The sequence below is a fragment of the Lepidochelys kempii genome, chromosome 10 (assembly GCF_965140285.1).
Source record: "Lepidochelys kempii isolate rLepKem1 chromosome 10, rLepKem1.hap1, whole genome shotgun sequence".
NCBI lineage: Eukaryota > Metazoa > Chordata > Testudines > Cheloniidae > Lepidochelys > Lepidochelys kempii.
In genome coordinates, this window is record NC_136389.1 from 35,528,270 (window position 1) to 35,670,108 (window position 141,839).

At 51.7% G+C, this 141,839-nt stretch overlaps 1 protein-coding gene across 4 annotated transcripts; it reads left to right on the forward strand.

Moving 5' to 3' along the window:
- The first annotated feature begins 323 nt into the window (after positions 1-323).
- Positions 324-95,931, forward strand: CAPN15 (calpain 15). 4 transcript variants are annotated; one of them, XM_073362856.2, is made up of 13 exons: positions 331-407; positions 24,342-24,642; positions 71,289-72,771; positions 80,393-80,601; positions 81,862-82,045; positions 84,737-84,960; positions 86,178-86,303; positions 87,446-87,598; positions 89,299-89,460; positions 90,363-90,592; positions 91,193-91,338; positions 92,041-92,219; positions 92,573-95,931. In XM_073362856.2, exons 2-13 carry the CDS (start codon positions 24,467-24,469, stop codon positions 92,748-92,750), a joined length of 3,450 nt encoding a protein of 1,149 aa, XP_073218957.2. In that variant the 5' UTR covers positions 331-407; positions 24,342-24,466; the 3' UTR covers positions 92,751-95,931. The 4 variants fall into 4 exon arrangements, with proteins under 4 accessions (XP_073218959.2, XP_073218957.2, XP_073218960.2 ...); XM_073362858.2 differs by lacking the exon at positions 24,342-24,642 and having other exon boundaries at positions 324-407; XM_073362859.2 differs by lacking the exons at positions 331-407; positions 24,342-24,642 and adding an exon at positions 19,459-19,563.
- Positions 95,932-141,839: the final 45,908 nt, after the last annotated feature.

Consider the following 141,839-nt stretch of genomic DNA (forward strand, 5'->3'; position numbering starts at 1 on the left):
GGGTTCGGCGCTGTAGCCGCGGCCCCAACAAACCCACTGTCGGGGGTGGCAGTGTGCTCGAACGGACTACAATTCCCACAATGCTTCGCGTTCCACAGCGACTTCCGCTCCGGCTTCGCAAAGCCCCCTGGGGCTTGTAGTCTTCCTGAGCGATTCACCGTGACTCTTACGCTGTCTCCTCGACGTAGCCCCTTTGGTCCTCTATAGGTTGCTGCGCTACGGAGTTGGCGTAAGGCCGGGTTTCTGGACTCCCGGGCAGGCTCCGCTTGAGCTTCTCATTGAAGGGAGAGGAAACAGTTTCCGAAGCAGCTGGGAGCCGTGAAGGGAGAGGGTCAAAGTTACTCTGCCCGGGGGAAAGTGAGGGGCCCGGGGGACGCGAGCTGCAGCCCAGCCGCCTCTCGCCAAAGGTAAGTGCCACCCGCGAGGGAGGGGCGCAGGGGCTGGGGAGTCCCCCCCCATGGAGCCGGGCCGGGGAGCCCCCTCTCTGGAGCCGGCGGAGGGGACGACGAGGCGCTAGGGAGCGCCCCCACCCCATGGAGCCAGGCGGTGGAGTTCCCCCTCCCCAGGGAGCCGGGCGAGTTTAGAGGGGAGGCAAAGGAAGGGGGCAGGGAGTCCTCTCCCCATGGAGTTTTCTACAGCTGGGAAAAGGGGATCCTCTCTGTAAAACCATTGGCTAAAAGGAGGGAGTAGTCAGCAAATGGGGGGCAGCCCTTCTACAGCCTATCTAGCTTTTTGAGCCCCGCCAAAAGAGGGGGATCCCCCAGCATTCTTACCCAAGTAGGAATAACCAGGAGAGAAGAGTGCAGCTGTACCTTGCTCTGAGCCTATCTAGGAGTGCCCCCCCGCCGCCAAATGTCTAACTGGGAATGGAGAGTGAAGGGGCAGTGTGTGTGTGTGTTGGGGGGCGGGGGTGTTGTCTTGTCCTGGCTGGGAATGGGTCCATAGGGTGTAGGAGACAGTAGGGGAAGAGGAACTCCAAGTGGTCCTTTTCCCTGGTTCTTTGTTAAATCACTTGGTGGTGGCAGCATACCTCAGACAAAGGACAAATAGAGATTTGTGCCTTGGGGAAGTTTTTAACCTAAGCTGGTAGAAATAAGCTTAAGGGGTCTTTCATGGGGGTCCCCACGTCTGTACCCTAGAGTTCAGAGTGGGGAGGAAACCCTGATAGGGGTGTTGTCCTGTCCTGGCTGGGAATGGGTCCATAGAGTGTAGGGGGCAGTGGTGTAGCTGGGGGTGTCAGGTTGGATCATTACAGACAGGGCAGTGGAGACTCTCTCCTCTTGTTGAAATAAGATGAAAGCTAAATGAACTGGAAGAGAGACGGTTGCAGGATGGGTGAGATATTTGCTGCTTGAAACTCACTGACTCTCCTAATGGCCCAGAAGCATTTTAAAGCCCTCTGGAAGTTGGGACTGACAATCTTGGCTTTTGCTGGCTATTGCTAATTCACACTCACCTGATTCCTTGTTGGGCCCTGTGCTTTCTGTGCGTTTTATTCCTCACAGTATTTTGCTGTGGTTTGTTCTGCCTCTTGTAAATAACAACCACTCCCTTACCTGCCCAACCTCGCCTGTTACTGCTCAGGGACCTGGCCCTGATGTGCTGTGTAGCAAGGGGACTGCTTTTTATAACAAACCACAAAGTGGGCAGAGCTACTGGGCTCTCTTCTGCTAACACCTGGTCACCTTGCATGAAGAGGAATTTTTAGCTGGATTGGCAAAGTAGATCCATTCTGAAAGCTGGACTGCCTCAGATCGATGGGAACAGCTTCTTAATAGCCAGGATAAAATATGGATAAGAAAACCTGGATGCAGTCCCATATAGGAATATAGTCCAGTAAATATGGGACCAATGGGCAGCGCTGCTGAGGTTGTGGTTGTAATTATTGCTGTATAATAGTGCATATGATGAGCCTAAAATTATGCCTATCCCCTTAATATTTCTGACTTTATTTATAATTGGAGCCAGATTGCTTAAAAAAAAAAGATTACAGGGCAGAAACAGAGATGCTGTGGAACCTTAGTGAATCCCTCCCAATATAATGAATTTATTTATTAACACTTTGCACTTCTGCGGTGCTTTCCAGTCCCTGAGTGCTTCACAAACAGGGATGAATTTAGCCTCCCAATCCCACTGAGAGACAGGGAAGTATTGTTCACGTCAGGTTATATCAAGGAAATGGAGACACAGTCTAGTTAAATGACTGCCTGGAGGTTGAACAGTGAATCAGTGGCAGAGCTAGAAAAAGAACCCAGAAATCTTGCCTCCCATTTGTATGCTGTAACTGCTAGAACAGGACTCCTGTCACTATCTGAAGCAGGGTCATGTGTTCAAGTGTTTAGGTGCTATTGCCTGTTTATTGTATCCACCTGTTGTCACCTGTCTCACATTGTAAGCTCTTCAGGGACTTAGATCTGTCTTTGTGACCCCTCGGTGTTACTACACTGCAAATAAGACTTAAATACATCACTGTAAGTCTGATACAGTGCATGTAATGGGCTCTTTCCTCTAACCAAAGCCTCTGTTATTTAAATAACTTTCATATGCCCTTCTTGCATTCAGACAATTGAGTTTTACATCTCCTCCACCTTGCTTAGCCTGAAAGCAAATTCCATGGAATGGTTATCCTGTGTACTAGCTGGTAGACAAGATTATATACATGCGTGTTTGAAAATGCCTTTTTTTTTTTCATTTCAACAACAGGAGAATACATTTGTGCTTGATATTCTGTAGGCTTTTCTCCGCGATATGCACTAGTGCCTGTGAATAGCCAAATATAATGAATGGTTTTCCTTAATGTACCTACTGCACATGCACAGGGATATTATCAACTGATAGTGGGAGACAGTAATGGTTTGTTCAGGAGTTACCAGAGGCCCTGCTATTAATGTGCTGAGACTTAAGGCTAGGTTGGGCAAAGTATAGACCAGAGCTGCCTTTTAATACAGACAGGGTGGCCCCAAGAGTCTTACGCATCCTAGGTTGCAATGCTACTTATTAATCTGAGTGACCAGATCACAGTGTAGCAGTGCATGTTGGGACCTGTAGTTCCTAGGGGTTGCCTGTTGTGTTAAAGGAAAATCTGGTTGCCATCTGTTCATTGTACGCATTAGGTGTGGTTTTTGTAAATGGTAACAGAAATCTATAAGGCCAGGAAATCATTTTCCTTTCATCTTGAGGCATGCTGAGGACCAGCTGCACTGAGTCTGCTGGGTGACTTCCTTTGCAGCTGCATTGTGGGACCCACTGGCACGATAAGCAGCATAATCGATTAGTTTATGTCTGAGTGTGATCCCGCACTGTTCAAGCCAATGGGAGTTTTCCCATTGACTGGCATGGGACCAGGATCGAGTCTGGCTTGCGATGTTAAGGGATCAAGAGTCCAGTAATGTATTGGGAAAAGTGACTTGCATCACCCCACTTCATTCGGGATGTAAACATTACCCTGTATTGAACTGATACTTGGAATCCCTGAGTACGTATGAGATCCTAATGATCCTTATGAGTAAAAGTCTCTCATGCTTCACTCAACCTCTGTCAGAGCCTTGATCTCTTGCCTTTTGGGACACAAGGGGTGGCCCACCGTCCCCCACTGCTCCCCAGATGTTTGGGGGCTGAAAGGCCTTTGATTGCAGTGGTAGGTTTTTATGTATTTGTGTGGGGGGGTGGGGTGGGGTGGGCTCAATTCCTTGAGGTGGGAAGAGCAGTCTTCCCTATTCTGATGACTTATTGTACAGTTAAGGAGGGAGCCCAGGATGTGCCAGGTGCGTGTTGTCTTTGTAAATCTGAATAAATATTAAGCCATAGAAAAGTTTGAAGTACCACTAAAAGAGTCTGGCATACTGCTAAAGTCTGTGTTACTGAGGTGCTGGAGTGACCCATGTAGGCAGCCAGGTATCCCTGGTGCACAGACAGGCGTGAGTGATGGTACGTGCTGGATTGTGTGCGCCAGACTTGGGCTTCCTGAGGACACCATTTATCTTTGCTCTGAATTCCTCCTGCTTTGGGAGTTTAAGCCCAGCCCTCGGCGTTACCTCAGCACTGTTTGTCCTTGTGGCAGGCTGGAGTATGTATGGTATAATTGGCTTTGTCATGTGGAAAAGAATTCACTGGGTTTTGTCAAGATGGCTTTGAGTAAGTTTGCTGGGTTGCTCCTCTGTTGATACAAGACTGTTGAAATCACTGGGGAGGGATATCCTGGTAGGAGTTGCCAGTGCCTCTCCTCTGAGTTATTGGCACCTACAAGCACAAGCCATATTCATATCCTAGAGCAGGGGTAGGCAACCTATGGCACGCGTGCCAAAGGCGGCACGTGAGCTGATTTTCAGTGGCACTCACACTGCCCAGGTCGTGGCCATTGGTCCGGGGGGCTCTGCATTTTAATTTAATTTTAAATGAAGCTTCTTAAACATTTTAAAAACCGTATTTACTTTACATACAATAGTTTAGTTATATATTAAAGACTTATAGAAAGAGACCTTCTAAAAATGTTAAAATGTATTACAGGCACACGAAACCTTAAATTAGAGTGAATAAATGAAGACTCGGCACACCACTTCTGAAAGGTTGCCGACGCTGTCCTAGAGAGAGAGCAGGCCAGATCTGTTGCTGCTGCAAATTGGCATAGGTCCACTGAAGTCAGTAGAGCGAAGCTAACTCTCACGTGCTAAGGATCTGGCCCCTCGCTTTTGGGGCATGTGGTTATTTTAAGTTAGGCTAGAAAAAAATGAATAGACATTTTTCCTCTCTTCTTTTCCATCTAAACCCTGTTCCCTTCTCTGCTTAGTCCTCTGTGTCCCATCATGAACTCTTGCCATGCATGGGGGCAGATGGGACCATTCTGAGCTGCTAGCATCAGGGCTCAGTATCACTTGGGGAGGAGAGGGAAAGGAATGGAGTTCAGAACAGTGATTGCTCTAAGCTAGTAGTGTTGGGCGTTAGCAGTAGCTAATAGCCAGTCGATGGAACGAGGGGCACCGTGGCTCTGACAAGGACATGTGAACATGGCCTCGCTATGAGAATCCCCCTGGGCAAAGCAGATCCTGCTTGTAATGTAGTTCAGGCTGCTGAGTTAAGGTGTCCTCCTTGGTTTTCTTTCACTAATCCGCCTCCTTCCCCCTGCCATCCCAAATGTAGCTCCATGGGATGTACCTCTGTGAGGCTGGAGTGTATTGAATATGGCTATCAGGTTATACCAGGGATTGGCAACGTTTGGCACGTGGCCCGCCAGGGTAAGTCCGAGGGCTGAGGGATTTGCTGGCTGCCGCTTCCCGCAGCCCCCATTGGCTTGGAGCAGTGAACCGCAGCCAGTGGGAGCTGTGATTGGCCGAACCTGTGGACGCAGCAGGTAAACAAACTGGCCTGGCCTGCCAGGGGGCTTACCCTGGAGGGCTGCGTGCCAAATGTTGCCGATCCCTGGGTTATACTATATATGAGTCTTCATCTTTGCCTTGGACTAGAAGGGGTGGGGTGGAGCAGAACAGGCTCCCAGTACACTGAGTCCTGGGTAGTCTGGAGTGCCAATGCTTGTCTAGTGTTTGTTGATCACTATCGAGGAAGCAAAGGCAGGGATAGGGGCCTGTGCATAACTCTTGCCTCCCCCAACCTTTCCCACGTATTAGAGGCTCTTGCCTTAGTGGATGGAAAATGCCACAGAGGCTCCCTAAAGCTGCTTATTGTTCCTGAGTTAAAGGATGGCGCGGGTGGGGTGTGTGTATTTCCTCACTCTCAGGGGAAGAGCAGCTGCCTCTGTTTTTGGATTGGAAGAGGGAGAGTGCACCCAGAGGGAAATTGAATCCAATCCAGAGAAGTGGGTCACCAGCAGCAAGAGGGATTTTTTCCCCTGCCTTTACATCGCAGAGGATTGCTGTCCTGTCAATGGCGCCAATGTTTGACAGCCCAGATAGTGCTTTTATATTGATGTAATTAGCAGGCCCTGGGGTTTGTTGTTTGTCTCAGGGGCACTGTGCTTTTCACTCTAAATCACCTAAATACAACAGTACGGACTGGAGAGCTGCTCCCGTGGGACAGGAGAGTGTCTGCGGCCTGTGCAGCACCCTTCGGGCTTTTAGAGGGTCAAGTCCATCGCCACTGAGACTTCTTGGTGGGTTTCTTATTGCCTTTGGGAGGAGGACAGCGTCTTGCTTCTTTTGGGACTGGCAGGCTGTTTCTGAAAAGCTTGAGATGATCACATTTGACCTCAGAAATCTCAAGCTGAACATTGGATCTTTCTACCTACATTTCAAAGTAATGATGATTTTGCCTGTGTCTGCTCATTCCCATACAAATGGATCCTGCAGCGCTTTGCTGATGTTGTGTGGGTATCTATACATCAAGATATAAATTGCTTCACTCACCACTGAAATGCAGCTGATTCTGGGACAGCACGTAACACCTGGTTAATGGTGCACAGCAAAACCATGTGAGCCTTTGGAAGGGATGTGAGGAATACTGTATCCATGTGAAAATTCAGGCAGGCCAGATTGAATGGTCCAGACTGGAATTGTGCCAGGACACTGGGATTAATGGCTCTCTTCTTAAAAAACTGCTGTTGGATCAGCAAAGACCGCAAATGGTCAGGACATCTGTTTTTACTCCCTTTGTGAAAGAGCACCCCCTACTACCTGCCAGCGACATAACTGACTTGGAGGGAAGAGCGCCACCTACTGAATCCCAACCACCACTACCTGCAATACCTAGACATCTTCTTGCATCTAGGTATCAACCCAGCCCAGTCCTGCTTAGCCTATTGAGTGCTGACAAGATCATAGCAGGCCTCACTACTTTGTTTTCTGTCACACAGTTCTCCTGTCTGCTGAAAATCTGTCCATCCTATAAAATAAGTGTTTACTTGGAAGCTAAATCATTAAATGCTCTGCCAGGTGACATATTAACTAGCTTGTTTTTGTGCAGCGCTGTTAAGATATGAAGCCCTATTATTCAACTTGAGGCAATTGGTTTCCTTGTGGTGGCAGGCAAGACCGTTGCGCTGTGCTGTGCACTTCTCTCCCTGTCGGCTCGGTTTTCTCGAACAGCTGGAGGATTGAAATGGACAAGGATCTTGCTCTCAAATTCTTGTCCATATCAGTTGCCCGTCTGCGCTAAGATCAGAGCAGACAAGCAGGGTAGTGAGACTGTGACATACCCACGTTCAACTTCCTGTGCCCAAGCACAGTTAGGACGTTTGTATGTGCACACATGCTTCCGAAAGTGATGTGGAACCATCTATCCTAATACCGTCACTTATGCTGCATGTTATCATCTGGCATCAATCTGAAAATGTCTCATTAACTCTGAGTTAGCGGCCATCTTCATGAGGAACAGAAATAAATAGTTTTGGAGCTGGAGTTGGAATGGCCTGAATATCTGGCTGTCTTATAAAAGATGTGCTCTAGGTCAGCAGGAACATACTGGGATTGCTTCAGGAATGACTGGATGAGATTCTATGGCCTGTGCAAGAGATCAGGCTAAAATGTTCGCAGCGGTCCCTTCCAGCCTCAATCTATGAACTTGTACTGGGCCTCAGAGTCTGGAGGAGTTTCTTGCCTGCTCAGTATCACTTTTAGCATGTCTTGTATACTGCTGGTTAGATGCTATTAGCAGTGCCTACATCCAGGCCTGAATTCATGCAGTGGGTCTGATTCTCCATTGCCTTGGCATCTGGCATCCCATGTGCCTGTGCAAAGTATCCGCAAAATACTATGAAATAAAATTCTCTGCTTGCCTGCGCTGATGGTTACCCACTTTGCACAGGTGTAACTGACAGCACAAGGTGGAAGTTAGGTGCAGAAGCATGCTTGTAATTTTAAAGATAAACTGTAGTAAAGTTTTGAGGGTTTTTTTAAACTCCTCCTCCCCACCCCCGTACGATTCACAAAGTATATATCTAAAAGTAGGTAGCCTTGTAGTTTTAACTCTTATTCACTCCACAGCCCTGAGCTGCAGCTGTTCTAGTGTCTCTGTGGGACACTGTGGCCACTCTGAAATGTAGATTAAAGGAGCCAAACAATTACAAACAGGGGTTCTTCGCGACTTTGTCACAGGGCTATAATTTCTCATATGGTGTCTCAGCCCAAAGGAGACTGGGAGCAGGGCTGGGATAGGGTGGGTTTTATTAAAATCCATTGAGCTGGTTTAGAGATTTGAGAACATGGGGGAAATGCATCTTTTTTAAAATAGCTGTTTTTTTGCAGTAGGATAACAAAAATTAACCTTTAAACTTCAAAGCTTACTAGGTCTTAATGCTCACAGGGGACAAGCGCATTTAACCTATTCAGAGGAATCTTTGTTCATAAATTTCTAGTAGATGCAATTGCTAATGACACACTGGCCATGCCGAATAATTAATGTCTGTTACTGTATTTGAACACGCAGGCAGTGGGACCATCCGGAGAGCCGGGTGGGCATGTGCAGATCCCTCTGGAGATCCTGCCCCTGTTCCTGATTGTGGGAAGCTACCCAGAGTCCGTATTGTTAGGATCCTGCTGAGTTTTCTAGGTGTCAAAGAGCCCTCATTGAGCTAGTGACAGCAGAAATGGTAACAGAACAGTGAGGCGACAGCCTGTTCTGAACGGAGAGCAAAAGTCTCTGTGTAACCCCTAACCACAACAGATAGGCTCCTGTCTCCAGGCAGGTTCAGACACTGATGCTGTAAGAAGCCCCAACGCCTTCTGGGAGTTGTAGTTCTGAAGAATCCACAAGTATCGTGAATGACTTAAAAATACGGAGTGTATTGTATGCATTGGTGAGGTGCTCATCAGCATGGTATCTCGACAATGGTTTATTCATATATTCGTTTTCCCTCCATTCACCGACCCCACACCAGTGTCAGTTGGTGCTGATCCTAGCAGACTGTAGCCGTCATATAAATAACAGGCCAGATCCTCAGCTGGTGCAACTTACATGCATTGATTATAGTGGCACTTTGCTGGCTTACACCAGCTGAGGATCTGGCCTATAGAGTGGAAACCAAGACCCAAGCCACTGGTTCACAACCTTTTTCTATTCTTATCATGGATGGCAGGAGGGGTTCTATCCTTTCTCTCCCCCTTCTCTGTATCCCCTTACCCCAGTACAGTCTGCACCATCTCCCCTTTTCCCTGTCTGTTTTCTGACTTTTTCCCCTTCACTCTTTGGTAATGCTCCCTCCTTGTATCAGAAGGCTCTGTGCTGCTGGGGCTGGGTTGCATGTACTCTTGTGACCAAAGTGGTGCTGCGACAGCCGGAGAGAGAACCTTGGCCTAGTGGGATGATGGCCTGAGCTTTGCAGCCTTATAAACTGGAGCTCCCCAGACAGTTGGCTGTGTCGGAGGCCATCTCCAGAACCGGGAGGGCAGGCAAGTGGCTTTAAGGAGCCCCATGCTGCTTTACCTGGAGTCACCAGCGTATGTGATATTTCCAGTTTGGGAAGCAGGGCCCACCAGTGGGACAGAGATAAGAAGCGGCAGGGGAAGATGGAGCTAGGGTAATGCAGCTCTTACTGCTCCTTTGCTCCGCCCGAGGAGTGGAGATGGGTGTGTTTGGGCTGGACTTACACCTTCAGTGTTGGCTTGGCTGCTTTTTCTCTAGAGGACTTCTTTCTTGGCCAGTCTCACATCCCAGTGAACTAGGAACATGGCTAAATTGGGCTTATCCTGATCTTGCCTTGTAAGGATCCCATTGTGACGGGTTTGGTCACAGAGACCCCCTTGGGACTGTTACCTGATGTGCTGAAACTACCTCTGAGCCTGTTTTCCCTGCCAACTTGGGACTCCAGAACCTGTCTTGTTTAGCCAGACACGCTACTCCGCTGCAACACAGACCCAGGGTCTGAACCACGACCCCAAAGCTGCAGACTTCAACCAAAACTGCTCAGCAGGTTTCCTATCTCCAGGACGCAGACACCCAGCTCCCAATGGGATCCAAACCCCAAATAAATCAGTTTCACACTTTATAAAGCTTATACAGGGTAAACTCATAAATTGTCCACCCTCTATAACACTGATAGAGAGAGATGCGCAGCTGTTTGCTCCCCCAGGTATTAATCACTTACTCTGGGTTTAATAATAAATAAAAGTGATTTTATTAAGTATAAAAAATAGGATTTAAGTGGTTTCAAGTAATAACAGACAGAACGAAGCAAGTTAACAAGCAAAATAAAACAAAACGCACAAGTCTAAGCCTAGAACATTTAAGAAACTGAATACAGGTAAATCTCACCCCCGGAGATGTTCCAATAAGCTTCTTTCACAGACTATACTTCTTCTTAGTCTGGGCCCAATCCTTTCCCCGATACAGTTCTTGTTAGTTCCAGCTCAGGTGGTAACTAGGGGATTTCTCATGACTCCAGCCCCCTTTGTTCTCTTCTATCCCTTTTTATATCTTTGGCACAAGGCGGGAATCCTTTCTCTCTCTCTCTGGGTTCCCACGCTTCCTTCTAAAAGGAAAAGCACCAGGTTTAAGATGGATTCCAGTACCAGGTGACATGATCACATGTCACTGTAAGACCTCATTCTCCATTCTTGCACGGCTTGCCTGCACCTACCCAGGAAGGTTTTTGAGTAAACAGAGCCATTCAGAACCAATTGTACTAGTTAATGGGAGCCATCAAGTTTCCAAGCCACCATTAATGGCTCACACTTTGCATAGTTACAATAGGACTTCAGAGTAATACTTCATATTTCTAGCTTCAGATACCAGAATGATACATTCATACAAATAGGATGGGTTTCAGAGTGGTAGCCGTGCTAGTCTGTATCAGCAAAAAGAACAAGGAGTACTTGTGGCACCTTAGAGACTAACAAATTTATCTGGGCATAAGCTTTCGTAGGCTAAAGCCCATTTCATCAGATGCATGCAGTGGAAAATACAGTAGGAAGTTATATATACACGTACAGAGAACATGAAAAAAAGGGGTGTTGCCATACTAACTCTAACAAGACTAGTCAATTAAGGTGGGCTATTATCAGCAGGAGGAAAAAAAAACTTTTGTAGTGTTAATCAGGATGGCCCATTTCAAACAGTTGGCAAGAAGGTGTGAGTAACAGTAGGGGGAAAATTAGCATGGGGAAATAGTTTGTACTTTGTGTAATGACCCATCCACTCCCAGTCCTTATTCAAGCCTAATTTAATGGTGTCCAGTTTGCAAATTAATTCCAGTTCTGCAGTTTCTCGTTGGAGTCTTTTTTTTCAAGTTTTTTTGTTGAAGAATTGCCACTTTTAGGTCTGTAATTGAGTGACTAGGGAGGTTGAAGTGTTCTCTGACTGGTTTTTGAATGTTATAATTCTTGACATCTGATTTGTGTCTATTTATTCTTTTGCATAGAGACTGTCCGGTTTGGCCAATGTACATGGTAGAGGGGCATTGCTGGCACATATCACATTGGTAAATGTACAGGTGAACGAGCCTCTGATGGTGTGGCTGATGTGATTAGGTCCTATGATGATGTCCCCTGAATAGATATGTGGACAGAGTTGGCAACAGGCTTTGTTGCAAGGATAGGTTCCTGGGTTAGTGTTTTTGTTGTGTGGTTGCTGAGAGTATTTGCTTCAGGCTGTCTAAGCAAGGACTGGCCTGTCTCCCAGGATCTGTGAGAGTGAGGGATTGTCCTTCAGGATAGGTTGTAGATCCTTCATGATGCGCTGGAGAGATTTTAGTTGGGAGCTGAAGGTGACGGCTAGTGGCATTCTGTTACTTTGTTGGGCCTGTCCTGTAGTAGGTGACCTCTGAGTATTCTTCTGGCTCTGTCTATCTGTTTCTTCACTTCAGCAGGTGGGTATTGTAGTTTTAAGAACACTTGATAGAGATCTTGTAGGTGTTTGTCTCTGTCTGAGTGATTGGAGCAAATGTGGTTGTATCTTAAAGCTTGGCTGTAGACAATGGATTGTGTGATGTGGTCAGGATGAAAGCTGGAGGCATGTAGATAAGTATAGCGGTCAGTAGGTTTCCGGTATAGGGTGGTGTTTATGTGACCATCGCTTATTAGCACTGTAGTGTCCAGGAAGTGGATCTCTTGTCCAGACTAGTCCAGGTTGAGATTGATGGTAGGATGGAAATTGTTGAAATCATGGTGGAATTCCTCAAGGGCTTCTTTTCCATGGGTCCAGATGATGAAGATGTCATCAATGTAGCGCAAGTAGAGTAGGGGCGGTCTCTACACAAAAGAATAAATGGACACAAATCAGATGTCAAGAATTATAACATTGAAAAACCAGTCAGAGAACACTTCAACCTCCCTAGTCACTCAATTACAGACCTAAAAGTGGCAATTCTTCAACAAAAAAACTTGAAAAAAAAGACTCCAACGAGAAACTGCAGAACTGGAATTAATTTGCAAACTGGACACCATTAAATTAGGCTTGAATAAGGACTGGGAGTGGATGGGTCATTACACAAAGTACAAACTATTTCCCCATGCTAATTTTCCCCCTACTGTTACTCACACCTTCTTGCCAACTGTTTGAAATGGGCCATCCTGATTAACACTACAAAAGTTTTTTTTCCCTCCTGCTGATAATAGCCCACCTTAATTGACTAGTCTTGTTAGAGTTAGTATGGCAACACCCCTTTTTTTCATGTTCTCTGTATGTGTATATATATCTTCCTATTGTATTTTCCACTGCATGCATCTGGTGAAATGGGCTTTAGCCCACGAAAGCTTATGCCCAAATAAATTTGTTAGTCTCTAAGGTGCCACAAGTACTCCTTGTTCTTTTTACAACTAGGATGAACACCCTCAGTAGCTTATAAGCTTTGTAACGACACCTTACCAGAGACCTTTTGCATAAAGCATATTCCAGTTAAATTATATTTACACTCATAAGCATATTTCCATAAACATATGAAGTACAATGTCACCTGCTCCTTTTCTCAGCCCAAGGAGTAGAGATGTGTGTGTTTGGGCTGGATTTGCACTTTCAGGGATGTCTTGGCTGCTCTTTTTCTAGAGGACTTCTTTCTTGGCCAGCCTCGCATCCCAGTGAACTAGGAACGGGGCTAAATTGGGCTTATCCTGATCTTCCCTTGCAAGGATCCCATGCCTTCAGGCCCTGTGTTGGGGACAGACCATTTTTAGGGCCTGGAAGCTTTACCCTGGATGCTGTCAGCTTGTCAAAGAGGAGAAGCCTCCAAGATATCCAGAGCTTTGTAGCTAAGAACCAGGACCTTGAACTGGGTTTGGAATCAAATGGGGAGAGGTCAGACTGCAAGGGGTACCTGTGTGAAATGCTCTCACCAAGTCAGCCCACTGTATGGACTGGATGGAGTCTCCTTGGCATCCAGCCTCAGGTGAAGAGTTGGGGTGATCCAGCCTGGGTCACTGAGGCCAGTTTTGGGGTATAATCTCCTGGCCACTTACAGGCATCTCTCACTACAGCTATCTGAGGAGCAGCGATGACCCGGAGCTATGCACTGCCTTCACAAAAGAAGGATGAGGTCAGCCCTTCCACCTATTGCCTCTGGGTCAGTGACTTGGCTAGTTCCTATCATACCCCCTTTTAGTCTACTGCTTGCACCCTGTGCCAGTGTGCCCCTTGGGCCGCTGCCCAGACCCAGCAGTGTGGTCTCCTTGCAATGCATGCAGCAGCCTCTGTGATCACTTTCCGTTTGGTGTGAGCAGCAAACTCAACTCTTGTGTTGTGACTCCCGTGCCTTATTGTCGTACAACTCGTTTTCCAGAGTGAAACTTTTCTGCCTGTCACTGGGTGTGGTAGCCACTACCTGAGAGAGAGAGGGCTGAGATGGAGGAACTACCAGTGCAGTGATGCAGCATGACTGCATGTCTAACCAGGCACCTGAGTGTTACATCTGGAGCAGGTGATATCTGAGCTGCTCTCGTTAATGGCACTCTGAGAAAATCTAGGGGGGTGGTCTTGGAGTAGTTGTGGATTCCTTCCCCACCCACTTCACAGGGGTCAGCTGCTGGTCAACTCTGCATTGTGCGTTTCTCTTGGAGGGAGACCCTAGCTATAGCAAGTACGATGCCATTGCTCGTGCTCTGGTCTGGATAGCCACACCAACTCCCTGAAAGCATCCATGTTATTTTGAAGTCTTGCCTTTTAGGAAGTCACCTGTTCCCCATGTGACCGTTTTCTTTGTTCATTGCTGCTGTGCTGGTTAAGTGCTGCTAAGGCTTTGTCTAAACACACTAGTTATACTGGAGTTGTGAAAGTGGCACAACTCCCTGTAGGGTCGAAACAGTTACACCAGTATAAAAGTGCTTACATACCCTGTATAGCTATTCCCATTTTGGAAGGGGAATAAGCTGCATTAGTATACAGCCGCTTTATACTGGTATAACTGCATCCACACCAGGGATTGTACCTGTATAACTATTTCATTAAGAAATCACTCTGAACTGAAGTAGTTACACCAATATAAAATCTGTGTACTGGTCTACAGTGGTGTAGACCAGACTATTTGTACTTTATATAGAGGGGCCTGGGGTGCGTGTGCAGACATTTGGGCAGTTCTCAGTTATTCCGATATCTATCTTTTTAGGTTTGTTTCTGATGCAAATACCAAATAACAACCTACTGCCTGTAATGCTCATCTGACCTCTCCACTTGCTTGAGGCCAGTTCCGAAACACTGGCCCTCCAAAACCTAGGACAGTGAATTGGAAATAAGGATGCAGTAAATAACTAGTTCAGGGAAACTCCAAACCCTGTAACCTGGAGGAAGGGTTCTCGGTAACTTTAGCTGGCTAACTTACAGATATTAAGTCTTTCGTTCCCTGTATCATGAAAGGAGGCTTGATAAAGCACAGCAAGGGCTTAAGAGCGGCTCTGTAGACTGGGGCAGGGATGCGGTATGGATGCTGCGCATAGCCCTCATCTCTCACATTGCAGGATAAGTTCTGTAGGCAAGATATTGCTACCTAGCTACCATAGGATTTTCTATAGAACCCATCACTCTGGCATCCAAATGTTCCCCAGATGAACTATAACTAAATCTAGATCTGCATTGCCCAAGGGATAGTGTCAGAGGGTGGGATGCCTACTTCTTCCTGCTCCGAGATCTGGCTCTTCCAGTCCCTGCCTGATGCATGCTCCCTCTGGTGACTCTGAAACTCCACATCTTATAGCAGCTGTTGGCTGTGTCCTGTGTTGATGGGCTAGCCCTTCGTCCACTTATCTCTGTGGCTTAGCTGGCATGCAATTACATACACTCCCTTTACCCTGTGGAATATCTTCAGTTTTGTACAGTGACATGGAATGCAATGTGTTTTAAAACCTCCACTGAAATACAACCATACCTGTGATCACTCTACCCACCATGGGGTAGCCTATTAGATGGGTTAGAGGAGGGGTGGGGAAATAGATGCTGTATAAAATGTAGTTAAATCTGCTCATCTCATTGATGGGGGTGATCCTCGACTCAGGAATTCACTTCCCCACTGATCTAACACAGCCAGCCTTTCATGACTGTCAGGGCACAGAGAAAGACCTGGTTCTTTATTCAGGCCTGCCTGAAAGAGCTGTGTAAACACGGTTTCTTTCGCGTAGTTTTTTGGTGAGTTTTTAGTTGACTTCATTCCTAGTTATTTCCAAACGTTGTAGCATTAAGTGACCGTAAGAGCAGCTGGTTCAGAAGGGGTGCATAGTTTGTAAATGGCAGTCAATACAGAGGATCTCTTCATTTTAGCGTCACTTTCATCTGGCTTTCCCTTGTTATTGCTCTAGCTGCTCCCCCGTTGATGCTGCTGTATGGAAAGATGGTGTCAGAAGCACTCATTGCACTGAATCAGGGAGATCTGATAAAGCAGGTCGAGTGAGGAGACAGTGCCTGGTTCTTACTCATGTTTATCTCTAGCTGTGAATGTCCAATAACAACAATCCTACCCTGCACAGGCTGGCACAGCCTCAAACGGGAGGATCGGCTCTTGACCAATCAACACTCAACTGTAGCAGGAAAGAGAAACTGTTTGTTTTCTGGCTGTAGGGGAAATTCAGAGTTAGGATAAATCTGTCTAAAAACAGGAAATTTGTGTGCATGTCATCCAAGCAGCATTATTCTAATGAGAGTCTCGCATGCTTTCCTTTCATGGAATCTTCTTGTTAGACTCCAATGCCTATTAAATATATAGCACATTTGTAGCACACAACATAAAGCTTCCTGCTTATAATGCAACTGTTCTCAATAGGCAGACTGTAAAAGTGAGGCAAACCATTGGGCTGACCGAGATGATAAAGGGTCTATTGCAAGGACTATAAACACAGAGGGGGAAAGGGTTCTGGAAATTTAGACCTGCTCTTAAATGCTTGCAGAGATTGGATGCTGTGGCCTGGCTTGTCTTTCTCCTCCTCCCCTAGCCACATGAGGCACCTGTTTAAACTACTGCAGTGTTGCTAATGAGACCAGCCATGCCAGCTCACATGCTATTGTTAACTCTGTGCTCAAAATCTATCCACAATTGGCTAATAAACTGGAAAATATGAGCAGCCCTATTGCACCTCATTGAAGTAATGTTAATTGGCTTAGTAGAGCACCGGGTTTCCACAGTGTTTGTTTTTTGAAATTTGTGTACACTCAGCCCTGCTTAATCTCAGTTGGCTTGCGATCTCAGTGCTTATTCAGATAAAATGAACTTCCTACTCATAAATCAATGACAGAAATGGGTGCTGGGATTAGTTGCCACTTAAAAGGACACAGTCAGCTGCTTTTCCGTAGCTTTTAATTAGGATTTTGATTCCCCTTTCAAATCTGTATAATCCCCTGTCTTGAAGTTTGTTAGGCATGATAGATTTACTGTACCTGATCAGACAGTTGCTCTGTCTAGCCCTGGTGTCCTGCTTCTAGCTGTGGTCACTGCTTTACTTTTCACCATGCTGTAGACAGAAGAGGTGGAAACTTCTTTGACCTTAGCAGCAATGAGTTTATGACATGAAGCTGGCTTGAAACTGCTATTCCTATTGCTTGTGACCTTTTTGTGTGTGTCATACCCTGATTACAATCCCTCTGTGTCAATGTTGCAAAGTATTAGGAAGTGGTATTAAATGGAGCTCAAGCCAGCCTGGCTCTTGGCTTCTCCTCCCCCCACGACACCCCGAGATAGTCCAGAAACAAATCCCCCATGATCCCAGGTTATAGGGAGTTCAGATATGGAACTGAGAGATGTGGCATATGTGTAGCTCCTATGATGTTGTTAAAGGGGTGGTTTTAAGTATGTGGTTCTGATAATTGCCATTTAGTGACCCCACATTTGATGTACTCTGTAGAAAGGATCTTTCCTGGTAACGGGAACTTGGGTGCTCTCTTCTTGGCACATCACCACCTGTAATAGACTCTGCAGGGAAAATTTTACCCTCCTTTACAGCTCTCTACAAGAGATATTTATCTGGCCCCCATTACTGTATTATCTGAGCACCTCAAAATCTTTACTGTATTTATCCTTGCCCTGCCTCCCAGGGATGTTGCAGTTCTGTTGTCAGCTTCTCTGTGCCTTAATTCCCCCTCTAAGTGACTTGCCAAGAGCATACATTAAATTTATGGCAGAGCACGGAATTGAATTTTGGTCTCTGAAGTCCTAGGCTGGTATTCTAGCCATGAGGCCATCCTGCTCACAACCCTATTGATGTCCCAGAGGTTGTACAGGCTGTGAGGGGGTTTGCACAACTTTGTAACTGATCAGAAACTATCAACAGCATTCAGAGTAGCAGCCGTGTTAGTCTCTATCCGCAAAAAGAAAAGGAGTACTTGTGGCACCTTAGAGACTAACAAATTTATTTGAGCATAAGCTTTCGTGAGCTACAGCTCACTTCATTGGATGCATGATACAGCATTGTTTACTGATGCACAGTGAGCTGGAGTCTGTCCTTTCCCTAGCTGTGCTGGCTCTGCAGGGTTAACTGGTGGAAACGGCAGTGAAAACTTTGTTTTTTGTCACCAAGGCAGCAGTTACATGCAGGGCGCTGACTGTACAAGGAAGTGTCAATTTCTACCTGGCCACTTTTCAATTGAACCGCCCTTAAGCTGCTGCAGCTGCCAGCAGGGAAGCCTATGGGGCTACCTATTGTACCACAGGACCATTCAGACCGGTGCCTGCATGCTGTCATGGCCATGAAGTCTCAGGGCCTTATTTCAGCCTCAAAATATAGGGAGGAGAGGGTTGAAGGTGGTGGCGTTTTGTTGCTTAAACACTTTCCTGCCATCCTAGGGAGGCTGTTTGCTTTCCCAGTCCAGCAGCTGTGACTCCCTAAAGGCATCTGAGGATGGAAAGGAACGTAGCTGTTTCCCCTCCCCCAGTGTAGCTTCTTATTGAAGTCCTATCCACATCCTCTGGAAACCCACACTGCTTCGAACCCCTATGGCATCTTTCAGCCCTGGCCCAATGGAGCCAAACGCTTACTTATTTTATTTACATTTCCCCCTTCCCATCACTCCTCTACGCACAAAATAGACACCCATGCACATATACATCACATGCCTCTGTAACATGTACTCCCCTTGATCGCTGTGTGTGACCCTCCCCTTACCGTTATGATCCTCTTACACTAACACATACGCATTGTGTTACTCTTACACAGTCATACAACACCCCTTACACATACACCCCCTGTAGCTAAGACAGGGAGGGATAGCTCAGTGGTTTGAGCATTGGCCTGCTAAACCCAGGATTGTGAGTTCAATCCTTGAGGGGGCCATTTGGGATCGGGGCAAAAATTGGGGATTGGTCCTGCTTTGAGCAGGGGGTTGGACTAGATGACCTTCTGAGGTCCCTTCCAACCCTGATATTCTATGATTCTATACACTGGGTGACTCCATGACATAAACACTCTTGTGTAGCTATGCACAGCCTTACATACACATTACTATGACCCCCTTATATGCACACCCCCAGTAGCTTACACCCATCACTCTAAAACCCCTTACCCACACATCCTGTAACTATATACACATCAGTGTGTGACGCCCCCCTCCCCCTTACAGCATACCCAGGAGCAGATTTACCATGAAACAAACTGTGTGGTGGCATGGGGGCCCCCAACAACAGCCCCCCCCCAAAAAAATGCAGGAAAAATATCTGACAAACTGCCCTCAAATCCCAGCTGGTGCCGCAGCAGGGCTCAGGCAGGCTGTCTGCATGCCGTGGCTGCTGGCTCCATGCTGCTCCTGGAAGCGGCCAGCTGCTGCCATGTCTGTGCGCCCCTGGTGGGGGGGAGGAGGAGGAGGCGGCTCCATGCACTACCTCGGCCCTGGGCAGCGCATGGAGACTCGCCGCCTCCCTCCCCCCAAGGGGTGCACAGAGATGTGCCAGCAGCAGGGCTAAGGCGGCTCCCTGCCCCCTCTGCCTCCCTCCCTCTGCACCGCTTTGCTCCCGGAAGCGGCCAGAATGACCTATGGTCCCTGGGGTGTGTGTGTCTGTCCGTGCGCTGCCCCGCCCTGAGTGCCGACTCCACAGCTCCCATTGGCTGGGAGCTGCGGGGCAGCGCCTGCGGGCAGCGGCATGTGGAGACTACCCCCCCCCCCCCGTGCCTAGGAGCTGCTGCTGGAGGGCTGTGGGTGCCAGTTGCTTTGGGAGTCATGCCACCTGAGGTAACCAACCCTGTGCCCCAGCCCAGAGCCTGCATCCTTTCCCCACTCAAGGTACCTCACTTTATTTTAGTTTATTTCTCATTACTTATAATAGAGGAGGAGGATGAAGGAGGATGAAGGAGGGAAAATGGGGTGTGTGTGGGTGGGGGGGAGAGATGAGAGAATTGGCTAGGTCCCCAAAAATGAAGCGGCACACAAGGCCCCCCTAACTCTAAATCTGTCACTGAGCATACCCCCAGGAGCTGTGCGCTCCCTTACACCCATCACTGTGTGACGCTACATCTTGCAGGCGCGAAATACACCCCCTCGCTGCCCCCCTGGCATCGCGCTTTGTTTCCAAGGTGGTGCGCAGCTGGCCCTGGGGCTGGAAGCATCTGCTCCGGCTTGGGAACCGCAGTGCGAGCTGTGAGCCATTCGGACCCTGGGCTCAGCCTGCGAGCACAGCGTTGTGGGGCCAGCCCTGCGCTCTCCCGTTTCCTCCTGCCGGGTAGCGAGTCCCTTGCGCCGCGTGTCCGGCGCTGCACGCTGCTCTTCCCAGGAGAGGGGTAGACGGCCGGGGGGATCTCCCGTGCGAGGCGAGGTGGCCGGGCAGTTGCAGCTGCTATCCTAGGGCACTGCCAGAGGCTCCACCTCCTCCAGCCGGCCCACAGTTTGTGGGGAAGAGGGTGCCCCCCCGCCTCCCTGCGCCCCCCGGGGGCTCGGAGCGGCTGCAGCCGAAAGGCGGGTGAGCGGAGCGACCCCACCCCGGGCTGGGCAGCGGCGGGAGCGAGCGAGGCGGGGTCGGTGCGGACCGCGCTGGGCTGTTGCGTTGCCCCGGGCGCGCTGTCTCCCTAGCGGGGCAGGAGCTCAGCGCGCCCACTCGTCGCTGGGAGCCCCGGAACGCTACCAGCCGCCCACCGGTAGCTCCGGAGCCCGCTTCGCTTTCCTTCCCGGGAGCCGGCGTGCCGACCCGAGCCACTTGTGTGAGCGAGAAGCGGAGCCTCGTGCACGCCTGGTCGGGATCGGCTTCGGCTTCGCAGCGGCGTGACCCCTGGAGCTGGCATTGCTGCAGCGATCCCGCCGCCTGCTGCTCTGGGCTGGCCGGAGAGTGCCCTTCATGGGAGAGCTTCACCCCTCGGTCCTCCCGCGCTGTGAGTGCCTGCCTGCCGGCTGGCTGGCTCACTTCTTCTGGAGGCTGCTGCTGGTGGCTTTGGGGAGGGATGTGTGAGCGAGGGGTGATAGAGGGTATGTGAGGGAGTGGTGGTAGGGGTAATTTACTTCCAAAAATCAAATCAGTTTGTTTTGAAAACAGTATTTCCGGAGCAATTAACTGTACCACTCCAAACCTAGTCATTACTGCACTTTAAAACCCACAAAGAAAACACATAGGTGCTTAACTATTATTCATTTCTACTAGCTAACCCCCCACCCCATTCTTCCTTGTGTTGCCCCTGTGTCCTGGAGCAAATGAAATCGATACAAGTACAAATAAGATCAATAGAAGAAGTGCCTTCTTCACTAGGAGGAAAAATCTGCTGTCCCCCAGCTCCAGATGTCCAGGAATTTCCTAACTAGGGAGTGGAAGCCTGTGTTTGTTTTCTCCCCTCCACCTGTGTGAAGTTTTCTGTGGCTTGCTGTATCACTTGCTAAATATATTTAACACACATTATTTACCCTTCTGTGTGCCCTCTCCACCTTTGGAGTTTTACAAATCACTGAATGTGAGATCCTTAGTATTCAGCACTTATATTGCACTTTACCTGTTTTCACACTGCTGCAAAGAATTAACTAATCATGGCTAAATACCCATGTGAAGTAGCATGTAATTATTAGAACTTGCATTCATTTTTAAAAAACACCACTTATTTTTCTGAAGGGCAAATGATGGGTTGGATTATTAAGCCATTCCCTGACCACCACTGTTCTAGACATGGGAGCCGGCATGAGTTCTGCATAAAGTTGAAATGAGGAGGCATCCAATGCTGACACTATGATCCTGCTCTTGCTTGTTTGCAAACTGGATCTCACATTTTTTTAACAACAGGGTTTCCTGTTGGTTAAAGGGAGGGCCATTCTTAGTGCTGAGGGGTCCAGCCCAAGATGAGGTATTTAATGCTTTGCCCAAAGCAATCCGATTTCACAGTGCTGACAGAAAAGTAGCCCAAATAGCGTTAGAGACAGCTCCAGCTTAGCTAGGTTATCCTGACCCTATATATAGATCTCTTCCTTCACCCAACTCCACCCACCACAGAGGTTTACTGAGTAGTATTAAACCAGGATTCCATCATCTCTGTTTCCCAAAATACATTTGTATTCAGGGTGGCTGATCAGACTTCCTGTAACAGACCTGGAGGGGCAGGGGAGGAGGAATGGGACAGGGCAGCAGTAATATGCTGGATGCCAGCTGCTTGCATCATTGCTAACTTATCTTCCACCTAGCAGAGTCTGGGGAGTTAAAACTTGCATGTCCCTGAGGCTTTCTCTTATAGAAGGGGGAAGAGGAGTGGCGTGGCCTTTTCAACTTGGGTGAGTTGCTGAGGAAATGATTTCAAATGAGACTGTTGAGTTGCTTTATCTGGTTGTGCAACTCTGTGCTCAGAAAGATTTTTAATGTTAGATTTCCTTCCCATCCTTTGCTTGTGTTTTAATTTGGTGAATCATTAGTGTCTGCATTTTTCTGATCTCAATTTCCCTCTTGCCTGTTAAAATTTGAATCCTGGAGGGGGAAAAAGTTTCAGCCTACCAGCCCTGTAGGTCATGTGCCAAACATTCTCTGTCCCTTCAGCTGTTTAGCCAAAGTGGCTGCTGGAACATATAGGAGAGTAGCACTGTTGAAGTTATCAACAGCTGAGGCAGATGCAAAACAGACCATGTCTCAAATCTGACCTACCTTTAAAATTATACTAATCTTAGGAGAAATGTCCTCTGGATGTTAAGTATCTTTCTTTGTTTTTTATTCCACCTCCCCCCACCCCCTGGAGGGAAAATATAACTTCTTACAACTTAACTACTCGGATGGCAGTTATTGAAGGGAAAAAAAAGGGACCATTTTTGCCAGTCCCCCAATAATCAATGAGTTTCTTGTGTTGGCAGCAATGTACCAGAGCCGTGCTGCCTTTTGGTAATGCAGATGCACAGAATCTGTGCTGGCCAATTAGGGAGACAAAAATCAAGGAAGGGCAAAGAAATAATTATTCTCAGACTTTTTTTTTTCTTTAACCGATCATTACAGACCATAGAGAATAAAGAAGAAACCATTTAAAAGGTGGTTAATAATATCCATTTAATAACTAATGCATTTAGTTTTGGTGCTAAGCTTCTAGCAAAACTGCACCTGTTGCAAGAGCTCCAGTGTTCTGAGGTCTGCTATCCACCGAGACCTTTCTTGATCCCCTGGAACAATCCTGGGAATGAAAAACTGTATTTTACAGTCTTTGTTTCAGTCTTTTATTGTACTAAGCTGCTTCTTCATGAAGGTCTTCCTACAATTCATTCGCCTCTGCAAATCCTGGTGGGTAATTGAATAAGCTCTGCTTTGAAATTTTTCCCCCTCCTTGTTTCTTCTTTTTTACTCTGATAAATGTTCCCTTGATCCTTTTCCTTCTTACACAAATTCAGACTGTAAGATCTTTATTTTTCCTTAAGAAAAGGTGTGTGTCTGTGTGTAATATAATATAGTCTTTGAAGACCAAAGGAGAAAGTAAATGTTCCTATACTTCTATTTTGGGGAAGTTTGATGCAGTAAATTGTGAAAATTGGAAGAACAAGAAAGAAGAAGGGCTGCCCCTTTTTGTTGTTGAATGTTTGTTAGAAATCTAGTCTACCTGGAAGGGTGTAAATGTTTCACATTTTATTCCACTATGCAAAAAATGGTTGAGGAAAATTTACCAGCCTAGGCACAAAATCTGCTTGCCATCCCTTTTAGTATGATGATGCTGAAAAAAAGGAATGAAACTTTATTCCTTTAAAAAAAAAAACCAAAAAACACCTCCTTGTCCTAGACCAGGGGTTCTCAAACTAGGGGTCAGGACCCCTCAGGGGGTCACAAGGCTATTACGTGGGGGGTTGCGAGCTGTCAGGCTCCACCCCAAACCCCGCTTTGCCTCCAGCATTTATAATGGTGTTAAATATATTAAAAATGTGTTTTTAATTTATAAAGGGGAGTCGCACTCAGAGGCTTGCTGTGTGAAAGGGGTCACCAGTAAAAAAATTTTGAGAACCGCTTCTCTAGACAAACAGACAAGTCCTACTTTTCAGGGTTGACTTAATTGGCTTGTCAGATTTTCAGAGTTTGGGGCCTTCAGAAACCCTTTCTGTGCTAGTCGTTCCCAAGAGCTGGTGCTTCAGGTGTTGTGATTGGGACTCTACGGTTTATCCTTAGATTCCTTTATCTTAATGACAATCCTCTGTGCTTGGCTCTGCTCGGTTGTCTTACACCAACTGCGCTTCCTGGTGGGTTGGGAACAGTAGAGTAGGTGTCCACAGGCATTGTCAATCACACCCAAAGTACAGTTGGGTGTGGTATAGCTGCCCCCCAAATTTAGGGAGCTAGGAGTCTAGGGTATTTAGCCAAAGGAAGCCTTCATGAAACCACCCTGCGTCTCCCACCTCCAGATTGGGATGGACTGGCCTGTTAAAACAAAACCTCCCCATCCCCAATAAACTCTGGAACTGTCTTGTTCAGAGAGTTCATTAGCAGGTTTTGGGAATCCCAGTGGTGGTGGTCTATATCATACCTTGTTTCTTTCTCTTCCTTTCCTTTCCTTTCCTTTCCTTTCCTTTCCTTTCCTTTCCTTTCCTTTCCTTTCCTTTCCTTTCCTTTTTTTTTTTTTTTTCCTTCTTTTGATCAGAACCGACCTCCCTTTCTACAGTGTTGGGATCTTTACGCCAGTCCATGCCGCAACACCTCGCCCCTTTCCACTGGCTCGGACCTAACCTAGGATAAATCTTGGCGTGATCTGGGTAGGGGGGAACCATGGGGAGCTCTGCCTCATCGCTGGCCGCAGAGACGGAGTCGGACCATGGCTTCACTAGCCCACCCTACCCGGGGCACCCGGTTGCGAGCTGGTATAGGAGTAGCCACAGTGGCCCTGTTTGGGAAAGTGCCCTTATAACACGGCAGCATCAGCACTTACAGCACCGGGCACGAAGGTAAGAAAGAGGAAGGAGCCTGATTGCATACCTCTCAGCTGTGCCCTGAACCCAGGACAGTAATTTGGGGCTAAATTACCTTCTGCTCTGCTTGGCCCTGGTGCTGAGTTAGCTTTACTGAGGCCAGATCTTGGTCCAGTTGAAATCTGGGGCCAAATTCCTGTTGACATCAGTAGGGCCAGGCTGGGTCCTTTTTAAAGAATAGCTGATGTCTCAAGGAAAACCTTGTGCATGTCTATCCCAAATTTCCCTGCTCCTTTTAATTGCAAAGCTGCCTTCATGAGAACGGGCTCTCGATTCCTTTAAGCATTGGCCCTGGTCCTGCTGCGTATGGCCCCTCTTCTTACTTGTGACTTCCCAACTGGTTGCTATAGAAGTGATGACGGTATCACAAATGGAGGATTATGACTCCAGGTTGGTGGGGATAAGCAGCAAGAGTCCATGAACTCCTAAGAGCAAGATATGGTGTTTTTGTGCTTCTGCCCTTGGCAAGAAATAACAAGAGGAAAATAAAAATCAGACACCAAAAACCAAACCGGCCTCAGAGACAATTACCTCCGAGGGGAACTTGTCCCACATCACCAATCCCCCCAGCTCCAGCGAGATCTGCAGATCAAACTGCAGCTGCAGCTGAATCACTATACGTCCCACTATCTTTTCTCCCCGTGAGCTGCTTGCAATTAAGATTTTTCCTCCTATTAGGTGGCTGGTGTCCTATATTTAGTCTCTTGCAGGTTGAGAGGTATGTTGAAAGCATCTAACAGTGTGCTGCCCGGGGATCCTTGGCTATAAAGGCTGCTGTGTTTTGTGCTAATAATATTTGAGCCTCTGATTAATGCTTGCTTTTTATAGCTTCTTGGCTTGTAGGGTGACTGTACCAGCCTGAGTCTGTATAGAGACTGTAGGAGTAGCAGCTTGCTTCCAAGCGTCTCTGAGCTGTTCTGGCTTCACTCTGAAAGTGTTTGCTGTGATGACAGTGTTTGTGTATGTCGTGTACCTGTCTTTTGCCCACTGCTGTAAACCCCAGTGAGTTTTTTTTGCCCTGCTTCGTGTCATCTGGGTCTTGCTGGCACAGACACGGGGAGACCCTGGGGCAAACAATTTCATGCTGTGCTCCTTCACAGCTTTGCCTTGGGTTTCCTATAAGCTGGCAACTGTGTAATTTAATCATTTGTTACCTTTGCTCTCAGCCATGTGACCAGATTCCCAGCAGTGCTCCAGGGGGCTTTAAAAAGGCCATGTCATGTAGTCTGTGCCATTATAGCTGTGCCACCAGCCTCTGGGGATGGCCTCTTGTTAGCTTGTTTAGATTTCAAGTGTGTACCTTCTATGTCTGTGCAACAGTTGTTCTTCTCCCAGTTTAAATGCTTGCTTCTCATCTATACTGCATATCAGGGTTCTGAAACTGAATTTCCAAACCTCTCACAGGGGAGAGAAACAATGGCACAAACAACCGTTCATCCTCGGGCTGAAACTTCTGAGCGGCATACGCTGGAGAGGCAGGAGCCAGGGTCCGCCGGTCTGAGCCGGTCTGCTGCTCGTGGGCCTGCGTGATACGAAAAGGCAATGTGTGCTACTCTTGTAGAAGATCTGACTGATCTAATTCAGTGCAGCATTTGATTCATATTTTTGAGGACTTGAGAACCGGTGTGGTGAGGTGGTGCATTGTGGGATACTGGAGCATGGATGTAAATTTCCTAACTGGTCAGCCTCCATGGTGGAAAAGGTGTAATGGATGTGGTGCTCAAGAGGAGGAACAACTGGTTTCCAAGAGATAAAGCCGGTGTCTTGTTAGGGGAGCTGTATGAGAGCTGTGTGTTTCCGGCTAGAGCAGGAGTACAGAAATAGCCCCCTTCCCCCACCACCAAAAAAAAGGTAGACTGTGGCTCTAGCAGGCAGGTAGATCTCCAGTTGTGATCCACCAAGGAGTTCTTGCGTGGGAAGAATTTGCTTTTAGGCAGCAGTTCCAGAGCTAGGTTCAGAAGCCCCAATGAAATTAGACAGTCTTTCAATCCATACATCAAAGTACCCACAGTTCCCATCTCAAGGCCTGTGGAACAACGATATTGAGCAAAGGCAGCTGCTAATCTGTATCCAGAGCAGGGTGGATGAATACACTCTTCTAATAAATAAATAAATAAAACAAACCCGAGCAGACGGCGTCGGCTCTTGCCTTTGAATGTCCTATCCCCTGGAGCCCAGCAGAGCAGGAAGGAAGTACAGTACTGCACAGTCAATCTGAGGCTGGAGTGAAGTTCTAGGATTGACTTGATTTTGCCTGCTGATTTCCTGCCTGGGTACAGCCAGCTTCTGAGCTAATACATTGGTCTATGTAGTCCAGCGCAGAGCAAAGGACTCTAGCTGCCTTGTGTAATCTGAATGAACACTGATCTGTTTACTCAAAGAAAATTGCTTGGTAGGTGGTGATTGTGAGTAAGGTGTGGGGGAGAGCAGAGACTTGCAGTGTGGTGGGGAGGGAGGAAGAGGTGCCTTCCCCCTTTAGGGGTTTATAGGCTGGAATGAGGCAGGCACTGTGTTTAAAGATGCTGATACTGCAGACTGGGTAGGCCTCATGTTTGGCATTCCTCTTATGCTCAAGACAGAAGGACCTGAAGGAAAGAAAAGGGTGGCCCAGTGGTTAGAGCGCTGGCTTAGAAGGTGTGAGAAGGCCCTGCTCTGCGTAAGTTTCCTGTGTGATGTTGGGCAAATCAGTTAGCCTCTGGGCCTCAGCTCTCCATCATGGAGAGGGGGTAACAGTGCTGCCCTGCCTCCCTGGGAGTTGTGAGGCTGTGTATTGCTAAAGCTAGCGAGGTGCTGTGAGCTACCTAAGTGCCTTCTATAGAGTTGGAACCCCTGGGGTTTGAGGTTATTGTTCTGTTGTTGAAATCTCTGATTAGCTTGGAGTCACCTTTGCCTGTGATTTCATCACATCTTGGAAGCTAAATGGAGCTAGGCCGAGTCAGTCTTTGGGTGACAGTTTTCTATGGATCATTTAGGTGCTGGTATTGGTGGCTCGTTAGGGTGCAGTCTTCCATCAGTATTGAACTAGGGTTGGTCTTAGAGGGCTCCGGACTGTCTTTGCAGTGAGACTTAAGAGAGGTTGTGGTTGCTTGTCATGAATTCTCATGGCATTTTTCACAAAGAGAGGTAAAAAAAATTCTTGCTCAATTCAAACTTGAGTAATTGCATTCTGCCTCTCTGAATTCCCCCCTGTAATTGCAGACTGATATGGTACCTTCTGTACTAATCTGTTGCGTTGCTGTGTGCTGTTAAATAGCTGATGTGTTATACCCCAGAGATGACTGTATTTTAGTGGTTTACTGGTGGCTCCTGTGTGTAGACACCTCATGAAGCAGTTTGGACGGATTTCACTGTGAAAATGCATTTAATTTAACACTGAAAATTTCTTTTCGTCACCTGTGTTACCAGTCTTCCTCTTTTGAGGAAGGTTGTGGTGAGACAACTCCCAGTTGAATCTGTTTTTTTCTGGTCCCCTCGACTGCAGCCAGTTTTGTTCTAGCCCATAGCCCCCAGGGCTCTGTGAAAAGCTGGAGCGGAATTCTGCAGCACAGTCTCTTGACTTTTCCAAGCACTGTAGAAATTCTAAAAATTCTGCTGCAGCATCAAATACATTTTTAAAAGGCTTTTACTGAATTAAATATTGGTGGGCCCCAATCACTGTAGGGAGCAGAGCATGACTTCTACTGAATTTTTGGCTCAAAAGACATTAGTAGTCAGACCACCACCCTTGCAAGGGAGGTGGTATTCTCTCCATTTTACAGATGGGGAAACTGAGGCACAGAAGTGGGGGTGGTGGAGGAAAGTGATTTATCCACAGACTGGGTGTGCCAAAACCAGGATTAAAATACAGGAGCACTCCTGCGCTTCATCCACTAGACAACACCTCCCCTCCTTATGGCCAGTGATCATGCTGGCTGCTTGGCAAGGAGCTGGCTTAGCTGTTGTTAGTTGGCTGAGAGACAGCGACCTCTGCTCCTGCCAGCAGCGGCTTGGGCAGTGCTGTCACCTACAGCCACAAGCTGCTTCGGGGTTCTCTCCAGTCCTGCAGAGATCAGCATGGTCATCACCAAATCTGGAGCAGCCACAGTGCCCTGGCTAGCATTGGACAATTGGCTCTCCTGGGTGGGGTTCTGCAGGCTCTGTGCTTTTGCCCTTGCTGCTCAGCATGCCTACAAGGCCATTGGGAGTGTTAACAAGTGGTGAAGGATGGCTGTAAACTCTCCAGATTTCTTAATTTGCACATGGTGCCGTTAGCTGATCATTGATCTCAGCGGTGTTCTGCATATTAACCGGGGGAAGGCAGCCAAATCTCTGGTCCTCTCCCATCCTCTGGTGTCCCAGCACATCTCCATGCACTGGGTTACTGGGTGGTTTTATTTAGGGAGATTAGCAGAATTTATATTGGTCATTATTGAAGCTGGTGGGCTGTACCTGCACATGTGTGTCACCCGAGGTGGAGGTTTGGGGGCTGGAACTTTAGAGATGTAAATGGCTTTACCCCGAAAGGGCGCTGGGAGGGTTGGCTGGTCACACTTTTCACACTTTACATTTTGAGGCAGAGAGGGGAAGTGACTTTTCCAAAGTCACAGAAAGGAGTTAGCGCTTGGCTACACTTGCACGTTACACTGCAATAAAGCCTCCTAGAGTGCTCTACCTTACTCCCCGTCCACACTGGCAAGGCACGTACAGCGCTCTAACTCCCTGGCTGGAGCGCTCCTTATACTCCACCTCCACTAGAGGATTAACGGCTATTGCGTACTGGGTGAGACCTGCAGGTCCAGTGTACACGAGGATTTACGTTACAGCGCTCCGATTGACCTCTGGAAACGTCCCATAATCCCATTAACTGAAGTGGCCTCTCTTGTCTTTTTTCAGAGTAACAGCTGTGTTAGTCTGTATTCCCAAAAAGAAAAGGAGTACTTGTGGCACCTTAGGGACTAACCAATTTATGCTCAAATAAATTGGTTAGTCTCTAAGGTGCCACAAGTACTCCTTCTCTTGTCTTTGTTGTGAACTTGGGAGGAATGTGGAATTGGCCCTTTCAAAGCTCCATGTAAAAAACCAAACAGCTAATGTTTGCTTTGAGTGAGTGAGTGAGAGAGAGAGGCGTGGGAAGGAGGGGGGTCTGTACTTACAAGTCAGTGTGCTGACACACTCTCAGCCCCCCCAACCTCCCCCCACATACACACAACACACTCCACCCCACCCCCTCCCCATTTGAAAAGCACATTGCAGCCACTTGAATGCTGGGATAGCTGCCCATAATGCACTGCTCCCAATGCTGCTGTAGATGTGGCCACGCCAGTGCGCTTTCAGCTCTGTGTGGACAGACTGGAGCGCTTTCCCTGGTGTGCTCTCCGAAGGCTGGTTTAGCCCAAAGCGCTCTACAGCTGCAAGTGTAGACAAGCGATTAGTGGCAGAGTCTGGGTCAGTCTTATGAGTTTCCTGGCTTCCATCCCATTTGCTCAGACCTTGAGCCGTATCTCTGTGTAGGTAAAAATGATACGATCACTAGTTTGGGACATTTCTCCAGGTCTTGTGTAAATAAGCTTATATGGGAAATTTGGCTCTAACCGATGTTTTTGTAGGGGAATTTTTGTGTGGAGTTATGAGGATCTATTAGTCTCTCTAGCAGCCCAGTGGATTTTGGCCTGACTCAAACAGAGCCAAATACCTCATTTCCAGAGGCTACAACTGCCTACTGGGTGGCTCATGTTTTTTGAGAGCTCCCTCACCTCAGTTCTACATGGAGCAGGGTTAGACCTGCCAGAAACTTTTTATTATTTTCCCTCTACTCTTTACCTCCCTAAACTCCCCTCTTCTCATCTCGTTCTCTGAGCCATTTAATTTGAACAGCACAAACCAGGGACTGTGCTGTGAGGTGGGAGGTTCAGTTAGGGATGTCAGGGGTATATTTCCAGAGCTTCTGGATATGAGTGGAGCCACTTCTGTGCAGCACCAGCCAAAACCGGCTTGTGCGCATGGGGATTCTGGAATTGGCGAACTGCTTCCAGGTCTCTCAGACTGGGCTCAAAGAGGCCCCGAGCTAAGATGCGGCTGGAGAAGACCTGGCTCTGGTTTGACTCATGATGTGTCTGAGTTGCAGCAGATTATGCTGCTTGTTTCCATGTGTGGAGCAGGGAAGAGAGACCCTGTCTCCCAAACCGTAATGGTACAGACATGGCCTGCATGTCTCTGGACACCCTTCCTGCTCATGCTAGACATGGGGCCAGGGTCTTCACTTCTTCTCTGCTTCCCTCTGGGCTGTCATCTGGCTGGGATCCGTCTGTAATGCCAGTACTGGGACACCCCCACCCCAGCAGCGGGTGCTATGTTAGTAGTGAGATGGGCACGTCTGGCTTAGCTCTGTGCGCTTCGCTGTTATTCCCTCTGGGAATCACCATGGTGTTGAACTTCAGCTGGGACTTGGTGGAGTAAGAGTGTTGCTCGTTGCCACGGATACCATCTAGCTGGGAATGCTGGGTTGTAACTCTCTGTGTGCCAGGTCTCTCTGAAACACATGGTGCTCGGGGTGATATCTTGGCTTCCTTGTGGCCCCCCAGCTGCTCCTGAGACATCCCCAGCCTTTCAGTCGCACCTGTATGTTTAGCACACAGGCAGCTTGACCCGGGCACTAGTCTGCAAAGCCTCTCGGTTGTTTAAATTGTTGCTATTTTGAACATGTTGCTCTGGAGCTGTGGAGAGCTCGGAGGACATACTTGGGAGGTGGGGCAGGGTTGTGGAGTCCATGCATGTGCACCATAGTGCTGGTGACTGGTGGTGGCATGGTAGCTCTGGAGACTGATGTGCTCAGTTTGCCCACAAACAGGTAGCAGCAGCAGCAGCAGCACCAGGACAGGGTTCCCCCTTGTGCTGCCCTCGCAATAAGCCCGGGACAAAAAGGGAGTCTGGTGTCTCTGGCCCTGGTGGGGTGAATTCTGGGAGGGAGGATGCTTGTTCACTGGGGCCTCAACTGAGCCATACATAGGTCGCTGAACAGCCCTCCAGTGGTAATGGAGTTCAGGCCCTACCAACCTGGGCGGGATTCCAAGCCAGGACCTAGAAGTGAAAAGCTATGTATCCTTTTTCCAGGGCAATGGAAGGGTTTTATAACTTTTCTTTCCTGTGGCCCTCCCCAGGAATCTGCATGTGGACTCAGAAAGTGCATGGTAAGGGCTAGCCCAGTGCAAAATCTAATAGCTGCATTTAGAGCCCATGGATTGGATTTCGAAAGCAAATATTGAGGCCCTTTGCCTGGGCTCTGGCAGCACAGAGCTCTGCTGTAGTGCAGTAGAGAAAGCACAGCTGGCCTGTGTTTTAAATAGTGTTAATGTCAAGATGCTCACCATTGGTGTAGCAAGAGACCAGTGGCTTTGCCACTTTCTCTAGGTTCTTTCTGCACCCATCGGTGTGATATCTGATATCTGCATGTACACGCAGATCTGTGGCTGTCTCCCAGTCTGCAGATGCCTTGATGGTTTTGCTTTACAGAAGCAGGTTAGCATTTTGTTGTGAATACACTCAGGTCCATGGTCCTGTCCTCATGATCCCTTCCAGAGCGAGTCCAGAGCTGTGGGCTGGTTATCAAGGAAGCAGTCTCCTGTGTGTGTGAAAGCTGCTCTGGCAGCTGGTGGGTCCCCCATGCCACTGGAACTGCTTGCTGTACCCCCTTGGGGAGGGGTCTGGAGATGGGTTTGGAGCATTCTGGATGCATTTCTCCTCATTGATACCTGGACAAAAGTCCTTAGGGATTTGGGGGGCAGGGAAAGGAGAGGGAATTGGCGGGAGGGGGAAGAGCAAGCACTAAAAAAAGAGAGCTCTGTTGAGTCTCCCCTGAACAGCTCTGTTAGTTTCACTGCAAACTCCTCTGCTGCCTGAAAGGAAACAGGTTTGGAGCGGAAGTGTGGACCAGTATTTCAGGGCAGATCATCCCGAAGGAGCTCTGGGGCCGCCGAGAGACATCGTGCACAGCTGCCTCTCAGAAGTAACTATGGAATTAATATGCTGGCAGCAGAAAGGGGGAACCTGCTGAGCTCCCAGGCACGGTTCAGCCACTTCAAGGAAGGCAAAGGTAGGACGATTCCCCAGAGGTCATGCTAAGGGCTGGGGAAATAAGAGAGCCAATATTGCGCCAGCAGAGTGCTGGGGAATGTCTGCCCCTCTGAGAAACTGGCTGTGTTAACCCTTGCACTCCCACTGCAATGTGTCCCAGCAGCCAAGGGTAAGGGTGACCGAATCGCGGGCTTTCAGGTGACAGCTGATCACAGCAGAGGTCAGGCAGGAAGCTTCTTGGATTGTTGGGTGGTTGTTTTTGTTTTGCTTTGAAGCGTCAGGTATGGGCCGCTGCAGGAGGCAGGATGCTGGATTTAAGTGTGATCTGGTCTGACCTCACCTACGCTCCTACAGAATGGAAAGTCAGGTCTTGGTTAACAAGATGATTGAGAAGCCAACAGAAGAACATTTAAAAGGTAGTGATTTTTCCCTGCCCCTGAGTCCCTGGGCAGCTCATGGAGTGGGATAGAAGGGCTCTGTCAGAACTGCATTCAACTCATCTCAAGCTTGTTTGCTGTACCTGGGGGAAACAGACTTCTGGGCCATGTCCGTTGCAAGTGGTCCATCTGAATCCAGGGTGAGATGGCCAGTGTGATGGGGAGGGCAACTGTTCTGGGGGTCGGGGCACAACAAGAAAATTGATCAGGACTGGGAGAATGTCAGTGCTTTTGGAATGTAAAAGTCCTTGGGCTGTAGATTACATTGTGCATCTGTGCTCTGCTCTGAGTGAGGCCTCGCCGCTGCATTGTTCCAGACCTTCTTCCCTCTAGTGCCTAGCCTTCCCAATAACTGCTAGGGCACCTTCCCCCAGGACTACAGCTGCCCAGTGACCCACTGCAAGCCTCACCAGGCCTCCAGGCACAGTACTAGCAGAGCACAAATAATGCAGCTGGTGAGGACTAGCTAACAGAACATCCCGTCATTCATGCCAGAAATGGTCTCTCTCTGCATCCCTGGGAGTGGAACTGAAGTCGGCAATGACGAGTTATGAAGAAACCAACTGAAGGGGGTGGGGGGGGGGAAGAGCCTGTGTTACAGATGGCTTGTACTAGGTGGAAGCTCTTCTCTGGTATAGCAGGTTATCAAATCCAGCAGCAAAGTGCCTGCAGCCCCCAACTGGAAGGTTACGCACACATTCACTTTGAGATCTGTGTCTTTGCTGGGCGGTTCACCCCAAATCTGTACAGGGTGTGGCCATGGTGTTTCAGGGTGTACCCTACATGCCTCCTTGCCCTGCCATTTACCTCCCTCCCACGCCCAGACATACTGACAGAGCTTCACAGAAAGGTACAGCTGTTGGATTGGTGCCAGAACCACGCAAAGTTTGTCCTGTGGAAGGCCAGCCTGACAACTTGTTGGGAGCCTGAGAGCTGCCTCTGCCTTGTGTACAATGGATCAGATTGCAGCCCCCTCATCTTCAGTGCAGTGGGTAAGACCCTGGAGACTACAGCTCCCAGCATGCAGTGCTCAGAGTGGCAGTGCTTGCTGGGCCCTGTGGTTTCCACAGGCGCCCGCCTTTGTTTTAAAGACAACGGGTGCACCAGTATCAGTTTGGTGTCTCACTCCCATTGACGGTTAGTGAGAGTTTGTGTCTTCGAAAATCTCACCGAATGGCTATTGTGGTCTCCCTTAGAGCCTGGTGGGAGCTATACATTGGTCTGCCCAGGCTGGATTGTGATACAAGCAGTTTCTTTCCAGCTGACCCTTGGCATGATGAGAGTGCCTCCAGATAGCCATGCAGGCCAAAAGCAGAATGGCAGGAAAGCAGCAGCTTCTTTCCCCTGAGCCAGAGGAGGCGGTGTCTCCATTCAGACTACATTTAGGGGACTGAGGTTGTGTGCACAGGCAATTCTGTGCTTATTCTGGTCCCTGTGCTGAGGGTCACGCAGCCTTGGCTGGAGTAGGGAGTCTCATCAGACCATAGCTGCTTGTTGTTAACATGCTAGGAAGCTGAGTGAAGAGTCTTTCACAGCTGTGTTGCCGGGTGGCTTTAGTGTGTGTCTGCAGAGAGGGATAGATTTAGAAGCACATAATGCTTCTGGGGGAGTTTAAAAAAAATAATTAGCACGAGCCCTGGGATTCCATCCTCTGGCATGAGACTGCTTGATCATCAGGATTGTCAACGTATTGACAGCAGCTTCCCCGGCCCCGAGATGCCATGGCGGTGGGTGAATTAGGCATGACGCAGAGCACGTGGACAGTACAGAATCTCCTAATGAGCAAATAAAATCGGGTCATGATGCTCTGGTTCACTGCAGTCATGTAGACACTTCCCACTCCCTTGGAGTGCGAGTCTGAGTGCTAGAGCCAGCCTGGAGGATGCGGGGGGGAAGCGTCTCAGCTTGCTCTGTGTGTTTACTAGGCTGTCTGCAAGTGTACTGTCCATAGTAAGGTGGCTGAGCGGTCACAGCAGTCGACAAGCCCCATCTGTCATGTGTAGTGTTAAGTCTCTTGCGGGCAGAATGCTGACTCTCTCTCTCCTTCGTCTGTGACCCATGGGCTGGCAGTGGTGCTGCTTAGCTTTCCCTCCCTCCCCTCAGAGTGTGCACATGCCAGCTTGTGCCAAGACTACTCAGGAGGGGGAAGTCCTTGGCAGGAGGGGCAGGAGATGTGCGTTTAAACAGGCTGCAGAATTTGACCTGCCTTAACTCCTTAATCGTGGAACTTTAAAAAAAAAATAAAAAAAAATCCAAGAATGATGACGTGCCTGGATTTATTTAGCAGCTGTGTGCATGGGGGATGGGATGGGAGGGAGGACTGTAGGGTTGGAGGAGAGCTTGAGCTGTGGGGGGTGGGGTGGAGAGTGGAAAATGCAGTGATCCGGGGAGCCCAGGGTGAGGGCAGGCCGGTCAGTACACCACACAGCTGCCCGTGGCTACCAGTCAGCCGGGAGAGAGGGAGGGGAGCTGCAGGTGGGGGGAGCAGGCATTGTATAGTGAGGGGTGTAGTGCAGTGGGATTGCCTGGGAATCAGATTGTTCCTGGTGTGCTGTTTCTATGGCACTTGGCAATTAAGGTTATGGTTGGACAGTTGGATTCTAGCTATTTAGCTGCTAACTTGAACAATCGTACTCTGAAGGAGGCAGTAAACAGTGTCAGAGTAGCAGCCGTGTTAGTCTGTATTCGCAAAAAGAAAAGGAGTACTTGTGGCACCTTAGAGACTAACCAATTTATTTGAGCATAAGCTTTCGTGAGCTACAGCTCACTTCATTGGATGCATAAAGATGAAGTGAGCTGTAGCTCACGAAAACTTATGCTCAAATAAATTGGTTAGTCTCTAAGGTGCCACAAGTACTCCTTTTCTTTTTAGTAAACAATATGTTGTGCTTAATAAAGTCTGGGTCCGAAGTTTTCCAGGGTACAGTATAATTCGTAGGTGCTTACTTAGTAATTACTGTCTTACTGAAATATCACAGGAGTGAGAATTTCAGAGGCCTGGCTGGGGCAAGTGAAGGTTTTCTCCTTCTGGGTAGATACCCTGGGAGGCCAAGGGGGGCCATCTTTGCTGTGGGCATCCAGTGCTGATGTCCCAGAGTGAGAACTGAACATGTACAGTCCAGCCGCTGCTAACAACTCTGAGTCTGTCCCTGCTGCCCTTTCTGGTTCAGTGTAATCCGTTTAATTCACCTTGCTGTGCCTGAGAAACCAAAAGAGTGACCATTTTATAGGTGAACCACACAGCAAAGCTGAGCAGCCTGGATTTCTGTGCAGAATGTTCCCCTGAATCGGCAGGCACCGAGTAGGTCAGGGAATCCGCATATTATAAGGTACAATTCCACCCCTTGATATCCTCTTGGTGCTTCCTGGCTCACTGATGGTATCCCATAATGCAGCATCCTGTGACATCACAAATACCAAGGACAGCAAGCAGCAAGAGTTCTGGCATTTTATGGTGCATTCTACTGTCCTCTTTAGTGAAGCAGGAAGTCCAGAGAGAGGGTTTCTGTCTGGCAGGCCCTGGGATCGCATAGACTAGTGCCCCCTCTTTACTGTGCAGGGTGCTCTGTGAAGCAGATATAGCTGAGGTGAATTTCCATCTTGGCTTTGCAACTAGCTAGTCAGCACCTCTAGCCCAAAGCAATATTTCATATCCTTGCACTAGCCCATTAGGATCAGTTAGCATGCTGGCCCCAGAGCTGCTGTCATCGGCACAGGGAAGAGAGGAAGCACCACAAAACCGGGGTCTGTTTAAGCACCTCCAGGAGATGCACAAGGAGGAGAGGGGAAGGCATGTTGGCTGATTAGCAAAGGATGAGACCAGTATGGATAGAAGCATTTATCCTTCGAGCTTCTCAGAGGCTGTCACCAATGTAAGAGGTAGCCAAAGAGATGAACAATATCCAGTGGGCAGGAGTGTCACAGATATAGGAATTAAATGACCTTTTTGGAGCAGCTCTGTGTATGAACTGATCCAGACTTAGTGAGCTGCTATCTGCAGATCCTATCCACTGCTGTGATCCCATCTGACTGCCCAAGCTAAATGGAATTGGGCCTGGTCAGTAGTTGGGTGGCAAACTGCAAGGAGGTGCTTCAGAAAATAGAACTTGGAAGCTCACAGGTGCCCTTGGAATCAGTCCCAAGCCACATCTACCAAAATGGTAGTGGGGCTGGATCTGACGAGGTGTAAAACTGTGGTCCTGACCGCTCATGGTCCCTTAAAGATCATGCAGCACTTGTGGGACCTGGGGATTTTGAGCCCCAGTGAGCTGACTACATTCTAGTACGGGAAATGAGACTCATAGACTTTAAGGTCAGAAGGGACCATCAGGATCGTCTCCTGACCTCCTGCACAACACAGGCCATGGAATCTCACCCACCCACTCCTGTAATAAACCCCTAACCTATGTCTGAGCTATTGAAGTCCTCAAATCATGGTTTAAAGACTTCAAGTTGCAGAGAATCCTCCAGCAAGTGACCTGTGCCCCAAGGTGCAGAGGAAGGCAAAAAACCCGCAGGGCCTCTGCCAATCTGCCCTGGAGGAAAATTCCTTCCCGACCCCAAATATGGCAATCAGCTAAACCCTGAGCATGTAGGCAAGACTCACCAGCCAGACATCCAGGAAAGAATTCTCTGTAGTAACTCAGATCCCACCCCATCTAACATCCCATCACAGGCCATTGGGCATATTTACCACTAATAGTCAAAGATCAATTAATTGCCAAAACTAGGCTATCCCATCATAATTACTCTCTCCCTGAATTTTGTTTGATGTGGTGCTGTCAGAGCAGTCTGCATTTCACTGATGGTGAAGGGCTGCGGCTACCATTGAAGTCCAATGGAAATTTTGCTGTTTCAGTGGGAACATGACAGAGTTTAATTCTGCAGCATGCAGTGAATATTCCATGGGATCTGCCGAGTGCCCTCGACACTGGTTGACTTCTACCCAGGAGACACTCTCTGTGAGTTATTTGGCACCTTGCAGGATTGTGCCCTCAAGTACCTTCCTGAATTAAGGCCTAAATATGTGTTTAACTTTGTCTAGCTTCCCTGGGGCTGTTCATGTGCTCTAGTACCTTTCTGCATCAGGGCCTTAGTTCACATGTCAGTTAGTTCGTAGAGCCCTTTGCCACGCTTCTCCTAGGGGTTGCAGAGAAGTGTGCCGATGGGTGATGGAGAGATGTTGGCAGGGTTGCCCCTCGGCTGATGCAAGGAACCTGGGAAACATTGTACAAATCTCGGCATGGGCCTCTGTGTGCACCAGGGCATTTGATTGCATTCCCTGTGCCTGTCCGCTCACAGTGAGTCTGACCCCTGCAATGCAGTAAAAACAGGGAGGCTTCCTGTTCGAGGTACCCTGCGTGTCCGTGTGAAGTGAAGCCAGGTATAAGCATTTCAGGCACTGGAGGCTGGAGCCCAACAGCTGGAAGTGCCTTGTGATTCACTTAGTGGAGATGTGAGTGATGGGAGCTTTGGAGCCATGCTGCCACCGCGACCCATCCACCCCCCTCCCTCCTTTTTCTTTGCTGACTTTATTTAGCAGTGCTGAAAATTGCAGCATAAATCCCAGCTGAGCAGCAATCCAGGTGGGCAGCCAACAGTAAATTCTCCCCCTCCCCCCCACCCTCCACGCTAGAGGACTGTTGCTGGGAACGGAGGCTGTGGGTGAGCACCTCAGCTGGTCCTGATTCTCTATAGAATAGAAACCCCTGGGTCTGTCTCACTATCCCAGCAGCTTGCTTCTGATTCTCCCCTCTGTGGGCCATCGAGCCCCTGTAACCTCGTCTCATGACTGCCTGCGCAAGCTGTGAAATCCTTCCCTCTCGAATAAGATGCCTGTGAGGTGCTGTCCCAGTGGGAAAGATCCTGCATCTCTGGAACTGACTATGAACTCTTGACACCGAACTCCATAGGTCTGACTCTGTTTTCACTGGTGTAAATCAGGAGCTGCTCTCCTGTGTATGATGTTACATTATGTGGTACAGCATGGCCAGAGGGCAGCAGGAGAGTGTTAGAAGGGAGCCTTATTCCCTGTAGAGGGAAGAAAGTTTGCTATAGATTAATTAAAGCACCTGAAGCCAGTCACCTGATAACCCTTCCCCCCCCCCCCTTCAATCAGACAAGAGGAGGAGTTGAAGCCGAGTGGATTGGTGTTGGAGCAGAGAGCAGTTTGGGGGGAAGCAGAGGAGAGTTTGGAGAAGTGCTGCGGTGAGCTAAGAAGACCAAGACCCTAGGTAAAGGGACACTTGGTTTGTGCAGAGGGAGGGCAGGATGCCCCACAAGCTGAAGGGCAGGAGAGGAAAGTAGCCCAGGGGAAGGAAGTGGTTCAAGTGGTTTACCGCTATCCCTAGGGCCCCTGGGCAGGGACCTGGAGTAGAGGGCAGGCCCAGGTCTCTGCCTCTCCACTCCCCTCCTCTAGGACACTAGTGGGGCAGTTAATATCCAGTTCATAGAAATCACAGAATATCAGGGTTGGAAGGGACCTCAGGAGGTCGTCTAGTCCAACCCCCTGCTCAAAGCTGGACCAATCCCCAATTTTTGCCCTGGATCCCTAAATGGCCCCCTCAAGGATTGAACTCACAACCCTGGGTTTAGCAGGCCAATGCTCAAACCACTGAGCTATCCCTCCCCACTTGTTCAGGGACAAGAAACGGTGCCCCCCCCTCCCCCCAAGATAAGAAAGTGTGAGACCCATGATAGTAGTGCCGGCAGTTTGCCACGATTAGTATAGCTTAGAGGAGAATCAGGCCCACATTACCTCTGGCTAATCACCCGTGTTGAGATGTTTCCTTGGACGCATGCCCTACATGCCCCCATATAGCACTCTCTGTCCTATAAGTGACAGAGCATACAGGCACCTCCGCCTGTGCTTTACAGTGCTTCGTGTTTCTTTGGCACCTTCCATTTCAGGATCTTAAAGCACTACACAAACATTAATACATCTTCATCACGGCTTCCTCTGGAGGTAGCTGAGCATCATTAGGCATGTTTTACTGAGGAGGAAATTGAGATTCCAGGTCACCTGCAAGCTTGGGAAAAGCGTGCTTGTTTCTTTAAGATGAATGAAGAATGGTGGAAAATGGTGTGCGTGTGAGAGAGCTTTGATAGTCAAGCTTTTAAGCCTAGAAACACCATGCTGGGCACATCTGGCTGTCCCCAGTTTTACAGGGAGACTTGTTGCAGCTCTGCAGGATGTTTGCTGAGAACGTTACCCTAACCGAAGTAGCCGTGGTTGACGTTCTGTCAAATACTTGAATATGAAGCACTCTGGCTCCAAATCTGTACTCATCCAGGATAGATGAGACCTACATATCTAATTAAAAAATGAACAAACCACAACCCTTCAAACATTTTTTGACTCCCTACTGGAGTCAAATCATAAAGAAGCAGAAAAGGGCACAAACCCAGTTTCTTTCCTCTCTGTGGGCCACTTTTTAAGTGACTTGCCCAAAGACTCTGACTCCTTGCACTAACTGCAAGACCATGTGCTGGTTATTTAAGGGCTCTTTTGAAAAGGTTTCTCAGTGGGGTTGCTGGCTTTACAGCAGTGGAATGGCTCCATGGGGGAAGTGTGCCGCAGTTTGGGTCAGTAGAGCAGCTGGCCCTGTATGGATCTTCTGTCTCCAGGGAAAGCTTTTCCCTGCTAGATTGCCAGCTGTTAACGACACATGGCCCCGGGACGGAGAGGAAGCATACTGCTTCTCTGTGCTAATCTGATGCACCCGCTGAGTCTGCCGTGCCATGCATGGTGGCCCAGTCAGTCTTGTGGGGTGATGAAAAGATTCTCTTCGTGGAAGGCTGCCTCAGGATGCTGAAGTCAGGGGGACTTTGTTGCTTGAGGTTGCCCCCGGTTTCCCTAAACGGGGCCTCGCTCTGCTGCAGGCTACAAGTCAAGCTTAGGCATGAGGGAGCATGGAATTCATTGTAAGGCCTGGCTGCTTGTGCACAGCGTGCTGGGATTTGTAGTCATAGTAAAACTGGGGCTTGGGATGGGTAGATTTGCCCGGGGTGGTCGAATCAGCCCTGAATCAGACCCCATTTGTCTGCCCTCTGTCTCCGGCTCTGACCACTCTTGTCCTCCCAGCGTCTCAGTGTGAGCACAGCCTCTTCTCTACATTGTAGGACCACAGAGCTCTATGGAGAAGTAGCTGCTATAGCTGACGGTGGGAGGAAGCTCATGGCGGTGCCACAAATAGCAGTTTGCTGGTGAGAGTCTCCCTGGAGGGTCATGTGTGACGCAGGCCAAGGCCTGGAAGCGGGTCCACCAGTCCCTGATCTAATGCCCCAGGCCTGTCCACTCAGGTGCTGGTGCCGGCAGTGCTAAAGGGTGCTTGAAAGTCTCACAGCCCCTCGCGTGCATTGAATTGCAGAAGCAGTTTGGTGATTTGTCCTTTTTAAAGTCCCTCCCCGCTGCCCTCCTTAATTGCAGTAATATACCATATGCCCATATGATTCAAATAAACTGGAGAGGCCACCCCGGAGCATCCGGAACTTCACTGCCCATGGAAAATTGGCAATAAAAGGAGTCGTGTATCTGGCAGGGTAGGGGGAAAGCCCATAAAGGCGGCGTCAGTGGAACGAGGGGAGCGCTCTTAGGTCTTTCATCTTCCTGCTCCTGAGGGAGGTGCTCTCAGACCCACCAAGGCGCGTTGGCTGCCAGCTGGCTGGCTGGGCCACCAGCGAGCCGAGGACAAGCTGGGAAGGCAGGATGTGACTCTAGTGCTACGGAAAGGTGCCTGACTGACAGCCCTGGAGGGCTCCTGTGTCTAGGAAGCGTTGGCAGCAGCTATGCAGGCTCCCTGTGCTGGTCTGCTAGAGGCTGCAGCGCTGACCTGGCAAAGCTGCACCGCCCAGGGAGAGTGGAGAGTTCAGGCTCCATAGCCCATCGAATCCTCGCTTTTTGCTGATTGAAAACAGGGGCAGTGGAGCGTCAGTTGTGTTCGTGGTTTGAGCATGGTGATGTCTGCCCATGAGGGCAGAAGGCAGGATGGCCTTTTGGGTAAGGCACTGGCCTGAGAGCCTGGAGATCTGCCTTTGGTTCCTGGCTCTGACACACACACACCGTTTGGCCTTGGGTGCATCTTGTGGTTTCTTGGTGCCCACCTGTAAAATGGGGTAACACCAACCTGCCTGTGAGGCTGAATTCAGGGATGTTTGTGAGGCACTCGGATACTGTCGGGTTACAGGGGTCTGGGCATAGCCCACTGGCTCTTCTCAAGCTGCATGCTGTTGAAGGCCCATAGGTCCAGTGGGACATGGCAGCCAGAGGCTTTATGGTGTGGGAGGGGGAGTGGGAAATTCAGTCCCATTGCTGTCTGTTGAGCCTGTTCTGCTGCCACATCCCCTTGGTTTGTGAGCTAATCTGGCATTAGAAGTCAAGCAGTGTCCAGCCATCTCAGCATTTTGATGGTGGACTCGCAATCAGGGGATACTCAGTGGTGGTGGATAGGTAGCTGGTATCTGCATCTGCTCTGAATCAATAGTCCATCACAATGCTGGGGGGTGCTGTACAGCTGGCATGAAACCTGACCATGGGGGGCCTGACTAGCTGTGGCAATTAAAGGTCCCATGATGCATTTCCTGAGTTAGATGTGTTAGGCTGCCTGGAACTTGGCCAGGACACCAGGACTATGTAACCTTCCCTGCAGGCTTGATTAGGTATGGCTTTCATCCCTTCCTGTCCTGATCTGCTGTGCACCATTAAACAGCTGCGGTGCCTCACTCCAGAGGGCGCTGCATTTCTGGACTGAAGTAATTCCACAGTGCACGCCTCAGATGCTTGGGGATGAAACTCACTAACCCATTTATCACTTAGCTATGTCGCAGTTCTCGGCAGCAGCGTCCTAACAGTGCTGAGTGACGGCATCTTGGGGCAAGCACGCGCGTACAGTCAGCCAGCCCTCCATCCAGGAGCTGAGCTTTGCTATTGCAGTGGCTGGCTGGCATGTGTTACACCAGCAGTGCCACCATAAATCCAGGCCTAGCAGCTACTTGCCTCTCCACCTTGGGTTTGCTGGAGGAGGCGGGATTACTAACGAGTGCTGCAAGGCCAGGGAATGGAGAGCTGTTGTATTAACTTCAATGGAATATTTGGGTCCAAAGAGTCAAAGGTGTTAACCCAACCCTGTGTTAAACAAGGTTCAGAGGTTGGCATACAGAGAGCTGGTGTAAACACCGCTACCACTCCTTTTAACCCTTTATTGAAGAGCTGGAAAAACAGTGAAAGCATTGAAATGTGAAGTGTTAAGTAAGGCTTTCATTTTAACAGCGTCCCTTGCTCCCTTTCCCTTAGCTAGAGTGTCTTTAGAGGGGAAAAACCCCTTGCTTGATGGTCAGTTAGATGGTATTAAAAATGGTGATAAGTCCTTTTTGCCAAAGAGAGCGAGTTAGCTGAGATGGGCAGGAGCTGTTGTCATTGCTCTTGCTGTTAAACTCCCATCCCATTCCGTGACAGACCAAACAAGCCAAAAGCACACACGAGGGGGAAGAAAAGAACAGCAAGGATAGAAAATGCAGCTCCTGGCTCTGGCCTGCCTCGTTGTTGGAAGAACACACTCCTTGACCTGGCAAACTTGTACTAGTGTCTATCTCTTTAGGGCATTGCTTGTAGGTGCCTTTCTTACGGCAGTGTTGTGGCGTGTTTTGGCCAGGTAAGCCAGATTCTTACTAGGAAAAAGGAAAGGGATAGGAAAGAGAACACATACATGGAGGAGTGAGGTGGAGTGGCAGTCTCACATCCCGGGTGGTGGCTGGGATTTAGCTGAAGCTTGTAGAGGTGGCTATGTGATCTGGGTTCCTTTTTTGGCCCAGCCTGGTCAGGAAGAGGATCAGGATAATGAAGGCCCAGTGGTGTTGTGCTAGATTCCAGGCTACCAGGAGAAAGTGGGGGTGGAAGGACTCCTGGTAAAGCTCTCTGTAGTGGTTGTTGGCAGATAGCTGCTTCCGCTAATGTTCCCTACAAAAGTCTTCTCTTGTTAAGAGCTGCGAAAGAGAGTGGTGGGCAGAATAGCCCATCCCCTCGTTATTTTGTTCGCCAATTAGACCTAATTTCTGACATTTGGTTTGGACTAATTCAGTCTGTCTCCCTTTTTCTGTCAGCATTTATTGTTCTAGGTTGTTGTGACCTTTTCTGAACATCTACTTGCTTGTAAATTTGTAAATTTAAATTTCAAGGTAAATTTGTAGGTGCAGATATTGCAACAGAGCCACCAGTGTAAGGATGCTGTTGGTTCTGTCCCCACTGGGGGACAGTTTTTTGTGCAAAGGGGAGGGGGGGATATTTTTTCTTTTGTTCCTGATTCTTTTCTCTTCTCTCTTAATAATGGGTAAAGTTACATTGCTTACCCCAGTGCAGCATTTGGCCCAGTGGCTTCTGCCCCTCCTGCTTCCTGTGTGTCGGGGTAGAAGTGCGTAGGGTTTGTGGAGGGCTGGACTTGTGGCAGTAGCTTTTGTCAGAGAAGGCAGAGTCTGAAGCAGGGTTTAGCCACTTGTCAAAGTGAATTACTTCCCACCATCCCGTGGGGGGAAAATGTTGTAGTGAGTTTGACAGCGTCTGCAGCAGCTGCATGGCCCCCTCCCTGCCCCCGCCTCCAGTCCGTGGGGAAGGCAGAGGCTGTCGGATGGATGCAGCGTGGCAGCAGCAGACAATTTTGCGCTTTGTTGCACTCGTCTGCTAGCCCTGAAACACCTTGGGAAGGGATGGAGGAAAGAAGATCCAGGAGAGAGGAGGTGCTGATGGGAGAGGTAGGGGCTTCTATGAGGCTAATGGGATCTGTCATTGCTCAAAACAGTGACGTCCCTTGGAGGTCAGGCAGCCCCAACAATTTTCTCTTCATAGACACAAAGTAAGGCTACAGTTCCCTTCGATCAATTGCCAGGCCAGGCAGACCCATGGACATCAGGCTCCCCTAATCAGCAGGCTAAACCAAATCTTCCAGCACAACTCTTTCCTAGCAGCTGATGTGAGCTTGTTCTAATGCTGTGTCCTGTGGAAGGGCACTAGGGTGTGTGTGACAGAGAACCCCAGTACAGAGAACCCCAGTACCTAGTTACATTACATACAATGGTGTGAGCATGGTCTAGGAATGCTCATATTATGAGCCCTGCAATGCAACTGACGTTTCCTGGCAGGGCCGCTACTCCCCTGCTCATGGTGGCTACATATAGAAATGTACATCTGGTGCATCCTGGATGGACGCTGTTCTCATCTGCCCTGGGATCACTTTCCCTGAAAGCAGCAGAGCCACTCCAGTGATGATATCCATAGAGACCACAGACATGTCAGCAGAACCCCATGATCGGTGGCATCGAATGCAGCTGGCTGCTTGCAGAGAATTGCCTTGAACACCTGACCCTTGCCCATCACTAGAAGGAGATCATCTACTGGGGCACTAGTGCAGTTTGTGTAATGTACCCCAGTCAAAAAGCAGATCAGCTGGACTCAGGGAAATCTGGGGATGTCAGACACCACCAGAGTCAGCAGCCTGCTCAGCGGTCTCTTCCCTGAAAGAGAATTGCCAATATATGCAGCAAGAGGTGGTGTCATGAGCAGAGGCCTTGCTGTAGCTTCCTTTGGGACAGCTGATCCTCTTGGAGGGAGGTACTGATCACCTCCAACTGCCCCAGGCCCAGTGCTTCCTCTGCAGGCCTTCTCCAGCCGGAAGGTCCCAGGTCCTGCTCACGTGTTGCCCCCGAGAGCACCACCAGTGGTGGCAAAAGCATTTCTCTTCTTGAGTCATCAACCTGCCCCAGGGAGGCAGATGGCACTGCCTGGATCAAAGTCACTCTTGGTCTGCAGTTCCTCCCAGCAAGAGAGAGCCTGTTTGCACAGGGCAGGAAGTGCATCCGGCAGACTCCCAGTGGGAGGGGAGCAGTCTATTGGGAGGTGGCCCAAGTCGTGCAGATGTTCTGGAATCCCAGCCTGGGAGCTGGAAGCACAAGTCTGTGGGCTGAGAGATCTAGCTTCTGTTCCCTTCTCTGCCGTTGACTAGCTGTGTAGTCATGGGCCGGTCCTGTTTTCACTTGATTAGCCTCTAACCCCACAGCTGGGCCAAGCTCGTTGGACAAATTAAGAACCCTTGTGGAGCTTGCTGCCTGTGAGGTCAAGGCCAGCAAGAGCTGGCAGGCTGAGAGAAGGGCATGAGAAGGAGGAAGGGTGACTAGACATCCCAATAAAATTGGGACTGTCCCGATTTTTAGGTCTTTGTCCCGTGTCCATCGGTCAGGGCGCCATTTGTCCCGATACTGTGGCTTTGGCCGCTCCAGCGGTTTTTTTTGTTTTGTTTTTGTTTTTGCTTCGTCAACTCTGGCAGCTTTTTTTTTTTTTGCTTCCCCCCATGTGTCCTGATATTTTCTTTGTTTCATCTGGTCACCCTAGAAGGAGGAAGGCTAATGTGGAAGATGGAGAGAGGGGCTTTTGCCTGTCTGTGCCTCAGTTTCCCCATCTGTGGAATGGGGCTCATTCCCCTGGCTTTTGAGGCCTGATTTGTTAGGGCTTTGTAAAGCACTCTGGGTAGGCCAGATGTATGTGTTGCAGGGATCAAGAACCAGAGGATTCTCTATTGCTCAGGGACAGAGCAGGGGCTATGGAATCGCACAGTTCTCCGCTTTGGGTCAAGGCAGAAGCAAATGGAAAGGGAGATATTTGTAGGGTCTTATGTAGTGGTAGGAGCTGTGAAGCTTTGTGTCCACTGTGCAGGACAGCTACTCCCAGCAGGGGCGCAGGGGGGCTGCTCTGTAGAGCATCAGACACAGCAGGATTTCATAAACACAAAAGTATTCATTAAAGACAGCAAATAACTTGGAATTTCCATTTCGCTCTGGGAGGAAGGAGTTTAACGTCTTAAATCGGGGGCAGTGTTTTGCCCCTCAAAGTGAGGGGCTGTTAGTGCTGGCTACATTCAGGCCAGGTTGTGCAGTTTCCTGCACAGAGCTCTACCGAGGCCCAGTTCTGTCCAGTGTACCTCTCCCCTGAGCAGCTCCTGCTAGTCTGTCCCGTTGCTCCCCACACCCAGCTCTACTGCTGCCCCTCGATCCTGATTGACAGCATCCCCTGCTATTCCAGACCTGGGCCTCTCTCGAGCATTTACCATCAGCTGTGCCCAAATTATTTGCAAATTATAGGGAAGTCTTGTGTCGTGGCTCCGAGATCCACTAGGAAAAAGCTGAGACCTTTTCATTTAATTATGTCTAAATCTAGCATTGACTTTGTGGTTCTAGACGTGACAGGCCAGTGCATCAGCCCTCTACATCCTACCACATCTATTGGCTGATGCAGCAAGTTATGTGCAGCGCTGGTATATGCCAGGTGCCACATCCGGGCTAGCTGGGAGGACGGGCGAGTGTGTATCTGGAGAAGAGCCAGCTCAGTGACTCTCAAAGGTAGAAGGTTAAGATGGGCAATCGAGGAGAACACGCAGGAAAAAGCCATGCGTCCCCAACCCCCAAGCTATGCAAGCCTGTGCCAAGGGGAGGAGTTGCATCCTTGGCTGGAGTGGAAGGGACACCTCTCCTTGCTGTACCAACTTTCCGTGCAGCTCAGCTATAAATCAGAGCTGATGGAGTCTCCCTGGTGGGCCTGTCCTGGCATGAATGAAGGGCTCAGAAAGGAGTGCTGAAACCTCGGCCAGCAAGAGTGATATCCTTCAGCACCCCCAAGCTATTCGTAATGCTGTTCTAAGAGGAGTTAGCCGCATCACATAGTCTTCACTCCTCTCCTGGTAGTGCCAGGCTCTGTGGTGCTGTTCCTGAGGTTTGTGCCCTCTTAGAAGGACAGAGATTTTTGATTTAAAAAGCTAAGATATAGAGTTAATTAGTGTAATTAACTTCTCAGCTCTGAGAGGATGTCCACAACATTTTCTATGCTGGTACTGATTTCCGTTGGCTTCCAGTATGTCGCATTGTAGCTTAGCCATAGCTGGTATGTGGAGCTGCTCTCTTCTTTTCAGCGCAAACTTTCCTGATACCTGGCAGGGCTGCTTTTACTCCATTACCCTGCCTGGACCAGAGACCCGGATTCCTGGCATTCTGGTTACCATGCCTGCGTCAATGGGCAAGAAAGATGGTCCTAGCTGTTGTGTCTTGTAGGGGGGTGAGAAGTAGGTGTGTGTGTGTGTGTGTGCATGGTATATGTGTGTGTGTGTGGGGGGGTTGCAGTACACCAAGTAGAAGATGCTGAGAGGTATTCAGTGGGACATGGAGAACTTGGGAGGTCGGGGCTTAGCAGGGCAGACTTTGGCGGGAGAGGGGAGGAATTTGACAGGGGAGAAGGGAACTGGGGGGGTGGAGAAGACATGGATGTTGTGTGATCAAAAAGCCTGGAAGAGAGGTGAGCGGGTGGTGCTGAGGGAGATGAGGTGATGGGTAGAGAGAGAGAACATGATGGTGGAGAGACTGATAGAGGAATGTTCAGCAAAGGCAAGGGCAGCCAATTTCACAGTCAGGAGAACTGATCAGGGTGAAGGTCAAATGTGGGGGCAAGGGAGAGGACATTGCAGGCACTAGGGATGAGGGTGGGAGAGCCAAGTGTCTGTCAGAGAGGAAGGCTGACGGGAAGGGTCAGGAGGGCATTGGCTGACCACTGCCCCAATGGGGAGAAGATAGGACTGCAGGGGGTGGTGTTTGAGGGGGTGCCGGAAGGGATTGGAACTTCAGGCGCAGGAGAAGAGGAACCTAGGAGAAGCCACCAAGAGACTGAGTGGCGTCAGTGGCTGAAGAGTGAGGGCTAGGTGTCATCCGCTTCTTGCTGCAGTACTGCCAGTGTCTCAGCCTTGTGTAGCGTGGGCTGGGTTGCCTGAGGAGGATGGAGCAGGGTATTGGGGGGAAAAAAAACGTTCAACATATCTTCTAGATTTTCCTGTACCTTGGCTCTGGGATCTCCACATCCTTTCTGGAGCCTTGGGGACTCTCCCCATTGTTCTTGCATACTAACCAGCCTCTCTGGCCCCTTTTGAGCTCCTGCATCTCAATGCCCTTTGGTGCCAGTCAATCCTCTGGAAGTACTAGGAGTTGAGTGGTGTGAGCATTTCACCCCCTGGGGCTCTGCGTGTGCCAGCTCTTCAGCACTCCCGACACCCACCAGAGCCCAGGAGCACAAATCCCTGGCGTGCCATTGCAGCTGGCTGCCTTTGAGCATAGCCTGCCTTATTTTGTGGCTACCAAACTGCAGATCCCTTTGTAATGACTTTCCCACTCCACTCAGCCGGCTGCTCACTGCCATGGGTACAGGAGGGAGGAACATGTCATCTGATTCACTGGGTCTTGTATTAGCTGTGTCCTTCAAAGGTGATTTGAGGAGGCAGAGGATCTACAATGTGGTGAGAGAACAATTAAACCCCATCAGTGCCAAAACTTCCTTCAGACAAGAGCATCAGCATCCTACGCCCCGACTTCAAGCCAATATACTCTCCAAACCCATCAGCCTTTGGGGGTGTTTTGGTAAAATTCTGCATGGCTGTTCTTGGGGGTTACATCAGCTACAAGATTGTCCAGACTTTTACTCTGTCCTTGGGTAACTGGCAGCTAGTTCTCGGAACTCGCTCTGGCTGTGACCTATGAAATTACAACGTTCGGAAGTCACACAACCTGCTGCCGACGGCAATAGCGGACTGCATGTGGAGCTCCAGAGATGGCCCCTTGTGCACAGGCAGCCCATGCTACACTCCAGCCTGAGGCCCCTGCTGTAACCAGTATCTTCCTGTACTTGGAACAGGAGATGCTGGTGTGCTGTGATCGGAGCTTGATCTGAATCCTGTTGAAATCAGTGGGTCTTATCATTGACTTTGGTGGACTTTGGATCCAGTCTTTGGCCCCACAGTGGCAGAGCTGTGGAGTTTTTAGTGGTGCCTTCTTTGTCTGGAGGTCCCTACCCTGAAATAAGCCTAGAGCTGTTATTTAATATTCTCCAAGTGTGCACCTGAACATACAGTCTCATATATAAAACACTCCTCAGAATATGCTTGATCCTCCAGGCCCCATGAAGGGAAAGGCTCCCTCTGATGTTCTCTGGAGTGAGACTGCCTCAGGACTGGGGGGATGTGGACACTTCACAATGTTGTGGAATATCCCACTTCCATCACACACTCCAACAATGTGATCAAGCTCTGTTTTTTCTTTTTAGTCCCCCCCCTCCTCAAAAAAATCAACCCTCCACAAAGCAATTCAATGCAAAAAGCCCATTATGGTTCCCACAGCAGTCATAACTTGGCAAGGTGGCACCTATGTATCAAGGTTTTAAACTGAAACAGTGATCTAGTGCTACCCAGTAGGGTAACCCATAAGGGCCCGAGGCCAAGTTACAGTTGCTGTAGTAAAATGGCTTTGCATCTCTTGACTTTATCGACCAGCTTCTCAGCTGGTGAAAGACAGCCCAGGTCCTTTGAAATCCAGTGAAATCCTGTTTTACAGCTGGCTGAGAATCTGGCCCCTCATGTTTTCAAACCTCAGCTGTAACGCTGAATCAGCACATGTTCTTTTTTATTCTAACACACGTGCTGCCGTTGGCTCTCATAGTTTGGGCTCAGATCTTCGTTTTCAACCCTGGGAGCTGTCTTACCTGTTTTATCTAATGATATTTCTGCGGCACCAGTCACCACAGGATCTAGCAAGGGAGTTCTGCCCTCCCTCGTAATCCTCCCCATTTTCAGTTGCTCATAAATTTGTCAGACGAATTCCTTTTGAGCTGAAAATTTCTATGCCTCTTCTCAGGCCAAATATTTGAATGTTATTTCTTTAAAATGTAAACATAACCAGCTGAACCAACTTTCCCAAAACTTTCTTAATAAACAAAACAACTTTCCCCCTTGTGTTCTGACTGGAATTTTTGCTCTTCCATCACAAATGGAACAAAAGTTGAAGCTAGAAATATCCGACTGGTTCTGTAGCCTGCATTGTGGGCCTGATCTCTCAGGTGCCAAGTGCCCTTTAATTCCATTGTCTCCAGTTGGATTTAAGGATGCTTGGAACCTTGCAGGATCACGACAGTGGAAATTGTTCAAGTTTTGGTGCATTGGTTCTTGTCATTTTAAAGTAGTCAGCTCCTGAATTCACACGCACTAGGTTTTCTATAGGATTTTTTTTCCAGGTGCCTTTTAAAGAACTATCCTCAGGGATGCATGTGTTTAAGGGTCTACATCTTAGGTGCTTTTGCAGAGCCAGCGAATCTTTAGAGAGATTTAGGCCTTGTATACTCCCCAAAGTTGCACTGATTCAACTAAATTGGTGCAGAAACTGGTGTAGTTCAATGAGGTTCTAATCCTGGCTCTGCTGGGTGACCATGGGCAAATCACTTCACCTTCCTGAGCCTAAGTTTCCCCGTCTGAAAAATGGAGATGATAGTACTGCCCCACTTTGTAGGTGCTTGGAGATCTACTGATGAAAAGCACTAGGTAGAAGTTGGTGCTGGTCAGTGCAATCTGCTGGTGTGCACACTCATAAATGGCTCTACGGTTAGTTCCTCACTGAAGCTAACTCTATAGATAAGGTGCTGTTGAACCCATTTATGAAAATGCAGCCCCCGCTATGCACAATTTGACCCCATCAGTTTTTAGCCCCAAATGAGTTAAATTGGTGCAATTTTTTGATGTAAACAGGCCTTAATAGTGCTTTCTCCTTATTCCCCTCTCCCTCCCTCCCCTCAAAACTTTAGGGAAATTAAATGCAAGAAGCCTTGTGCTAATGCAGCATTGAGCTTGAGAAGTCACGTATATGGAGTCCAAAAATGACTGAACTTACATAGCAATGGTAACTTGGCCGCACTGAAAAGCTGTTAGGCTGTAGCTCTGACTGCAGAAATGTCTCTCTCAGACCCAGCGAGTGAGGTTTGGTTTATTCATTCTATCAGTTGGATATAATTGGTCTCCATGCATTTTTTTAAAATATTATAACTAGAAAAGCCCAAGGATCCAGAGCCTGACTGCAAATCTTCCCAAAGCTGTTATGATCTGGGATCTTGATACAGATGCTTTAATCATGGGAGAGATTTCTGAGTGCGCCCTTCCCTCCCCCCCCCTTTCCATTTCATATGAAGCTTATTGCATCTGTCAGTGGTTCCAGTGAAGAATGTTTGAAATCCCTCTCTATTAAAAGAAAAACATAGAATCCAGATTCCCAAATCAGACACTCTCTCTCTCGGTACTGGTACCGCCCCTATTACAGCAGTATCTATGCACCTTGCAATCTTTAACGTCTCTCTCCTCCACCTGCCTGTGTGGTTGGGCAGGACTCTTGTCCCTGTTGTACAGATGGGGAACCAGGCAGAGTGAGACTAAGTGATTTGCGCAAGGTCACGCAGCAAGTCTGTGGCAGAGCAGGGAATTGAACCAAGGTCTTAAACTCTCCCCACTGGATATCTTTCCCATCGGCCATGCTTTTTATCATGTTACATCCAGGATCGTGCAAGGAGTGGGTGAAATGACTTTCCCTTTGTGTTAAGAAGAGAATTCTTCACCATAGGATTTTCAGCCAAGATTTTATATAATCCGTGACAAGACCAACTGTTAGCTGAGGATGGACTGCTGACTTTGCACACCTCCTTGAAATAATTTCTGGGCTGTCTTCATTCCTTTCATACCCCTTGGGATTGTGCCAGTTGCCCCAGATGGAGATCTGGGTAACCTTTTCACTTGTGAGTGAGCCTTTGAAGATTACAGTGTCTCGACATGTCTGTAACTGCACAGCTCACTGCTAGCTAAACCGGTTTCCTCCCAAAAGGTAATTGCTTCAGTGTCCTGAGATATTAAGACCAATTAAAGGCTAACGATGCACATCTTAGTTTTTCTCATCAGGCAGACCTTAAAAATTGAGATCCCGCTTTGGTGATTTTATGGGAGAAATAATAAAATCCTGGATCTCCTCTGTGTTAGCTATTGGGTAGGAACATCAGAGGCTGTGCAGTACTCTAGAGCTTCAGGCTACAGGGAGGTCGGAGAGGAGACCCCCTTTCTGGACACTTAAAACTTGGTGCCAGGCTTAGAACTCCAGGGGCTGTATTTTCAGATGCACTATAACCTCTACTAGATCCTGCTGTCCTCCCTCTACCTGCAGTGCAGAGCTTAACTGGCTAGTAAGGGATTTCCTAAGTTGGCCCCTTATTCTGGCCCTGGTGCAGAGGCCATAGCTAGGAAAAGGCAGTGTGGTTGAAACTCTGCTATCCTCTGCGTGTCACTGCCTGGCAGAATGGGTCCTTGGGGTGAGGTGAGGGGCTGCTCACCCCTGCTAAGTTGCAGAGCAACTTAGAGCAACCCTTGGGCTGCTCTGATTTGTGCTAGGGCAAGTGCTTGGTCACAGCTGAGGACTCGCCTGCTAGTCTCTAGAATGTCACCTGCAGTTCTGTGGATGCAAATAAGTCATCTTTAAACATCTGCTGTCACCAATCCAGGTGCTAGACATCTATAACTTGATTCTCATTAGGGTATTCCTGTGTTTGGGGCAGGGATGGGGAGAAGTTACCTTGATTGCTCCTGTATTCTGAGTCTGTGCATGGGGCTCTACCAGCCCCGGTGTGTGTTAGGCCAACCTCAGGGTTTCTCATGTTCTTCTTTCCATGGCCTTCTTGAGCAGTGGGGAGTGGAGAATACCCCTGTGCAATGCACTCGAGCCACAGTCCTGTGGTCCATCCTCTATGCTGGGAGCTGGCACCAGGGTTTCTGTAGAGCCTTTGCCCTAGCCAGGAGGCCCCCTGTGTAGGTGAGGGTCTTGAACAGCCATTTCCATGCCCTGCCAGAGCAGTGTAATGGGGCCTTAGTATGAGCATCCCGCCCTAGATTCCATTGCTTTCAAAGCTGCAGGCACCCAGTAGAGGCAGATTTAGAAACTTTGCCCTAAGGGCCTGATCCAGCTAAGCCACAGTAGCTGGATTGTGCTGTAAGTGCTTAGAAAAGTGTTTTCGTTCCATATTTCAGCAGAGTGCTTTCCAAAGCCCCCAGCTTTCCTGTTTGATCAGAAGAATGGTGAGTGAAAAGTGTAGGACGTGTAAGAAATGCTTTATGGAATACAGCAACTGATGTAAATTGGTGCCCAAAACACCGCAGTTTACCATGGGTTCTGTGCATTATTTTGCTAGTGCCAAAGTCTCCTACAAAATAAACTCCCAGTGTTCTGAGTCTGTTTTTATTACAGGGTTCTCATTGATTGGGTTCTTATATTTTGACCAGAAATCTTTGCTTAAAAGTCACCATCCTCAGTATCCTCCAGTCTGGTATATTTTGTGGGATTCCACAGTATGTTTACTGATATGTATGCTACGGCAGAGCTAGTAGAGCTAACCTTACTAGGGCAGAAAGGCTGCTAAACTGAAGCTGGGGAGGGATTGATACACGATCTGGAGTTAGGCAGTTTGCGTCTGTTGTAGGCTGTTGGGTGTGTGTGACATGAATGCATTAATGGTCCTTTTAATACCGCTGCCCCCTCTTATAGTTTGCCCTCCAATCGTACACCTTTGCCCATTCTGTAGCCGCAGAATTGGATTTCTTACACTTTTATATTTTGATGAATAACCCTCCTACTCCCATGTCCTTATTAAACTCTGCAAATACAGTCCTCATGCTTCAACTCATTCACAAGTTATTACCAGTGGAAAGTGCCATTTTCAGGACATATGCATTCGCACTGCTTCAGTAAATGGCCCATAACTCTGTCTCTGCTGCATTCAGGGGAGTGAAACTTCTGGAAGGACGGGGGCCGGCTGGATGAGAGTTTGGCATGAAGGACTAATGACCTGACCCCTGGTAAATTTCTTCCCCTTCTGAGCTGCTTTCCTGGGAGCTGGTGGCTGGTTTGGCCTAGGCTAACTCCAAAGATCAGGCAGGAGTTGGAGAAGGTAAACATTTAAAATAAAGCCCTGGAGCACTCAGTTAATATTTCAGGAAAAGAAACTTTTTTATTTCATCAAGAGGATGGATTTTGTACCCCTCCCCCCTTTCTACTGGACCGAGGGAACGAAGGAGTAGCCTAGGTTTGCAGTGGTTCAAACCGCAGCCCCATCCAAGCTTGCGGTTGGTGTGGCCTCACACAGTGAGACTGCGGTTTCATGAAGCAGGTGTTTTTCTTGCTCAACCTTTCAGCAGCATGGCAGTTGTACCAATGCATGCTCGATTCCTGCAGCACCTGCTCCAGTGTACCCAGCCCAGTGGCTAGAGCAGGGCGGGTTCAGACTGATGGGTAACTTCCAAATGCAAGGTTCTGTGCTGTAGGGTGGAGTAGAATTAGCCAGACTATTGGATCTGCAAGGTTTGTTGGCTTCCTGGATGGGCCGGGGAGCAGCTGTTGTAGACAGTGGAGTTAAACCTGGCAGCCAAAGTGTTACAAACAGTGCCTTAAAAACCCCTGGGATAACAGGCAATGTGAGCTGTGAGGTCAAGGCATTCCAGCCCCAATAGCTTTTCACCTGGTGTAGACAGAATCTGTACCTCAATGGGCCTGAGTCTCTCTCCACTTGAGGGACAGGTAAATTACTATCCCTGTTTTGCATGGGGAAACCGAGGAACATGCAAGCAGAGTGACTTGCCCAGGGTCACACAGGGGAGTTAGTAGCAGAGCTGGGAGCTGAACCCTGGCCTTGTGATCTCCCGTCATTGGCTTTAGTGCCCTTTCCCTTACGAATAAGTCTGTATGTTTCTAAAAGTCCTTGGGGATTTACGCTCTATAAAATTCCTTTGCAGAAGTACACTACTGCTTTAGAGGAAGGTGGAGCACTACTTGACTTGGCCGGTGGCTCAGGAGTCAACTCTAAGAGCTTCAGGCCCTGGAGTGCTTTCCAGGGGATGAGGATGGCTCTGGGGATGATGCTGAGGTTGAGAGAGACTCAGGCCTGTCTACACTATGACTTTAGGTCGAATTTAGCAGCATTATCTCGATTTAACCCTGCACCCGTCCACACAACGAAGCCCTTTTTTTCGACTTAAAGGGCTCTTAAAATCGATTTCTTTACTCCACCCGTGACGAGGGGATTAGCGTTGAAATCGGCCTTGCCGAGTCAAATTTGGAGTACTGTGGACGCAATTCGACGGTATTGGCCTCTGGGAGCTATCCCAGAGTGCTCAGTTGTGACCGCTCTGGACAGTACTCTCAACTCAGATGCACTGGCCAGGTATACAGGAAAAGGCCCGCAAGCTTTTGAATTTCATTTCCTGTTTGGCCAACGAGGCGAGCTCACCTGCACAGGTCACCATGCAGAGCTCATCATCACAGGAGACCATGCAGTCCCAGAATCGCCAAAGAGCTCCAGCATGGACCGAATGGGAGGTACGGGATCTGATTGCTGTATGGGGAGATGAATCCGTGCTGGCAGAACTCCGTTTGAAAAGACGAAATGCCAAAACGTTTGAAAAAATCTCCAGTGGCATGAAGGACAGAGGCTACAACAGGGACCCGCAGCAGTGCCGCGTTAAAATTACAGAGCTCAGGCAAGCCTACCAAAAAACCAGAGAGGCAAATGGCTGCTCCGATTCAGAGCCCCAGACATGCCACTTCTATGATAAGCTGCATGCCATTCTAGGGGGTGCAGCCACCACTATCCCAACCCTGTGCTTTGACTCTGTCCAAGGAGTGGCAGGCAACACAGAAGTGGGTTTTGGGGATGAGGAAGATGATAGCTCACAGCAAGGAAGTGGAGAAACCAGTTTCCACAACAGCCAGGATCTGTTTCTCACCCTGGACCTGGAGCCAGTACCCCCCAAACCCACCCAAGGCGGGCTCCTGGACCCTGAAGGTGGAGAAGGGACCTCTGGTGAGTGTACCTTTGTAAATATTATACATCATTTAAAAGCAAGCATGTTTAATTATTAATTTGCCCTGGCATTCACGGCCAGTACAGCTACTGGAAAAGTCTGTTAACGTGTCTGGGGATGGAGCGGAAATCCTCCAGGGACATCTCCATAAAGCTTTGCTGGATGTACTCCCAAAGCCTTTGCAAAAGGTTTCTGGGGAGGGCAGCCTTATTCCGTCCTCCATAGTAGGACACTTTACCATGCCAGGCCAGCAGCACGTAGTCGGGAATCATTGCAGAGCAAAGCATTGCAGCGTGTGGTCCTGGTGTTTGCTGGCATTCAAACAACATCCGTTCTTTATCTCTCTCTGTGTTACCCTCAGGAGAGTGATATCATTCATGGTCACCTGGTTGAAACAGGGTGGTTTTAGTAAGGGGACATTCAGAGGTGCCCATTCCTGCTGGCCTGTTTGCCTGTGGCTGCACAGAAATCTTCCCCGCTGTTAGCCACGCGGTGGGGGGAGGGGGTGAAGCCATTATCCCAGAGAATTGGGGTTGTGTGTGTATGTGGGGGGCAGGATTAGTTGGGTTTCTGCTGCACGTGAACCTGGAAACTGCAGCCCCTCCTTTTAAATTGCCAACCCATTTTTAATGGGCAACCCAATGGCTACTTCGTATGGGAAATAAGGGTGCTGCCGTTTGAAGCCATTCCCACATGTTTTGAAAGTTAAAGAAGCCAAAAGACTGTGGCTTACCATGGTTGCCTGCAAGCTGAATTCTGCTGCCTGGTCCTGCGTGTGTGATCTCTCACACCAAACCGGCATACCCTCAATAAGAGGCAAAATGCGACCTTGTAATGAAAGCACATATGCTATGTAATGTTAACAGCAAGGTTTAACGTGAAAGAGTGTACCCATTGTTCTATAAAATGTGTCTTTTTAACTACCACTCTCCCTTTTTTTTTCCTCCACCAGCTGGATATGTTTCTCCTTCCCAGAGGCTAGCGAAGATTAGGCAAAAAAAACGCACTTGCGATGAAATGTTCTTTGACCTCATGCTGTCCTCCCACACTGACAGAGCACAGCAAAATACGTGGAGGCAGACAATCTCAGAGTTCAGGAAAACACAATATGACCGCGAGGAGAGGTGGTGGGCTGAAGATGGTAGGTGGCGTCAGCTTGCTGAAAGAAGGCAGGAGTCAATGCTCAGGCTGCTGGAGGATCAAACTCATATGCTCCAGCGTATGGTTGAGCTGCAGGAGAACAGACTGCTGCTACAGCCCCTGTGTAGCCAACCCCCCTCCTCCCCAAATTCCATAACCTCCTCACCCAGACGTCCAGGACTGCGGTGGAGGGGCCTCTGACCACCCAGTCACTCCACCCCAGGGGATTACCCAAGCAACAGAAGGCTGGCATTCAAGAAGTTTTAAAGTACTGTGTGGCCTTGTCCTTCCCTCCTCCACCACCCCACCTGGGCTACCTTGGCAGTTATCCCCCTATTTGTGTGATGAATAAATAAAGAAAGCATGAATGTGAAGCAACAATGACTTTATTGCCTCTGCAAGCGGTGATTGAAGCGGGAGGGGAGGGTGCTTAGCTTACAGGAAAGTAGAGTGAAACCGGAGGGGTTTCCATCAAGGAGAAACAAACCAAACTTTCACACTGTAGCCTGGCCATTCCTGAAACTAGTTTTCAAAGCTTCTCTGATGCACACCACGCCCTCCTGTACTCTTCTAACCGCCCTGGTGTCTGGCTGAGCGTAATCAGCGGCAAGGCAATTTGCCTCAACCTCCCACCCCGCCATAAACGTCTTCCCCCTTACTCTCACAGATATTGTGGAGCGCACAGCAAGCAGTAATAACAATGGGAATATTGGTTTCGCTGAGGTCTAACCGAGTCAATAAACTGCTCCAGCGTGCTTTTAAACGCCCAAATGCACATTCTACCACCATGCTGCACTTGCTCAGCCTGTAGTCGAACAGCTCCTGACTACTGTCCAGGGTGCCTGTGTACGGCTTCATGAGCCAGGGCATTAAGGGGTAGGCTGGGTCCCCAAGGATAACTATTGGCATTTCAACATCCCCAACAGTAATTTTCTGGTCTGGAAAGTAAGTCCTTTGCTGCAGCTTTTGAAACAGACCAGAAGCTCCTGAAGATGCGAGCGTCATGTACCTTTCCCGGCCATCCCACGTTGATGTTGGTGAAATGTCCCTTGTGATCCACCAGTGCTTGCAGCACCATTGAAAATTACCCCTTTCGGTTTATGTACTCGCTGCCTTGGTGCTCCGGTGCCAAGATAAGGATATGGGTTCCGTCTATTGCCCCACCACAGTTAGGGAATCCCATTGCACCAAACCATCCACTATGACCTGCACATTTCCCAGAGTCACTACCCTTGATAGCAGCAGCTCAGTGTTAGCATTGGCTACTTGGATCACAGCAGCCCCTGCAGTAGATTTGCCCACTCCAAATTGATTCCCGACTGATCGGTAGCTGTCTGGCATTGCAAGCTTCCAGAGGACTATTGCCACTCGCTCGTGAACTGTGAGGCCTGCTCTCATCTTGGTATTCTTGCGCTTCAGGGCAGGGGAAAGCAAGTCACAAAGTTCCTTGAAAGTGCCCTTATGCATGCGAAAGTTTTGCAGCCACTGGGAATCGTCCCAGACCTGCAATGCTATGCGGTCCTACCACTCTGTGCTTGTTTCCCAGGCCCAGAATCGGCGTTCCACACCATGAACCTGCCCAATTGACACCATGATGTGCACATTGCAGGGGACCGTACTTTGTGAGAAGTCTATGTCCATGTCCTCATCACTCTCGTCACCACGCTGCAGTCCCCTCCTCCTCGCCTGGTTTCGCTTTTCTTGCAGGTTATAGTTCTGCATATGCTGCTGGATAACGCGCGTGGTGTTTATAATGCTCATAATTGCCGCGGTGATCTGAGCGGGCTCCATATTCCCAGTGCTATGACGTCTGTGCTGAAAAAAGGCGCGAAACGATTGTCTACTGTTGCTCTGACAGAGGGAGGGGCGACTGACAACATGGCTTACAAGGTTGGCTTACAGGGAATTAAAATTAACAAAGGGGGTGGCTTTGCATCAAGGAGAAACAAAATGGCCCTCTCAAGGATAGAACTCAAAACCCTGGGTTTAGCAGGCCGTTGATTTCACGGAGGGAGGGAGGAGAAAATGAATACAAAACAAATCTGGTCTGTTTCTTGTTTTGATCCACTTCATCTATCTTTATACATCTTGCTGGCAGCGGACGGTGCAGTACGACTGCTGGCCATCGTCATCTCCTGGGTGCTCGGCAGAAGACGGTGCAGTATGACTGCTGGCCATCGTCGTCTCCTGGCTGCTCATTAGAAGACGGTGCAGTAGGACTGCTGGCAGGACTGAATCTCCATGAGACGAAACTTAAAAGGGAAATGACCTGGCTGAGTCACTCCCATGTTTGCCCAGACACCCCTAACCTCACCGAGGTCGGTTAAAAGAATGCCCTGGAGTACGTCAACGATGGCTACCAGTCATACTGCACTGTCTGCTGCCAAAAGGCAATGCGCGGCTGCCGTGTAGCAATGCAGTACCACGTCTGCCAACACCCAGGAGACATACAGTGACGGTGAGCTGAGTGGGCTCCATGCTTGCTGTGGTATGACGTCTGCTCGGGTAACCCAGGAAAAAAGGCACGAAACGATTGTCTGCCCTGGGTTTCATGGAGGGAGGGAGGAAGGGAAGGGGGGGGCCTGATGATATGTACCCAGAACCACCCGCGACAATGTTTTTGCCACATCAGGCTTTGGGATTTCTACACAGAATTCAAATGGGCGGCAGAGACTGCGGGAACTGTGGGATAGCTACCCACAGTGCAACGCTCCGGAAGTCAACGGTTGCCTCGGTACTGTGGACGCACTCTGCCGACTAAATGGCAGACAAATGCAGTAGGACCATTTGTGTGGGGGCACACACAATCGACTGTATAAAAACGCTTTTCTGCAAAACCAACTTCTATAAATTCGACCTAATTTTGTAGTGTAGACATACTCTTAGTAGGATCTTGCCCACTTACTGGTGCCGCCATCCCTGGTGGTAAAACAGAGCTGATCTCTGAAGTCAGCGGAGATGTGGGCAAGTTTGAGTACAGTGAAGCCAAAGGGTAGCTGGCTCGAGCTCGAGCTGGAGCTGGGCGAGTAACCCGTGTATGAAGCAGCGCTTGTGACATCACAATGGGCCTTCCTGGAAAAGCATGATGGCATTGCTCGGCTGCTGACCTAGAAGACCTGCTTCTCTCGGGAAATGGGCTCCCCCTGCCTGGTTCTAGTATGAACAGCTGTATTCAGGCAGCAGTGACTGGCTTCACAGCAAGTCCCCAGCACAGCTGGGGGCGCAGGTTAGGAGGTGAGTTGGGTGCGGAGGGTGGAAAGGAAAAAGGAACAGCTTTCTTGTATTTGGGTGGTTCTTTTCATGTTGGGCAGCCCTGGCAGTCAGTGCCTAGTTCTGGCAGGGGCGGGGTGGTTGGCTGTCTGGAACAGGCTTGGAAGTGTTGGGATAATGGTCGGACTCTTCCTGCCTGTACTGTAATTTACCAGGATTTGATGAGGGTCCCTGCTTGGGACCTGTCTCATTTAGACAACAGTTCTTTTCTCATCAGGTGTTGGGTTCACGGTGAGAAGGGTATAAAATACTTGCCAAACCATGTTTTGTGGCATGCTAGCAGTGGGCAAACCCCCTGGCATTTCATCCTGAAGACAGGAGGGTTAACTCTGCATTAGATTATAAGTGACCAGAATTTGTTAATCTTAGTTTTGATGCCTAGGGTATGGCCAAAGTCTGGCCTGCACTTCAGTCCTGACCTCGAGCCACCTATTTCCAATCTTGGGTGCGTATGGCTTGTTACCTGATTGACAGCATCTCCTGCTTTTACAGTCATGGGGTATCTCTCAAGAGAAGAGACTGTCTCTTGGGCCTCCTGGGTGGGGCTTTTGTGAAATGGCTGTGGGGCCACATTGAGATCCACGTGCCTCAGAGCTGTCCGTGCTACCGTTGTGGAGCAGTGTCTGAGACTGGAAATATCAGTGAATGCAGAAGGGTTGCTTTTGCTGTGCTCCGTCTGTCTGTCAGGGGCAGGGATAGCTCAGTGGTTTGAGTATTGGCCTGCTAAACCCAGGGTTGTGAGTTCAGTCCTTGAGGGGGCCATTTATATATAGATCTGGGGCAAAAATTGGGGATTGATCCTGCTTTGAGCAGCGGGTTGGATGAGATGACCTCCTGAAGTCCCTTCCAATCCTGATATTTCTATGATTTGTTGCTACAGGAAAATCAAGTCAGATAGCTTCTGTAAAGAAGCTTAGTGCTTTTCTTGCGTTGTCAAGCAGGAGGATTTGGCTGGAATATATTGTGTATTAGAGAATTCCGAGTTTGCACCTTGTTAACCAGAACAATTGATTTTTCCACTAGAGAGAACTGAGACAACAGGTTTAAGGGCTTCACATCTTTTGGAAGAATTTTCTGTAGAGAGAGGGCCTGATTCTGGTGACCCTTGAGCTGCTGTAGATGGTGAATAACTCTGTTCCTGTCAATGCAGTCACTCTGGGCTAGTACCTACATAATGGGGACCATTGTGTGTTTTCACTCTGATGCTTGGATCTCCTCTCTCTCATCACACTGTACCAAAACTCCTTTAACCCGCCAGCAGGGGGCACTTCTAGATGGGGGGTGGGCATGGCTAGCACCCTTCACATGGGAGAAACCAGTATGCATCTGCTCCATAATGCACAGCTGGTGGCAGCGTGCCAACCCCTGGCTTGCTCATTTCCCTGCAAAGCAGCGGTATAACGAAGCAGTCCCCTGCCTCACCTTGTTTCTTGCTCTTTTTGATCCCTGCTCTAGTTAGGCCTCCAGTCTCACTGTGCTGTAAGTCCCCAGGGAAGGGCCCTGTCATCTGCCTCTTGCCTGCTGGATGTTACTACAGAATAGGGATGGCTAGTACAGGGGTGGATGCTGCCCCTTCAAGAGAGTAAGAGTCTACTTCCCTCTCCCATCGGACCTGTTGTCCTCCTCTTTTTCGAGTAGATGAACGTGGTGGGTTGGGTAGCAAGGGCTGGGCACAGCTGATGTGCCAATGCCCCTCACTTCTCAGCTGCAGGGGGGTGAGGACTGCTGTTCCAGCCTCCCCCTCTGCCCCCCCCCCCAATCCTGCTAGCGGCTGTCAGTACTATCCGGATGCTGCTATTCTAGTCCTGCCCCACTCCCCCAACTCTGCCTCACCAGCAGCCCCCTAGCTTATTCCAGCCCTGGGCCTCTCTCACAAGCATGCCAAAGGTGGTGATGGGCAAATATTCACTGCCAGCTTAACAGAGGCCACCAAACTCGTCACAGCCGAGAGCCAATCAGGACGGGAGCCCAGCTTTCCAAAGGGGACTGACTAGTGCTTTCCCCTCTGCACCATCTAGCCCGAGTCATCTTGTCCCGTTTAGTTAAGGGACAGATCAGCAGAGGAACAATTGTAGCTCTGTAATGGGCTCTCCATTCTCTCTCCCTGTACATCTGGAAATGCTCTGGACTGCCTCTTGCATGGGGGAGGGGGTGGTGCTCGGCTGGAAATTCCAGCTGCAGCGGTCTTCTGACACATCCGTGCCCTTGGAAATGTTATTGGAAGGGAAGCCTCCCGGAGGCAATGGCACACAGTTTTCCCTTCAGTCCCATGTCCTGGAGCTTCCGCAAGGAGCCTCTGCCCCTTCAGGCAGGTTCAGTCTCATGGTTCCTTTTTCTTTGCTGCTATGAATGCCCCCCACACTTTCTGCCGGCCCACATCTGATCTGGGATTCGTATCCCTTTTGCTCTCTTCCCCAGCATCGCTTGAAATCTGCCCGTGGGAAAGCGCTAAACCAGTGGTTCCCAAACGTTAACAGCCTGCGAACCCCTTTCACTAACTTGTGAAATCTTGTGAACCTCCTCCCCCATTACAAATTAAATATTTCCAGGGATTTAAATTTAAATTTCCTCCACACTCCGCCGGGCTGCTGGACCCCGCTGACCGCCCCGGTCAACTGAGCTCCACTGAGCTCGGGCTGCAGGTCCCGCTGACCGCCGGGGCTTGAGCTGCCAGCCCCAACTGCCTGGCCCCACTCTCCCTGGGGCTTGGGCTGCCAGCCCCGTGTGGAGTGCTGGGGTTTGGGTGGCCGGCTCCCCTGCTCACGGGGTGGGGGGCGGGGCTCGGGCTGCCAGCCCCGTGTGGAGTGCCCTGCTCTCCCTGGGGCTCGGGCTGTCTGCCCTGCAACCGGGTCCCACCTGCTGCCTCCAATGCCCTGGGTCCTCTGGCCGCCATGAGTGAAATTTTTCTGGCGAACCCCCTGTAACATCCTGCAAACCCCCAGGGGTTCGCGAACCCCAATTTGGGAGCCACTGCTCTAAAAAGCAGCTCCCAGACTGTATTGGTTCATGTACCCCCTTCTTGCAAGCCGGACTGTGACGTGGTTGGTGGAACCTCGAGCTCATACCACCTGCACCTGGCAGCTTGGGAACTCGAGGCAGTGTAAAGCACTGCAGCGATTGTTTTCTAAGGCCTGCTCTGCACTTAAAAATCAGACACCCTGAGCGCAGTAGGTAGGTGGCTGAACCCCCAGCGAAGGGCAGCTAGAATTTTTCTGTTGACTTAGTGATCCTCTCTCGGAGAGGTGAATTCACGCCATCCAGTGGAATGCACCAAGAGTGGCCAGACTGGGTCAGACCAATGGTTCATCTAGCTCAGGATCCTGTCTGCGGACAGTGGCTAATACCAGAGACTTCAAAGGGAATGAACGGACCCGGGTGATTATCAAGTGATCCATCCCCTGTTATCCAGTCCCAGCTTCTGGCAGTCAGAGGCTAGGTGCACGCAGAGCATGGGGTTGCTAACAGCCATTGGTGGACCTGTCCTCCATGCAAGTCGGGAAGTTGTGCGGGTATAACTGAGTCAGCTCGGGGATGTGACTCCCAAGCACCTTCATACCAGTGTAAGTGCATTCGCCCGAGGGGGTTGTGTTGGTTAAGCTCTGCGGGTGTAAAGTGGTACAACTGTGTGGTGTAGGCCAGGCCTTTGCGTGTAGCTCAGCGCTTCCCCAGTTGACCCATGGGGCCTTTTGTGCATTCTCGACCATGCCACAGGACGTGGGCTGCACCTTCTCACCAGAGCAGTGGCTGGAGTGCAGGGTTGCCAGCTGGCTGGTTTTTAACCAGCGTGGCTGGCAACTGGCAAGGCAGTAGAAAAACCAATGAAATGTGCCAGTTCCTCGCCCTCTCCCTTCCTTGCAAGCTGTGCATACGCATGTCCACGCCAGTGGCCATGCAGCAATTTTGTAAGTGCCGTGTGCTGCTGTGCATGCTGGACCCTTGGTGAGCTGAAACCACAGCAGCTGGGGCTCTGGCTCTTCTCAGTGCCAGGGAGGTGGGGTGGATAGACCTGAGGCTTGCCAGCAGCAGGGGTAAGGAGCAGGGACTGGGGTGTGGGAGGCAGGGATTCCTAGGAGGGGATGGTTTGGGGGGTTCCCTCAAGGGCAGGCTCCTGGGAGGGGTGGGTGAAGGAGCTCCTGGGCTAGGGGGTCAGGTTGATTGGGGAGGCTGAGAGGGGAAGAGGAGGGTCAGGCTGGGGTCAGGGATGGGAACAGCGACTGGTTTCCCTGTGACTTGGAGAGCAGGGTCAGTGCTGATGAGGACTGGTAGAGTGGGTCAGTGTGTGTACGGGCTGAATCAGAGACAGACAGGGTGGCCCAGGGCAGAGGCTCGTAATTAGGATCTTCTCCTTGCAAAGTGCTGGTGCCCTCAGCTCCCATTGGAAGCAGCTAGGCCAGAGCATCCCCCAGTTTGTCTGTGATTTAGTGGAGCAGGAATTCGTTCATCTGATCCCCACCTCCTCAACTTAACCGGACTGACTTTTGCAATGGGCACTGCGCTTCTGAGCAGCTCAGTCAGTATTACTGGTGCTACTGATGCCCATTCCCCTCCCTTCTTGGCTCGGGTCGTAAGCAAGTGGGCATTTCCCACCTGGCCGATGCGAGGGCTGCTGGCATGGTGAATACACCATCAGTGAGACTTTAGATACATGTTCCCTTTTCTGAGCCAGGCCCCTTGTGATGAAGAGGAGAGTGGACTTGGCTGTAGTGTAAGTATAAAGGAGATTTTTTTTAATTGAGAGGACAGACCTGTTGAGTCCTGTGATTTAGATGGGAGGTCTGCATAGTACGTGGGATCTGTTGTTCAAATCTTTCCTTGCACCGGTGCCCACGTTCACAGAGGCTAGCAGGCTGTCGTTCTCCTTGAGGCAGTAATAATAATGTATTGCAGTGCCAAAGGATTGCCAAACACTTTGCCAAATTTATAGAAAAGGCTAATTCTGTCCACCACTGAAATGCAGCCAGCTCTGGGGTGGAACTTGGTGGCTGGTTAACACCCCACAGCAGTATTACACAATGCTGTAAGGCAGGAATGGAAGAATGCTGCCTTCAATCAAAACTGCAGGGGGGACTTCAGGCACAAGAAGCAGAACCTGGGGTAACCCAGAGTGAAGTTTACTTAGGGCATCAGGGGTTCTAGCCCTGTTCTTCCAAGAAGTTCCATAGGCTCCTGTTCCTAGTTAGGGTCCCTGCATTTATATCCCACCCATGTCCCCTGTCACACACAGGTCTGGATTCAGTCCTGAGCTGGTGTGGGAAAAGGGTGGCCTACTGATCATGAACCCCACTGGCTTTCCTTGAAGGTCTACCATCAAAGTATGACCCTGCAGCACTTGAGGGGCACTCCCCACACTCACCCAGGTGAAGAGCAAAGGTAAAAGTTTCTCTGGGCCTGCAGCGTGCTCGTGAGAAGGGGATGTTTGTGGTTTAGCATCTTGGTTTAGAGCTTGGCTGTGGGCCAGCCTGGGCCCTGTTGTGCAGATGCTGACAGACGTGGGATGCTGCCCCATTTTGGGCATGGGGAGCGTTGAGGTGCCTAATCTGTCTGTGGCCAGTGTATGACAAGAGATCCATGCGGATTCCTCTTCTCCCTCCTCATACCTGATATTTGATGGTCCCTGACTCTTGTAGCCTCAGCCAAGCGGGGGGATACAGCAGCGCAGGCCTTTCCAGTGACGTGCCACAGCAGGGACGGGCTAATTCAGTCTCTGCAGCCCAGTCCATCTATGGCTTCTGTGCTGAACGTGGCACCAACTGCAGTGGTGTGTTGGCAGTGTGGCTGCAGCTGCCAGCTTCATTTATGTATGTAAGCTAACAGCTGTCAGGTGGTGGTAGCCTCTGGTTGCTACTAGCACCCCAAGTCCATGTGATCGTGCTGAGCTGTCATGTGGACGAGGCGCTGCACTGAGACTGCTGAAGCTCATTCCACTGGTGAGCTGTAGCAGGTTTTGCACTCGGTTGTTCCCAGGTGGCAGCTGCGTGTGCTAAGAGACTCCTGTGTGTTGCACTGGGCAGTAAGGAGCCAGCTGATTCCTTGGTGTTGCGTGCTTTGGGTCTGTGGTTTGCTGAGTGGTGACTGATCTTTGTAAACCAAATTCCCTGTCCTCCCATGCCCAGCCTGGAGGCGAGCACAGTCAGTTTGTCTCATTTGCTTCCCCCAGAGTTGAGAAGTGTCTGTGAGGTCAGGAAGCAGAGGGAGGTGGCCACAGAACTGGGGGAACAACTGAATTTTCACATACTTGTGTGTGTTACAGGAAGTCAGGGGGCTCCAAAGGGGTCCACCCATGCAGATCAGAGTATGAAATGAGGGTCAGTCAGTCGCTCTGTCTGTCTGTCTGTCTGTCGGCGTGTGCGCACATATCTTAGGGGCAAGGACCATGTCTCCCCGTGGGTTTGTACAGCCCCTACACTGCAGCCCTCATCCTGATTGAGTCAGTTGGCTTCAGCTACAGTACAGAGACTGGTAAGTAAGTGTGCGTGTGTGTGTGTGTGTGTTTGCAGGTGTGTATCTGTATGTGTAGAGCACACGGATGGAAATAGTGGGTAGAAATAGCTAGAGTGGACTCCAGTAAGCTGGAGACTTGCATGAGAGGCTGCTGATCATCTCGTGGTAGCTCACAGCTGTATGACTCAAGGCAGAAGAAAGGAAAATCAATTTTTATATTTCACCTTGTTATGAAAGTTTCCTGAAATAACTCCAATAAACACATGGTAAAGTACAAACTATTAAAGAGCATGATGTGAATCAGAAAGAGATTTTGCGCGGGCTCTCAGAATTAATTTGAGTCTCTCAGAAGTATTCTCTTGGGGGGTTGGGAAAATCCAGTAGAAGAGATGGCAAAGATCACAGCAGCCCTTCTGGCGGTGGTGGGGTGTGTGTGGGGAGGGGGCTTCCCACTCTTGGTTACCTGGGCTCTCCATTTGGGAGTGTCACTGTTAAGTGGTTGTTGCCTTGTCTTCCAGCGCTGGTGAAGACAGCTGTTTTCATTTGCATGTGGCCAGGAGGCTGTGTCTTTTCCCCTCCTGTGTGGCTCTCACTACCCTGTTGCATGGGTTTGTTGCCTCAAGACTCAGTTGTTGCAAAGTGCTCAGCTTGGGGCTGTGTTTGTAAAGTGCAGCTGTCGCAGAAGGATCTGGGCTGCTCGGGAATTAGGGCGCTGTGCCGGGGCACAATGGGCTTGCATTGACTACTTGTAGATATCTGGGCTGAGTTGAAGGTGTTTGTACTAACTCCTGGCTGCCCTCACTCCCCATGCTGTTCTGCTGCAGCTGAGATCAGTAGGAGCACTGGAGCTGGGAGCCAGAGGCGCCTGTCATCCAGTGTGAGAGCCCCTCAGGTCTGGATCTTGCTCCTGCCCTGTGGCCCAGAGTAGCTGGAACTTGTCAGCCCTCAGAGCACGCTGCAAAGCTCTTCTTTCCAAGGGAGAGGTGCTGCAAGGAGGTGCTATTTAGCGGCCTGAGATGTAGCTTCCTTTGCTGTAGAACTGCTGGGTTTCTCTTTGTGAGCCTGATCATGAGGCCAGACCTGCACAGGTGGACCCTTGTGCTGCACTGATCCCCAGTGTGGGGGAAGGGGTCTGCCTTGATGGACCTGATGGCAGGATCAGGGTTGTTTGCTGAGGGCCCACTGGGCTTGGGTGTCATAGGGTGACCCCAATCCGGCGACACAGATGACATGGTCCAGCCATACAAGGAGCTGAGTCTCTCTCAATGCCCAATTCAAAAGCCTGCCTCTAGGCGTAGCATACATGCAATAACCTGTAAAACCCTCGTGATTAAACCATTCCATTAATGGGTCTGTCCCTCTCCTCTTTCTGCCTTTTGCTCCGGATCACCCACCTGATTGCTCCCAGAATCACTTCCTTCCCACGACTCTTTTTCCGTAGTCCCACATCTGGCCTCCTTCTTGCTTCTTGCTTGGGCCTCCTACCCATGCTCAGGGGACATCCCTGCAGGACCACCCCTTGGGCCAGGGCTCAGCTTCCCACAGCCCTCTGCTCCAGCCTATCGCATGGGGGCTTCCTGCAGCATTCCACTCCCCCAGGGGTCCCTTGCCTGCAAGTCCATCCTCCAACATTAGGCTCAGCGTCCCATACAGAGGCGGGTTCTCCTAGGGGCCTCTGCACAAGCTCCCCTGAAATTTGCCAGGGCATCCCCAGCTCTGGCCAGTCCTCACCAACAATGTTCTTCACCTTTCAGTCTTTGCAGTGGATCCCTGGCCCAGCTCTCCTCTGCTGCTCCTGTGTCTTTCTCAGGCAGCTCTCTCCTGCCCTTTCCTGAGTTACCCCAGGTGCCTTCTCTTAATACACGTTTAGGAGGCAGCTGACCAGTCAGGTGTACGGGCCATGCTCCCCTTTCAGGGGTCCCATCCCCTTGACACAGATTGGGATTTTTATCTGTCTTTTTATAATTTTTCTGTTTAGATTTATAATTTGTCTAACCTTCAAATCCCTCCCATAAATGAGGAAAGAGGCAGGAAGTTCCCATTTCAGCCTGATGTGCTGACCTTCGCTCAGGCTCTGGGGTGAAGGGTGCCGTGGCTGGAGTGTTGGCACGGACCCTGCGTTTTCTGGCGCTTGTTGGTACGTTGCTACTCTGGTGGGTATACATCTGACCCTGCATCCCTGCTAGGGGAGATGGTGTTTTTTTCAGGCAGAAAACTCTACTAGTGCGATGGTAAGGCAGAGGGATTAATCTCCAAGCGTACAGCTCCGAATAAAGGCTTCCCCAGCATTGAGGGAACAGCCAGCTTTGCATAGGCTCAACGTTTTACCAAATGTTTCTGTACTAAAAGATCTGACAAAATCTAAGATCACTAGCAGTGTGTCCATCACTTCATTTCCTTTTCCAATGAAAAGTGGTTTGGGTTTGTTTTTTGCCTGGTTAGGATTTAAAGCTTCCCTTGCGGTGTTACATTGCAAACCTTGTAGCAAGTTTCTCCTGTGCTACTAGAAAGAGTCTGAGACCAAAAGTGAAACTGGCTAGTGCCACAGTTGAGTAGTGGGAACAAAGCAAATACTCACCATTCAGGGTGAGATATAGATTAGATTTTTAAAATGTGTTCAAGTTTTAATAAGCTACATTGTTATGAATTACCCGGGTAAGAACATTTGTTTCTTTTAAAAACTTGATTTTTTAACCAGAGTGTCTTTTTCTTCCCCTTGCATATCTGTCTTACAACAGGGTCTTCTGTTACATGATCACTGTGTCTGTCTGTAAGTAATCCAGATATTCACCTAAGGTGAATGGACACAGGTGCGGTTTAAACTAATCAAGTGTAAGCTGGAGAAAGTTGCTTTAGAAAAGCCGCTTGGAGGTATGGTATTAACATACTTGTCAGCCTGTGCTCCATGCATTTCTCTACAGTTCTAGGCCAAAGCACTGCTCCTGTGGGGTAGAGTCTGGAGTGCAAATGAATCTGTGTTGTGTTGCCTGGTGCCATGTGATTATTCAGAGAATTCCCCATGAAGGTTCTGCTGACACGTGAAATCTCGGAGTGATAAGCAAGAGGGAAGGGATCACTTCCAGGTCTTTGATGCATCCACTGAGAGCCTGGCATTTCCTTGGCGGGCAAAGGTGTTCCTCTGTCCAGGGAGGGACCACAGGCATTGCACAGCATTGGATTGCTGCCTTTCTGCTGCTCCTCAATTTGTTTGGTAGGAAGCCAGGTTGGTGCTGTGCGCTTGGAGAAAATGGTTGTCAGTGCCAGAGAAACCAGTCCCTAGTACGTTGGGTTCCTGTACATTCCCATACTGTAAGCAAGGTCCTGTCTACGTAAGCATGTGAGCACCTTTCTAGCAGGAGCTGTGGGTGTTTGGTACAGAGGTATGCACACTTTCTTCCTGGCTAGTGCAGAGAGAGCCTCCTAGTCCATCCCCTACCAAGAGCCCATCAGATGGTAGCTGGTTCGAGGCTCCTTTGCACAGAGTTCTAGGCTCTGGTGTGTTCCTTTGCTCCCCTCCCTGCGCTGTGGGTTGGTAACGATCTCTTCTCCTGCTCTCTTGCAGTCACACCCACTCTCCTGGTTCTATGGCTGCTGTGCGGGAGTGGTCCTGTACCCGCTGCACATTCCTGAACCCAGTGGGCCAGCGCCAGTGCTCCATCTGTGAGGCCCCCCGCCAGAAGCCAGACCTCAACCACATCCTGCGGCTCAGCGTGGAGGAGCAGAAATGGCCATGTGCCCGCTGCACCTTCAGGAACTTCCTGGGCAAGGAGGCCTGTGAGGTGTGCGGCTTCACGCCAGAGCCTGGGCCTGGCGGCTCCCCACTGCCCATCATCAATGGCATCCTGCCCAAGCCCGCTGTCCTGGTGGAGCCCAAGGGGATCGCCACCGAGGAGGCACACAAGGTGGAGAGCAACAGCGAAGAGTCTGGGGGGAAGAGCCCTGACGAGGCGGAGCTGGAGGATGGCTGGGCCTGCCAGCGCTGCACTCTGCACAACACCCCCATGGCCAACTCCTGCTCCGCCTGTGGGGGACCACGCAAGCTCTCGCTACCCAAGATCCCCCCGGAGGCGCTGGTAGTTCCCGAAGTCATTGCCCCAGCTGGGTTCCATGTGGCCTCAGCTCCCGCACAGCCCGGTGTTGCCATAGAAACCCTGGACAGTGACCCTGTTGCCATCCAGAGCCCGGTGATCACGGACCAGGACGTTCAGAAGATGCCAACCTTCAGCCCCTTTTCCCCTGGCCTCCAGAACAACCCTGTGCCCAGGAGCCGCAGGGAGGTGCCACCCCAGCTGCAGCCACAGGTGCCTGACGCCTCTCAGCCCACATCTGGGCAGAAGGGGTCTCCGCAGGGCCAGGCCAGGGCGCCCCCTGCTGCCCGCTTCCAGGAGCTGCTGTCCAACAAGCGGCTGAGCGTGCTGGAGGAGGAGATGGAGGTCAGCCCGTCCCACTGGCAGTGCAACACCTGTGCCCTGCTCAACTCAGCTGGGTCGAGCAAATGTGAGACCTGCAGTGCTCTGAAAGGCAGTGACACTATCGACCTGGCGGGGGACTCGGTTCGCTTCATCCCCTGCAGCCCTTCCAGCCCCGACTTCACCACCTGGGCCTGTTCCAAGTGCACCCTAAAGAACCCCACCCTGGCGCAGAAGTGCAAAGCCTGTGGTTGCTCCAAACTGCACGGCTTCCAGGAGCATGGAGCGCAGGGTGAGCCGGCCCCCAAGTGCTCTGACTGTGGCTCCGACAAAGGGGGCTGCACCTCCTGTGGGAGCAAGGCCCCGTCGGCCCGGAAAATGGCCCGCCTCTTCCCTTCCCAGCCGCCCTTGGTCCAGGACAGCCCGAGCCAGTGGTCTTGCCCTGCTTGTACACTGCTCAACGAACTCAAGGCGAAGCACTGTGCAGCCTGCCACACCCCGCAGCTGTACATGACACAGCGCAAAGGTGCCAAGCCGCTCAAGAGGCGGGAGAGCATGGATGCGGAAAAGCGGCGCCAGACAGACGAGGGGGAGGCCAAGGCCCTGTGGGAAAACATTGTGAGCTTCTGCCAGGAGGTGAGTGCTTGCCAGGCCCTTTAATACCCCGCAGCCTTACTCTGCCCTCTGTGCCCGTGCTCCTCTGGCACTCTGCATAGCATGTGGGGGGAATGAGCTGGTTCTGAGCCATTGAGCCTGGCATCTCTCTGGCAAGCCCAAGTGGTTAGAATCATAGACTAACAGAGTTCGAAGGGACCTCTGGAGGCCATCTAGTCCAACCCCCTGCCCAGAGCAGGACCAATTCCAACTAAATCATCCCAGCCAGGGCTTTGTCAAGCCTGACCTTAAAAACTTCTAAGGAAGGGGATTCCACCACCTCCCTAGGTAACGCATTCCAGTGTTTCACCATCCTCCCAGTGAAAAAGTTTTTCCTAATATCCAACCTAAACCTCCCCTACTGCAACTTGAGACCATTACTCCTTGTCCTGTCATCTGCTATCACTGAGAATAGTCTAGATCCATCCTCTGTGGATCCACCTTTCAGGTAGTTAAAAGCAGCTATCAAATCCCCCCTCATTCTTCTCTTCCGTAGACTAAACAATCCCAGTTCCCTCAGCCTCTCCCCATAACTCATGTGTTCCAGTCCCCTAATCATTTTTGTTGCCCTTCGCTGGACTCTCTCCAATTTCTCCACATCCTTCTTGTAGTGTGGGGCCCAAAACTGGACACAGTACTCCAGATGAGGCCTCACCAATGTCAAATAGAGGGGAACGATCACGTCCCTCGATCTGCTGGCAATGCCCCTACTTATACACCCCAAAATGCCATTGGCCTTCTTGGCAACAAGGGCACACTGTTGACTCATATCCAGCTTCTCGTCCACTGTCACCCCTAGGTCCGTCTCTGCAGAACTGCTGCCTAGCCATTCGGTCCCTAGTCTGTAGCAGTGCATGGGATTCTTCCGTCCTAAGTGCAGGACTCTGCACTTGTCCTTGTTGAACCTCATCAGATTTCTTTTGGCCCAATCCTCCAATTTGTCTAGGTCCCTCTGTATCCTATCCCTATCCTCCAGCGTATCTACCACTCCTCCCAGTTTAGTGTCATCTGCAAACTTGCTGAGGGTGCAATCCACACCATCCTCCAGATCATTAATGAAGATATTGAACAAAACCGGCTCCAGGACTGACCCTTGGGGCACTCCGCTAGATACTGGCTGCCAACTAAACATGGAGCCATTGATCACTACCCGTTGAGCCCGACAATCTAGCCAACTTTCTACCCACCTTGTAGTGCATCCATCCAGCCCATACTTCTTTAACTTGCTGACAAGAATACTATGGGAGACCGTGTCAAAAGCTTTGCTAAAGTCAAGGAATAACACGTCCACTGCTTTCCCTTCATCCACAGAACCAGTTATCTCATCATAGAAGGCAATTAGATTAGTCAGGCATGACTTTCCCTTGATGAATCCATGCTGACTGTTCCTGATCACTTTCCTCTCATCTAAGTGCTTCAGAATTGATTCCTTGAGGACATGCTCCATGATTTTTCCGGGGACTGAGGTGAGGCTGACCGGCCTGTAGTTCCCAGGATCCTCCTTCTTCCCTTTTTTAAAGATGGGCACTACATTAGCCTTTTTCCAATCTTCCGGGAGTTCCCCCGATCGCCATGAGTTTTCAAAGATAATGGCCAATGGCTCTGCAATCACATCCGCCAATTCCTTTAGCACTCTCGGATGCAACGCATCCGGCCCCATGGACTTGTGCACGTCCAGTTTTTCTAAATAGTCCCGAACCACTTCTTTCTCCACACAGGGCTGGCCACCTCCTCCCCATGCTGTGCTGCCCAGTGCAGTAGTCTGGGAGCTGACCTTGTTCGTGAAGACAGAGGCAAAAGAAGCATTGAGTACGTTAGCTTTTTCCACATCCTCTGTCACTAGGTTGCCTCCCTCATTTAGTAAGGGGCCCACACTTTCCTTGGCTTTCTTCTTATTGCCAACATACCTGAAGAAACCCTTCTTGTTACTCTTAACATCCCTCGCTAGCTGCAAATCCAGGTGTGATTTAGCCTTCCTGATTCCATTCCTACATGCCCGAGCAATATTTATATACTCATCCCTGGTCATTTGTCCAATCTGCTCAATTTAATCTTCCCTTTAGGTTTCTAGCCCTTATGGTTGCAGAGGATACTTTCACAGAGTGACCCATTGCAGTACTGTCTGCCTGAGTCTGCAGAGAGCCCAAAACACTAGTTCTGAGGTGTGTGTATTGCCCAGTTCTACTGAATGTGTGTTCACTCTGAAACCTAATGATGTTATAAAGGAACATTATTATTTGTATTCTGGTACTGCCTAGAAGACCCAGCTGGAGACTAGGACCCCATTGTGCTAGGTGATGTATAAACAGAACAAAAATGGTTCTTTCCCCAGAGAACGTATAGTTCAAGAATAAAACAAGAGACAAAAGGTGGATGCAGACTGATAGCAATAATACCACTTTTGCCAACCCCAAGAATTTAAAAATCTGTGACTTGGAGCCTAAAAAGTCATGATATGGACTTAAAAAACATGAGGTTTTAAAAATCATTCATTTGGAGCTCTTATTTGCCATCTGGCTTTTTAACCTTTAGGGTTCACATTCTTAAGCTTCTGTCTGCAGCCAGGAAGGCTAGGCATTTCTTGATTTGTTTTTGTTTTTAAATGAAAGCTGTAGTTCTGTTGTTTTCATGTGACTCCAAGGTTTTAGGGCTTTAAGAAAAAAAACAAACATGAGATTTGCCGTAAGGGTTGGCCACGCTGCAATGATTTGCTCTGATAGGATGCTTTGATGGCAACCTTCATTCATTGCTTCTACTAAAGAAGTCTCTAATCTCTCCTGCTTTCATCACTGTAATGTAGGTGCACCTTATGGAGAAAGCATCCAGCTGTTCTGGGCTAGTGGGAGGCACTGTTACCTAGTGTTAAGAATCTTAGACTGGGACTTGGGAAACATGGGTGTCACTCTTGGCTCTGCCACTGGTTTGCTGGGTGACCTTGGGCAAGTCACTTTCTGACTGGTGCCTCAATTTCCCCATCTGTAAAGTGGGATAAAGATACTGACCTCTGTGTAAAGCACTTTGAGATCTACTGATTAAAAGCACTATAGAAGACTTGGGCATTGTAGCTTTTATTGCGGGTGGAATCTGGGTACTATCGCTCCCTTTTGCTGGTGAGGAATTCACCTCCATCCTCACTCAGCCCTGTTGGGGTTTCCCCCCTACAGCTCCCCACTGAAGATTATTGACCACCGGAATACTGACTCTGAATACAAGGCTGTAGAAAATTATGGCCTACATTTATTTTTATCGGTGCCCATCTTTGCCAAGGCAGCTGCGCACCTTTACATCCATAAGGCCCTGACTCAGGAAGGTATTTACAATGGGCCTAACTTTAAGCAAGTGACTTTGGAGGCATTGGGGCTACTGGCATGTTAAGTGTGTTGCTGAATCAGGGCCTAAAATAGTCAGGTAGAGAATAACTCACCTCATTCCCTGATGGCTAATCTACACCTGATCAGACAGAGAGGTCTAGCCCAGTGCCCTGCGGCTCTCCAGACCCCAGAGGCACAGCGATCTCCCTCTGGCCAGCTGTGAAGGTATTATCCCTGAAGCTTGCAGCTAGATCAACCCACCTGATCAGAATTCCTGCAACAGGTTGGAGGGAGAAGCTTTACAGGATCCTGGGACCTGAAAGAAATACACCACGATGGATAATTAACAAAGCAGTAAACCTCTCGTCCTCTCCAGATTTCCCCCACTCTTTCCTGTTCCTCTCTTTTTGTGTGCTGGGTTTTGATCTGTGCTTCCACCATAACAGCATGAGAGATTCTGCCTGACTGAATTCATTCCCGCTCTGTGCCTGAACTTAAGAGGAGGTTAAAGAGTTCGATCTGCTGCTGTGTTTGATAGTCTTAAAGCCATGGCTATGTTTTGTACAGACCGCTGCCAGAGTCTGGACTCCAGACTGGATGGACCATTGCTCTGTTCTTTTGTGGCAGTTCCCATTTGGACTAGCCCCAAGCATCCGAAATATATGGAGTAACCTCTTAAAGCCCATTGATGCTATTTGCATCAGCAGTCTCCTCTGATGGTTTATTCCATATGTTAGTAGCCCTCTGAGCGAGGAAGTTCTGCTTGAATTAACTGCTGATGGCATTCTGCTCTCGTCTGTTTTGCTTGTACATTTCAAAATGTTTCTCCCTGGGTCTGTGTATTAACCAACACGGCCCTGGCTTTATTCATTTTTAGCCTTGTCCTCCTTCTGTGTCCCAGAATGGAATAAGATTTAATCTCCCCACCTACAGTCTTATTTCTGCTCTGCCCCCTTAGGCACAAAACTCGTTCAGGTTCTCCCATTTCTTTTGTCTCTTTGCCTGGCATTGTTTCCCCTTCTCATTTCTCTCTCTACCTTATGCTGTCTGGATCCCCTGATCCTGTATCCCTCCCTCCCTTTCTAATGGTAACACCTGGCACTAATAGAGCACGTTCTGTTTTAAAGCACTGCACAGACACTGGGGCAGATGCTCAGCTGATGCAAATTGTTAGAGCTCCATCAAAGTCAGGGAAGCTGTGACAGTTTTACACCACTCGAGAATCTGCCGCGTTGGCTAATTCTCATGCCCTCCCCTCTGGTAATCCAGCAAACTGTTGTACAAAGGGGGAAACTGAGAAACAGAGCAGGAATGACTTGCCCACAATCATGTCCGTCCACGGTGTGTGGACACAGCAGCTGGGAGTGTAATTCCTAGTGTGGGCTGAAATACACACGCCAGCTCTGCTCAAGTACCCTCCTGCCCAATCCTTGGTATGTACTCTGGTGGCAGCTGGTACCACTGGGGCCCACTGCTGCTGTAGAAGCTAGCCCGTGATGCTCTAGACCAGATCAAGCACCGCATCCAGAAAGGCAGTTGGGTGGGAAGCCTCAGCGAGCACGAAGGAAGGGGTGGTGACCGGAACCCCGAGCGCCCGACAAACGGTAACTGTTCCAATTCTGATGATATCGCTCCTGGTCCGGTGATGAGGGTGCTAGAATGAGAGTCAGGAGAACAAGGTTCTGTTCCTGGCTCTGACACATTCATTGCTACCAACCTGAGCCTCAGTTTCCCCACCTGTCCAGTGGGGATACTGCCACAGACCCACCTTTGTACGTGCAGTATATCCGAAGATGTTGCTGGTTTCAAATAGAGCACAGGCTATTTGCTCATGAATTTAGTCTCTGACTGTGTGGCGAGCTCCCCTCAGAGAAGACTAAGGAGGCCCTGGGACTTCTCTTGTTCGATACAGATGAATATTGTAAGTGTGAAACTTGTCAGTAGGAAAAATCCCTCTGCAAAATCAGGAAGGCTGTGAACAATTAGGAAACACTAATTAAAGAAATGAGCAACCCAACTCCCACAGTGATTTCAGACTGGAACAGGAGCCAAGAGAGCTAGCCCCATTGATCGGGGTGGGCAAACTATGGCCTGCAGGCCAGATCTGGTCCGCCAGCTGTTTGAATCTGGCCCTCAAGCTCCTGCTGGGGAGCAAGGTTTGGGGCTTGCCCCGCTCCACGCAGCTCCCGGAAGCAGCGGCATGGCCCCCCTCTAGTGCTCCAGCAGGGTCGGGAGCTGTGTCACATGGCTCCCGGAAGCATGCCCCACCCTCTGGCTCCTATGCATAGGAACACCCTGGGGCCTCAGCTCTGCATGCTGCCCCTGCCCCAAATTCCACCCATGCAGCTCCCATTGGCCAGGAACCACAGCCAATGGGAGCTGCAGGGGCGGTGCCTCTGGACAGGGCTGCATGCAGAGCCGCCTGGCTGTGCCTGCACAAAGGAGGCAGAGAAGGGACATGCCACTGCTTCCGGGAGCCGCTTGAGGTAAGTGCCACCTGGAGCCTTCACCCCTGAGCCTCTCCCTGTGCCCCAACCCCCTGCCCCAGCCCTGATCCCCCCCTGCCCTCCGAACCCTTTGATACCAGCCCAGAGCACCCTCCTGCACCCCAAACCCGTCATCCCCAGCCCCACCCCAGAGCTCGCACCCCCAGCCGGAGCCCTTCCCTGCACCCCACTCCACCAGCCCAGAGCTCCTCCCACACCCTGAATTCCTCACTTCTGGCCCCACCCCAGAGCTCGCACCCCCAACCAGAGCCCTCACCCCTTCCAGCACCCCAACCCCAATTTTGTGAGTATTCATGGCCCGCCATACAATTTCTATTCCCCGATGTGGCCCTCAGGCAAAAAAGTTTGCCCACCCCTGCCATGGATAGAGAACCTCATTTAAATCTCATTTGTTTTCTATCGTAACAATTTGATTTTTCTTTAATTTAAAAAGATTCTGGTTTGTACCAGCCAGTTGTAAACAGTCTGAGTAAATGTTATTTCTCCTCTGTCAGGGGCTGCTCCCTGAGTGTTAAGACAACAGATACACCAACAGTTCTCTAGCTGGCCACAGGGTCTCCCAGAGTAGACCTGCACTTCAGCCCCCAAAATGCTTCTTTCTTTATCTCTGACACAAATGCTTCAACCTAGCCCTCTTCCTGCACAGTCTCTCGATTCCCAGATCCTCCTCCTATGGATGCACTGGAGACCCTCCTAGTGATCAGCCCGGTCTGGTTCCCCCTTCCGTGCAGAGTGCAGCGCAAGTGGAAGCAGGCTGGGCCTATAATAGGAAGGGAATTGGATGGTCTGGGGCTGAGGCAGCAGCCCTCTGATTTTTATCGCTGTTGTCTAACCTCTCTGCTGCATGTGTCCTTGGTCAATGGCTCCTCCCCTGCTTGGCCTCCTCAAGCTGAGTGCTTCTGAGCAGCCTGCAGCTTCCATGACTCAGACCACAAGGGAGCAGCTGGCAAAGGCTCCTTGATGGCACAGAGCAGTGAGCGTTCAGAGCATGGTTTAGAGTAGAGGCTTCCTTGGAGGTTTGCTGCTATTCTTATCTTCTCCAGGCCCCGGTGTGCGGCACATGGTGAGAGACAGGCCCTGCCCCCAACAGCACCCAACCTAACTCACCAAGATGAACAGGGTGTGAGAAAGGCAGGGGTATCAATCCCACTCCACAGCTACAGACTGACTGACAAGCCCATGATCACACAGGGAGTCTAGCAGAGTGGGGAGTTGACCCCAGGTCTCCTCGTTCCTTAGCCACGAGACTGGTCTCGGGAGGGTGGAAAGCAGTTAGGGTTCCCATGTGTTCGTGGGGCTGCACATTCCTTGGGGACCAGATATGAAGAGGTGTGTGAGGGCGAATTCTTGCCCTTTGTGAGATAGCCCCTGACCCATGTGGAGAATAGCAGGATGGTCCCTTCAGCCTGGCTCAGCTTCCTGCAGGGGGAGCTGCAGGGACCCGCTTCTTCCACGCTCTCGGAGGTGCTCCAGTCAGCAGCAGCCCTGGGAAAAGCCTGCTGAGGTCTAATGCTGCTGTGCCCTCTCCACTACAGTCTCCAGGCACCGTACTCTGAATGCCAGCCTTAGGGGAGCTTTTGAGGTGCCACCCTCCTTGGCAGCAGCTCGAGGGCTCAGCCTCCAGTGTGTCCTACCCTCCCAGCCAGGGCAGTGGCAGATACACCTTGGCTCTTCCTCCCGGGGTGTGTGGGGAGCCAGGAGTCCCCTGCCATTGGAGTTGCGCTGATGGGAGCGTGGGGGGCTGTGCAGACCCGCTCCTCCCTTACAGTGTACTTGTGTTTGCAGAACAAGGTCAACTTTGTGGATGACAGTTTTCACCCAGGGCCCAAGGCGGTGGGGTTCCCTGATGGGGACAGCGTGCAGCAGAGGGTGAAGCTGTGGCTGCGGCCCCACGAAATCAACTGTAGCATCTCCAAGGACTGGTCAGTCAAGTGGTCAGTGTTCCGGACGCCCCGGCCCTCGGACATTCTGCAGGGACTCCTGGGAAACTGCTGGTAAGGGCTGATAGCACTCCAGCCACACCGACCCTCTCTTGTGTTCACACAAACACCCCTGTGCCAGCTGCCATCCCTCATCCCATCACAGACCCCAGTCTCCTTCATCTACCCCCTACATCCACTGCTATCCCAGTCCCTAGTGTGCTCTCACCCCTCATTATAGAGCCAGTCTCCTCTCCTATTTAGTGTCTGCATCCACAGATGAACTCCTGAGCCCCATTCCTGATCTCCTGCTAGACAAGTTCAGACAGGGCCGCCGGGATCTGTCCCACTCCCTTGTGGTCTCTGCCCCTCTGGCGTGGCTGCATGTGCATGGCTGTAAGATGACTTGGGCATGGCCAGGCAGGATAAGAGCCAAGGTCCTTCACGCTCAGTGTCCTGTTTTACGGTGGCCAGTGCTGGACGCTCAGATGACAAGGCAAGAACCCCGCAGTAGCAGATGTGGGATAATTTGCCTCATCCTGGTACTTAATAGCTAGCAATTGGCTCAAACCCTGAAGCACAAGGTTTAACGTCCCTTCCAGAATGGTTGCTGATGAGCACTTGGCATGTTCCATGCCCATCTACATGCCTGCCCCCTTGACTTGGCAGTGAGTGGCCGGGATAGCTCAGAAAGCCTGCTCTTTTCCTGGTCTCTGGAGCTGCCTCGTCTCTTTCCTCTCTGCAGCCCATGGGGAACGTAAAGCAGAGTTTTTTCGGGTGTTGACTCTAGGTGGAGGGCACTCCCTGCTGGCAGTGCCAGGCTGTGTACTCCTGTATGCTTAGCCAACCTGGACACCATTCTGCTATTCTTCCTGGAAGCAGAAAGCATGAAAAGGGCTAATCCATTGGGCAGGGCCAGTGCGCAAAATACTCCTTGCCCCACAGGGCAGGATACAGCACAGGGGCCAAGCCTGCTGCAGCTGGAATCCCTGGCAAAGCTCTCGGGGCTGGGCTGGCACCTCACCCACCCCAGCCAGATCACAGGTACCCTGTGGCTGGGGTGTCCCCGCAGCCGGCTAAGAAGGCAGGAATCCAGCTGGAGGGACCTTTCTATTCCAAGGGTCCAGCTAGGCTGGTGGGATCCAAGGGCACGTCTAGCTAGTTCCTGGCTCCTCTGTAGAGCAGGCACAGGAATATCCCCAAGGTGAATGTTCTCTTCCGCCGCCCACCTGGCCCCGTGCCCCCTCTCAGCTCAAGGCCGTCTCTCCATACCAATGCCGCAGACGTGCCTCCTCCAGCACGGTTCCTGAGGCCTCTTGTCTGGTCTCTCCCCAGGTTCTTGAGCGCCCTGGCGGTGCTGGCAGAGCGGCCGGAGCTGGTGGAGAGGGTGATGATCACGCGGACCATGTGCCCAGAAGGAGCCTATCAGGTGCGGCTGTGCAAAGACGGCACGTGGACCACAGTGTTGGTGGATGACATGCTGCCCTGTGATGAGTGTGGCTACCTCCTCTTCTCTCAGGTCAGCACCCCCTCCTCCTGCCTTGGCAACCATTGGCCACTGGGTGGCTGACAGGAGGGGTTGATGTTCCATGGGTGAGCGGGTGGGGAGCTCTGACAGGCCTGCAGTGGGACAGAGAGCGACGCAGCACGAATAGCCCCTTCCACCAGGACATGTAGATCAAAATCACAGGGCTAGGGGGGATGCTGATCACAGTCCACCCTGTGCCTCGCTGTTGGCTGTGGAGTGGGTAATGGGGAACAGTCATGGTTCCACGGCCTGCTGTGGGGTGAGTTTCTCCCTTTATTACAGTGGTTGCAGGCGGCGCCTGTGTTAGACTGCCAAGCTGTCTCCATTGCAGCCTCCTTGGGCCTCACGTGCATGTAACTTGCTGAGTTTCCTTCCTCCCTTCTGCACTTACAGACTCTTCTGTTTTTTAAGCATGAGCCGTCTTCGAGCCTTGGGATGGGAGAAAAGAGGGCCACAGTTTGAAGCAGGGCAGGGCCCCGTTCTCAGTGGGGACTGCCTCCGTTAACCTTTGCTTGGTTTGAGGGGGGACGTTCGACATAAATACACTCTGAGCAATTGTCAGATCGCTTCTGGGCGTGCTCAGCTGGCATCTGCTTGGATTGTGACTGATTAAAAAAGGCTCGGCCCCTTTGGGACATCACTGCCTGTTATCACTGCCTGTTCTCCCTGCCCAGTCTGACAGGCCCAGCGGCTGCTTGCTGGGCTCATTTGCATGAAGGAGATTGGAAGTGTCCTTTCTGAAACACAGGCCGGAAAATCCTCCGGACAAACCGCACTGCCTCAGTGTCAGAGACCCGAGAAAATCAGGGGCACAGAAAACAGTGTGGGTCTCTGCTTGGCTGGCAGCTTTCTGCAAATCCTCAGCATTCATTTCAAAATCAAAACAACCGTGGGCCGGATTTCTGCAGGCATCTGTTCCAGCTCCCCTGTGAGTGAACAGAGATATATAGGAAAGCCAGGGCACCATTAAAGGGAAACTAAAAAGGGGGGAAATACATCTCTGTGCCCAGCTTGTGCCTCCTCATGAAGCACAGAGAAGGCTGGATAAGAATTACAGTTACATATTTATTTTCAGAATAAAGTGTGTTTTTATTTTACATTAGAAATATTAAGTAGGGCCTTCCCTGAGTTTTTTGGAGGTTTCCTTGCAGGTCTTGCATGTGGATTGAACTTTCTTTGGTCTTGGGTGGAAGAGCAGAATTGAACCTTTAAGAAAAGGAATTTTTCTCTTAGATGTTTTGTAGGTGTTGGAATTTATAAGCGATAACCAATGTGAACCAAAAGCCTGAGTTTTAAAAAGTCAAAGTAAGAGCAGCATCAGGGCCCACTTGTATAGGATCTCAAGCAGAGATAAATAACATTTTTGTAGGGCAGGGAGAAGGGACTTTTAAAAACAAAACACAAAAGCACTTTCAGGCTTTCTTTGTAGATCACAAAGAAGCCTCATTCTTCTCCCCCATCTCAGAAGGTCCCACCCCAGTCACCTCCTCCTGGAATGTCACCTTTCAGTCACAAAATGTCATGCAATGTGGATAATCCTAGGGTGCGCTTCATCTGTTGATCTCAAAGCACTTTACCACTGTTCCTGCAGCACGGTGTTAGCTCAGCCAGGTTGCATGTAGGCGGTGTTTTCTGTTACTTTTTGAAATGTGTAACTTAACATCTAGCCCCAACAAGAGACATGCCAGATATCGCTTCAGTCACTTTGCTGTCATCTGCTCCGCCTCTGTTTTTTATCTCCATGGGCTGTAAGCTCCTTGGGTGGGGAGCTGCCGTGTGTTTGCCAAGTGCCTCACTCATCTAACAAAGCGCCTGCCCTAGGATTATTTATTATGTGTATTGTGGTAGTGCTAGGAGCCCCAGGCATAGACCAGGACCCCATTATGCTAGGCGCTGCACAATCAATCATACAGGCTGTGCCATGTGGCTAGTGCTGATGGAACCTTTGCAGATTTCTAGTTGTATTCACGCAGTCTTTGCATTTATTTATGAATATATAATCCGCGTAACAATGCCACAGCCTAGCACCATAATAAAGCAATTTAAGGGAACGCTCCTCCTGCGAAGCAGCCTCTGTCTAATTACTTCTTCCCATTGTCCCTGCACTGCGGGGGAGAGAAGTTTGCTGTTGTGTCTCTGACATCTCTGAGCTGTCATCTATTTGTCCTTGAAGCAATCTCGTCTCTATGTTGTGTGAAATATAATTGGTTCAATCTGCAAATGCTCTGTAGTCAGCCTAATCCATGGGGCTGGCTTTTGGAGGGAGTGGGTATGAATCCAGACATTCAAGGCTCATTTGAAATCCCCTTTTCTTATTAAACATTCCTAAATCCAGATTTACTGGGAAGTGGGGCCATTAGCCTGCGTTTGAAAACCTGTCCAGATACATCTCTGCACCACACTGTCGGCAGAGCCTTCACAGCCTCTTGGGCCAACTCCAGCACGTGGTGGAGGGAGTGATGCCACGGGAACCAGATGCTGGTCAGATAAGATTCATTCAAAGGCAGCCACTCAGTAACTCACCCTGTGGCCTGCTCTGCGTGATCTTTGCAGGGTGGGGTCAAGGAGACCGGGGGGAACTTTCGCGCAAAGGTCCTGGCTTGCATGAATGTGAGTGCGACTCTGTGTAGCTGGCTTCACGCCTCCATGTGCTTGTAACCCCTGGTTCTCTCCCTTTCCCAGGCCCAGAGGAAGCAGCTGTGGGTAGCCCTCATTGAGAAGGCTCTGGCCAAGCTGCATGGTTCATACTTTGCCCTCCAGGCGGGGCGCGCCATCGAAGGCCTGGCTACGCTAACCGGCGCCCCCTGCGAGAGCCTGATGCTGCAGGTCAGCTCCACTAACCCTCGCGAGGAGCCCATTGACACTGACCTCATCTGGGCCAAAATGCTGAGTTCTAAGGAGGCTGGGTAAGATGAGGCGGGAGGGGTTCATGTTCAGCTGTCAGGAGCATAGAGTTGTAAAAGAGAGTCTAGAGTGGCAGCTCTTATTCATAGAGAGCACAGAAGAGAAGCTAGAGTGTCAACCCAGGATGCAACCTGCCCCACTTGGCAGCCTTGATAAATGTTGGCAGCAGGGCCCTGGGCATAGTGCTAGGAAGTGACTTTCTCCTTATTCGTTTTTGTACAGAAAATCCAACCCTGATGAATTTCGCTCCCATAGTTATCACCAGACTGGGTTGCATTTTAAATGGCTGATTGTTAACCTGATGATTCATTTGATGTTTTTGCTCTGCTTGAGTTTTGTTTTCCAATCTTCTATATTATTAAGGCCCCACCCTTGCATATTCCCCCACTGGGGCGTAACGTTGCTGCAGTGAGAAGTGAAACCGGATCTGTGAGACTAGAAGAAGGCAGGGTTCATTTGGATCTGCGATGAAGGGCATTGGGAGATGCAGGGATAAGGGAGGGAAGTTAGGGTCCTGGATGGCAGGTTGTGTTGAGTGCTCGGAACTGGCGATATTTCTCTCTGGCAGGGGAGAGTGGAGCCGGGATCATTAAACAGACCATATGCGATGTCCAGGGTTCTGCTGCACAGTTGGTTGTCTGCCCTTTTCTTTAATAGTGTGATGCCACCTGCAGAGACTACAGAGCCCAGCATGCAGTGCTTCTCTGTGTCTGAAGTGGGGTGTCCAGTGGAAGCTCTAGAATGCAGCACTCAGTGGTCTATAACCTGCTCCAAGCAGACCTGAGTGCTGTGTGCCAGGCCAGTGGTCTCAGCAGGCACTATCTACATGGGGTGGCTGCAGTCTGTTTTGCTGTATGCCCGGCACGGGCAGCCCTAGCCCTTGGCATTGCCAATGGGGCCTTGGGCTGGGGCAGAATACGGGGAGACCTGGGGAGCTTCAGGACAAAGAGCCTGGCTGTGGGATGAATAGAGAGCGAACGTTCTTGAGAGCAGAATGTGTGACTGGCACTAGCAGCCATGGGCGGGGCCATCTCCTGGCTGGCACTGGGCCGCCTGTCACTGAACCAGGGGAGCTCCTCTTGGGATTAGAGAATGATTGTCCCTGGCTCTATGTCCTTATGTGGAGGGGAAGGGCTAGCTCCCAGCCTCTCCTTCCATCCCTGTCAGTGCCACACGGCCTGGCGCCAATCTCCTTTGTTCTCCTCCCTGCCCATTGCAGGTTTCTGATGGGCGCCTCCTGCGGCGGGGGCAACATGAAGGTGGATGACGCAGCCTATGAGAGCATGGGCCTTCGCCCGCGGCACGCCTACTCAATACTGGACGTGCGGGACGTGCAGAGCCGCAGGTGAGCCGGGCCACGGTGCACATGGTATCGTGTCGCCAGTCCCCTCTGTGCTCGGGAGGGTGGGGCCAGCAGCACAGAGCCTGGAGTGTTGAGGCTTTGCCAGCCCCCTGCACCTGCCCAGGGGTTACTGACAGAGCCTTGCTCTAGCTGGGTTTGTGGTGTCAGTGTAGGGCCGAGCTGAAATCCCGGGGAAATGGAGTGTGTGTGTCATGTGGCTGAGGATGGGGGTGTTGGGTTATGGGGCAATCTGTGCTGAATGGCCCCCCTGCAGGCCTTGGCCCCAAGGGGACTCCAGGAACCCCAATAACAAACATGGCCAAGTCTCCACAGTGGAATCCCTTGCTCTGTCCCTTGGTGTCACACAAACTGGTTTATGCTTTGAGGTGCTGCTGTGCTGTAGGCCACCACCCCCAGCGTCCTTGCCTGCTGTATGCTGGGTGGCCCTGATCTAGCTGGGCTAGCTGTCCCTGATCTTTACTGGCCAGGGGGGAGGGAGCTGCACAGAAAGGTTCCCCACCTGCCCCCCTGATTTTGTCTGTTTGTCTGGTACAAACAGGCCAGCCTCCAGCTGAGGCTGTAAGGGCCTTGGGGTGGGGCTGCTACCTGTGCTGGCAATATGCCGTGCCACTTCCTCATCCTCACTGGCAGAGATGGGGAGGGGTATGCTATGGAAGGCCTGCTTTCAAAGCTAGCTCAGTGCGCTCAGTTTGGGATCTCTTTAATGGCTTGCCTACATCACACCACTCTGCTGCTTGGTGCTGCCGTGCAAGTAGCCTCTGCTGAGTGCAGCTTAAGGACGGTACTTGGGTTGCAGCAGATACATGATGGAAGGGCACTGGTGGAGGTGTGGGGGGACCAAGGCTGGGATAGCAGGCAGGGGGCTGTGGGTCTGGACTGAGGTGCACTGGCAGGGCAGAGCTGTGCCAGGATCCCAGGGGTGGGATAGTGGCAGCTGTTTAGGATCTAGGTGCATTGGCAGAGTGAGGACAGGAAGTTACCTTTTTTGCTGGCTCACCCTTGGGGACGGGGGAGAGTCTCGGGAGATGAAAAATGTCTAGTGGGTTGTAGCTGATGAGCGCAGTAGCTATGCCCTTCGCCCGGCACTGCTGTGATTCTGGGGACTGTTCCCTCTGTACCATCAGGCTGCTGCGGCTCCGGAACCCCTGGGGCCGCTTCTCCTGGAATGGCAGCTGGTCCGACGAGTGGCCCCACTGGCCGGTGCACTTGCGTCACGATCTGATGCCCCATGGGAGTAGCGAGGGCGTCTTCTGGATGGAGTATGGCGACTTCATCAGGTAAAGCCGAGCAGGAGGCTCCCCGTGTGCCAGCACCTGGGGGCTGCACTGGGTCCCCCTCGCCCTGCTGGGCTCCGAATTCCTGGCCTCGTCATTATCTGTTATAGGACAGGAGCTGGGCAGCTCCCCCACCGGGCCTGTCCTGCCTCCCCCTGGGACTGAATCTAGTGAGAGCGCCAGATCCCAACATCCCTGGGCTCATGTCAGACTGCTGCCACCTGGACTGAGAGTCTAGCTTCAAAAAAAGCCAAGCTAGGCAGAGCTTGGCTGAGTGGCAGCTGGGGCTGGGAGGGTACCAAGGTTTGCATGGGGTAAATACCTGGGGCGAGGGAGGTGGCTCAAAGGGAAGGAGGAGGGGAAACGGGATGAAATTACAAAAGGGAAAATTTAGCCCCTAAATCAGGAAAAATCTGGCTGCTCCTGAGCTCTCTCAGAGCTTCCTGAGGGGCATGGGGGACAGGACACAGCTCTGGAGAAATCCTGAGGGCTGAGTCCTGCCCTGCTCCTGGGCTCCCATGTACTCCACAGCAAGGCAAGGCCGGGGCCTGAGGAGAAGACCCCTGGGTTCCCATGACAGCCTGGGGCTGAGGCTCACAAGCATGGGTAGTTGGGCACAAGGTCAGACATGGACAGATACACAGACTGCATTAAAATGCCCAATTTGGAGTCGGCAGTAAATGCTCCAGGGGCTGGGAGGCCTCTTAGCTAAGGCAGTCCTCGCTAGCCACTCTGGCCAGGGCAGTGCGGCCGGCTGGCCCCTGTGGCAGGGGTCTGTGTTGACTCCCACCCGCGATCCCAGTGGGTCCGGTATGTGATGCAGGGTCAGACCTGGCCAGTGTTGGGATGAGGAAGTCCTGCCAGATGTGCTGCTGGCGATTCGTGGGCCCAGGCCAGTGGTGTGTGCCACCTTAAAGGAGACTTGAATCCGAGCGCCTGGTTGTTTGTGGGCCTTCAGGGCCGCAGGGACAGGGCTGGCAGGATCTGGTGCAGCGCTGGCTGGGCTGTGCCCGCATCACCTGTCCCTTGCCAAGCCTGGTGCTTTGGCGCCACCTAGTGGTGGTCATCGTGCTGGTGCCATCTCCTGAAGGAGGAATCCTCTCCTAATATGCCTCTAGCCCCTCAGGGTCCTTTGAGGCCCCTGGGCATGGGGGCAGGGCCTGCACTTGTTGGGAAAGAGCCATTTAATTCCCTCTCCCCCCATCCCCTGTGCTGCTCTCCTTTATTTCTGCCCCTTCCTCCCTCTTTCCCACCCGCTCCTTGCCTCTTCCACCGGGAACACCAGGGGCTGGGGAGCCTGGGCCAGGGCTCCAGGGCAGTCCCTGTAGCACCCCCTGCTGGGCAGCACAGCCACCCAGGGCCACCCCATTGGGCTCGGGCTCCAGCCTGGGGGCCGTGCAAGGAGAGAGGCTGAGCGTGGGGGTGCGCTGGCCAGGCGAGTCTGGCCCAGCCCCTGCTCGTTGGGAAGCCCCTCTCCATTGCAGAGAATGTGGTTCGCACCATGCTGACCCACCCGCAGTGCGGCTCCTGTCTGTGGGTAGCCATCTGCATCCTCCTTGGAGGCACTCTGTTGCCCAGCGGTGGGTAGGGTGGGGCTGGATCCATTCACCAAGGCCCTGGTGCAGCCTGAGTTTGCAAGCCCCAGCTCAGCCATGGCTACCGTTGCCTGGGACTGACGCTGGCTTTGGCCCCGCTCCTGGCAGATACTTTGACTCAGTGGATATCTGCAAGCTCCACTCAGACTGGCATGAAGTTCGGGTGCAGGGCACCTTCCCCAACAAGGCCAGCGGACCCGTGACAGTGACCTCGCTGACAGTGCTGGAGCGCGCTGCGCTGGAGTTCGCCCTCTTCCAGGAGGGCAGCAGGTGAGGCAGGAAAACCAGGTGTGGCACTTGGGCAAGGAGCAATGCCTTGGATCCAGTTCAGACAAGCAGTGCAGGGGGGAACAGGTCTGGGAGCCAGGAGTCTGGGATTCCATTCTCAGCTCTGCCCCTCGCCCCTGGGTGACCACAGGCAAGTCATTGCCATGCTCTGGGCCTCAGTTTCCCCTCTGTAAATGGGGATAGTAATCCTGCCCTGCCATTAACACGTGCAAAGCTCTTTGGGATCCTTGTTCGAGTGATGCTGGCGACAGGCCAGCTGTTGTTATTCCCTGACTGCCCAAAGCAGCCTGGGCTGGGAATTGTCTGGATCTTCCCTCCTGGGACTGGCCTGGGAGGCGGCTCTGCTGCGATGCCTCGATGCCGCTTATTGCGGATGAGAACAGGGCTTGGCAGGAAGCTCTCTGCCCCATCTGCCGGCGGCGAGTGTAAAGCACAGGCTTGGTGCAGGAGACACATGAAGGGGAAAGATCACCAAAATCTGCCTTGGGTTTTATTGTAATCCGCTGATACCAACACCCGGGACGTGTCTCCCTCTGCCTGAGCTGGGTGCAAGCAGGAGGGGTTTGTATCAGGCAAAGGGCGCCCAGGTCAGCATGGGGAGTCTTTCTTGGGTACACGCTTGCCCCCTGAATCCCTACTCTGTATGACAGAGCTATGCCTGTAAAGCACTCATGTTGCTGCTAGGGGGTGCTCCTGCCATGCTTTCCCCAGGCCCAGCTGGTGGATCTGCTCCGCTCGCCTGTCCTGCTCACGGCAGCACCGCTCACCTTGGCAGTCCAGCCGTATCCCCCGGTTAGAGCCTCCCCATCCAGGGTGGGCAGGGGCATGGCTGGCTCAGTCCTGACTTCTTTCCTCCCCTCTCTTCCCTCCCCCCCGCCGGGCAGGCGCTCCGACATGGTGGACAGCCACTTGCTGGACCTGTGCATCATGGTGTTCCGCGCCACATTCACCAGCGGAAACAAGCTGACCCTGGGCCGGCTGGTGGCCCACAGCAAGCGGGCAGTGAAGAAGTTTGTGAACTGCGACGTCATGCTGGAGCCGGGCGAATACGCTGTCGTGTGCTGTGCCTTCAACCACTGGAACGCCCCGCTGCCGGGCACGTCCTCTGGCCAGGGTGGGGCCCCCGGTGCACTCCCAGCTCAGCACACCAGCCCACTGAGCGTGCCCTGCAGGGAGGGGCTGTGGGACTGGTTGTACTGCCGCCTCGCTCCTGTGCTGCAGGCAGGGGCTGCGAGGGACAGTGGTATCTCCCCCTGGCTTTCCCCATTGGCTGGGCATGTCCCTGCAGCTTGCCCTGAGGGGCTGTGGGGTGGGTTGGAGAGGGAAGGCAGCTTGGCGAGAGTCCAGGTCCTTGTCTCTCCAGGATTGCGCCCCATCTCCGTTTCATGAGACACAGGCGATCTCACGGGGGAAAGAGGGCCACCGTAAGCACAGCCCACCCAGCCCTTCCCCAGCCTGGTACCTGCAGTTACCTGCCTCGGTTTCCCCTGTCCGGGGGTGACTAAGGCCTGTCCCAAGGGGGCTGTGATATCAGTGGAGCTCAGTGAGGTGCTGGTGAAGGGAACAGGATGCCCTGGGCAGTGTCCTGTCCCAAGCAGCAGGAGTTGAACTGGAATCTGATGGAGGAGCTGGACGAGTGGGGAAGCACGGGCAGGATGGTGGGGGCTGGAGGGCCTGGCGCACCCCCTCATTGAAGCCATCTTTTTCTCCCCAGCCTCCAGCCCCCCCGCCGACAGCTCCAGCTACATCCTGGCCATCTACAGCTCCCGCCTGGTGATGGTGGAGCAGGTCGAGGCGCAGCCCACCACACTGGCCGACGCCATCATCCTGCTGACCGAGAACAAGGGCGAGCGGCACGAGGTGGGTGCGGGGCCCTGCTGAGTCCCAAGCTGCAGGCTGACGGGTCGGTACACACGGGCTGCCCCAGGTCCGTCTGTGCTGCAGCCTCCCTGCCCGGGGAGAGGGATGTGCGCTAGTGGGGCTGGAGCTAGTGCACTACAAATAGCCAGCTGGCCCCACTCGCCCCTAGCTCACCGCTGCTGCTGGCTACGGAGACACCTCCCCTGGGTCGGACTGGTGGCTCTTGCTTGTGGCTAGAGGGGGTCTCCCCTTTGCTGCAGCTTCTCCGTCCCTCCCCCACAGGGAGCCTGGCTCAGCTCAGTCGTGTGCCCTGACCTCTGGGGGCCAGGTTTCCCTGCCAGGTGAGTAGGGCGGGCTGGTGGGAGGGCAGTACCTGGCTGGCAGATCCCACAGGTACCCTGCTTGGGTGCATGGGGGTGTGAATGGGCTCAGTCCCTGGAGAGCAGGGAGGGCAGGGGATGGGGACACAGGGCATCCCTGTGCCTGCAGGATCATCCCTCCCTCCTCTGGGTGCTGAGGTGGGAAAATACTGGTGATGCAAAGTGAGGGCAGGTGCCTTGGATGGCTTGGAGTGAGCAGGAGAGGCCGGCAGCTCCCTCTGGTTGGCTGGGTTCCTGTTGTGACGGTGGGCACTGACTCTGTGGCTCTGGCGCAGGGGTTGGGAGGGGCCTGCCCGTCTGACCCTGCTGGTTGTCCCGGCAGGGCCGCGAGGGGATGACCTGCTACTACTTGACGCATGGCTGGGCGGGGCTGATCGTGGTGGTGGAGAACCGGCACCCCAAGTCCTACCTGCACGTCCAGTGCGACTGCACGGACAGCTTCAATGTGGTGTCCACGCGGGGCAGCCTGAAAACCCAGGACAGCGTGCCACCACTGCACAGGTGAGGGGACACCCCGGGGAATGCCAGGAATGAGGCTGCCATGTGGCAGGCCCAGACTGCTGGCCCAGGGCATGGCCTGGCGAGGGGATCTGGTGCCGCCAGCCTGACCACAGAGACCCCCATGAGGCAGGGGCTGGTGAGGGAGTCCGGTACCTCCAGCCCAACCACAGAGCCCCTCTGGGAAAGGGGCTGCCGAGGGAGCCTAGCTGCTGGCCAAGCCCCCGAGCCCTGTGGCCCTAACAAGGCCCTGCCATGAGGGAGCCCCACGTAGGAGCACGTGTCTCTCAGCAGCTGCACCCATGGGCAGAGAGCAGGCTCCGGCTGCACCCACACTGATCACTCTCCCCCTGCAGACAGGTGCTGGTGATCCTCTCCCAGCTGGAAGGCAATGCTGGCTTCTCCATCACCCACCGCCTGGTGCACCGCAAAGCCGCCCAGGCCTTCCTCAATGACTGGATGTCAACGAAAGGGACCCACAACCCGCTGCTCACCCCTGAAGTGGCGGGGTTGCACGGGCCCCGGCCGCTATGACAACCAGCCCAGCCCTCCCTGCCCCTCTCCTGCTTCTGCCTTCTTGCTTTAACCAAGGCCCTGGCCCCGGCTGCTTCGGGCTGCTTCCCGACCCGGCGGTGCTGAGCCACCAGGGGGCAGTGCCACAGCATCCCGCCAGGCGCCTTTCCCTCAGGGCTGGGGATCCTCCCCCGCTCCCCTCCCTGCCTCCGCACAACCCCTGTCCGCCAGCGCACGCACTTTACAGGGAGCCAGCCGGGGCGGGGGCAGTCTCAGGATCCTGGCCCTTCCCCCGCCCCTCCAGCGCATGCGCTTGGTCTGGAGGAATGGCCACCAATCGCCAGGGCAGCCGGGAGCCTTGGCCAGGCTGGGGGAGGAGAACGGGGGCGGGGAGGCAGGTTCCTTCCCAACCCTACGGTCACTCAGGACTCTGCTCCCTCCGCTAGCGTCAGGCACCTGATGCTGCAAAAAACAATATACCTCTGACTGACGTCTGTCCGTCTGTCTGCGCTCCCTGCCACCCGCCTGGTACCGCGGGGCCCGGCTCTGGGATCGCCCGCCTGGTCGCTGTGGAAGCATGGCTGCAGCAAGCTGGTGGGGCCCGGTGTAGCCGGCCTCGGGCCCTGCCTTGCCCTCCTGTCGGCTGTTTGCCAGCCAAAGAGAATTGAGAGCTAGTGTGAGACCGAGCTCCTGGCAAGGACAGAGGAAGCCAGGGGGCCAGCCCAGGCGAAGTGGGCTCACGTGGGCTGTCGGGAAGGTGCTGCTGCTTTAAATGGCCATGGGTGCATGGAATCACCTCTGCCCGGCCCGGCCTGGGGCACTGGCATCTCTGCCTCCAGCTGCATCTCATGCCAGCGGCTTTGCAGGAGGCTGATGGCGAATATCAGGGAGAGGAAGATCAGGCTGGGAATTTACATGACCCACAAATCTGGTAAAAGTTGCTGGCCAATGTCCTGATCTCTGAGCCCCCAAACCAGCTCTGGGTAAAGCCTTATGCCCCAGAGGTTTCTGGGGCTGGTAGTTTTTTGTCCCATGGCCTGCAGGGGGATGTTTGTCCATATTTCACCAGGGCAAAGAACAGTGTTTGGGGGCAGCCCCCTCCTGCAGCGGGCAGAACGAGGCTGCTCGGAGCTGCTTTTTCCCCTGGGAGGGGGGCGGTGATTTCTTTTGAAAAGCAGCTGTTAACGTTTTACAAAGCGTCTTTTACCAAAATGGAGTGAAATGGCCCTTTTCTTCGCTGCGTTATGAGACACGGGGCATGTGTGGGATTCCAGCCCCCTCCCAGCGCCCGTGCTCAGTGTGTGCGAGGAACACGTGTACTATGCAGTACTGGCCGTAGGGAGCAGTGTTAGGAGAGAAGCCATGAGCTGTGCTGGAGAACCATCCCCTGGCACTGACAGTCCAGCCTTCCTCAGTGCGCCTCTCGACCTGTGGCACCGCTGTCCCAGCTTTGGGAGGGCTGGTGCCGGCGTGCAGGGAGACCAGCCAAAGAGACGGCCCGACTACAGGCTGTCTGCCCTGATCCTGGCCTGCTCTGCACCAGGGAAGCCAATGGAGCTGCCCCTGCACAAAAAATTGAGCTTGACTGATGGTTCAGTGCAGCACATGGCTGGGCCCAGGTGAAAGGCGCAGCTGGAGCAGGGATTCTCCAGGGCTGTCAGTGTATGGGGTGGGTACAGCGTAGTGAGTACACCAGCCAGCACTGGGGCTTGGACACAGGCTGGGGGCTGAGCAGACTTGCGCCCCTCCCCCATTGTTTGACAGTTTTGCCATGCACTGACTTTTCTTTTTTTTTAAACGATCATTGCTTTGAACGGCCAATCAAACCCCAGCTAGCTTAGTCAGGGAATCCCTGCCCCACAACTACCCCACTCTGGAGGGATCCCAGAGCTTCTGGAGGGATCCCAGAGCTGCTGGTGGGGCAGGGGGTTCTGCCTAGGCACCTTGTGGGTTTTCAGGGCAGAGGGAGCAGGGGGTGAGGGTCACGTCCGGAGCAGAGGCAGTGAGTCTGGAGCGGCAGCAAATGCCTTGTGCAGTGGACGTCGTGGGGCCCGTTGGAGAGCATTGGCATGGGGTGTCATGGGAGTGACAGTGCAGCCCCTGGCCACTGGGCACTAGCAGGAGATCCGTGCTCATGGCTGATCAGTGTAATGGGCCCAAGACCCCCAAGCTGCCACCTCTGCATGTGGGATTCTGAGCTAGCCAGGTTCCACGGCAGATGAGTCCACTCGGCTTTGTGCAGAGCGTGACTCCCCCAGCTCAGCAAAGCCTCTCTCCCATAGTAGGCCCTTTGACATGAAAATCCCAGGGCGGTTTTAACTCTGGTTTTAAGCTTTGCACTAATCTTCCCCCAAAGGCTCCTGGGAAATGTTCTGTGTTTTTAGCGAGGGGGAGTGATGCTCAGATGGAATCAGCCCTAGCTCAGCCCTGGAGCTGCCTGTTTCATTTACCTGCCCTGATTAACATGATAGTTTTCGGAGGTCCTGAAACAGGCACTCAGTCCCTAGGCATTTAGGCCCCCGGTGTACTCCGGGTTCAGATTCTCCAGCAGAGATGTGTGCTATGGTGAGGCCTGCACAGGTAGCTTGCCAGGCTGTCCCCCGTGAGCAGCGTCTCACCCCCTGAGAGATCAGCTGTGCTGTAGAGACCCAGAATGGGGGCAGGCTGGCGTTTTGCTGGGCACCAAGGGGGTTGGCAGTGCCAAGGCTTATTTTGATCCCAGGTTTCCCCTCCAGGCTGTGAGCATGGGACAATTCTCTCCTCCCTTCTGTTTTTATGGTCTGCACTGTGCTCCCTGGGAAGGAGGGGGGTGGGAATGGGGGAATCTCTGCTGGGAGGGATATTGCCCCTTCGTGTGCGCTGCCTCTCAGACCCTGCTGGCCCCCCGACGTCAGGGAGCAGCTGAGCCAAGCTCTGTTATTTGTAGTTTTTATTCGTCGAACGATGTGTTCTGTTCTTTCCTTTCCTTCTTTGGACGATTCCGTCCTTTTCTTTTCTCTCTCTCTCTCTCTCTCTCTTGTTTTTTCTCTCTCTGAGCTGTGAATATTTTTAACCCTGTAAATACGGTCCAGCTCTTACGAAACACAGGCTATTTTATCAATTGTAAATCAGATCTGTAATCCCTGTATGATACGAATTAATCCATGGGTGGTTTTCAAACTCAGGTTCCAATGGACCAAATAAAGTTTTGTTTTTTAATTAAGCCACTCGTTTACTCTGTTGTTATTTGTGTAGGTCATTTTCAGTCATACACTTAGAAGCCCACGCTGGGAAGCAGGGTTCTCTGTGTTTCATACAAGAAGTGAAATTGAAAGTTCAAAACAAAGAGGAAATGATTTCACGCAGCACACAGTTAGCCAGTGGAACTCATTGCCACAAGATGTTACAGAGGCCAAGAACCTACCAAGATTCAAAGAGGGACTGGACACATCTAGGGACAACATAAGTATCTAGAACTGTTATAGTAAACATTAAAAACTAAACAAGAGTTTGGGGAGGAAATATAAACACTCATGCTTCAGGGCACAAGTCAACCTCTCCCTAATGGGGGTCAGGAGGAAACTTTCCCTGAGAGTTTGTTATCCCATAACTGCTGCTGCAGGGTTTCTCCTATCTTCCTCTAAAGCAGCTGGTACTGCGGCTGAATGCTGGTGTAGGTGGAACCTTTGTCTGAGTTGTTGTGGCAGTTCCTACAATTCATCAATTTTATGGTGGTTCTTCCTCAAATTTTCCAAATCCTTTGAATTCTGAACTTTAGTTAACAAATCCATGGCCTGCTGGGATGGCACAGTGTGTAGGAGGTGGTGTGGCTGGGTGGGTATGGCACTGTCCTGAGAAGCAGGAGAGGCGGGTTCTATTCCTGGCTCTCTGGGTGACCTTGGGGAAGAAGCCTGCCTCGCTCTGTGCCTCGGTTTCCCAATCTGTATAAAGGGAATAATGACAACTTTGTAAAGAGCTGTGGGCCCTAGAGAGGTGGCAGGACATAAATGTTATGTGGTATTATAACTGTGCTGCACCCTGTTGTCACTCGAAGCCTCACTGCAACAAAAAGGACTGAATTTGGATCCGTCCTGCCCTGAGCTGAGAGAGAATTCCTGATGGCTAGTAGTATAGGGCCTGTGCAGCAGTGCTAATTCTGTCCACTAGAGGGTAGCAGTAACACACCAACAGCTTGCCATGTCTGTTACTTGCTATGTTCCTTAACTGGCCCGTGGATCAGGCCGGCAGCCCCGAGCTGCTCTGATTCTTTGAATCCTTGAGAAATCTTGGACCTGCTGCGTCGTAAACAGTCCCTGGGCCGACAGAATCCTTCGCAGGGGGAAGTGGTCACTGCAGCAATCATTGTGTGGGTGAGGGTGATATTACTGCTTAGACCAGCACATCTCCTGGCCCGTGGGACGTGCTGGGAGCAGGACCTGTGCTATTGAGATCTGGGATGTTTGCATTCATTACTGGCACTGGGGATGTAGTGTGCTGTATGGCTGGGCGTAGGTGCTCGAACTGGGGCTGCTCATCTTTCCGAAAGCGTGAGGGGTCCAGAACTGGACACAGGACTCCAGCTGGGGCCTCACCAGTGCTGAGTAGAGCTGGATGATTATCTCCCGTCTCTTACTGACAGCACTCCTGTTAATTCACCCCAGATTAACATTAGCCTTTTTTTGCAACTGTATCACATTGTTGATTCTTATTCAATTTGGCATTCACTGTAACCCAGAGATCCTTTTCAGCCACACTACTACCTAGACAGCTAGTCCCCATTTTGGAGCTGTGTATTTTATTTGTCTTTCGTAAATGTAGTACGTTGCACTTGTCTTTATTGAATTGCATCGTGTTCATTTCAGAGCAAGTCTCCAATTTATCGAGGTCGTTTTTGAGTTCTAGTGCGGGGCGACCCCTCGCAGCTGCGTGTCAGCCACGCATTTTGTAAGCACACGCTCCACTCCGTTATTTGTTATTTAATGAAAATAGTGAATAACATCAGATGCAGGACTGCCCCCGGCGGGATTGCTCTAGCTATGGTGGCCCCCATTTGACAGTGAACTATGCTTTTAATACGGTCTTTCAAACAGGTTCACATCCATTTTAGAGTAATTTAATCGAGACAGCATTTCCCGAGATTCCTTATGAGAATGTCCAGGCTTCCTGGTTTCTAGCAGCTTCTTTTCAGCTATCCGCCATTGCCACTGCTGTAAGGGGACGTAGTTCGGCAGTGCCACCCGCGTCGGAATCTGGGCCCAAGGATCTGCGTAAAGGGTGTGTTATAAATGGTGTGGGTGTGGATGGTGTTCCTAACCCCAACTATTCAAGAATCCGGAGTCAGGCCTCAAAGTCATGAGATTGACTTAAAAATCATGAGCTTTAAAAATAAAACTGGGGCTCATTTTCTTTGTCTTCTGGTTTCCTTCCCTGTCGTGGGTGGTTGGGGCCTGTTTTAAGCTTGACAGTGTTTGTTTTTAAATGACAGGTGGGATTTTTGCCTTTCACTTGAATCCAGGAGCTGGGGCTTGAGAAAAAAAACATCACTTATTGTGAGACTCATGATAAAATTGCAAGCGTTGGCAACACACTGTGTGTGTGTGTGTGTGTGTGTGTGTGTGTGAGGTGAGAGAGCACGCTCCTGCATGGACAGAAACAAACTGATTTAAATCCATAATGCCCCAATTCCTGCAAACGTCTCTGCCCTATTCCCAGCTGGACTGAGTTACCGAGAGATATCTTGGGTGGGGCTAAACCTTTCTGATGCCATCATGGAAACATTGGTCAGACCCTTCCTTGCTGCTTGGGCAGTGCATGAGCTAGTCCCTGGCTAGGAGCTGTGGAAATACAATGTCTGTGCAGAAATCTGTTTTGAGACCAGCCAGCGAGGGGCAGAGTAGTCACAAGAAATACATTGGCCTGAGTTGAGGCCTGGTTCTCTCTCTAGGATACCAATCTGTTCTGCAAAAAGAAAAGGAGTACTTGTGGCACCTTAGAGACTAACCAATTTATTTGAGCATAAGCTTTCGTGAGCCACAGCCCACCCCATCGGATGCACACTGTGGAAACCGCAGAAGACACCACATACACGAAACAATACCTCCTCCCACCCCACTCTCCTGCTGGTAATATCTTATCTAAAGTGATCACTCTCCTTACAATGTGTATGATAATCAAGTTGGGCCATTTCCAGCACAAATCCAGGTTTTCTCACCCTCCGCCCCCCCCCCCCAAAACTCACTCTCCCGCTGGTAATAGCCTATCCACTGTATGTGGTGTCTTCTAAGGTTTCCACAGTGTGCATCCGATGGGGTGGGCTGTGGCTCACGAAAGCTTATGCTCAAATAAATTGGTTAGTCTCTAAGGTGCCCCAAGTACTCCTTTTCTTTTTGCGAATACAGACTAACACGGCTGTTACTCTGAAACCTGTTCTGCCTGAGCCCTGTTGGACTGTCCCAGGGTTTTCCTTTGGTTGCTGGGGCAGGGTGCTCTGTTCAGTGCATGTCCCCATGTCAGCAGTGCTCAAGGGCTGTCACAGCCCACCAAGCATTCTTGCCCCTTTGCTGTTGGGTGGGGTGGCCGTGGGAGCAGTGGGCAGGTGGTGGGGAATCTGGACTAGGCAGCGCATTTGTGGGTCTTCATTGCATGTTCTCTACCCCTGCTTCACGGATTCTCTCTGGCCAGGGGACTTGTCTGGCCCCCATAGCTGAACACTTCCCAAGCTGTAGTGGAATCCCACCCCCCCGCCTCCTACTGTGCCCCCTCCCCCCTGTGGATCTTTGCCCAGCCCTCCTGACCATACTCTGCGCAGCGGGGCCCAATCCTCAGCTGCAATGAGCCAGGGTGGGTTCTGAGCCCTCCCCAAACTCCAGCCATGGGCATCTTGGCCCTGTGCGTTTCACTGGAAGGTGAAGCTCCCACCCCCCCGCCCCGAGGTGTGACCATGCCCAGTAAACGGGGTTAACCCATGGCTACGCTGGGGAAAAGGGTGGGGTTTTCTGGCATACGGCAGTGCTGGGGGCCTGGCCCCTTGGTATTCCAAGCCTGCCCTCCTGGACACCAGTTTGCAGCACTTGTGGGGTGACAGCCCTGCAGCCACTCACTGCCCCCAGCTGGGAAGGACGAGGATCATTCCAAGTCTTGATACAGACCATTGGACCAAGATTCCTGCAAAGCTGCTGCCCACCTCACACAGGCTGTCTGCCCCGCCAGTGCAGGGGAGCCCAGGGGATCGAAGAACTTGAGAGCTGCCCTGCTGGCTCTGACGCTGGCCCATGCCAGAGCCTCAGGGCGTGTACAGAGCAGGGCAGTTATGGGGTGCCATGCCTGATTTCTGGCACCCAGAGGTTTAGGGACACCTAGAGTGTGGGGTTGTGTCCCTGCCCATCTTGGCGAATAGCCATTGATGGACCCATCCTCAATGAACCTATTCAGGGCTTGTTTGACACCCACCTCCCTGTTAGCCTTTTGGCCTTCACACTATCCCCTAGCAATGAGTTCCACCGGTTGGCTGTGCATTGTGTGAAGAAATACTTCCTCTTGTTTGTATGCCACCTGCAGCCTATTAACATCAGAATGTGAGTAGGGATGTGTCATTCACCCTTCCCCGCAATACAAAAACCAGTGTAACTCAGATGCACTGATCCGCCCTTGGCAATGTCAGAGCGACCTAGCAACCAGGAGGTCTGGGAGCCAGGCGAAGAGTGGAGAGGTTCCATGATCTCTCAGCAGAGCAGGACTAAGTGGGGGCAGCACCAGCTACTGTCACTGAGGAGAAAGATCCCGGAGTCACACATCACTGGCTGGCCAGCTCTGCCCCTCATCCCCCCCTCTGGGGACTGTAGGATTAACGTGTTCTTGGGAGCCAAGGGCTTGTGCTCTGATGGGAGGTTCAGACCCAGGGAGTTCTGTGCCCTGAGATGCCAGGCGGGGAGGGAGGCAAGAGCTGCATCTCACTCAATGCTACGCTGCATTTGGCAGCTTGTCGATTGGGGCACGGACAGCACCGTTGCAGGCCATCTGGTGCTAAGAGCGGTGTGCAGTGGGGGGAGGGACTCAGCTGCTTCTGCATTGCTACATAGATCTCGCAGAGTTCCTCCACCACAGCCAGTCCGAAGTCCATGGGCGTGGCCCTGGGACCATCATACCACCTCGGCCCCCGCCACAGGCTCTGAGCCACGTTTGAAGTCACTCCTAGGTTCCTGGGCCTACCAGGGCCTCCAGGAGCTGGGATTTAGCAGGTCATCCTGCTTTAATTGAAACCGGATGTGGTGGTAAGGGTGTTGAGGGGTCATCGGTCCCATGGTGATGGGGGATCCCATGGGGAGAGGGGTCAGTTAGGGGGCGGGAGAGGATGGTAGTGATTCATTGCGAAAAAGCCGAAGTTGTTTGGTTCTGCGGCTTCCGAACAAACAGATAAGGGAGGGGAAGGGGGAAAGGAAAATGTTGATGGGGGGATAGACAATTTTGAAAAAAAGCCAAATGTTGCAGAGGTGTTTATCTTTGAGACCAGGGAAGGGAAAAGAAAAAGTTCCCTGTGATGCATTTTGCTCAGGCCCACCCGCAGCGTCCTACGCCCTGGGGGGGCGGGCAGGGCATGTACCAGCGCAGGTTCTAGAGCAGCAGAGTATGTGCGTGCCCCACCATCTGTACTGGCCCAATGCCACCGGGGGATAGTCACGTTTTTGCCCCAGTGCACAGGTGGGGTGTTGAGGCCCAGTGTCGCAAAGGGAAATCACGGGGAGTTAGGTGCTGAAATACTTCGGAGGATCTGGACCTGAGTGTCCAAAATCACCTAGTGACAGAGCCGGGCATTGAGTCCAGATCTCCTGAGTTCCTGGCGAGTGTCCTACCCACAGGGCCATAGACCTATACGGTGAGAAGGGACTGCAAGGGTCAGCTAGTCTAACCCCCTGCCAAGATGCAGGATTTGTTGTGTCTAACCCATCCCAGACAGGTGGCTGTCCAGCCTCCTTTGGAAAACCTCCAGTGAAGCAGCTTCTACAACCTCCCCAGGCAGTCTGTTCCATTGTCCTGCTGTTCTTACAGTTAGGAAGTTTTTCCTGAGATTCAGTCTAGATCTGCTATGCTCTAGTTTGAACCCATTGCTTCTTGTCCTGCCCTCTTTTTTTTATGGCAGCCTTTCAAGTATCTGAAGACCGCTGTCATGTCCCCCTCTTAATCTCCTCTTTTCCAAAGTAAACATCCCCTGTCCTTTAAGCCTTTGCTCATGTGGCTTAGATTCCACCCCATCTTTGTTGCTTGCCTCTGGATCCTTTCCAGTTTCTCTACATCCTTTTTATACACTGGTGCACAGACAATGCATGGGGATGGGGGGAAGAGGATGGAGGGTGTCACAGATTTACTGCTTGGCTTGTACTGAGCATGCTCAGTAACACTGCTGAAGCCAGCTGCCCTCATTCTGCTCTATCCCCCCACTATTGGCAGGCCTGGGCTGTCTCTGCATTGGTGACCAAATCGGGACACAATACTCCAGCTGAGACCCAACCAGTGCCGAGTAGCACGGTACTATCACCTCCCGTGACTTGCACGCTATGCCTGTTAATGCAACCTACAACTGCACTTGCTTTTTTTGCACGTTGCTGGCTCATGTTGAGATTGTGATCCACCACATGTCTCAGATCCTTTTCAGCAGTGCTGCTGCCATGCCAGTTTTCCCCGTTCTGTATTTGTGCATTTGGTTTTCCTTCCCTAAGCGTAGCACCTTACATTTGTCTTTGTTGAATTTCATTTTGTCGCCTATAGCCCAGTTCTCCCAGTTATCAAGAACCCTCTGAATTTTAGATCTATTCTTCAAAGTATTGGCAACGCTTCCTGCCCCAGCTTTGTGTCATCTGCAGATTTGATCAGTCTGCTGTCTATACCTACATCCAGATCACTAATAAACATGTTAAATAACACTGGCCCCAGAACAGATCCCTGGGGAACCCCACTTGAGACCTCCCTCCAATCTTACATCATTCCATTAATACTCTTTGTTTGTTGTTTAACCAATTTTGTATCCACGTAATGGTAGTTCCGTCGAGCCCGCATATCTCCAGCTTACCTATCAGACTGTCTTGTGGGACTGTGGCAGAAGCCTTACTGAAGTCCTGGTATATTATGTCCACCACATTCCACCTATCCACCAAAGCAGTTACGCTATTTCAGGTAAATCCATGCTGCTGCTAGCGATCATCCCTTCATCCTCCAGGTAGTTGCAAATGGAATGTTTCATACATTGCTGTCGTCGTTTCCCAGGTACTGAGGGTGCCACATTAGCCCTTCTCCAGTCTTCCAGGCCATCCTTCCCTCCTCTGTCTCAGCCTGCCAGTGGGACTGCCCTGGGCCTGGAGCCTTTACCCTTGGGACCCCAAGGGACTAGAGGAGGGGCTTTGGGGTCACTAAATCCCCTGTAAATAATAAAGCAAAGCATGTGGGTGCACGGAGTGCAGCACTACTCAGGTGAGAACTGTCTCCAGCCACGCGACTTGCTGCTTTCAGCATGGCCCAGAAGGCAGCTCCAGAGAGCCAATTGCCCCAGCTCATCCCTTTGTCAGTTGACTGGAGTCATTGCCTTCGGATCTGAAGCCGGCCAAGTTACGCCAGCCGAGTGGGTTCAGGGCTGGCTCCACACTGAAAGAGTCAGAGGGGTTTGGCTTGTTCTCCACCTGGCCTTCTACCCCACTGGCCATCAGCACAATGCCTGGATTTTCCGTGGCACTAACAGTGCCACTCCGCTATGTGCGTGAAAGGGGATGGACTCGGGGGGCTGCTAGGCCTTTGCAGCTCACTCCTCTGCCCCTGGTTTTGAGCGTGCCCCCAGAGAGGACTGTGCACCCTACAGCGTGTGGGCTCTGACCCACAGCTGCCTCTGACACCCACCACTGAGCAACATAGCGCCAGGGGACTTTGCCCTCATTACCCACCCATTCATTACACCTGGGCAACACGTGGCTGAGTGCTGCGTCTGTAGCTGTGACTCACTGAAAGGCCTGTTGCCTTGTCTGTGCACTGCTGCTCTGAAGTTATTAATAGAGCAAAAGAAGCCCCAAAAGTGCTAATCAACCCCCCTGTCGGCTCCTACAGTGGTGTGGGGGGTGCAGCGCATCGCTGGTCTTGGGATAACGTATGGGGGTGTGTGTGAGTAATGAACACTCATGATTGCCTGGGAGGTAGGCCAAACCTGCTAACCACATGGCATCGATGGGGAAACTGAGGCAGAGAAGGGCTGGACCTTAGCTTAATCTATAAAGGCATCCAGCGGCACAGCTGGCATTAGTACTAAACACTAGCGCTGGGCAAGTACCTGATTTTTCAGTTCACTGGCTGTTCTGAAAAAAAAAAATAGAAGAAAGTTTTCATTTCAGGTTGACAATGATCCAATGTGCAAAGTTTCAGAAAGTTTCAGTGAACTTAAAATTAAATAAATAAATTTTGGTTCATAGGAAACATTTTCTTTTTCTTTTCCTGAGTGAGTTTTTAAAATGTTCTTTAAATTAAGTTGAAGAAGGTTTTGAAAGGAGTCGTCATCTCAAATTGAAAAAACAGGGTTTAAATTTTTTTAGAATTCTTTTTTAGGTTTTTTCCCCCATCAGAACAATTTGGTGAATTTGACCCCAGTTTTCCAAACTCATAGATTCCAAGGCTGGGATCATGGAGGCTGACCTCCTGCATAGCACAGGCCAGACACCTGCCCCAAAACAATTTCCAGAAAAACAGCCAGTCTGGATTTAAAAATTGCTAGCACTGGAGAATCCACCATGAGTCGACCCTTGGTTAATTGTTCCAGTGGTTAATTACCCTCATTGCTAAAAATGTACACCTTATTTGTGATCTGAATTAATCAAGTTTCATCTTCCAGCCTTCAGATTGTGTTATGCTTTCTGTGCTAGATTGAAGAGCCCATTATTAAATATTTGTTTGCCATGTAGGTACTTATGGGATTATCATTAGCAGTGATGAGGGGGAGGTGTGGTCCAGCACTGGACTAGCTGGGGGATGGGATATGCATTAGCAGGGCTGGGAGGGAGAGGTTACTCAGCACTGGAATAACTGATGGGATTTGCATTGCCCATCTATTTTGGACTGCGTAGAGTTCTCATTTATAGCCCCTAAGAGGCTGAATCCCCCTCCCACAAGGGTACAACAGGGTGTCCTCTTGTTGACTGTAACAGGCAAGGTAGGCCTGGCCCCCTGAGATGGGCAGGATGCCCTCTACTCCCGAGAGCCTAGGGGAGGAAGGGAGGCAGCCCAAGGCCTGGCCTCACGGTCAGCGGGCGAGCTTTCCACCTCGATGGAGGCAGCAGACCGCGCACGCCAGCTCCCAAACCTCTTTCTTGCCTGGGGTGGGCACCTTGAGAGACCAGTGCGGCGAGACAGAAGGAGAGAATTTCTGTCTTTCTTAGAGCAACTTGTAATAGATTTTCCAGGCAAAACAGATTTGCAGTGAGGAGGCCTTGTCACAAGCCATCAGCCTCAGCTGAGAAGAAACAGATGGAGAGTTAATTTGGGGGGGGGGGGCAGGCGCAGCGTCTCCTCGGCTTCCCCGCCTTTGCTTTCCCATTGCTTTGGGGCCTGGCTCTGGTCAGGAAGGGACAACTTGGAGAGGGAGGGAGTTATTATTTCAACCCTTTGTTCTCCTCAGCTGCTTCCCCTCCCCACTGCATCCCATCAGCTTCCTGCCATCTCTTGCTGGGGCATAGAGGGCAGTGTCAAATACAGGGGGAGGAGTGAAGGGGGGACCTGTTGGATGCTGCCTCAGTGTTCGGCCGTAGACCCTAGTGCTATGTTGGGGCATGCTCTGCAGCCACCCACCCCCAAGGTTCAAGTTGCCCTCGGCTTCCTTAACTCACCCCACTCCTCCACCAGCTAGGCCTAGCCTCTGTCCTGTCCCTTGGTGAAGAGAGGAGAAAGGCTGGGGTTAGTAAGGCTGAGTAAAAAGGGGGATCCTTTACTGAGGCTGCTGGATGCAGATCCTGTGGTTTTCTCTAGCTCCGGGAATGACTAACGCAGCCTGTCGCTACAGCCTGACCTCTGTCGAACAGTCATAGAGGGGAGCCCGTCACTTCCACCCTAGCTGCATCCCCCATTTGTTTGAGAGTCCATTGAGTTTCCGTTCTTGGCAGCGTGGGTGGAAGGTGTGCGGGGACTGCAGCCAGCAGTAGCAGTGATGGTGGCTTTGGGGACAGTCACCAAGAAGATGATGGTGGCTGTGGCTGATGCCTGTTACCAGCAGTGCTGGCAGCTAAGGTGCGAATTATATGGGATGGCCTGAGCCTTTCAGGGGGCTCCTGAATTGGGGCATTGTCTCCCTGCCACCTAGGATGTTACCACTCCTCCCAGAGCACCCTCACTCCACTCTCTGATCGCTGCACTGCTTGCTGGGCTCCCTCTGTAATATTCCCCCAGGCTGGTTTTCTCTGGAGTCTAATTCCCATGCCAGACCAAAGCAAAATTGTGGTGATGTGAGAGGATTTCCCTTTATTGTAGGTATGGTTATTAGCAGAGAGAGTTGAAAGATTCTTGGTGCATTGTATCCCCGGTTTGGTTGGTGCATCCTCATTCTCTTCTCCCCAAGTTTCTACCACAGCGTTTTCAGATGAGGGGACCCTTGCCAACTGTTTGCCTTGATTCTTTGCCATCTCTGTCCTGTGGTTGGTCACCAAAGGTCACATGATGGCACATCTGCTCCCTTACTGGATGACATACAACACAGGGCTAGGAATGAGCGAGTAACACACTTTCTGATATAAATGTTTGGACAAATTCCCATTCATAGTAAAATGCAATATTGGGGTTAGCTGCCTTTTAGGGGCCCTAAGCCTGACTACACAGGTCAGAGTGACCACCACGAGGCAAGTTAAACTAGCCAGGGCTACACTGGATAATAACCTGCTGTTGCTAGTGGTGGGGATACCTGAAAAAGGGCTATGGCTGATGGACTACCCCAAGACCGAATGGAAGCCACCTCCATCTAACCACGAAATCAGCTGACCCTTTCGAACCTACTGCTAGGTTAAATCTTGAGGGTGGGGGACGTGAAAGGGAAGGTTTGTCAGGAAGAGCAAGGGAGGGGGGTTGGAAGCTGGTCGGGCCAGCCTGTGACAAGCAGGATTTCAGGCCTGATGCATGTTGACAGGTAGGTTCAACACAGGTAGTTGCTGAGCAAAGCTAAGTGACCGAGACAGATCCTGACAAGGGCGGCTCAATGCCGGAGACCCCCAAATAGCTCTCAGCACTGTGACAGGAACAATACAGGAATGACCAGATCTGGATGTCAAGCTAGAGAGAAGTGGGGTGGAGACAAGAGGGGGAGAGGTGCTGTGTGGCGCTGTAGTCGACTTGGGGGGCCCCAGACTGAGGCACCTGAGGGAGGTGTCCTGAGCCTGGATTTAAGCTGAGGCTGCTGTGGCCATTGGCTGTCGGCCTGGCCTGGGCAGCTCGTGTCCCAATTCTTCTGTTAAGCAGGTCCCCCAGGGCCGGGATAGTGAGGGAGCTGGGGGTCAGGATTATGGGGCACTAGGTGAGCTGTGGAGGTGCAGCTCTGAGATAGAGGGGTGTGGGAAATTGCCTTTCAATGAGCAGTTGATCAATTAAATAATAATTATTTGATGATTGAACCTGTCTTTAAAATGAGGACAGCACCCGCTGTCTGGCCTGAGTCTCCCTTGTTGCTGGCAGTCGAAGACCTCTGCCTGGAGATATAGAATCATAGAAGATTAGGGTTGGAAGAGACCTCAGGAGGTCATCTAGTCCAATCCCTTGCTCAAAGAAGGACCAACCCCAATTAAATCATCCCAGACAGAGCTTTGTGAAGCCGGGCCTTAAAACCCTCAAAGGATGGAGATTCTACCACCCTCCCTAGGTAACCCATTCCAGTGCTTCACCACCCTCCTAGTGAAATAGTGTTTCCTAATATCCAACCTAGACCTCCCCCACTGCAACTTGAGACCACTGGTCCTTGTTCTGTCATCTGCCACCACTGAGAACAGCCGAGCTCCATCCTCTTTGGAACCCCCCTTCAGGTAGTTGAAGGCTGCTATCAAATCTCCCCTCACTCTCCTCTTCTGCAGACTAAATATGTAGGTGACCCTCCAGCAGTGCACCCAGCCAAGCACTGGATTCCCTCAACAGCAGCAGCAGCAGCTTCTGCTATTGGTCGTCTGCATCTCTAAGGTGTCCATCACTGCAGTATCTGTCCGGCTTAGTGCTGACTTCTCAAGAACACAGACACTGGCAACACAAAAAGAAAAGGAGTACTTGTGGCACCTTAGCGACTAACCAATTTATTTGAGCATGAGCTTTCGTGAGCTACAGCTCACTTCATCGGATGCATACTGTGGAAACTGCAGAAGACATTATATACACAGAGACCATGAAACAATACCTCCTCCCACCCCACTCTCATGCTGGTAATAGCTTATCTAAAGTGATCACTCTCCTTACAATGTGTATAATAATCAGGTTGGGCCATTTCCAGCACAAATCCAGGTTTTCTCACCCTCCGCCCCCCCCCCCCCCACAAACTCACTCTCCTGCTGGTAATAGCTCATCCAAAGTGACCACTCTCCTTACAATGTGCATGATAATCAAGGTGGGCCATTTCCAGCACAAATCCAGGTTTTCTCACCCCCCCCCCCCACACACAAACTCACTCTCCTGCTGGTAATAGCTCATCCAAAGTGACCACTCTCCTTACAATGTGTATGATAATCAAGGTGGGCCATTTCCAGCATAAATCCAAGTTTAACCAGAACGTCTAGGGGAAGGGGTAGGAAAAAACAAGGGGAAATAGGCTACCTTGCATAATGACTTAGCCACTCCCAGTCTCTATTTAAGCCTAAATTAATAGTATCCAATTTGCAAATGAATTCCAATTCAGCAGTTTCTCGCTGGAGTCTGGATTTGAAGTTTTTTTGGTTTAAGATAGCGACCTTCATGTCTGTAATTGCGTGACCAGAGAGATTGAAGTGTTCTCCGACTGGTTTATGAATGTTATAATGGACATAAATCAGATGTCAAGAATTAATACAGACTAACACGGCTGTTACTCTGAAAACTGGCAACACAGATTAGTTGATGCTGAGGCTCTTTTTGATGTCATTTTTTGCCCAGCCACTGGTGGATTGGCATGCCCAGCAGATGTGCTTGGCTAAATTTCTGGGAATTCCACTTGTCCTGGACTAGGCACTGCTTGGAGACTCACAGATTCATCATCCAGCGCTGAGGAAAAGCAAAAATGCTCCATGAGCCACCAGTGATCCAGAGACCCCAGTTTGAGACCACAGATGCTGTCTGAGCCTTAATGACCTCACATTCAAGCCCCCATCATTACCAGTCAACAGACAAAACTCAGAGCTATAAAAGGTTCTGTAACCGTAATGGTCACATTCGCAACCAAAATAGCATGCTGATTTCTCTGCCCCTGGCAAACAGAGGTGTTGCCAAGTAGAGATGGGTGAATAATGGAGTTTTTGATTCACTGGCAAGAAGTCAGAAGAAAATTAGTCTCAGATCACATGGAAAGTGAAAACTTTTCAAAAGTTTTGGGGAATTGAAAAGTCAAAAAAACCATATTTGGGGTTGAGTGAAATGTTTCATTATGACAAAGTGGAAAGGTTTCATTTCCATTATGACCATTTTTAAACATTTTTGAATTTTCAAAAATAAAATTAAAGGAAATTTTGAAATGAAAAGTCATTTCAAACCAAAACATTGAAATATTTCATTTGAAAAATGTGAAGATGAAACGTTTGCGGTATTTCAGAATTGTTTTGGTAGGGTATTTGGCAAATGACCAGGTCGGTGAAGCTGACACAGATGCGGGAAATGTTTAGGTGTTGCTGGATCTTCATTTTGTGCCAGAAAAAAATTTCACGCAAAATATTTTGCCCGGCTCTATTGCCACCTGCTACGTCTAAAGACTCCTTTAAAAAATCTGCCAGGACAAACAAACAATGTCTGGGTTTTTCCGTATTTCTCCGCCAGTATTTGTACAATGGCAACATTTTCTGATTAAAGAGCAGTGTGATGACACCCGGTGGCCTCAACGTCCAGCTCTGTTGGCAACTCCCCCTTATACAATATAAATATATTATTCACCACTGCACAGTATCCTGCTTTGCAGCTCAGGGGCGGTGCATGACCCTACCAGCTGTCAGTTCACACAACACATGCTGGGGAGTGACCGTCCTGGAGCCAGATCATCTGGGGCTGTACAATCAACAATTGGCCACGCCAACAAGCTCCAACACCCTGCTCTGGGTAGGTCTAGTACCTCCCCCTCTGGTGGCTACTCTGCAGAGAGGATAAGAGCCTACTCCTACTGCCAGAGAGGATCAAGTTACTTGTTTAGCTGAAGTTCTAGCCCCAGTGGTGGTAATTAGATTTAGAAGTAGGAGGCCTCCAGGGAAGTGGTGCTGGTGAGTCCATAGGCGATGTCCTTCGCTCAGAGTCAGCTGGAGTCAAGGCCAAAGCTGCCATGAGGAAAGACCTTTAAAGTGATTTCTGTGGAACTGTCAATCGCCCTGTTGGCCAGCCTGGTCCTGATTTGCCTCATGTGTTTTCACACATGGACCTGTTAAAGGCAGTAGCTTCTGATGCAGGAGCTGGGATTGGGGCGTGGCCACTTTCTTCCCATCATCCTGTAGGGCAAAGCCTACATGTGTCACTGCCCTGCCGCAGGGCGTCAGCCCCTGCAGAGAGGCTGGGGGCAGTCCCCGGGGTAGGGTGTGCACTGCTGCATCTCCAGGATAGCAGACATTCTGGTGCTGCTGTGAGCGGATCCCATTGCTAAGAGTGCCCTGCCCCCATCGGCATGACCTCGCACGCACCATCACACTGGCGGGGGTGGGTTGCATGTGTGAAAAACGGCCCCCACTGTGTCCCCAGCAACTCCACATGAGAACACCAGATAAACCCACATCCGGGTCTAAATTGCTACCAGGCAGGGGACGCTGCTTCGGAAAAACAGCACTGGCTGGCTTAGAACCAGCTGGCTCACTTCCCCACCTGCTCCAGTGTCAGGGGCCAGCTGGGCAGGGGCACAAAGGCAGGTGTTTGACGCAGGGCTGTGGGCAAGGGGCATGGATTGGGGCAGGACCTTAGTGCCGACAGTGGAGGATCCCTCCCTTGAACCCTGGCAAGGCCAGGACGTCCTGGAAGGCGATGCCTGTGCTGGGTGGGAAGGGCAGGAAGAGCTGTGCGGCAGTAGTGACTGTGACTGGGGGAAGGGCACCCTGGCTGGGCGCAGTGCATGATGGGAGAAGAGCACCATAAAATCGGGACAATACTCGGCTTGTCTACACCCCCCCTGAAGGGGGTGCAAACCCCATGCCCACCCTGTGCCTTGGCGGATGTGCACCAGGGTAGCCCCAGCGGCCCCTCTCCGTACACACGCAGCCGTTGAGCTAGAAGGCTTCTGGCCGCCTGTCAGATGCTAGCACCAGTGCCTCATCTGCGGTGGGTTCTGCTCCCCCTGAGCAGAGCCCGTTTCGCAGTCTCCCTGCCTTGCTGGGTGGGAGCCAGTGACGGCCGGGCCCCGTGGCCAGTTTGCCCCGTTCAGGAGAGCGCGGGGCCGTGTCACCGAGCAGGGCCTCGCATACGCTCTGCCTCTTTGATTGCATCTGACGATAATGGGAGCTGCTGGTGAATATTTTATGGCTCCCACAGGGCAGATAGAGCATATTGTGCATTTCACGCCGCGGAGCTCCGCTGAGACGAAGGCAGGCTTGAAAAGAACAACCGGCGGGGTGGGGGGTGTCAGTGTCTGGGTGAACAGACAGGGTTTGCAAGGGGCCTTAGCACCTCCCCTGCCCCAGCCTCAGTGTGGTGCTCTGCAATGGATGATGCCTCTGTGTCACCCTCATGAGATAATCCCTATGCCACCCCAAGCCATCTCCATGCCCCCCAATACCCCCCATGACTCCACATGTGATATTCCCTGTACCATCCCCCTGTGTTACCCCCATGTGAGACCCCCTGTGCCCATGTGATACCTGGTGCTGTCCACATGCACCATCCCTATGTGACATCACCTGTCAGTATGGAGGGGTGGCGCTGGCTGGGCAGGGTGGGCATGGGCACGGCACCTCCATGCTCTGGGCACTGAGCATGTCTCTGGCCAGGATCTTGCCTATGAAACCCCAGCCAGCACAGCCAAAGCCTGGTGACCGAGGGGTGAGGGTGGAGAAACTACACACTGCTCTCCCCTGGGATCGCTGTCTCTGGACCAAGCCACCCCCCCCCTACCCTGGGTCCAGAGCAGTCCAGGCCTGCTCATATGCTGGACACCTTCCAGCCACTCCAACAAGGAGCCAACCCCCTCTTGCCATGAAACACTTCCCACTCAGAGACTCCTTTGAGCAGCCCCCCTGCCCCTGCCCAGCTGCTGGGGAGGGGGGCTCTGTGGAGCAGGCAGAGTGCTTTGCCTGGGGGCTGCCTGCCGCGCACTCGGCCCTGCGCACATGCAGCTGGGCTGGCTCCGTGGCTGCCTGCGCCAGGGCCTGGCTTCAACCTTGTCAATAATGCAGGCTGCTCGCGGCCGGGTTAATGGGCCTCTAGGCCGTACGCAGCTGCCAGTGCCTCCACTCCCCGGCAGGAAAGATTCCAGTTTTCAGCTTGGCCTCCTCCCCTTCCCCCCGGACCTGGGCCCTGCTCTCCTGAGCTGCTGGCCAAGGCACCCCTGGCTCAGGTCTCCTCTGGGCCTACAGTCCCTGTGCCACTGGTGGTTCATGCAGCTCCTTGCACACAGCAGGGCCAGCAGGATCAACGGCCCAACTCACACCCCATCTGAGCTGGTTCCAGCACAGCCCCCGAAGGTGTCACGCCCAAGGGGATGTCCCTCCCTTGAAAGCCAGTGCTTTCCAAAGACCCCGGCTCCTGCTGTGGGCACTGACAGTGTAAATCCTCACAGGTGAGCGTGTCAATGCCCCAGCCCTCCCCTGGCTGGCCTCAGTGTCCAGGTCACAGCTCTCCTGTGAGGAAGGGGGCAGAGGGTGTTATGAACCAGCAGGAAGGGCTGGCGTCTCTGGAGTGGGGCCTGGGAAAGCTGCCCACAGGTGGCTGGGCTAAGGGATTTATTGATGGTTCTGCTTGCTCATGCATCACCTGCCTAGCATGGGGGCGGGGTGGGCAGAAATGACCAGGCAGGTAATTACCCCTTGGAGGGAAGGGGGCAGTGAGGTGACGCACTGGTAGCACTATGCTACCTGAGGCACAGAAGTAGAACACCATGCTGGTGGGATGGGAGTGTCTGCTCAGGGGCAGCCTTAGCAGGAGCTGCGGGTCCGGATTGAGGGGCACTGGCAAGGCTGTGTGTGGGGGAACCCAGGGCTGCGGTAGCAGGGGCTGCGGGTCGGGATTGAGGGGCATTGGCAGAGCTCTGTGTGTAGGGGGCCTGCCCCCCCAGCTCTGACAACACCCCTCAGTCCTGACCCACAGCCCCCCGCTACTCCAGTGCTGGGCTCCACCTCCTCCACACGCCATGTACCTCAGACTCCTGACCTGACCCTCTGCCCCCAAGTCTGCCAACGGACTCCAGTGCTGACCATGGCACCCCAAGGCCCTGGTCTGCCGGAGCTGCTCAGAGAGCTGACCTGGGAACAGCTGCCATTGCCGTTTAGCCACCTGGGCAAAGCCCGTCCTGGAGTGTTTGTGTGTGTGTGCACATCGCACCCAGTCATTCGCAGGACATGTGAGAGGCCTGCCCTGCTTCACAGTGGGGTGCCCTCCTCATCGCCACCCACTGCTGCTGAGCCCCTTTGCTCCTCTAGCACCTGGCCGCCAAGGATCTGATGCCCGTTCCGCCATTAATGCCATCTCCCACTGCCCCTGGGGAAGAGCCATTCCCTCCATTGTAAACTGAGGCGCAGGGTGGGTGGAGTCTTGGCACCTGCAGGCTGTGGTGACAGACAAATTAAAAGCACCTAGGATTGGCAGTTTGGATGGCCAGACAGAGGTGACGTGCCTAAGGCCACAGATCACGTCAGGGGCAGCGCTAAGAAGGAGAACCCAACAGGCCTGATTCTCAGACCATTAAACCCCACTCCTTCCAGGTGCTGTGACTAAAACCCAGTGTCCTGACTCTCAGTCCCCCATGCTCTACCCCACTCCCCAGAGCTGGGAACAGAATCCCTGCTGTAATCTGAGCCCCTAGCAGAATCCCTGCTAGACCACACTCCTGCCAGGTAATGTGAACAGAACCCAGGAGCCCTGACTCTCAGCCTCCAGTCTAACCACTAGACCCCACTCCCCTGACTTGTGAACAGAACCCAAGAGTCCTGACTCCCTTGCCATGGCTCTGATGCACTAGCTCACACTCCTGCCAGTGGATGGGAATAGAACCCAGGAGTCCTGATTCCCAGCCCTGGCCCCTCTCCCCCTCCTATCTTGATTGGGGTCAGTTATTGTGCAGATCTGAGGCTCCAGTGACAGAACTACTGGAAGCGTTTGCAGAAGGGCTCATTACCTGCTGGGGTGGCTTGCGGAAGATGGGAATGCCAGAGCATTAAAGCTGTGGCTGCTCTGGCACTCCTGTCTAGCAAGCAGGATGTCAGTGCATCCAGCAGCATTTCCTCCCCCAGGCCAGCTGATGCCCAGGGAGTTTAGGTTTAAACAGGTCTGCCTGTCCCAAGAGTCTGCTCCTCATTGCCAGAGTCAGCCAGGACTGCCATGGTATTGAAGAGGGCTGGCTCACTTGCATAGACATTGTACTGAGCTGTCACAGTCAGGTGGGCGAGATGTGAGGATTTGGGGGATCTGGCCGTACAATGTGTGAATGCTGTGTGAGCTTAGGAACCCTTTGCAGGGAACTTTACCAGACCACAGATTCCGTTTTGAATGTGCAGCCCCCCTTTGCTTTCTCCATTGGCTGGTTGCCTCCACGGACTGAAATGCCCAAGACTGGTGGCAAAGGGTTGTTGATGTTAAGTGCTCTCCAATTACAATAGATGGCTTCCATCAGGAGAACTGGTTTAGCAGAAGTTGTCTCGGTAACAAAGTCACCTGGCCAAGGTCTGTGATCACCTGAGAAAGACATCACCTGATGGGGGGCCTGAAAGTTATAAAAGGCCAGGAGTTGCTCAGGAGCCATTTTTAGTTCAGTTCAAAAGGAGGGAGATGCAACCCAGCATGTAGGGGCCTGAGGAGGCAGGGGCCCTGCCTACCTGAACACAGGCGGTCACCCAGGCTTCCCAAGGTGAGCTGATGGGGGGGTGGACATGACAGGTTGTTGTGTTCTGTGGGAACTGGCCTCTCCTGTGCTGTATCTGTTACGTAAATGACTGATGGTGTTCGCTCCTGAACAGAATGGCTCTCTGTGTTGTATGGTTACACTGACCACGGCCCCCCTGAGAGAGTTAGACTAACCCAGAAGGCTCACGTCTGCGAGAGGCTATGTTTATGGGATGAGGTAGCCGGACAAGCAGGGTCCAGGTCTCAGGAGGGGGTGGGGGGTGTGCAAGATAGAGGGTCTGTGCCCTGAGTTCCCAAGACTGCGGGAAATTCCTGGGCTCTTTTCAAGTTTAAAACACCTGGGGCCCAGTGGCTGGGTTCCCTCACAGTGTCTGGGGAGCAGTTGACAGGGGGCGCTTGTTGAGGACCTGTGACCAAGGGGATGGCTGCTGAGCCCCTCTGCACTGTACCCAACCTGTTACATAAAGGGCTGTGCAGTAGGTGGGAGCCCTGGCTACAGCCCTGCAGTGATGGGCCCCGGGTACAGTGCGAACAGGGCTGAGCCTTTTAAAAGCCTGTGATACTAAATTCCCGCTTCCCCAGGCTGAGGTGGGGGCCTTTGTCTCCCTGCAGTGGGAGATAACAGCGAGTGGTGTATGGGGCTATTGCTGCCAGAGCCATACGGGGCTCCCCCTTTGCTTCAGGTAGCAGAAGGTTGGGTGCCCGGTTCTATCCCCCGAGGGGCGCTGGGGACCACACAGTGCAGCTCCGGCCTGGCTAGTGCTTTACTGGTGCTTGGGGAAAGAGGGGCTGAAAGCGAATGCTGTTCTATGGCAGGAATCACGGTGAAGAGGGGCCAACCCATGCAGCTTCAATCGGGTGCAGGCTTTTAATTGTGGAGCCCTTGCCCAGTGAGCCCTGCTGTTCATGCCCAGGTGGGTGGGGAGGGGGACCTTGCTTGAGCCCTGAGGAGAGCGGGAGGGAGGGGTGCATGATGTCTGATGGCAATTGTCCCTTTCAAAAAGAATGGCCCCTGTGTCTCCTGCCCCGCAGTTATGCGGCTGTTCAGTAATAATGTTACAGCACCTTCCAGCTGAGAATCCCATTGTGCTTCCTCAGCATCGTCGTGCCCCAGGAGCCAGGTGGGGAAACCGAGGTGTAGAGAAGGGCAGTGACTTGCCCATGATCCCAGGCAGAGTTGAGACATGACCCCCACTAGACTGTGCTCTCTGCCCTTCAGACTGAATAGTCCCATTGGCTCTATCATCGCTCTGTCATCACCCTCGCCTGCTTGACATTCTTTGGGGTCTGATCCCCCCTGCAAATCCCCACCCCCATCCCTCTGTGACATTCCCGTTATCGCTCATCTCAGGGCAAACATCACAGCCCCTTGGTGAGAGCAAAAGCCCCATTCCCAGCCCTCAGATTGTTAACTGTGGGGGTGGGAGGCAAGCTGAGTTTACAGAGCACTAGCCTGCTTGGCTGGGTAGAAGCTCAGGGCCCAGAGGCCCTGGTGAGGTTACAGCATAGGCATCGACTCCGTGGGTGCTTCGGGGCTGGAGCACCATGGGAAAAAATTAGCCTGTGCTCTGCACCCACCAGCAACCAAGTTCTCCCCGCCCACCCCGAGCATGCTGCATCCCTGCTCCTCCCCCTCCCTCCCAGTGCTTCCCGCCCCTGTGCCGCCTAACAGCTGTTTGGTGGCGCTTAGGACTTTCTGGGAGGGAGGGGGAGGAGTGGGGATAAGGCACGCTCAGGGGAGGAGGTGGAGAAGACGCAAGGCAATGACAGGTGCTTGGGGGAAGGGAGAGGGGTAGGGACGAGAAAAGGTGGGGCCAAGGGTGGGGTGGGGTCGAGCACCCACCGGGCAGAGGGGAAGTCGGCGCCTATGGGTTACAGCATGGTTCTGGGAGCCCCTGATTCATGTCACCATGGGCAAATCATGTCATTGCCCTGTGCCACAGTTTCCCCCTCTGTAAAATGGGGTTGATGACCAGACACAGTAGCAGAGACATGAGGCTCAGTCGAGGTTTGTGCGTGCCATGGAAACCTCAGCTGGTGGGTGAGGGGCAGCAGGTTGCTATTGGTTGTGTTGTTACCACCCAGTGGAGTTAATAGAGGAAGGTTGGGAGGTCCCCATGTCACGGGGTTCTGGAGCCGCTGGGCCAGAGGGGCTGCCTGAAGCTGCTAGAGCGTTGGGCTCTAAGCGAAGAGGTTGCCAGTCTGGAAAGGGGCACAGGCAGCATCTTGCCTTCCTTTCGTTTTTTCCTTTCAAAAGCAGCCGGAAGAGGGATGAAAACCGGGCCCTGTCCCTAGCAAACCGGGGGCAGTTGGCCGTGCTGCAGCTGCTCCAGTTGCATAGCCCAGGCTGTCATGGGCTCACTAGCGAATCTGAAAGCAATTAAAGCCATCCTCAGTGCTAGCTCCAGGCTGGCTCCAGGCTGCAGGGAAGCTGCCACAACAGATCACGCAGCGTGTGCTGCTATCCCGAGGAGCCAGCCGCAGCCAGTGCACTCCCTGCCTCCCACCTGCCTGGCGGGGGGATGGCCAGAGCCCCCCATGCTGGTGGATCAGCGCTTTTCAAAATGCTCTGTCACACCAATGTGGCTACCGCCGCAGGAGAGGGGGCCGGCCTGGCACGGAGCCTCGGGAGGTCAGGCCGGGGATCATAGGCCTCAGGAACCTGCCAGAACTCACGAGAAGCTACAACTTCCACAGACCAGATGAATTCTTGTTGTGCCCCAGTGCCATACCCCCCCTCCCCCCATTCACCACCCTGCCGTGCCCACTATGTGCACTCTGTGCTGTCACTACCAGTGTGAGCCTCTCAGGGCCATGTCCCCATGTGTGTTTGGGCAGTGCTGGGCACAACAGGGTCTCGATCCTGGCTGGGCCTCTGGCTGCTCTCAGGGTGTCAGTCGTTACTAGACATGGATGGGCTGCCTGCTCCTGGCCACTCGCATGGGTCACTCAGACGGGTGCCCACCCCAACCCCTGTCCAGGGTGTCAGCTCCTTCTGGGGCACAAGGGAGTCAGATCCTGGGGTTCATGGCAGGGACGGGAGCTGTGTGGTTCAGAACAAAGGCCCCCAGTCTCCCCCCCCCCCCAAGAAAGGAGAGCCTGAGAAGGGCCCGGGGTAGGGGGGAGAGGCCTGAGTTGTGAGCTCCTCCCTTCCTGAATGGCCATGGAGTCCCTCCTGCACTGGGGGGCCCTGAAGAGTATGACCTACCCCCTCACACCCCCTGCATTCACCACCAGTGCTCCCCATGGAGACTCGTTGGGGCAAGGACCCAAGGACCCAACGAGCTGCACTGGTGCTGCTGAGGACCTGGCAGTCTGCCCCCTGCCCTCAGTCAAACCCTGTATACCCCCCAAACCCCCAGAGAGGGGCAGGTACCCCTGTATACTGCCCAACACCCCCCCCCCAGAGAGGGGCAGGTACCCCTGTATACCCCCATCTCTGACACTCCTCAGAAAGGGGCAGGTACCCCTGTATACTCCCCAACCCCACCCCCAGAGAGGGGCAGGTACCTCTGTATATCCCCCTCTCTGACACCCCCCTCCAGAGAGTGGCAGGTACCCCTGTATACCCCCAAGACCTCCCCAGAGAGGAGAAGGTACCCCTGTATACTCCCCTCTCTGACACCTCCCTCCAGAGAGGGGCAGGTACCCCTGTATACCCCCCCTCGCCAACACCCCACAGAGAGGGGCAGGTACCAAAGTACACCACCGCTAGCACCCCAGGAAAGGGCCGGTAGCCCTATTACCCCTCTTCAGAATCTTACACCCCGAGCTGGGCAGTTACTGCCCTTCGACCAAAGGGTCTCCCTTTCCCTGCGCATGACACTACCAAAGATGATAACGGTATTTAAATGAACAGTGTGGTGCCCTCTGCTGGAACATCTTGGAATGGCTCCAGTGCGTGTCAGAGGCCTGGGTCTGCTAACAGCACCTGGTAAGCCTCCTTTCACTCCAGCGACCTGTGCTTTGGGAGCAGGAGGTCTTGCGTTGGGTCCCATCCCCCAGTAATTCCTGGAGCAGAGCTTTTAGAAACGCTCCCAATATCTCACCTTCCCTAGTGTTCTAATGCCCAGCAGCTACCATCACACTATGGCCCCACCCTGCCCGCTTGCGCTTCAGGTTTTCAAGAAGACCCACTCTGCCAAAAGTGGCCAAGCCAAGTAGGGAAGCTGCGATGGCTCGCGTCCCTTTGATCACTGCGTTTCCTCCCTCAGGTGCGTTTAGCTCTCCTGCCTTCTGAGGAACCAACATCTACAGCGCCTCAAGGGCCCCGGGAGCAGGAGCCTCTGACATGCGTTGCTGTCACACCTGGAAAAGAATTGTCCTTCCAACAGCCTCTCTGCATTCACACATCCCGCGTGAGCTCCCCAAAGGGCAGCCACAGCTCTTGAGGTGGTGCTGCTCTGAGGTGAGTGTGGGGTTGGCGGCACCATTGTCCTTGTGCACAGAAGCCGCCAAACAAGAAAGGAACATCAAGGCTCCCTAGAGCACTGTCTCTCTCTGTCTGTCCAGGCAGCATCTGAACCAAATGCAAAATGGCATCGGGCTAGGAATGGAAAGGTGAGTTGCTCATAAAACAAAGGCTTAACAGTGAGATCGCTCAACACACTATGAAAATGTTGGGATACACGCTAATGACTGCAGAGGACAGGCAGTGTTGCCTCATTGATAGAGCACAGGCCTGGGAGCCAGAGACCTGGGTTCTGTTCCTGGCTCAGCCAGGTGATCTTGGGCAAGACATATCACCACTTAATGCCTCAGTTTCCTCATGTGTACAATAGATGTCATGATACTGGCGTCCTTTGTAAAGGGCTTGGAGGTCTATGACAGAATGGTGCCATATGAGCCCTAGATATTAATGCTGACAATACCTCAAATCAGCCTGTTGTAGTCTTGACCAATCACAACCTCCAAAGAGAGGCCTTGTGGGAAGGACAGAGGGTGCATCAGTGAAAAGCAACACTCTGATTGGCTGGAGGCATATTTAGTATCCAGGGCTTTAACTGGTCGATTATTGCAGGTGTGGAAAGAATCAATGGGGAGGTTGGGAGTGTGGAGACAGGGCTGGCTCCAGGCAGCAGCAAGACAAGCAGGTGTTTGGGGCGGCACATTTCTAGGGGCGGCATTCCGGCGCCGGCCATGCCGCCCCTAGCTAGAAATGTGCCCCCGCTGCCCCAGCTCGACTCCGCCTGCTCCCCTGAGCGCGCAGCTGTGGCTCTGCTTCTCCTCACTCCTTCCCAGGCTTGCCACGCGCCAAACAGCTGTTTCGCGCGGCAAGCCTGGAAGGGAGGGAGGAGAAGTCGAGCAGCGGCATGCTCGGGGGAGGTGGCGGCGGTGAAGCGGAGGCGAGCTGGGGCGGGGAGCGGTTCCTCTACCCCCTTCCCATTACTTCCTGCGCTCCCCCCCCCTCGCTCACCTCTGCTCTGCCTACTCCCCTGAACGCGCTGCCTCTCCCTCTCCTGGGGGGGGGGAGAAGCGGAGTGGTGGCATGTTCAGGGGAGCAGGCGGAGCAGAGGTGAGCTAGGGCAGGGGTTGTGGCGGGGGGGAGCTGCAGGAAGCAATGGGGGGAAATGCGGCATGCCCGGGGGAGGAGGCGGGGCTGGGGATTTGGGGAAGGGGTTGGGAAGGGGCGGAGTTGGGGCGGAGCCAGGGGTGGGGGGGACACGAAAAAAAAGCAGGGCCGGCCAAAAATTTTTTTGCTTGGGGTGGCAAAAATCCTAGAGCCGGCCCTGTGTGGAGGGCAGGGAGACAACCCCAACCCAGGTCCTGCTCTGACGGGCTCACTGCACAGTGAGGACAGACCATGCCCTGAAACTGGCTCCTGCTCCCTCTTGAATGGCTTAGGTAGGAGGGGACCCCCGCTACTGCTTGCAAACCTATTGCTGCATCCCATGCCCCAAACAAGCAGCTCCTGACAGGGGCAGGGAGAGGGTCCCATAGATCTCAGCCCACCCCTTTGCTGCTGCCGCCCAAGTCATCTGCCCTACAGAAGACTCGGTGCCAAGGGGGAGGCGAGACACATGATACCAGCACTCAGAGCGTTAGCCTCACGGTCTCTACCAAGGGCTTGATTCTGCAAAGTGCTGAGCATGGGGGTCCTGGTCCTGCACGGGGTTAACTGTATCATTGTAATCCTTAGCTCTTCTACAAGAGCTGAGCTGCGGATCTCCGAGCACTCCCCAGAGCGGCCAGCATCATTATTCTTACTTCGTAAAAGGGGAACTGAGGCACAGGGCTGTGAAGTGACATGCTCAAGGTCACCCTGCAGGCCGGTGTCAGGAATAGAACCCGAGTCCCAGTCTAGTGCTCTGAGTAGGCCCGTCGGAGTCAGCCTGGCCGTGTTTCGTGTGGAGAGGGGCGCTGCCACGCTTGGTGCTAAGGAGGCATTCACTGGTTTCGTGATCTCTCAGAGCAGGCGTGTGAGCAGTGCTGTCACAGTGGCAGTCCAGGCCTGACTGAGAGCATCCCTGGAGGATGGCTTCTCTCCCTTCCCCTGTTGGTATCTGGTTGCAGTCACTAAGCCCTCTGAATTGAACTAGGCGTTAATAGCTCGGCTGACTGACAGGTGAGCCAATCCCTAATTCAGCAGCGCACTGTGTGGGAAGGGAGGCTGCCATGCTGGGTATTCGGCTGAATGCCAGTGATTTGGAGGATGTTGCTCTGATCCCCTGGGCCACCTGTGGTGTGTTCAGCCGCGTCTCTCTCATGTCTTAGTGGGCTGAGGGTAAGTGCAAGCACCGAGCCATTAACAGATGCACCAGTGGCAGAGCCCGTGGATTGTTCTCTGTTCTAGCTGATCGTCTGACTTAGGTTTTTCTCGGATGCTGATCGCCGTGGTTCTGATGACCAGATTTTCAAACACCAGCTTGGTCACCTGTGCTGATCATTGGACGCATTCCAAAGTATGTCCTTCTCGGAGAACTGGTGGCTGCTCCAAGGACACTGGGCCGACCTCGGCTCAGGTTCAAGGATGTTTTCAAGAGGGACTTGAAAACTTAGAATATTGCCACGGCAAGCTGGGAAGACCTAGCAAGAGGCCCCACTGATCTCAGTGCTGTGACAGGGAGGCAAAGAGGCCGAAGAGAGGCTCTTGAGAGAGAGGAAAGGGAAGAGAGTGAAAAGTGCAGCCAGCCTCATGCTCTAGTAGTGTGCCGGTTTCATCCTCTGGCCCTGTGCTTTACACCTACGTTATCGGTGGCAAGGACAGTTGCTCAAGAATTGGACTTAGCCGCCCGCCTGTGATGCTGCAGCATGACCTGCAGGAACTGGTCTGCTCTGGTGCTTATGCTACGGGACAGAGGTGCCTCTCCATTCCATTCGTTCAGCACCCAACACAGGGAGTTTCCCTTGGTCTCAAGGCCTGCTACTGGATGCTGAGCACTTCTGAACAGCTGGCCACTGCACTGACATGGCCAGATATTCAGAACTCATTTGAAAACCGGGCCTCTGTGTGGCTGGTTCATGGCAGGGCTGGCATTGCTGTAGGCAAGATCTTTATTATTCATATGAATGGCTAAGCCTTTTTTTACAAATCCTGCTAATCTCTCTGCCTTGATACCTTGTGGCAGTGAGTTCCACAGGTGAATTATCTCATCTCAAACAGGACTTCCTTGGGTGGGCTTAAATTTTTTTTGTCACTTAATTTCAGTTGCTTCCCCCTTGTTCTTTTATTCTGAGAGGGTACGCAGGGGAACCTGACTGACCTGCCCTATGCTTTCCATTATGTTATGCATCTGTCTCATCTCCTCTTATTTATCTTCCCTCTATACTAGATTGTCCTTATCTTTTTCATCTCCTCTCTGTGGAGGCTGCCACAGTTACGGGTCTAGCTGTATGCTGTCCCCTTGCTGGGCTCCCTGCATTCACCCTCTCAGGCCTTTCCCTATCCTGGGCTGGAATTTTACATCCGTCCCCCTCTTTGATTGGGCCCAGGGCTACAACTGTGCTTACCCAGCAGGTCTGACTGGGTTCACACACTGGCCATTCCCCCTTTGGGAAGCTGGGACCAATGGTGCCCAGGGATCTGCCAGACTCCTTAACCCCCAGGATTGTTTATTTTATCAGCAGGGATGCAGCATTTAGAAAAAAAGGGGATTTGAAAACAGTCTGCACAGCTCTCTGTCTGACCTGAGGCATTCCCATCCCCTGATGGTAGGCCTGACTTTTCCAGAGTCCCTGCGTGGTGTTGGGTACCCCTGAATGACATCCCCATCTCGAGTGCTCCTTTCTAAATCTGCCCCAGTCCTTCAGATCTCTGGGGTGGGTGAGCCATCCCCTGTCCTGGCATTGTCTCTTAACAACCCTCAAGAGGCTTCTCTTGAGCCACTCTTTCTGCATCCAACTCATTTTTCCTTTCCGCCCTTCACTGCATGGACCCCAGTATATTCAGACAGCAAACCACCCAAGAGCCAGGGTTCAGACACTGTGACAGAGCAGCAATATAGCTGCCCCCAGAGGGGTTTCCACACACACACAAACACTGTGGTGCTTTGTCTCCTTTTGATATCTAGCCCAGGTATGGATGTTTCTGGAGCTGCTGCCCCCAGCTAGTTACAACTGGCTCAAGCTGTAGAGACTCAAGCATTTGATCCTGCGGTCTTGGCCTCAGTCCCCGCCCTTGTCTTGCTGAGAGATGTTTCGCCCCAATGTGATTCCCTTTGCCATCCTTCTTCTGGGTGTGTCACCCAGCTTTGTTCCCATGTGGCCTGCAGAAGCCTCCCACTAGTTGTGCGATGAATGTAAACCTGGCCAGCTTGCGGCTTACCGCTCAGTTTCGGATCATTAATAAATGTCTGCACCCAGTACCACAGACACTCATTGCTGTTCTTTGTTTTCTGTCTGTTTACATGACCCCATCACTGTAGCACCGGCCAAGCCTCAGTGACTTGTTACCATCACACTAGTCCCATGAAGCAGCAATGGGTTTAGCCCCATTTTATGGATGAGGAACTGACAGTCATGGCAGATTAAGTGATTTGACCAAGGTTACAAGGGAATGTGTGGCTGAGGGGGAAATTGAACCCAGCTCTCCTGTGTCCCAGCCCAGTGCTGTAGCCACTAAGCCACCTTCCCTCCCCTGCTATCCCTTTTCTAATCCAGGTAGAACTTTACAAAATGGAGTGAATGAGCAAGGGGACGAGTGAAGAGCGGACTGGGGAGAGGGTGTATATTGGCAGGATGTTTATTATTGGCTAGCAAGCTTAGTGCCAAAAGTGAGCCAACCGGCCATGCAGGGGGAAGAAGGGCTGGGGGCTTGCCCGTGGAATTTCATGTTGGGAGCTAAGGAAGATGGTGCCTAGATGCTACAGCGATGGGCACTTTAGGCACCATCATCCTGGATTAATGCCTCCAGCAGCACTGCATATAGGGGTTCTCCAGTAGTGCCACGTTTTCAAATGGCCTCAGCACCCATCAGCTCCCGGGGTTCTCAGTGGAAGAGACTTCACCATTGTCCTCAGTGGGAGCTGCGGGGCTCGGAGCTCTTCTGGCCCCGTTGTTCGGGTGTCTAAGGGCCTTGGCCGCACTAGAAGTTTGTACCGCTTTAACCGTGCCGGTTTCATTTGAGTGGTACCACCCACTGGTCTGGATGAAGTGATGCCAGCAGCTATTGAGAATACTGGTGTTAAGCCAGGCCTGCACTGGAACCATCTGTGGGTGTAGTAATCCCAGTCGTGGGTGTTAGGGTTTTACGCTTTCATGTCAGCGTAGGCCCCAGTGTCGATGGAGTTATACCAGCAAAGCAGTCCCATGGGGGGTATAGCTTAGTCCATCTGGGGACATGCTACCAATCACAGCATTTTCTGCTAGTGTAAGCCTCGTTTCCGCTAGGAGGCTTTGCTGGGAGCGCTACACCAGCAAAGTTTCTTGGATCTTAGGCCATGTCTACACTCCAGAATTCTGCTGGCCCAGCTGTGTTGAATGGCGGGCAGAGGGGTTTCCTGACTGACAAAGCTGTGCTGGCAGCCCCCAGTATAGATGCAGCTATGCCGGGAAAGCTGGGCTTTTACCAAGCTAGTTTATTTCTGTCCTGGAGGGTGGTTTTACTAGACCTGCACAAAGCTCAGCTTTGCTGGGATGGCTTATCCACACTAGAAGCGCTTTGCCTGTGTCATACCCGCAGGTCCTACACTGGTTAAGGCAATGTCTACACTTGGAACGTTGGGGACACACTGGTGTGTTCAGACTCAGGCTGGAGCCCGCCACCCTGTCTAGGCTTCAGAAACCAAGCTCCAGCTCAAATGTCTCCACAGCTATTTTTAGCACTGTAGCATGAGCCCTGCAGGTTCACGTCTATCGAGCCAGGCTCTGAGTCTTGCTGCCAGGAGTTTCCGCTTGCTGTGGAGACATGTCCCAGGAGCGTTGCTCATTGCGGCAGGTGCGGCCTGTTGTATTTGTGGCTGACCCACTCGTTTGACCTTTGGCCCCCATTGTTGGCTTTAGCAGGCTGGTGTCCCAGACTCTCTGAGTGCCGTGCTGCACAATGGGCGCGCCTGGTCTTGTTTGATCACATCGCAAGTGATGGCTCATATAAATAAGTGTGAAACACCATATTGGGTGCAAGTTCTGTTTTCAGTCAGGAGCTGGCTCATATTTGTTTCTCGGCTCCAGCACTGTGTTTTAGGCTGGCTCTGTGTGATCCCCCAGTCTTACATCTCTAGAGGCTATTGTACTCCCAGGAGGAATATATCTCCACAGTTACAGGTTCCCAGCTGCATTTGCAAGGGAAAGCCAGAGAGGGAAGCACAGACTTGCTCTCATGGGCAGCAGGTATCATAGGCCAGGGCAGGCTAAGCCTCCCCTAACCCAGGCTGAGGCCCTGCTCATGTTCTGCCCCAAGGCCCCGTACTTGCTCCCCTTCTTCCCCGAAGTCAGTGGGGGCTCAGCTTGAGTCAGCAGCCTGCAGCTTGGGGCCTGCCAGCAGCCCGAGGTAGCTTAGGAGTCGGGCTGGTGCTTGGGCCAGCTGGTGGCCCCGGGGCTTGGAGTGGTGTTCGGGCCGGCCGGTGGCTAAGATTGCCATCTTTCCAATTTCTGGAATTTGGACACCCCTGCTTCACCCTCTGCCCCTAAGGCCCAGCCCCGTGCTCCACCCCCTCCCTCAAGGTACTGCACTCCACTCACTATCCACCCCCTACGCCTAGCCCGGGGACTGCTGCACTCTCCCCACTCCACCAGTTATCTGGCTCCTGCTGCACCTGCCCCCCAGCCCATTCAGCCCCTGTCCCCGGCAGCTGGGACTGGGCTGGGGGTGGCCTGCTGCCGCCTCCCACGGCCAGGCTTTCTCTCAGGCAGCCCAGCTGTTGCACTGGACAGCTGGACTGTCACGCAGACCCAGAGCGGAGCGGCCAGAGGGAGAAGTAGGTGGTCCCTCCCCTTCTGCTCCCCGGCATGTTTCTGGCTCACTCAGCCTCTGACCCTGGCAGCCAGGCCCGGGTGGGGAGCAGAAGGGACAGGACTAGGGGGCTGGACCACATGACTTACGAGGAGAGGCTGAGGGAACTGGGGTTATTTGGTCTGCAGAAGAGAAGAATGAGGGGGGATTTGATAGCAGCCTTCAACTACCTGAACGGGGGTTCCAAAGAGGATGGAGCTTGGCTGTTCTCAGTGGTGGCAGATGACAGAACAAGGAGCAATGGTCTCAAGTTGCAGTGGGCGAGGTCTAGGTTGGATATTAGGAAACACTATTTCACTAGGAGGGTAATGAAGCACTGGAATGGGTTACCTAGGGAGGTGGTGGAATGTCCATCCTTAGAGGTTTTTAAGGCCTGGCTTGACAAAGCCCTGGCTGGGATGATTTAGTTGGTGTTGGTCCAGCTTTGAGCAGGGGGTTGGAACCTAATATTGGACACTTCCAACCCTAATATTCTATGATTCTATGACCACCCACTTCTCCCAATAGCCACTCCACTCTGGGTCAGCGTGAGAGCCCGGCCAGCGTGGTGGCTGCCTGCGAGAGAGAGAGAGGCTGGCTGCGGGAGGTGACAGTGGCAGTTGGAGAAGGACAGAGCCCTTCTCCCCACCCCGGCAAGCCAATCTCGGGGAGCACTTGCCCCCTGCATGTCCCCCTATGTGTCGCCCGTGCTCCTGCAGGTGGCAACTGGACTTTTGGTGTCTGGTTAGTGCTTCTTTCTGGTCATAAACTGGACACCTGGCAACCCTACCAATGGCCTGGGACGTGGGGCAGTTTGGCTGGGGCTCCTCTGGCCGTGGGAGGGAGTGGGTGGGCTCGGAGGTCTGGCAGTCAAAGCGGGGTGGGGGGAGTGGGGGGCTCCATCAGAAAGGGCAGGGCCAGCGGCTAGCCTCCCTGAAAGGGTTCTTCACCCACTGCCCATGTCAGCAGTGTCTGCATTTGAAGCAAGCATCTGATACAAGTTCTCCAAGGTTGGAATAGTCAGGCCATGTACCGTGGGACACCCACTTTGCACAGGTGTCTTTGCTCTATGAAGCAGAAGAGACTCAGATGCTCGGCCTGCAAGAGGAACTCAGTCCTGGTGGTGTGGCTACATCGTGCAGCTATAGGTCTGTTATCCACAGGTTAGCATGGATGCAGTGGGCCGGATCCTGAGCTGGTGTCAATCAGTGCAGCTTTATGAGGATCTGGACCAGGCATTGGTGTTCTTGTCCCCAGCCCCGCCCCACTGTATGTCTGAAAGCCATGCTTGTAGTGTGCTCTTCCAGGATTCAGGCTGGTTCCTCAAAGTGTGTAGGCTCTAGGTCTGTAGGGTGAGCTCCCCTTGACTCATGCTTAGAAGTGGCCCTGAACTTCATGCATGGCTGGCGCGCACACACTCTCTCTCTCTCACACACACACACACTCCCTTGTCCTCATCCCCCTCTCTTCTGGCTGGGGCTGCCTGGAGTCTGATAAACTGCCTCATACTGGCAATGAGGGGCGATCAACAGGTTATCTCAAGTGCTTATATACAAATGCACAAAGCCTTGGAAACAAGCAGGGAGAACTGGAGGTCCTGGTGATGTCAAGGAACTATGACGTGATCGGAATAACAGAGACTTGGTGGGATAACTCACATGACTGGAGTACTGTCATGGATGGTTATAAACTGTTCAGGAAGGACAGGCAGGGCAGAAAAGGTGGGGGAGTAGCACTGTATGTAAGGGAGCAGTATGACTGCTCAGAGCTCCGGTACGAAACTGCAGAAAAACCTGAGTGTCTCTGGATTAAGTTTAGAAGTGTGTGCAACAAGAGTGATGTAGTGGTGGGAGTCTGCTATAGACCACCGGACCAGGGGGATGAGGTGGATGAGGCTTTCTTCCGGCAGCTCACGGAAGCTACTAGATCGCATGCCCTGATTCTCATGGGTGACTTTAATTTTCCTGATATCTGCTGGGAGAGCAATACAGCGGTGCATAGACAATCCAGGAAGTTTTTGGAAAGCGTAGGGGACAATTTCCTGGCGCAAGTGCTAGAGGAGCCAACTGGGGGGGTGCTTTTCTTGACCTGCTGCTCACAAACCGGGTAGAATTAGTGGGGGAAGCAAAAGTGGATGGGAATCTGGGAGGCAGTGACCATGAGTTGGTTGAGTTCAGGATCCTGATGCAGGGAAGAAAGGTAAGCAGCAGGATATGGACCCTGGACTTCAGGAAAGCAGACTTCGACTCCCTCAGGGAACGGATGGCCAGGATCCCCTGGGGGACTAACTTGAAGGGGAAAGGAGTCCAGGAGAGCTGGCTGTATTTCAATGAATCCCTGTTGAGGTTACAGGGACAAACCATCCCGATGAGTCGAAAGAATAGTAAATATGGCAGGCGACCAGCTTGGCTTAATGGTGAAATCCTAGCGGATCTTAAACATAAAAAAGCTTACAAGAAGTGGAAGGTTGGACATATGACCAGGGAAGAGTATAAAAATATTGCTCGGGCATGTAGGAATGTTATCAGGAGGGCCAAATCGCACCTGGAGCTGCAGCTAGCCAGAGATGTCAAGAGTAACAAGAAGGGTTTCTTCAGGTATGTTGGCAACAAGAAGAAAGCCAAGGAATGTGTGGGCCCCTTACTGAATGAGGGAGGCAACCTAGTGACAGAGGATGTGGAAAAAGCTAATGTACTCAATGCTTTTTTTGCCTCTGTTTTCACTAACAAGGTCAGCTCCCAGACTGCTGCGCTGGGCATCACAAAATGGGGAAGAGATGGCCAGCCCTCTGTGGAGATAGAGGCGGTTAGGGACTATTTAGAAAAGCTGGACGTGCACAAGTCCATGGGGCCGGACGAGTTGCATCCGAGAGTGCTGAAGGAATTGGTGGCTGTGATTGCAGAGCCACTGGCCATTATCTTTGAAAACTCGTGGCGAACCGGGGAAGTCCCGGATGACTGGAAAAAGGCTAATGTAGTGCCAATCTTTAAAAAAGGGAAGAAGGAAGATCCTGGGAACTACAGGCCAGTCAGCCTCACCTCAGTCCCTGGAAAAATCATGGAGCAGGTCCTCAAAGAATCAATCCTGAAGCACTTGCATGAGAGGAAAGTGATCAGGAACAGCCAGCATGGATTCACCAAGGGAAGGTCATGCCTGACTAATCTAATCGCCTTTTATGATGAGATTACTGGTTCTGTGGATGAAGGGAAAGCAGTGGATGTATTGTTTCTTGACTTTAGCAAAGCTTTTGACACGGTCTCCCATAGTATTCTTGTCAGCAAGTTAAGGAAGTATGGGCTGGATGAATGCACTATAAGGTGGGTAGAAAGCTGGCTAGATTGTCGGGCTCAACGGGTAGTGATCAATGGCTCCATGTCTAGTTGGCAGCCGGTATCAAGTGGAGTGCCCCAAGGGTCGGTCCTGGGGCCGGTTTTATTCAATATCTTCATAAATGATCTGGAGGATGGTGTGGATTGCACTCTCAGCAAATTTGCAGATGATACTAAACTGGGAGGAGTGGTAGATACGCTGGAGGGGAGGGATAGGATACAGAAGGACCTAGACCAATTGGAAGATTGGGCCAAAAGGAATCTGATGAGGTTCAATAAGGATAAGTGCAGGGTCCTGCACTTAGGACGGAAGAACCCAATGCACAGCTACAGACTAGGGACCGAATGGCTAGGCAGCAGTTCTGCAGAAAAGGACCTAGGGGTGACAGTGGACGAGAAGCTGGATATGAGTCAACAGTGTGCCCTTGTTGCCAAGAAGGCCAATGGCATTTTGGGATGTATAAGTAGGGGCATAGCGAGCAGATCGAGGGACGTGATCGTTCCCCTCTATTCGACATTGGTGAGGCCTCATCTGGAGTACTGTGTCCAGTTTTGGGCCCCACACTTCAAGAAGGATGTGGATAAATTGGAGAGAGTCCAGTGAAGGGCAACAAAAATGATTAGGGGACTGGAACACATGACTTATGAGGAGAGGCTGAGGGAGCTGGGATTGTTTAGCCTGCAGAAGAGAAGAATGAGGGGGGATTTGATAGCTGCTTTCAACTACCTGAAAGGGGGTTCCAAAGAGGATGGCTCTAGACTGTTCTCAATGGTAGCAGATGACAGAATGAGGAGTAATGGTCTCAAGTTGCAGTGGGGGAGGTTTAGATTGGATATTAGGAAAAACTTTTTCACTAAGAGGGTGGTGAAACACTGGAATGCGTTACCTAGGGAGGTGGTAGAATCTCCTTCCTTAGAGGTTTTTAAGGTCAGGCTTGACAAAGCCCTGGCTGGGATGATTTAACTGGGAATTGGTCCTGCTTTGAGCAGGGGGTTGGACTAGATGACCTTCTGGGGTCCCTTCCAACCCTGATATTCTATGATAAACTTGGTACTGCACCAGTGAGAGGCAGCATGGCCTAGTGGGTGAGGCACTAGATTAGCACTCAGGAAAACTGGGTCCTATTGCCAGCTCTGCCGCTGACCTGGGGCAAGTCCCTTCCGCTCTCTGTGCCTGGTTCCCCTCTCACCCTCTGTTCAGACTGTAAACTGGTCAGGACAGGCACTTTCCCTCGCTCTGGGTATGTACAGCACCTAGCATCATGGGACCTATGGTACTGGAACAAATAGTGATCCTATAATCTGCAGATTGTAATTTCCAGGGACTTGAAAGAAATGGCATGAAAATCTGCAGAAATAAAACAGAACATATGGTCTGTAGATTCGATGATACCTTGCAGAAAGTCAACAAGACTGCAAGTCTGTGGGGACAGCCACTCCCAAAGGTACAGCAGCTCAAGTAACTGGGTTTGATAGTAGAGGATAATGATAAACTCCACATCGAACTGAGAGACGTGGACTAAATGGAGAGCCGTGAGTGGTGCGATCTGTGATAGGAGAACGCCTGTCCAACTGAAAAGTGAGATCTACAAGGGGCCTGCACTTGGGTATGGCTCCAAATTCTGAGCACAGAGGAAGAGACAGGAGCAGAGCTGGAATACAGGGGCGATGCAAATGTTAAGATGGGTGCTTGGAGTTACAAGGATGGCCCACGTTCAGAACGAATGAACTGGGGGAAGCGTGAAGGTGGTACCAATTATAGAACAGTGGAAGGAATGCAGCTTAGCTGGTTGGGCATTTGAAAAGAAGGTTCGAAGAATGTATAGGGCTGGAAGCCCCAAAACTAAATGGATGGATGGATGTCATGCAAAAGGGTTTGATAAACTACAGAATTTCCAAGGAGCAGCTTCAAGACAGGGGAATGGAAAAGAAGGACTTGAAGAGCTGACACTATCTAGAAGAATTTCCAGAGACTGTCTGGAGCCCAGACCTAGCTGGGGTCAACATACGAGTCCCCAGTACAAAGCTTCAGAGCCTCTTTGGGACTGTGGATGCGCTAGTGGTTCATCTAGTCCAGGATACAGCTTCTACCACTTCCTCCCCAGCCTAGTGGATCCCACCCGGGAAGCAAGCGCTCTCCGTCACTCAGGTTCATCCCACTACTTCTCAACTGATCCCCTGGGGGCCTCCCTGAACATTCTTTGTGTGCCTTGGCGTGTACACACCTTGCAAGTATCTGGAGCTCTCGGGTCCCCACTTTGCTGCTGTTTGGCCAGCAAATCCATACGAACGACGCTGTAAATGCCTAACTCACTTCCTCCATGTTAGCCATCCTAGTGACTCAGTGGACCATGGACACAAGCATTTGTAGGTCTGGGGCCAGATGGTGCTTGGTGGGTGCTTTAGAAACTGGCCATGAGCATCTCACGGGGCGGGGCTGAATGTGGAGCACTTCAGAAACTCTGGCCCCATTTGTGAATGCTGAGGCCATGTACATCTAAATCTACCCAGAGACGACTGGTACCTGCTGGTAGCAGGAGTGCAAAATTTAAAGGTCCCCCCTCCCCGAACAACTTGAGTCACGCTCCCCCAGGCACACTCCCCTTATCCTCAGTGGCCCCTCCCTACAGCTCCCAGCTGTTTGCTGCTGTCTCTCCTCATGGCAGCAGCTTGCAGCTCGCCAGCTCCAGGAGCTGCCATGCAGGGAGGGGGCCCAGGTGCGGCTGGCAAACCCTGGCAGAAATTGGGGGGGGGAAGGGGCATGTGCTCCCCCCGTGTCACCTCTGAATCTACCCCTTTGCTCTACCTCTCTCTTTGGCAGGCCCTCCCTGCACTAGGCCTCTTGCAACATTTGCAGACCCAGGGGCTGAGCGCCTGCCATTGCAACCCAACCTGCTAGTTCAGGATCAGCTCTGAGCCCTAGTTGAATAAAACAACCCCAAAACCCCAATCTTCTCACCGCGGCTGGGAAGATCCAACCCAGAACCAGCCAGAGTTCTAACCCCATCTCCTAAAAACAGCAGCATATGGCCCAGAACTGCTGGTGCAGCTGGCTGTGCATTTGGCCCACTTTCTCTTGCCCCAAAGATGGGGGGGGGCAGAGGAAGTGGGGCTTGTGAGCTTTGCCCACCTTGCCTGGCATTTGCGGTTTTTCCCCCCCTGCACTAACCAGTTAAGCAGAAGTTTGCCGGTATGGAGGCTGACCGTTTTCTTGAGGCACATTTTCTGTTTTTTCACTTGTGAAATATTTCTGTCAGAACCAGTTAATGTACAAATTAGCAGCGGTGGTCTCTCTTACGTCTTCTGACTCACTAATTTGACAGGGGGTGTTTTGTCTGTGGAGCAAACTCTTGACAGGCAAATAGCAGGTCAGTAATCGGGGCTTACCAGCCAAGGACCCGCAGGTGAGCACCACCGGCGGGGTGGAGAAGGCGGGGGGATGGGGTAGCGATACACAGCTGGGACAATTAGGAAGCTGCAGCTGAACACACTTCGAGGCCAAGAAATGCTAGGGCTGCAGTCTCCATTCGTTGGAAAGGTGAGTCCCCCGTCCTCCCTCAGTGGCTCCTTCTATAAATTCCTGGATGGGTATTTCAAAGTCCCTTTAAAAGTTGGATTCATCCTTTTAATACAGTGGCTGCTAAGCGGCATTACGTGCTGTGTAGCCGCCGGTGATTGGAGGAGAACGAGGGCATGCGGAGCTAGGATGGATGGTCCCAAGGTCCATCAGAACTCTGCACCCGGGTGGGTTCCCCTGGGCAGCGTCCGTGGGGCTCTGAAGTCTGGCAGGTCGAAGGCTCCCTCGGCTGTTAAGTTACTCAGGCGAGGAGAAGCAGAAGAATCAGGTGCACCTGGAACGGGGGGCAAAAGGGGCAGTTGCCCCCCTGCCACTGGAGAGGGCCCCCAAACCCATGGAACTTGTGAGAGTGGCATTGTGAGCTGGCGCATGGGGTCGCTGTGTAACTGAGGGGACCAAACTGAAGCAGCGCTGCAACCCTGTGGGCCAGGTCACAATGCCCAGGGTGGGGAGCCAGGCCCATCCCCGTGGGATAAGGGGCACCGCTGCAGTGTGAGGAAAGGATGGGCTCACTCTCTAAACTCGCCTCCCTTCTCCCTCCCCCCCGCCCACCTGGGCCCTTTCTTGTCTCCATGGTAATTTTTTGGAAGTCCAGAAGAGGCCTCAGTGTCAGGCTTGGCCTGTGCTGGGTACATCTTCCAGGCGGAGAAGAACCCCAAACTGACCGTGTGGAAGAGGCTCTGGGGGCTGCACCCTTTCCCCCTCTGTAGCGGGGGTTCTTCACCTTCACCAGCCCTTTAGAGAAGCTGGCAGTGGCCCCGCTCCCAGAGCTCATGGGGTATAAGAGCCGTATCGTACCTGGCCCATCCTTTAAGGACCAATCCCGTGCCCTAGGTGGGTTACCTCCTTAGCACTCTGAACCCCTGCTGGCTGGATCCGAGCAGCCTCCTCTTTGCTAGGCCACCACACTAGCAACCTTGCTGCAGCTGTGTCTACACAGACCAGCAAGGGGATAAAGGCAGTGGTTACTGGGGCGAGGCAGGCCGGTTTGTGAGGGGACCCTGTGTGATGAATGTGGGCACCAAACATTCACATACACCCCGAGGTGACTCAGGCCCAGTACAACGCCTGCACCTGCTGGCTCCAGATCCCATAACCTTGGAGGCAGTGCGGGAGATGGCAGGGCAGTGCCTGCTTTCTAACCACACTCCCTATCTCTCTTGGCTGGCGGGTGGTGTCTCCATGGTTCATGCTGATTAGTCAGTCCCATGATTCCATTTGCCAAAGCTCTGTGTTCCAGAAAGACCCAGGACGCGCCTGCTGGCATGAGTTCAGGATGCTGCTGGGCACGAGTGAGGCTGGCAGACACAGGTCATACTGTGTGACATTGTCTTGGCTGCCTCAGTGATGTATGGGGCAAAGTGCCTCTGCTCATGAGTACTAACTTTCAGTGAGATCCATTTTCACCTCTGCTGGTTCACAGCCTAGGGATTTTGCACACATGACTGGGAGTCAACAGCTCCCGGGCTGCAGCCAGAGCTGTGCCATGGGCCCGTTGTATGACCTTGGACAAGTCATTAGTTGCCCCTGTACCTCAGTTTCCCCATCTATACAACAGGGATAATAATGGTGGTCAACCTCAATGGAGTTGGGTGGTTTGACAATTAATTAGTTAATGTTTGTAAAGTATTTTGAAGTTGGAAAGTGCTAAATGCTGCTTTTGTTGTGATTTCATTACCATTTGTATAGGTTATAATAATTAATATAAGTAATTTCATCTGGTAGAATCAGTCCATTGCTGCCTTTGTTTATTTATTTGAATTAATTAGCTGAGAAGGTGCCGATCACACTTGCACACAAAGGCAGGATTTTAAAGTAATACATGCTGCATTGACCAGTGTCAAACCAAATGTGATCAGCCCTGCTCTGGACTTCAACTCTGCTCAGTTCTGTACCCCACAGTTGGTGCCCGAAGCAAACACCTCATTGAACATGGGCTTTGCAACAAATTTTAGCTCTGTTGGAGCAAGCAGTGGGAGGCAGAGTCCGTTGCTGAGGGACATTCACTGAAAATGCCCCAGAGTGAGAGCACACCAGCTGATCTCAGCTCTGGAGCAGAGTGGTGGGGTGAAAGGCAGGGCTTGAGGTTGACAGGACACAAAGGGCCAGATGGTGTAAAGCAGTGAAGCTCCATGTCGTTTAGGAGAGCTATAATTTACAACAGCTGAGAGTCTGCTCCAAACTGCATGGGGCTCTACAGTTCAGTGTTAACACCTCACCCTCCAGCAAGAAGTGACCGGGGTGCCAGCACATGCTTTGTAGCATGAATGTAGCTGATCCCTAGGGCTAGCATTGCTAAGAAGGGGGCTGCTGTGTCTGCATCAGTTGTAGATTCAAGATGGTCCTCGGGGGTGGTGCAGCAATCCAGGCTGAAGGCCACGTGGGGACAGGTAGCTGTAGCAAAGTCCGCATCAGAGAGAAACAGTCCCACCCGTTGTGCCAAAGGCTGATACCATCAGGGCAACTGGGTGTTGATGCCATGTACGAAATCATCATACTGAAATATTACCTTGCGACCACACATCTCCAAGCACTGTATAAAGGATCATTTGCCCCATGGGAACACTGCAACACAGAGCGGTGAAGTGACTTAGCGAAGGACACACACTGGGTCAGTGACAGAGCTGGGATTCGAAACCAGTAATAGAGTCATAGAGATTAAGGCCAGACGGGACCATTATGATCATCTACTCTGCCCTGTATAACACAAGCCAGAGCATTTCAGCCAAGTTGCCAGCTGCATCAAGCCTATATCTTGTGTCTGAGCTAGAACCCACTCTTAAGAAAGATGACCAATCTTGATCTGAAGACTCCAAGTGATGGAGACTCTCCCTCATCCCCAGGTAAATTGTTCCATTGGTTAGTTCCTCACACTTAAAAATTGGTAGCTACTTTCTGAATTGTCTACTTTTGGCTTCCAGCCACTGGATCTTGGGATGCCTTTGCCTGACAGGTTACAGAGCCCTCTAATACCTGACGAGGGTATGACGAGATAACTGGCTCTGTGGATGAGGGGAAAGCAGTGGACGTGTTGTTCCTTGACTTTAGCAAAGCTTTCGACATGGTCTCCCACAGTATTCTTGCCAGCAAGTTAAAGAAGTATGGGCTGGATGAATGGACTAATGTGGATAGAAAGCTGGCTAGATTGTTGGGCTCAACAGGTAGTGATCAATGGCTCCATGTCTAATTGGCAGCCGGTATCAAGTGGAGTGCCCCAAGAGTCAGTCCTGGAGCCGGTTTTGTTCAATATCTTCATAAATGATCTGGAGGATGGTGTGGATTGCACCCTCAGCAAGTTTGCAGATGACACTAAACTGGGAGGAGAGGTAGATACACTGGAGGGTAGGGATAGGATACAGAAAGCCCTAGACAAATTGGAGGATTGGGCCAAAAGAAATCTGATGAGGTTCAATAAGGACAAGTGCAGAGTCCTGCACTTAGGACGGAAGAATCCCATGCACTGCTACAGACTAGGGACCGAATGGCTAGGCAGCAGTTCTGCAGAAAAGGACCTAGGGGTTACAGTGGACGAGAAGCTGGATATGAGTCAACAGTGTGCCCTTATTGCCAAGAAGGCCAATGGCATTTTGGGATGTATAAGTAGGGGCATTGCCAGCAGATTGAGGGACGTGATCGTTCCCCCGCATTCGACATTGGTGAGGCCTCATCTGGAGTACTGTGTCCAGTTTTGAGCCTCACACTACAAGAAGGATGTGGAAAAATTGGAAAACATCCAGTGGAGGGCAACAAAAATGATTAGGGGACTGGAACACATGACTTATGAGGAGAGGCTGAGGGAACTGGGATTGTTTAGTCTGCGGAAGAGAAGAATGAGGGGGGATTTGATAGCCGCTTTCAACTACCTGAAAGGGGGTTCCAAAGAGGATGGATCTAGACTGTTCTCAGTGGTAGCAGATGACAGAATGAGGAGTAATGGTCTCAAGTTGCAGTGGGGGAGGTTTAGGTTGGATATTAGGAAAAACTTTTTCACTAGGAGGGTGGTGAAACACTGGAATGCATTACCTAGGGAGGTGGTGGAATCTCCTTCCTTAGAAGTTTTTAAGGTCAGGCTTGACAAAGCCCTGGCTGGGATGATTTAATTGGGGGTTGGTCCTGCTTTGAGCAGGGGGTTGGACTAGATGACCTCCTGAGGTCTCTTCCAACCCTGATATTCTATGATCCCCTACTGCTGCTTCTTCAGAAAAGTCCCCTCCTGATTTGCATTGATAGCACCAAGACACTGGGGGCTAGAGGAACCCATGGAGTGATGGCACTGGTCTCTTGGAAGGAGATACATTTGTGGAGGTGTCCTACTACCATGGAGCCCACTCCTGATGATCTCTCCATTTTGAGATCCGTGAATCCTACAGATACCTCAGCTTTGATATCTCACCCCTGCCAGTCCAATGTGCTGCTAATGCACATCAACCTAGCCTACGCCCCCTGCTTTATCAGTGCTAGCATCCCATGTGGATCTGCTAGTGCTTCTGAATGCCAACTCATAGCTCACCCACCCACTCCTACTATTCCAGTCCTGCCTCCTCAGCTCTGCCAGTGCTCCTCAACCCTGCCCTGCAGCCATAGTTATTGAGGAATTAGACTGCTGTTGTCACTGTGTTCTTTGCCATCACTCCAGACCTGGACCCTCACAGCCCTCTTGATGCACATCAGTTTTGACCTGCAATCTCTGTCCTCCTCCACCCCTGGCTTCTTGCTGTCATGGGTCCCTACACGGAGGCCCTCAGCCCGAGGAACATGATCACCACCTGTCTGCAAACCTGCCGCCTTCTGCTGCGATCACAGAGCCAGGCACTGCCGAGAGTCCTAGAGCTGTGACACTGACCCTGCCGTGTCAGGACCTCTGAGTGCACACGCTTCACAGCACACCTGAGGCATGCAGCTGCCTGGCATGGTGCCACACCTGGTGGTTTGAAGCTGCTGAGACACGCACGCAGAGAATAGATGCTACCCTGTGCAGTCAGCTGTGAGCCAGCCAGAGATACTAGCCAGGTGAGACATACAGGACCTAGGCATCCAAGGGAGGGCACCATCGCTCCCGGGTCGGTTTCTCCCTGGCCTGGCCTTGTTCAGGGTGTAAATCCCGAGTGCTCTCCCCTCCCCAAACACCAATGAGTTTTTCTAGAGCAGAACTGCCATCAGCCCGCTATGGGACAGCAGAACAACAGAATGGCCATACCGGTTCAGGGAAGTGGTCCATCTAGCCCAGTAGCCTGTCTTCTGACAGCAGCCAGTGCCAGGTGCTTCAGAGAGAGTGAGCAGAAAGGCAATAGTCAAGTGATCCACCCGTCGTCCACTCCTGGCTTCTGGGAAACAACCTAAGGACAGCCAGAGCATGGGGTTGCATCCCTGCCTATCTTAGCAAATAGCCATTGATGGACCTATCCTCCAGGAACTTGTCTAGTTCTTTTTGAACCCAGTTATACTTTTGGCCTTCACAACATCCCCTGGCAATGAGTTCCACAGGTTGACTGTGTGTTGCATGAAGAAATACTTCCTTTTGTTTGTTTTAAACCTGCTTCCTATTAATTTCATTAGGTGACCCCTGGTTTTTGTTATATGAATAAGTAAATAACACTTCCTTATTCACTTTCTGCGCACCAGAATGATTTTATAGATCTCTATCATATTCCCTCACAGGCGTCTCTTTTCAAAGCTGAAAAGTCCCAGTCTTATTAATCTCTCCTCGTACGGACACAACGGGGTTTGGTCTTCAATCAAACACATGGCCCTGTGACTCCACCTCGCAGAGTCCAAAGTGTGTATTGCATTGGCTCACTCTGGCTCTGTTCAGTTAGTCTTAGATCCAGCACTTGGACCAGCCTCACCTATTAGACATCGGGCATGTTGGGGATCAGAGAAATAAATACAAACATCTTCCCTATGTGTAGTGGAGGCCTTTCAAAGCAGCCTCAGAAGAGTGAACTGAAACCGTTTCAGGGACTGCAGAGCACATAGCTGAGCCACTGGGAGCTGGAGTTTTCGGTCTTTCTATCCTGCAGGTTTCTCTTTTATCTGGAGCTTCAGGGTTTCCCATGCTCCCATTTGGAAAGGCGCCGAGGGACCAGCTGAGCTGTGGTTCAGAGCTCGGAGAAGTTTTGCCAGGGGTTGGCCCTGCTTCTGAGTAACAGACAGGTCCGGTTGCCATGACCTGGGTCTCGTTTAGGAGGTGGGCTGTGGCTGGTGTGCATTGCAGAGCAGGGGCACCCGCGCTACACAGGGTGCCCACCTGTGAGCTCACACACCCTGCGACACTAATGGAGCTATGCTCAGTGCATACTTGCACCTCCCCACTCACAAAGCTCTGCTTATCACACACCCCTGCTGTGTCAGGGAGGGGGCGTTCAGGGCGCGTACACACACACACACACACACACACACACACACAGCTTAGATGTGTGTGCACTGTGCTCTTCCTGTCTAGGAGGGGCTTTCATAGTGGTGCATGCTGTGTCAGCTGTGCACACAGCTACCCACACAACACAACACAACACACTACCACAGCCACTGTCATGCACATCTGCTGTCGCTGGCATGTTCTGTCCACACGTTGGTGCACCCTGTGTCTCCCCTGCATGCACACACCCACCTGCACGCACGCACACACGCTCTTCTATTGTCTCAGGAGGGTGTATGCTGATCCCATGTGCCAAACACTGACAGCTTTATGGGTGACCTGCAGAGGGGGATAAAATGATGGGAGACCTTATTGTTTCTTCCTGGTGAAAACCTGATAGGGCTTGTTTTAACAAACTGAGTTGTTTTGTTCGAGACTTACCCTAGAAAGAGAAGGAGCATCTTCTCCAACCAGCCCTGTTGTACTGGGAGGGTCTCTTGCCTAATGAGCTCTCCCAGCCTTTATGGCTAATGGCTAAGGTGCCAGACTGCTGGTTTGCCACTGCTTTGCTGGGGGATGCTGGGCAAGTCACTGTGCCTCAGTTTCCCCATCTGTAAAATGGGGATAAAGGCACAGGACTCCTAGATAAAGTGCTGTGAGAGCTAGGGCGGGAAACCCCCATGGAAGAGCTAGGCATTTTTAGTAGAATCTTAACGCCTGGGACATCAGATCTTTAACGGAAGAGAATTTGTCCACACCGATTATTAAAGGGTTTGAGTTAAATAGGTATCAAAGTAGTCTGAATAAAAGTAAATAACTGCCCTCTCAGTTAGAGCCAGCCTCACTTCCAGGGCATCTGAGACATCTTAAGGGATCAGCTCCCCACCCCTCCAGAGCATCGCCCAGGAACTCAAGGATAACTAATGTAAACAACCAGCAAAGTGAAAAAAGAAAGCAGATCTTGGTCAGGGTCTGGAGGAGTGTGTAACCCTTCTGCCCGTCAGAGTTGGCAGCAACAAGGGCCGGGTTCAGTATCTAGGGCATCCATTCCAATAACAATGCAAAACCGGCTCGAGCCCCCACCCAGTGACCTGGGACAAATATATACCACCCCTGCTGGGCGCCTCCAAGAGGCGATACTTCCCCTCTCGCAAGCACATAGTCTGAGTGTGGCAAAAAGCCTTTTAATAACAGAGAGAAACAATGTGGCATTATGTTGGGGAAACACCACCAACAGGATTCATAACACAACCCATGAGCAAAAACCCACCCCAAGCAAATTGGGTCGTGTCCTTTCCCTTTGGTTCTTGAGTCCAGCAACCCGAAATCACCCAAAGTCCCAAAAGTCCAATGACCCAAAAGTCTCTGTCCCTGGTCAGGGCAGCCTCAGACTTTGAAAGTTTATCTGCAGAGCTTTACCTCCCAACCTGGGTGGAGATCGGGTGGGGAGGGGGGAAGAGAGGTAAGGGGCACCTTACATGATCTGAAGCTGACTGCCCCGCAGCTCCATAGGGCTCCGTTCCGCTCCACCAGTCCACATCCCACAAACTGCTCCACCAGCCGGCCCGTGAACTGCTCCGCTCCATGTCCCACAAGCAGCTCCTGCCATCCCACAAACTGCTCTACAATATATCTTCAGGCTCCCCCACTACTTAACACAATGCTCAGTGATTTCACAGACAGAAATAGTTATTCTATTCAGCACAGTTCTTTTCTCAGCCATTTAAAGAAATCATAATCTAACACATACCTAGCTAGATTACTTACTAAAAGTTCTAAGACTCCATTCCTGGTCTATCCCCGGGAAAGACAGCATATAGACAGACACACAGACCCTGTGTTTCTCTCCCTCCTCCCAGCTTTTGAAAGTATCTTGTCTCCTCATTGGTCATTTTGGTCAGGTGCCAGCGAGGTTCCCTTTAGCTTCTTAACCCTTTCCAGGTGAGAGGAGCTTTCCCCTGGCCAGGAGGGATTTCAAAGGGCTTTACCCTTCCATTTATATTTATGACACACCCCCCAAATCTCAGCTAGGGTGAAACACTGGCTCTTTGGTGATTTCAGCTCCTAGTAAGGGAGCCTCAGTGCTGGTGCACCATTAGCCCAAAGTGAACTCAGCTCAGCAGTCTGTAACTAGACTCCTAATAGAATCACAATTAGCTCTGATATTCCACAGTGGAGCAAGTGCAATGAGCATGTAAGACCCTCACCCAGGGACCCATACCACCAAGTATTAATACTTGTCCCCAGCCTCTCTCCATTCACAGAATTTTGGAACCCATGACCCTTGCCTAGCGAGTGCTACTTAGTTGAT

What these genes read in the sequence shown, in the direction of transcription:
- CAPN15 (XM_073362856.2), top strand. Translation starts at nt 24,467, where the DNA reads ATGGGGAGCTCTGCCTCATCGCTGGCCGCAGAGACGGAGTCGGACCAT. An exon ending in GGGCACGTCCTCTGGCCAGG is followed by an intron (nt 90,593 to 91,192) that starts GTGGGGCCCCCG and finishes TTTTCTCCCCAG; the next exon opens with CCTCCAGCCCCCCCGCCGAC. An exon ending in AGCGTGCCACCACTGCACAG is followed by an intron (nt 92,220 to 92,572) that starts GTGAGGGGACAC and finishes CTCCCCCTGCAG; the next exon opens with ACAGGTGCTGGTGATCCTCT.